This window comes from Antechinus flavipes, chromosome 2 (genome assembly GCF_016432865.1).
Source record: "Antechinus flavipes isolate AdamAnt ecotype Samford, QLD, Australia chromosome 2, AdamAnt_v2, whole genome shotgun sequence".
Lineage (NCBI taxonomy): Eukaryota > Metazoa > Chordata > Mammalia > Dasyuromorphia > Dasyuridae > Antechinus > Antechinus flavipes.
Genome location: NC_067399.1, coordinates 47,988,905 through 48,133,083, shown reverse-complemented (window position 1 = coordinate 48,133,083; position 144,179 = coordinate 47,988,905). Strand labels below are relative to the sequence as shown.

The window sequence follows — 144,179 nt, the reverse complement described above, 5'->3', positions numbered from 1 at the left end:
AATTCTCCTCTTCCCTTACCTCTAACCAAGATCAAAGAACCCTTAAAATCTCTCCAAGGAATCTTGGCTAAAAACTAAGTTAGATGATTTAAAGTGTCTTCCAATCTTAATTCTTATGGTCTTGTTAGCCACACTTACCCCCTCTTGTACTTGTACATTTCTATGAACTGAAACATTGGATTTGCCATTAAATCCAGCCTATCATTCTAGACTATATTTTATTATAAATCTGAGGTGGTTTTTTTTCAGCTCTTTCATATCATGGACTGTATTGGCAGTATGGTGAAACCTAGCTCTTCCTTTTCAGAATAAGGTTTTTGAATGTACAAAATAAATTATATAGGATTACAAAAGAAACCAAAAGGATGGTAAAAATAATGATGTAATTTTTTTTCCCACCCAAGTTCATAGACCCTCTGAAATGAGATAATGGATCCCAGGTTAAGATCCCTTGTCCTAAGTACAGTTATGTTTTTACTTAATTTTTATGGGGTTGGAGGGCACTATACAAGGAGCTGGATAGAATTCACATGACACTGTCTTCAAACCCAAGTTCTCATATGCAGGTCTTGATTGTTTTGGGGATTTGATAGGATCTTGTCACATAGATTGAATTCTGAAATACATGTAAAAAGCTATCTGATTCTTGTATGCAATGAATATATTCTCAGAAATCATCTACTCTGTTTTTCCAGTTGGCTTGAGTTCTGAATGTATGAGCAGAGATGGCAAAGATATGTTTCTGCACATAACTGGGCTGAATTTGTGGGGCTCTGTTTCTTGTTTCTTTTGAGTATACTTAAAATATATTGGTGAATTTATATTTAGACCCTATGAATTTTTTGAAATTTGTTGATTTTTTAAAATGTTGCTATTAATGAAGGTCTTTGGAGATGCTATCAACTTTATTTTATTTAAGATTAATTTCTCATTCTTTCAAACTCTAATTCTTTTGTTTTATAGATGTATATTTTCCTCTTATTTATCTTATAAATATATTAAATTCCAATTTAAATTGTACTTCCTTATGAAAACTCTTTATCACTTCTTTTTTTTTTTTTAATTTTTATTTAATAATTACTTTATATTGACAGAATCCATGCCAGGGTAATTTTTTTTTTTTACAACATTATCCTTTGCACTCGTTTCTGTTCCAATTTTTTTCCCCTCCCTCCCTCCACCCCCTCCCCTAGATGGCAAGCAGTTCTTTATATGTTGGATATGTTGCAGTATATCCTAGATACAATATATGTTTGCAGAACCGAACAGTTCTCTTGTTGCATAGGGAGAATTGGATTCAGAAGGTATAAATAACCCGGGAAGAAAAACAAAAATGCAGATAGTTCGCATTCGTTTCCCTGTGTTCTTTCTTTGGGTGTAGCTGGTTTTGTCCGTCATTTATCAATTGAAACTCAGTTAGGTCTCTTTGTCAAAGAAATCCACTTCCATCAAAATATGTCCTCATACAATATCGTTGTCGAAGTGTATAATGATCTCCTGGTTCTGCTCATTTCACTTAGCATCAGTTCATGTAAGCCTCGCCAGTCCTCTCTGTATTCATCCTGCTGGTCATTTCTTACAGAACAATAATATTCCATAACATTCATATACCACAATTTACCCAGCCATTCTCCAATTGATGGGCATCCATTCATTTTCCAGTTTCTAGCCACTACAAATAGGGCTGCTACAAACATTTTGGCACATATATGTCCCTTTCCCTTCTTTAGTATTTCTTTTGGGATTAAGCCCAATAGAAACACTGCTGGATCAAAGGGTATGCACAGTTTGATAATTTTTTGGGCATAATTCCAGATTGCTCTCCAGAATGGTTGGATTCGTTCACAACTCCACCAACAATGCATTAGTGTCCCAGTTTTCCCGCATCCCCTCCAACATTCATCATTATTTTTTCCTGTCATCTTAGCCAATCTGACAGGTGTGTAGTGGTATCTCAGAGTTGTCTTAATTTGCATTTCTCTGATCAATAATGATTTGTCTTTATCACTTCTTGAAACAGATGGTTAAAAGTATTTATAGTCTATGAAGTCTATAGATTCTGTATCCCTTGGAGGGAACTAGGTGATGCTACAATGTACAGAGAAAAGGTTCTGGAGTCAGGAAGATCTGAGTTCAAGACCAACCTCAGGTACTTACTAGCTGTGTGTCCCTGGTCAAGCCATTTAACTCCTATCTACGTCAGTTTCTTCAGTTGTAAAGTGATGATAATAATAGTGGGTGACTCAGTGGATTGAGTGCTCACCCTGAAGTGGAGAAGACTCATCTTCCTGAGTTCAAATCTAGCTTCAGCTACTCACTAGCTGTGTGACCCTGGGCAAGTCACTTAACCCAGTTTGCCTTAATTTCCTTACTGTAAATTGAGCTGGAGAAGGAAATGACAAACCCATTCTAGTGTCTCTACCGAAAAAATCCCAAATGGGGTCATGAAGAGTAAAACATGACTAAAAAAAAGACAAGAAGCATTAGCCCCATTAACTGTAAGCCTAAAACATTGTGGACTAGCATTCTAGGACCATATTTTCTCAGGACTTTACTGATGGGCTGGCTATAATATTCATGGCTCAAGCTCCCAGAAGTGGGACTCCATTCCTTGAACCTAGAACTGAGAAGAGTGAATGAAACAAACCAAACCCTCAAGCTTTAGGGTCACATGACCTAAAAGTGTAGGAAGTAGACTTCAGATTTCCCTTTTTTGGATGGTGTCATTTGCTTTCATTGAATAAGTCTATCCCTAGACAAAGAGCTAGATTATGTTTAGTAAGGTAATTCAAAGATGTAGGCAGTTTAGGCTATGCAGCCAATAGAAAAAAGACTGCTCCCAATTCATGGGAGACGAATGCAGAATGTATACTTGATGAGGTTTGTATCCCCTTCAATTCCCAGTCAGGGAACCTAATGATGAGCTTCGGTGCAGGGCAGAGAGTTATGGGAACCCCTTTTGGTCAGTGCAGGTCCTTTGTAAAAGAATTTATGAACCTGAAAAGTTAGACTGGCAAAAAGAAGTTTATTGTTGACCCTGAGAAGTCAACCTTTGTTAGGAAGATTGACTTCCTCAGTGGCAAGGTCCTGACAGGGGGAGAGATAAAGTTCCTGGCAGAGAAATCTTGGCAGAAGGTTAAAGAGGGGTGTTAACACTGAGAAGAGGGATTCTCTTCACAGTGGGCAGGGGGTCCTTGCAGGCAGCTATGCCAAGGAGAGATCCCTTGGTCTGGCATGATTCCTGCTTTTGGTCCTCTTGGATTTAGGAATACTATAGTATAGTCCTAGAAACTTTGCTGATTGCCAGATAATCTATTGGTCAGTGATAACAAGGGTTCTGAGACAAATGGTGAGGTACATACCAGATTACTCCTCAGTTCTACTTCTTGACCATAAAATTAGCTTTGAAGAACCAGATCTCTCTGTCTTTTCCTATAAATTTGTTTTCTTGTTCCTAGTTATTTGCAAAATCCTTTTGGAACATAGCCCATTTCAATTGACATTACAATCAATTATAATCAACTTTTGCCTCTTGAATAGGAGATGAGTTCAAGCCTGCAAATTCTTTTGAGATACCTCACAACTCCAGTCTGAGATCCCTATCTTTTGGGATCTTTTTTTTGAACCTCAACATCACCATACTGGGCATTTTACAACTTTTAATACATGTTGGTTTTGTTACTGTGAGGTAATGAGTATCAAAAATGGAATTTCTTAACATAATACATACATATATTATATATATGTGTGCATGCATGTATTGTTTCCTTGTTTTGAAATGGACAAAGGACTGGTCTTCCCTCCCCTCCCTCAGTCTTAGCTTAAAGGGCCCAGAGAAGGGTTTGCTCAACTAGATTAGGGGACTTCTTTTGCACTTCAAAGTCCCAGATCAACAATGCTCCTAAGGATATCTGTTCCATGAGAGCAGTCACCTAACCCTGATCCCTATCTCTGTTAAAAAAAAAAAAAAAAAAAAAAAAAAAAAAAAAAAAGGCAGATCCCTATCTGCCATTGTATCTTTTGTCCTATAAAGTTGAGTCACTGTTTAATGTCAAAGGTGCCAGCAAGGGTGAACAAGAATGCTTATAAGGCTGTCCCTACTTCAGTTGGGCACGGAACCATGCCAGAATCCTACTGGAGGTCCGTCCTGGCCATGCACACCATCTAGGCCAATTACAAATAAATTATTTCTAAATTATGAATTACTATGACCGTCTTGAATTTATTGCCTGGGCTATTTCAGTTTCTCTCCCATTAAATTTTAAGTGATGTGAACTTAATCTCTTCCCCTGTCAGAAAGAAGCCCAAATGATTTTTATCTAATATAACCAATTCCCAGGCTATCCTTTGGTATAGAGTTATTGTGGGGAACGAATTCTTTATCAATGTCCATTGTCCAACCCCACAACCTCTGAATATCTTTAAACAACCTTTTGAGATATTGATTAGCATATCTTTAGACAAGTTTGGAACTTGTTCTGCCAGGTATTCCATCAGGCTTTTCTTTGATCCCTATTCTGAGTTCCCTGGCACTTCCCTTCCTCCTTGATCCCATTCTCTGAGTTCTGCAAATTTACTTCCTTGGTTTCCCTATAAACTCCCCAAACTATATTTTCCCAATAAAAGATTTGCTTATGATGAAAACCTTTGCTATGTTTTTTTTCAAAGGTAAGCCTACTGTGAGATACTCTCTTCCTTTCACTCATAGTACCTTCCCTTTAATGGTGCTTTTCTCCTTACTTTAGCTAACTCTGCTTAGTCTGTTGAACTCCTCTATAGATTTAATTTTCCAGTCAATGGCTTATTCTCACTTCCTGGAGTATTTCTCCTGGTTAATTGTGAGTTCCTCTGGAGAACTTGTCTTTTCCTTGCTAACTATATGCTCTCCCAATTCTATTTCATATTTGCCACTCCCAGTGCTTATTTTACCTCTTGTTTTGGTTGGTAATGTAACTTCTTCTAAATAAACCTGCCTTTTTCCTAAAGAGAATGGCCATTGTGAATTTGCCACACATTTGTGCCTACATCAATCTCATCATTTGGTGCTGTATATAAAACACATCAGTAGGCACTTTTGAGGAGCTGACTGACCATGATATCCTTTTTAAATTAGAGGGAAGAGCAAGTAAAAAGTTCTGATACTTTTTGGACCTCACTAAAAGAATATGTCACAAAACCTGAACTAAAGTGAGAGAAACTATTATAAAGGAAAGAGGGAGAAGGAAAAATTATCTCTTTCAAGGGTACAGAATATTTTCTTGCTCATCCTAGGAAAATATGGCACCCGGCAGAAGACTGGGTTTGCATTAAAAAATGGCTAATGAAAAAAAATGGAGGAAAGGTCAGGCAGGAGGGGGAAGGGAGGAAGAAACATTATTTTCAAGCTTCTAAGAGGTTTTACAAACAATTGGGAGTAATTAAAAGTTCTCAGAAGTAGCCGATTGTGCCCTTTTCACCGAGGGAATGTGGGACAAGCACAATATATTAAAAGAGAGGGAGCCATTCTATTGAAGTTAAAAATAATCTGTCACATGGTTAATTTGTTGGAATGCAGCAGTAAAGGATTGTTGGCAGAGCGGGAGCTGAAAACATCTGGGGAAAGAGCACGTAGTGAACTCCATTTGCTGCACACCCTTGGGCTTGTGTTTGCGGGGAGAGAAGGGAGAGCTGCCTGAGGTACCTTATCAGAAACATATCATAAAAAGGGAGCTGGGAATGAAACTTTGACTTGATTTCAAGAGTTCTGACCCAAGATTACTGGACCAGGGAGCAGGTTAGGACTTGTTACTTAGGGTTGGGATCTCACTGATTCATGCCCCAGGTTAGAAGGATTACAAGTTTTCCCCCTTCTGTTTTTTTTTTTTTTTAATTATTCATTTTAATCCATTTCAAATGAGCCCAGAACTCCAAGAAATCCTTTGATCCTAATCCATGCAAAACCCAAGCAGCAGCTTTAATCTCAACTACAGGTACCTTTAGAGAGCCACGGAAGTATAAGCAAGATCAGATTCAGGGCAAAACAGACTTGTTTGATGAGGGGACCATTTCTGAAATTCTTAGCATTTACTGCAATTAAATTGCTAAAGGATCTTCTTAAATTAATTGTTTTAATATTGAAAAAGAAAAGAAAAAAGAACTTTAAAGCTGAAATTAATAGACTCCAATCAATCATTGTAAGGAAACTTCATTCCTTGGATGATGAAGAAATATTTTTCCCCACAGCCTGATGCCTTACCACACCCATTTTACATGTTTCTCTTACAACCCCCACATGCCCTCCAGTTTTTACTTTTCTGTATATACATATACATACATGCATGTATGTATAACTATACGTCAATAAATCTATATATCTTCTGTATTGTTTTCAAGCAATTCAAACTGAATTGAATTGAATTCATGTTGTTGACAAGCAGAAACAGCAAGGTCAGAAGAACCAAATATTGTAATGTAATTTGTAGCAGCCAAAGCATTGGTAAGTATAATAAAAATAAGTAATTTTCAAATGCTTTTCCCCCAATCGGACACTCTCAGACTTCTCAGTTTATCTAGGAAATTCGGGGTTTAGTACTCTCCAAGGGTAGTCACTGGCTCTCCTTATAAGCATACTGGCTAACAAAGCTCAAAAGAATGAATTTCATTGAAAAAGTATTGGATTCAAATGGATCATGCTTTTGAAATGTGTCTCTAGGTAAATCTCTTTGGCTTTTAGAGCCCTTCATATCCTGGTCCCCTCCTACCTTTCTAGTCTTTGTGAGAAGTACTGAAAAGTTGGCTTTCCACAGAGTGTTGCAAGCTTTGAGGTAGTACAGGACAGAGTACCCCTAACCAAGAGGTTTGGAATGTGAGAGATTAAGGAAAGTTTGTTTGTTTGTTTGTTCCACAGAACAATAAGCAATCAATAGAAGCCTTGAGCAAACAAAGAATTGGAGAGCTAGGAAAGCACTGATGGATTCAGCCAATCAGAATCTTGTGGTTTTGAGAAAACTACAAACTTAATAGCTGATTTGGCACAAATTAATTGGGGTCAATGACTTGACTTGACCAAATCACTATTGGCCTGCTTAATAGGCTAATTCAATATTAAAGAACACATCCTGTAGGAGAAGTTTTCTGTTATTTTTGAACATGGGATGTATGACAAGAGAGGAAACATATTTACATATTTAGGGGAAACATATAGTATGTTTCATTCTATCAGAAAGATTGTAACTTGGAAGGGAATGGACCAATTCATTCTCTGAAGGAAGAGACTGAGCCAAACTAACAAGTATAAAGCGTCTCCCCTTTCTATGCTCAGGGTTCTCTCTTCCTGAAGAGGAGTAGAGCCTACTTCTGGCCAAAAAGGTTAAGATAATTCCTTAAAATTCTTTAATAAATTTTCCTTGATATCTGATTTTCAGTATCAAGAGTGTATGTCTAACATCTTTTTCCACATATTTATATTGTCTTCCAAGAGCACTGTCCTTCTTGTCCCTCACGTAGGACCCTCTAATTCCCCACTTTAGTGAGATGTCACAATGGATAGAGTACTGGATTTGGTGTCAACATCTCAGATCAAATCCAATCTTAAGCACCTGATCATTGTGTGATCCTGAGCAAATCACTTTCTACTTGCTTCAGTTTTCCACTCTGCAAAGTGACAATAGTAATAACATCTACCTACCAGGGTTTTTGTGAGGATAAAATGAAATAGTATTTGTAAAATGCTTTGCAAATCTTAAAGCCCACTATAAATTCTAACTACTATCACTGGCTATCCCCCCTGTCTGGCATTTTCTACCTCCTATTCTTTACCTCCTAGCTTCTCTGAAGTATCTGCAAGGACACTTCCGCACTTCTAGTTCCCCTTCTGCAAGAAGATTTTTCCTAGTCTCTCTTAATGTCAATGCTTTCCCTATGAGATGATCTCCAATTTATCTTGTATATAAATCTTTGTACATAGTTGTTTACATGTTGTTTCATTCCATTAGATTTCAAACTTCTTGAGGGCAGGGACTGTTTTGGTTTTGTTTTCTTTATATTCGCGGGGCTTAGTGCAATACTGGGAACATAGAAGGACTTTGATAAATATTTCTTGACCTTACTCGACTCTCCCAGAAAACTACAAAATCCCTGTGATTTAAAGTATGGCTCTGAATAGGACAGGACTCCAGTTAGAAGTGATTGGGTTTGTTCCCTTCAGGGCTGCTCTGTCAGGATGTCTCTGCTGGGATTCTTAAAGCCAGCAGCTCTGAGACATTGTCACTCAAAGGAAAGAACATTGGTGGTCAGAACATCTATGTTGAAATTTGTCTTTGAGGCTTACTAACTGTGATGTTGGGCCAGTCACTTAGTTTCTCTCAGTCTCATGTTCCTCATTTTTAAGATGAAGAGGTTGCTTGGACTAGATCCCCTTTGTCTTCAGATGTATGATGAAGTGAGGTTGCTGTTCTCAGTAAATATCAGCAATCACTTTTCTCCATCAATGATCTATTCTGTGGGTTTCCTTTTTCACTTCCAGCAAGTAGTGGTTGGTCATTTCATTATCAGCTTGTCATTTTCTTATTGCTCATTTTATCTGATTCACTGCTTTCCCTCTTCTTTGGATGCTGGGGAATATGGAGATGAAGAAGAACTCATTTCCCATCAGCTTTCTGCCACTCAGGTCTTTCTTAACCAATTACTCTATGCAATTTGGTTTTGTTCCACTAGATGGTACTCAATTCTTTCCCCAGGGGACCATCTCTTTAAACAACCCAATAGGACAAATCTCTGAAAATAATTTTCTAAAGAGCACCCTCCCCCACTTTCCCCATTTATATTTTCTTTATTCTTAAGCCTTCTTTTGTACACTGCTCCAAATCTTACATGGTAAATTTCTTGTCAGGGACAGGATACAGTTTGGGGTACCTGCAGTGCCTGTCATAGAGATCAAATAATTACTTGTTGACTTGAGTCATATTTTCAGGTAAGTCTTTCCTCTTCAAATCCAACTAGATTTTTTTCCTGAATTATCTCTCTATCCCTCATTTTATCTCAGAACAGTTGGATTACATTATTCAATTTAACTAGTTCTGCTTATAGAAAGGAGGGAGATCAGTATCAATTTGACCCAATTCAGAAACTCAGTCAGGAACTCAGAAAGGCAATGATTTATAGGTCCTTTTACCTTCATGAGAAACACCACTTACAGCAATGAATCCCCTCTCTATTCCCCTATGTTGAGGCAGCTAAGTGTAGGTAGTATATTTCCCTAAAGTCAGGAAGTCCTGACTCTGGCCTCTACATAGTTGTATGACCCTACGCAGAAACTAAGTTCTGTATGTCTCAGTTTCTTCATCTAAAAAATGGGGATAATAATAGTGCTTCCTTCCCAAGGTGGTTGTGAGGAGCAAATAAAATAATATTTGTAAAATATTTTATAAACCTGAAGGTGTCATATTAATGAAGTGCAAATGATGAAATTAGTGATGGTGAAGAGGTATGAGAATTAGGGTGGGAAATCCCCTCTCGTCAGTGCAGATCCAATATGAAAGAATTAGCAAAACCTGAAATCTATGTGGCAAAAGGGATTTTTATTGTTCACTAAAAAGAAAGTTTTCTTAGCGGACAAAACTCCTCATTAGGAATTTGGCAATGAGAAGTCAGCTTTGCTAGGAAGACAGACTTCTTAGTGGCCAGATTCTGTCAGGAAGGCAACAAAGGTTAACACTGAGAAGAGAATGTCCCCATAGTGGGCAAAAGTCCTGGCAGGCAGCTTTGCCAAAAAGAGAGCTTCCTTGGCAGAGCATAATCTTGCTTAGAACTTCTGCAAAGAGTCAGAGTTCAGAGTTGTCTTTTATTAGAAGTCTGAGGCTTGGGCTTCAATGCTCCAGGCCTCGATTTCCAGTGGAAAATAAATTATTTATTTTGGAGTTTTGAGCCACTCAATAGGACTATCAGAGATCTCTAACTGAATGAGACTATTTAACTTGGGGAAAGTGTTGTGTGGGAAAGATATGCTTTTCCCAGGGGAAAGTCTGAGACCCCGATTCACTCTTCTTTTACATCTTAAAGGGGACATAGTTTCAGGGTTCACCCCATCAATATGAATGCAATTATTACTATTTGTTGTTGTTGTTGTTATTGCTACTATCATTTGGAAAAGGACAAGGGGAATGAACATCATTAAGATGAAGAGAATAATAAGACCAGAAAATTGAATCTACATAGTACAATAGAAGCTAGATATATGAGGATTATTCCCCTAGAGAAAAAAAAGTGAGATAGTTTAATAATACCATTGAGCTGGTTCAGTTTAAGGAAAACTATCAGCATAATTGACCTTATCAATAAAAACCAACAGAAATCATATGATTATCCCAATAGATACAGAAAAAGTATTTAAGAAAATACAATACCTGTTCCTAATTAAAAAAAAAAAAACACTAGAAAGCATAGGAATAAATGGAGTTTTCTTCAAAATGATAAGTAGCATCTATCTAAAATCATCAGCAAAACATATATAATGGGGATAAGGTTAAAACATTCTCAGTAAGATCAGGATGAAATAAGAATATCACCACTATTATTTAGTATTGTACTAGAAATGTTAGCTTTAGCAATAAAAGAAGAAAAAGAAATTGAAGGAATTAGAGTAGGCAATGTGAAAAATAAAACTATGACTCTTTGCAGATTAAAAAATTAACATTAAATTTTTTTAAAATGGTGTAAACAATTAGATTGCAGCCAAAATTAAAAGGGAAGCAGAAAACTGGAAAACAATTTTTGCAGACTATTTCTGATAAAGGCCTCATTTCTAAAATTTATAGAGAACTGACTCAAATTTCTAAAAATACAAATCATTCCCCAATTGATAAATGACCAAAGGATATGAACAATTTCCAGATGAAGAAATTAAAGCCATCTCTAGTCATATGAAAAATCCTTTAAATCATTATTGTTTAGAGAAATACAAATGAAGAGAATTCTGAGGTACCACTTCATACCTCTCAGATTGGCTAAGATGAGAGAAAAAGATGGTGATAAATGTTTGAGGGAAGATAGGAAAACTGGGACACTATTGTATTCTTGGTGAAGTTGCGAAATGATCCAATCATTTTAGAGAGCAATTTGGAACTATGCTTAAAGGGGTATAAAACTGTGCATACCCTTTGATCCAGCAGTGTCATTATTGAATCTGTATCCCAAAGAGACCATAAAAGAGGGAAAAGAACTTACATATGCTAAAATGTTTGTAGCAACTCTTTTTGTAGTGACAAGGAAATGGAAACTGAATGGATGCCCATCAGTGGGGAATGGCTATATAAGTTATGGTATATGAATGTAATGGAATATTATTGTTCCATAAAAAATGATGAGCAGACTAATCAGCAGACTGGTTTCTGAAAAACCTAGAAAGACTTATATGAATTGATGCTGAGTGAAGTGAGCAGAAACTAGAGAACACTATACATGGTAACAACAAGATTATGTGATGATCAATTATGATAGACTTAGCTCTTCTCAGCAACGCAATGATCCAAGACAATTCTAATAGACTTGAGATGGAAAATACCATCTACATCCAAAGAGGGAACAATGGAAACCAAATGAGTATTGAAATGTAGTATTTTCAGCTTTTATTTTTGGTTTTCTTTTTCTTTTTTGCATTTTTTCCCCTTTCGGTTTGGATTTTCCTTGTACGACATGATAAATATGAAAGCAATATACATATTTAATCTATATCAGGTTGCTTAAAATTAAGAGGTAAGAGAGGAATGTACTTGGAGAAGGGGAAAAGGAGAAGTGGAGTGGTTCAAATTATCTGCCATTAAAAAAAAAAAGGGCAAGAAAAAGCTTTTACAGTGAAGGGGAAGAGGGCGAAGAGAGGGAGAGTGAGTGAATCTTACTCTCATCACAATTAGTTCAAATAGGAAATAACATACATACTTAATAGGGGTAAAGAAATCTATCTAACCATGTAAGAAAATAGGAAGAAAATGGGATTTGAGAAGGGTTATAAAAGAAGATGCATATTAAGAGAGGGAGTGGTCAATAACCTATATCAGATTGCTTGCTATTTGGGGAAGGGGGAGGTAAAAAAGGGAGGGAGAAAAAATTTGGAACACAAAATCTTACAAAAAGAAATGTTGAAAACTATCTTTACATGTAGAAAAAGAAAATACTATTGAGAAAAAAAAGTCAACTTAAGTGTCTACATGGGATTCTTCTTCTCTTCCCACAGATAAATGGCATGTATTTTGTATGTATCTTATATATAATTTTATACATACATATAATGCAACTGCTTGAGGGGCTATATCATTTTTGTCCTTATATTGCCCAGGCCTAGCATAGTATCTGGCATATATATATATATATATATGACATTTAATAAATGCTTATTGATTGATTCATATATTAGCTCCTCTACCATTTCCTTTCACAGTGACCTATATTTGTAAACATTTAAGCACTAAGAAAATATGAGCTATAAATTAGAATTAGAAAAAAAAATTGACACTTTTCGGGGACAATAAAAGAGGTTACATTATCCTATTACAGTTAACACCTCTTGTAAACCTTTCCCTCTGCTCCCTTGGTTCATTATTCAATTGTTTTGCAGTGGTATCTGATTTTTGGTGACCCCATTTGAAGTTTTCTCAGCCAAGTTACTAGAGTAGTTTGCTATTTTCTTCTCTAGGTCATTTTATAATTGAGGAAACTGAGGCAAACTGAGTCACACCAGCCAGTAGGTATTTGAGACTAAATTTGAAGTCAGAAACTTGTTTAGACTTGTTTAAATATCACAAGGATGCCTTTCCACAGGAAATGACCTTTCCTATGAAAAACTAAGCATGTGAAATTGCTAGTGTCCTAGCTGGAGGTGGGGGTGAAAGGTACAATAAATAGAATATTGGGCTTGGAATCAGGGAAAAAAACATCTTCAGCTTAAATCCTGCCTCAAATATTTATTTGTCACTAAACATTTATTAAATGTCTATTATGTACCAGGCACTGTGCTAAGTGCTGGGGATACAAAGAAAGGCAAAAAATAGACCCTACCCACAATCTACAGAGGGAGACAATATGCACAAAACTATGCACAAACAAAAGGTATATAGGGTAAATTGTAGAGAATCAATAGGGAAAACACTACAATTAAGGGGAGGGGGACACTAGAATGATTAGCTTTGCAATCTCAGCAAATCATGTTACTTTTGTGCTTTAGTTTTCTATAAAAGGTGATTGGACTCGGTTCCCCTTTCAGGTCCACTTTCTTTTGCCCTTATCTTTTCATGTTCTTCCATGAAAGTCAAAACTGGGATGTGAGAAAGAATGGTCTGTCATGAGCAAAAAAGTAATTGATATTGAACTGGCCTTCAAGTAGTAATAATAATGATATTAATAATAGTTAGCATTTATATAGTACCTTAAGATTTGCAAAGTGTCGTACATTTATAAACTCATTTGCTCCTTATAATAATCCTATCAGATAGGTGTTATTTTTATTCATTTTTTCCAATGAGGAAACTGAAACTAATAAAAGTTAAATGACTTGTCGAGGTTCAGATAACTAGTAAGTGATGTGGCAATAAAGGCACCAGAAATGATAAAATGAAACAGAAATGTGAAGTAAATTTGGGAGAGGATAATGGTTAGTGACATGGAACAACCATGACAATATATCCATCATAGATTACAGAGATTTGACATTTACTCACATGGAATAGATGATAGGCTCAATCCAACCACAACTAAGCAAGGCAGAGTCAGGTTATTAAGCAACTTGCTTTGGGGGGGAAGGGAGCAATGACTTTTATAGCTCAGAGGGAATGAAGCAGTGGGGGAGGGCAGGATCTAAGAATAACAAGGATATATATTGAAATGCTGAGATGGTCTTAAAGACAGTCTGGGAAAACAAAAATTCCCATCATAGTTAATGGTAGGAACAGGATGGGCTTGTTTTAGCAATTCCTGAGAATAAACTGGTCTAGCCCAAAATGTGATTTAGAGTTCCCATTTGTAAGTATCTGAGGAAGAATTTGAATTTAAGTTTTCTTTATTCTAAAGGCCCATGCTCTATCTACCACAATATTCAGTTGTCTACATATATAAAGTTATAGTAAGAGTAAATAGTATAAAGTTAAATGCAACATTATTATATAATTTTTAAATGATTTAAAAGTAACATAGTTAGGAACTATGGAAAACAGTGATTTAAATTTTTTTAAATGGATTTTTGCTGACCATTAGGAACTGAGAATGGATAGGCTCTTGAAATTTCAGAGATCAAACTCCAGTTACTATAGAAACTTGTTCTCACAGTATTAAAAATAAATCGCTCATTGCACTTAGTTTTGAAAGGAAAATTTGAAAGCACTAATTCTATCCCCTTTATTTTATAAATGAGGAAGCTGAAGATTAGAGGATACAAGTGACTTAATTTAGAACATCATATTGTATTATTTCAGTGTTTATAATTGCCCAATGCTTAGTATTGCTTGTATTTGAGAACCTTCCAGTAAGACCAAAAAAGTGTGTGTGTGTGTGTGTGTATGTGTGTCTATATGTGTGTATATGTGTAAAGTAGATTAGATTCTTTTCCTTGGAATCAAAATGAATCAAATTGTTTTTGAATTTGAGATTTAAAAAGATCTTTCCTAATTTATATCCTACCTGGATCCTTTCTTGTGAAACACAGTGTGAAAAGTGACAACTTAAATGGTGTCTTTGAAAGGTGGTACTTTTGACTGTAGTTTTCAGATAGGAAACTGACACTTATAATTGCTTTATGCTCCCATGACAAAAATTATTAAATACTAGCACATTCTTGGGCATTGTAACTGTCCTAGATTCCATGGCTATTGTTAGCTAGAAAAGAAACTTTGTCACCTATAATTTCATTCCACTTTGGTGAAATACATAAGTTAGATTCCTCTATTTAAAATGCATAAAACAACTTACACACACACACACACACACACACACACACACACACACACACACACAAAGTCCATAGATCTAGAAACTATTTCCTAATAGATTTAAATATGATATGATTTAGAGATAGGACTTTAAAGACCATCTATTCTGAACTCGGAATCTTATTGATGAGTGATTTGAGAAACAGAAATAACTCACAGCTAGCTAAAAGGTAGTAGAAGGAGAATTCAAACCCTGGTCTTGTGGATTCCAAACCCAAGGTTTTTTCCACTGAACCCATGGGCAAAAAGGACAGGAATTCAAACAAGTAAGGTATGTAGATGGACACTCTTTTTGTAAGTCTTCTTAATAAGAAGATAGACTATTTTTCTAAGCACCCTTCTTGATTTTGCCCCTTATGGACTTGTGTCCCACCCTTCAACAATGCAGATGTGCACCCACAGTAAGAGGGAAGTGCTTTGTCAGTATGAGAATTATTTTATCCAATGTGTTTCCTAACACAAGATGGAACAATAAGGGGAAAAATGAGGAGAAATAAAAAGGCCAGTTGCTGAGACCATTTTCAATGAATCACCTCCCAATGTCATTATCCATCTCTAGTCAGGAAAAGCTTTAGTTTTCTCATTGCCAAGAACAACACAGAGCAGGAAGAAACAAATTACAGTTCTGTTTGTGTTTTGAGTCTTGACTGCTTGATTTACAGACCTTGATCCAGTGATTTGAGATAAAAGAAAATACCCAGAGTCCCAAACCTGAACTTTCCTGGGGGTCTCATGTCCATTACTCAAAGTTAGCAAAATATTAATGAAACAAAAAAAAAATAAACTGGGGTATAGGCTTGTCAGGAAGTATCCTTAAACCTACAGTAAAACAGAATCTCCCCCAAGTTCTCTTTCTTTAATCCCTTCAACTTCTTCCTTATTTTCAGGAACTTTGTTGCTGCTGCCTATACTTTGCTCTATATCCCACAGGTTGGGGGTAATTTACAGCTAAATAATCAGTATTAAAAAACAAACAAACACAGCAAACAAAAACACTTTCAACCTCTTTCCCTCCCCTTTCACATTTTTTTTCCACTTAGCTCATGGTCACTGGCCATCAGCTACCCTTGACATGGCCTTGTTAGCAATCTTTCTTTTGCCCATCATCCTTTGCTTATCTAAGTAACATTGGATGGTGGCCAGTAAAAAATACACTGCAATTTCTTTAACTATCTTATGTAATCTTGTACTTAATTTTTGATCTTCCAAAGACAGATAAAAAGATTTAATTAAAGATCCTCAGTGAATAAAACATAGTCAAGAGAAGATTGGGAGCCAGTTAGATAGCACAGTGGATAGAGCATCTGACCTTGGAGTCAGGAGACCTGAATTCAAATGTGACCTCAGATATTTGATACCTACTGTTAAAAATAACACTCTTGTTGCTGAAAATCAAGGAAAATTTATTAAAGAAGAATTTTAAGGAATTGTCTTAATGTTTCTGGCCAGAAGCGGGGTCCCACTCCTCTTGGAGAAGAGGGAGCACTGAGTACAGAAATGGGGGAACCTTTATACTTGCTCAGGTAACACAACTCCTCCCTTCAGAAATTGGATTGGTCTGTTTTATCCGGGTTATAGTATTTCTGATGTGCTCACTACATGTTCCCCCTTAATATGTATAAAGCATGTTCCCCCCTCCTCGACCCCCCTTCGCCCTCCCTCCCCCATCATGCAAACCAGGTTCAAAAATGACAGAAAACTCCACCTCTGGGATGTGTTGTTTAATATTCAGTTAGCCTATTAAGCAGGCTTAGTATTGATTTGGTCAAGTCAGGTCATTGCTCCCAACTAATTTGGCTATTATCTTAAGTTTGTGGTTTTCTCAAAACCACAAGACTCTTTCTGATCGGCTGAATCCAACTGTGCTTTCCTAGCCCCCCAATTTCTTATTTGTTCAAGGCTTCTATTGATCACTTAATTGTTCTGTGAATCCTAATCTTCCTTAACCTCTCACATTCTGAAAACCTCTTGCTCAGTGGTACCCACTATCTCAATCTCACACTACCTCAAAGCTTGTAACACTGTAGAAAACCAACCATTCAGCATTTTTCATACCTACTACCTGGGTGACTCTGGGCAAATCATTTAACCTCCGTTGCTTTGCCAATAAGAAAAACATTTTTGAAGTTCTTACAAAAATATATCTTTTCCCCCTTTTGAGTGGCCTGTGACCAAGTCAATTTGAGAAAAAATGCTCCCATGTGTTCTCATGCTGCCATATTTGACAGTAGCTCCTTGATATTGCTGCATCTGTTTCCCTATGACCATAGAACAAAAATAAACAAAGAAAAAACTCTAAAAGAACAGATCTTCTAAGTGAACCTAGGAAAACTCAACCAATAGCCATAATGGAACAGATGAACTTTTGTGAGTGGATATTCTTTTAGACAGTTATTCCTCTCCTTCTTCATGGGTGTTGATTCAGTTCTGATTATATACTTTTATTTAATAACTTTTAAAAAAATGTTTTACCAGAAAATTGGAGCTAAGTGACTTGTGTAGGGTCATACAACTAGGAAATATTAAATGTCTGAGGTTGCATTTGAATTCAATGAAATTGAATTGAATATTGACTCCAGTACTTTATCCACTGTGTCATCTAGCTGCCCCATCTTCTAGGGATTTTAAAACTCAACTGCACATTTTCTGAGAATTTACTCCAGAATCGTACTTTTAGCCATAGGACACCTAAAAAGCCAGGATAGGTTTAGGCTGACTTGGGATTTAGACTCTTCTTTGAGGCATCCCAGAATGACGCCTATCAAACTAATTCCAAGCCAGAGACTACATTAACACTGGCCTTGGCATCAGCTCACTGAAGCTCTTTGGACAAAAATGTCCCAGCTGTAATTGAATATCTGAAGCAATGTGGGTTTAGTTGAAGACAGACGTTATAGTACATATAGCTAATAATTATTTTCCAGCTTATTGTCTATTTTTTTTTAATCTTGTGTCCCATAGCCAGTTGATTTTGTGCCTTTAAGCTGACCTTCCTTGGAGTATGGATAGAGACTAATTTGCTAAGATGTGTTATATATTGCAAAGGGTATGAATGTCCTGGAACAAGAAAGGAGATCCAAAAAAACCCAAACCCCGTGAGAATGTGGGATGTGTGCATAAATGGAACAGGCTCCCTTCTTAAAATCCCTTCTCTTTGCTCTATTCTAAGACAGCTCAAACAATAGGTTTGTGTTTCTTTACAATTTGCTTTGACAGTTTCCTGGTGCAAAATCCATTTCTTATACAAAACTCATAAAATAAGCCCACAAAGGATTAACCAATGTAAATAAATACTCTCAGTTTCACACACAATCACTTTGTATCTAGGCACAAGTTATCATGGTTTATTAATACTGGTTGGGAAGATTTTTCTGACTCAGTAACAAAGAGAACATTTTTGTACTAACTAATGTAAACAAAAGGTTATATGTTGCAAGTATCAACTTCTTAAAATAGAAGTTCCTTGAGGGCAGGGACTCTGTTATTTAGTTTTATATATGTTGTAACAAGTAGAGAACCTAGGGCAGGTATCTATAACAAGGTTACCAACTTTGGATGTGGTAACACACAGTTGAAATCCCTATAACTGAGGAGGCTAAGGGAGGGGGGATCTCCTAAGCTTATAAATCATTGGGTGAATTATTGGATCATAAGCCAATGAGATGAAGGCACTAAATCACTAAAAAATTGGTGAGCCCCTGAGAGTAGAGAGTCATCAGGCTGTGTAAGGAAGAGCAAACTGGTCCATGTTGGAAACTGATCAAACAGGCTTTCCAGCTTGGGTAAGAGAGGAAGACTAAGCCTCAGACAAACATCTCTGGTCCCCAAATAAATAAACAAAACATTCCTGGGTGGGGTATTACATAGCACAGTTATCTGTGATTGCAGTTAATAGGGGGAGGGGATAAAGGAATTCGAAAGTCCTCAGCTGCAAATCTCTCTCCTATCCCTTTTCCTCCTGTCCTTTTGGCTCATAATAACAACAGTGGAGGGGAAATTTATGGATTCAAGGAAGAATCCAAAAGACACTCCTTTCTCTCTCAAATAAGTCAGTAGCAACACTAGAGTAGAAGAAGAGTGCCTTCAGATAATAAATTTCTCTCATGACTTTTATTTCTTCTGGTTATTACCTTGGTTAGCTTAAAAAGTGGTCACAGGCTCCACAAGATTTGGGAGTTCCCTGAAAAGCCTGCTTATCTGTAACTGGTTTCCCACCTAGTATCTGTTTTCTTCAAGGGGCTGTGGATAAGTACTGCGTTAATACAGATTGTATTGACCCCCAAATCTACTCTACACAAATAAAGATTAGCAGTTGGTGAAAGAATGGACAGAAATAGCAGGGGAAAGGTGAACTCCTGTGGGGACACTGTATGCCAGGGGTAGCTCCATTTTTTTTGCATTAACTCCTTTTACATACAGTGCAGCAGAGTGGGTAAGTTAAGAACCGCTACCTTCTTCTCACCAGTTGTCTATAAGGTTAACAGGTGTCATGTCACAAAATTCGTCCTCTGAGATCAGCTTTTTTATTTTTGGACACCTTGTTTAAAGCTGCTGCCCTGTCAGCAAGAGCCTCTTTTTGTATTGTGCATATATAAACTACATTTGACACTTGTTGTCTTGGAGAGGGGGATATAATGAAGGGAGGAAAAAAAAAATTGGAACTCAAAATCTTTTTTTTTTAAATTTTATTTAATAATTACTTTATATTGACAGAATCCATGCCAGGGTAATTTTTTTACATCATTATCCCTTGCACTCGTTTCTGTTCCGATTTTTCCCCTCCCTCCCTCCACCCCCTCCCCTAGATGGCAAGCAGTTTTGTATATGGAACTCAAAATCTTACAAAAGGAATGTTGAAAACTATCTTTTCATGTATTTGGAAAAATAAAATTTCAGTTTCTAAATGCTATTCCTAAAGTATGGATTCCCAAACTGAATGTATGATATTTAGAAAGTTTCAAGAGACATAATTTCTGGATGATTTAATCATTTTATTAATAAGGCTAGCATTTTTATTAATGAAAGAATGGTTATTTGACCATCTCTCAAACCAAAGACTTGTGATGGCAGTGGGGTTCACAATTTATATACCTTTTGAAGAGTCACTGTTCCAAAGGGTGGCGCTCAACTTTGATTGGGTAACAATTAATATTATAACCAGAAGCTAGGCTATATTACAATGAGGGTCTGATGATACATTATTTGGATCATCCAATCTTCGTCTTATCAATTTCCATATCACTTGTGTGTGGAAAGGTGAAGAACTTACAGACTGAGCACATATTGATCAGAGACTGTTAACTAAAGTAGACCAGGCCTATAGGCCCCAGTCAAGAGATTTTAGATGAGACCTGGACTGCATTCCATTGTCCAAAGAAGCAATTAAGTGGCTGAAGTTGTATATCACCTTTTTTACTGCATTCCACTGACCAAATAGGAGGATAAAGGTTTATGTAACCAATCATAGCCTGTAAAGGGTGGGATTTGGGGGGGTTCTTTGTCTGAAATGTATAAAAGTTGTAAGCATCTTCAAGTGAATGACTCTCCTCCTGTGGGTATCTTTGCTGTCCTTTCAGGCCCACAGGCCAGGACAGTCCGCTTCTCGAGATTCTAATAAATTCTTTCTGTACATCATTTGGAGTGACTCCTGAGTAGTCAGTTTGGGTAGGTGCAATTGCCCCAAACACCTGTCTAACAAAAGGGAGAATCAACACTTCCAGACATGTCTGAGCAAATACAACAAGCAGGTAATCACCTACTAGCCTAAACTTAGAAATTATTTTACTGTTTTTGATTAGATCTTGGCCTGAGTACATCTTTGAGAGAGATTTCCCACACAGGTTGATTTCAGGATAAGAAAGTAGAAATGGGGGAAAAATCTTGGTTCTAATATAATAACTAGTTTTTAAATAGAAGAGAAAAATAATCATTTCTCACAGTAGAGTACCTCATACATGGTCTGAATAGGATGAAATACAGAGCTATTTGTTATTTCCTTTTCAGGGGACATTATGCGCTCTTTTTTCCTAAATATTTTATTTTTTTCCAATTACATGTAAAAAATGTTTACATTCACTTTAAAAAAATTTGAGTTTCAAATTCTCTCTCTGTTTTCTTCCCCTACTCCTTCAGTAAGAAGGCAAGCAATTTGATATAAGTTATACTTATGCAATCATACAAAATATATTTCCATATTAGTCATATTGTGGAAAAAATAGAACAAAAAAAAGCCCAAGAAAAATAATATTTTTAAAAGTTTGCTTTGAGGTGCATTCAGACCTATTCAGTTCTTTCTCTGGAGGTGGATAGTATTTTTCATTATGAGTCTTTCACAATTGACTTGAATCATTGTATAGCTGAGAAAAGCTGAGTCATTTACATTTGATCATCACATAATATTGCTTTTACTGTGTATAATGTTCTCCTGGTTCTGCTCATTTCACTTTGCACTATGTTCCTTTTAATGCAGCCAGAAATCTCATTAGTATTTTAGTCATGGAGCACAGATTTAGAGCTTAAAGATCATCAAAAGTAACCTTCTCATTTTACAAATGAGGTCTATAGAGATTAAATGATATGCATGTAATATATGTCAGAACTTGAGTTCAAACCAGCACCCTCTGACCACATATCCAGTGTTTATTTTACTATCCCAGAGGTTCACAAACTTTATTCATTCACTGAGATACTAGAATCTTAGTAATTTTTTCCTGGTACCCGTAGGCCAAGAGAAATATCTAACTAACATTTATTAGTAGCTAAATCCAAACAACTTAATATTTTCACCTTAATAATTTAGTAACTATTTGGAAAAAAATAACATACATTCATTGAAAGAAAATAATAATTTACCATTCTCCAGTTGATAAATGGTCAAAGGATATGAACAGACAATTTTCAGATGAAAATTTCTAGTCATTTCTAGTCATAAGAAAAGATGCTCTAAATTGATCAGAGAAATGCAATTAAGACAACTCTGAGATACCACTACACACCTCTCAGATTGGCTAAGATGACAGGAAAAGATAATGATGAATGTTGGCAAGGATGTGGGAAAATTGGGACACTGGTACATTATTGGTGGAATTGTGAATGGTTCCAGCCATTCTGGAGAGCAACTTGGAACTATGCTTGAAAGGTTATCAAACTGTGCATATCCTTTGACCCAGCAGTGTTTCTACTGGACTAATATCCTGAAGATATCTAAAAGGAAGGAAGGGGACCCACATGTGCAAAAAATGTTTGTGGTAGTCCTTTTTATAGTGGTAGGAAACTGGAAACTGAGTGGCTACCCATCAATTGGAGAATGGCTGAATAAATTATGGTATATGAATGTTATGGAATATTATTTTTCTGTAAGAAACCATCAGCAGGATGATTTTAGCCCTGGAGAGACTTACATGAACTGATGCTAAGTGAAATGAGCAGAACCAGGAGATCATTGTACACGGCAACAAGAAGATTGTAAGATGATCAATTCTGATGAATGTAGATCTTGTTGACAATGAGATGATTCAGGCTAGTTCCAATGATCTTGTGATGAAGAAAGCCATCTATACTCAGAGAGAGGATAGTGGAAACTGAGTGTGCCTCACAACATAGCATTTTCATTTTTTTGTTGTTGTTGTTGCTGTTTGCTTGAATTTTATTTTCTTTCTCATTTTTTTCCTTTTTGATCTTATTCTTCTTGTGAAGCAAGATAATTATATGAATACAGATATTTACATTGGATTTACATATATTTTTACTATGTTTAATATATATTGGATTACTTGTCATCTAGGAGAGGGGGTGGAGGGAAGGGGGGGAAATTGGAACACAAGGTTTTGCAAGGGTCAATGTTGAAAAAATTGTCCTTGCATATGTTTTGAAAATAAAAAGCTTCAAATAAAAAATAATATTTTGATTTCATTTTTTGATAATCACAATTACTAATAGGATATGTGTACAAATTGAGAATTGTAAACTCAGATCTAGGAATCAGACTAGACACTGCCACCTTATTTCTGCATTGATTTTTCCATGTACTTAAAAAAAAATTATCACACTAACTGCTAAAAACCCAGCTTCAAAAAGATAACACTGAAACAACCAAGTTAGAGAAGTTATTGGGGCAGCCAAAAAAAGTACAAGTAAACAGAAACACATCTTAAACCTTTGAGAAAATAATATCACTGTGTTTCTCTCAAATACCTAAGATAGCCCAAGATGTCCTTGTGAGTTTAATAGAGTACCCTGGATCTCTGTCACAGTTTGGAAACCATAGTACTGTATCATATTACCATGTTACAATGTTGACTCATACTGAATTTGTAGTTCACTGAAACACATCAAGTTTTGGTGGTGGTGTTTTTTTCCAAATGAACTACTATTTGGTCCTACTTTCCTCACATCATAGGTATGATATTGATTTGTTTAAATTCAAGAATAAATTTTTATATATTAAATTTACTTTTATAAAATTTAGCCTACCATTTTAACTTGTCAGAATCTTTTGTGCTTCCCAAATGATATCCAGTGTGTTAATGATCCCTCCTAATTTTATGTCATCCACAAATTTGATAAACATGTCATCTGTGGCTTTATTTTAACAAAATCAATTGTTTTTAATTGTAAGTGTATTTTAATCAGTAGAAACCTTCCTACTCTCTCTCCTACTCAAGCCTTCACTATTGAGATATAAAGAAAAACAAAACCCCTGCAATAAACATTTATAGTTAAAAAACACACTTCCACGTTCCAAAAATATATATATATGTCACATTTGATACCCTTTAAGTCTTTCACCTATTTATTAGGAAGTGGGTAACATATTTAATCATTGGTGCTCTGGAATCCTGATTAGTCATTATATTGATCCAAGTTTTTAATTCTTTCAAAGTTTTTTTTTTTTTGTCTTTACAATATTGTTATTATTGTGTAATTATATAAATTTTTTTCCTGTTTTTTTTTTTTATTTCACTCTGCATAAGTTCATATAAGTCTTCCTAGGTTTCTGAAATCATTCCTTTCATCATTTCTTACAACACAATATTCCATCATATTTATATGCCATCATTTGTTCAGCCATTCTCCAGTTAATGGGTAGTCCTTCATATTCTCATCCTTTGCTGCCTCAAAAAGGAGTTACAGATATTTTTGTATATACTTAGTTGAGGGTTTTTTTTTTTTTTTAATTTAGGATTAATTCATCTCTTAATTTTTGTTGTGCTTGTTCAGTTGTGTCCTGTGTCTGATTCTTCCATATTGTCCATGGGTTTGCCATGTCCATGGAGTGGTTTGCCATTTCTTCCTCGAGTATGTTAATAAAAATAGAGATTAAGTAACAAAACTGTTTGACCTCAGGTCTTCCTGACTCTAGATCCAATGCTCTTTCCACAGTTACTTTACTAATCCTTCATCTAGCCTACCTCTATTTTCTCTTTTCCCTTTTCCTTTTTCCCATTCTTCCTTTTCCCTCTTATTTTCATGTTTAGAAATGAATTTCCTGAATTAAAACTCTTTGTGTATGTATATGTGTATATATATATATATTTTTTTTTTCCCCCTTATTTGATCATTCAGATAAGAGTGAGATTAAAGTGTCAATCTTTCTCTACCTTCCTCCTTTTTTTGGGGGGGGGGGTGGTAAGGCAAGTAGGATTAAATGACTTGCCCAGGGTCACCCAGCTAGGCAGTGTTAAGTGTCTGAAGCCAAATTTAAACTCAGGTCCTCCTGACTTCAGGACTGGTGCTCTATCCACTACATCACCTCACTGCCCCCCTCCTCATTTTTAAATGTCTACTTGTGTACCCTGGTTATGTGAGATTTCCCTCAATCATTTTTTTCCTTTATTATTCTTTTCCTTCCTCTCTTTCCATTCTTCTCTTAAGATCATCAAGACATAACAGGACCAGTCCCAGGATCTGTGTAAAATCTAATTAGTTTAATTAGACTTTCTCTATGACCTCAGTGATGATAGTTTTGTCCTTATACAAATAAACTATCCTTTTTTAATCAATTATGATTCTTCATTTATGTTCACCTTTTTATTTTCTCTTGACTCCTGTGTTTGAACTTCAAAGTTTCTATGCAGCTCTAGTCATTTCATCAGGAATGCTAAGAAATCCTCTTTTTCATTAAATGTTCATTTTCCCCCTGTAGTAAATTTTGTTGGGTGAATTATTATCAGCTGTAAGCTTTTATCTTTTGCTTTCTAGAATATGGTACTCTAAGTTCCTTTATGGTGGTGGCTGTTAAGTAATGTGTGATCGTGTGGTTCTTTAATCTTTCCAGATGGTTGTGATATTTTTTCTTTGCTTTGTGAGCCATGAATTTTGACTATCATGTTCCTGGATATTTTAGTTTGGTATTTCTTTGTGGAAGCAAATAGTTGATTCTTTCTGTTTCTATTTTGCTTTTTGGTTGAAGACATCTGGGCACTTTTAAGATTTCTTGAAATAGAATGTCTGGGCTCTTTTTTTTGGTCATGGCATTCAAGCAGTTTAACGATACTTTCTTATCGAATCTTTCACTTTTTTCCCATTTTATTGGATTGCTTAATCCATTCACATTAAAAGTTATGAATTAGATTTGTATTTTCCTCTATTTCCAATTTATTTTACATTATAATCCTCCCACTTCTGCTGAAAACAGAGTTTATATTCTTATCTTTATTTTGTTGTTGTTCAGTTGCAGCTCAATCTTTGTGATTCTGTAGACCTTATTGTCTATAGGATTTCTTGGCAAAGATACTGGAGTGATTTGCCATTTCCTTTTCCAGTGGATTAAAGCAAACAGAGATTAAAATGACTTGCTCAGTCACATAGCTAGCAAGTGTCTGGGGCTGGATTTGAACTAATTCTGAGTCATCTAACTGCATTTTCATTTACTTTATTTTAATCTTTTAATCTTTTTTTTTTTTAAAGGTGGTCTTGTTCCCACTAACTCTCTTCTTTCCATTATGATCCTCTCCTCTTGTTACCCCTTTCCCTTTGGGATTTTGTTTATTAATTCCTCTGCTCTCCAGCTTTCATCTTGTTATATAATTCTCTCCCTCCCACTCTCCCACCTTTTTCCTCCCCTTCAACAAGTCAAATTCATTTTTTTTTTTGTTTCTGCTTTACAAAAAAAGTATTTTTCTCATGTTATTGGTTATCTTTCTGCCAGTTTTAGCCCTTTATTCTCTGATAATTATCTAGTCTCTCTTTTCTCTATGTTCCTAATATAATCAAAGCTTTTAAATTTTCTCCTCTAGGTTGTTTCTGCTATTATCTTTTAGGATTTTCCCCATTTCACACCCAGAACAATACTAATTATTGCAGGTGTCGGATGGAATATTGCCCTATAGAAAAAACTCTTCTCACTATATTCCTAATAATGTAGCCCACCACTCCCCAGGTTATCTTCAAACTCACCTCCCTCAATTTGCCTCAAATTTTTCTCTTTGGATTTATGCTTTCCCACTTCCCCAGGTACCATTTGTTCCCAGGGGTTCTAGCTCCACCCTCTGATAGAGGATAAGTAGCATTTTTAAAGATTCAATCCCACAAGCCACACCCAGTGTAAGATCCTTATCTCCCTTTATAGGGTATTAACCAATAGGAATAATATTCATCATTAGAACCCCTTTCCACCATCAAAGTAAGGCTCTTTCCTTTTCTTCTTCTCTTTCTTTCTTTCTTTTTAGGTAGTTGGAGTTAAGTGACTTGTCCAGGGTCACGCAGCTAGGAAGTGTTAAGTGTCTGAGATTAGATTTGAGCTCAACTCCTCCTGACTTCCGGGCTGGTGCTCTATCCTCCATGCCATCTAACTGCAAAAAAAAAAAACCACAAAAAAAAAACAAAAAGAAAGATTGTTCAATCTTTTCCCCCCTCCTTTTCATCTACTTCCCTGTATACGCTTCACTTTTTGAGACCATAGAAATTATTTTATTGTTTTTGGTAGCCTTTGATTTCATCTGGCATATCATACATTCCTCCCTTGATCCCCTCTTCCTAGTTCATATACCTTTTCATGTTGTAAAATAGTCCCACAAAAACAAGCAATAACAACAAATACTGATTTACTTGAAGGGAGGATGTTATTAGATTATTTCCATAATGTCCCACATCTGCCTCTTCCTTGTTACTGTTGTGCTACAGTTTTATTGTCCTGCCTCAGTTTCCTTAATTGTCCTGCCTTAGTTTCCCTGCATTGTTCTGCCTCAGTTTCTTGAATTGTTCTGCCTCAGTCCCACTGGTTGCAACATTATCCCCCCTCCTTCCTACTCATTAAGATTTAGGGCTGGCTATTTTAAGATTATAAACTGTAAAAATTTAATCCACATAAGGAGAAAGACCTAGCTTAGATATCTTGACTGCCGACCTTCCCAATTTATTAGAATGTCTGGTGCCTCCCTCGATTCTGCCATTGTTCTTCTTAATCCTAAATTATCAAGAATTTATGGTCCTACCTCCCAACCTGTCAGAACTGGATTGATGGTCCCTTCTTGAAGATTCCCACTCACCAAAGTTTGGACTCCACCTCCCTGCCTTGAACTCTATCCTGACAGCTTAAGAGCCACATGTATATAGATTTCATGGGAACCTCACATTGGCTGCTGGATGCTTTGAGACATCAGCCCTGAAGGCAACATGCCCCCAGCTCAATCTCTCCTTCTAAAATAAAATATTAAAAACTTTCTAATCTCTATCTTGCCTTACTTTGGCATTACATTACCTCTCACAGATTTTTTTTTCTTGATTAATCTCCTTGTGTCTCTTATTGTTTCTCTTTTGTCATTTTGTTTCTGTTGCTATCCTTGTCTGTTGCAATTATTCATTCTTCCTGCATTTCTGTTATTTAGGGTGTTTAAGAAGGAAATAATCTCTTCCGTTCTGGTTTTCTCTCTAAAAGTTTTTATTAAGGAACATTTATCTTTTTTTCATGTATAGTCAAAGTCAGATTAGCAGGGTAGATCACACTGGATTGCATTCTGAGCGCCATTGCTCTAGAAAGCACATTATTCCATTCCTTCTAGTTTTCTACTGTGTAGAGAATAGGGTTAGTTTATTCAAATGTCCTTTCCCTTGTATCTGAAGGTCTTTTTCTTAATGGCTCATTGATCTTTTTTCTAAATTGAATTGTTAAATTTAACCATTGTATGTCCTGAAGTTTGCAGTATTAGGTTGTTTTCCACCCCACTCTCTTACCATCTCTGAATCTTTTCCATTGAAATTTCATTATCTATGTTCAAAAATTCTAGACAATTCTTTTCCATTATTTCCTTCACTATGGTATAAGATTTTTTTTCCCTCCTGTCATGTTCTTCTGGAAGATCTGTGATCCTTTGATTGTTGCTGATGTGTTTAGGGTACAATACCAAATATTGAGATTGATGTTTACATGCCAAATGCTGGTAATAGAGTACAGCTTCTAGGGAAAACATAGCAATAATTTTAAGGTCCTCTGACCTTAGAGTGCTTCTGTTCTAACAATCTGTCAATGATTCTAAGTCTTCTGGCTTTAGAATCAGTGATCCTGAGGTCCCCCTGACCTTAGAGTGCTGTTGTTTTAACAATCTGTCCACCAATGATTTTTAAAAATTTTTGGCCTAGGGATATAATGATATTTCTTCCCTGAGACATTAGGGGAGAAATATTAGGGATCCTAAGGCCTTCTGTTCTTAGAATGCTGTTGTTCTAACAATCTGTCTGTCAATGATTCCAAAGTCTTCTTGCCTTAGAATAGTCCTACAAACATTACTGTCAGATAGTTAATCTCTTGGTCAATGAAAACCCAGTTCCTGAGACAATAGTGAATAGACAACCCCTCAAATCTACCTGTAAGCTCTGGTCTAACTGTTTCATAAATCTATTTTCGTGTTCTTCTTTGTTAAATTCTTTTGGAATTTAGCCCGGTCCAATTGGCATTACAATTACAATAAACTTTGCTCCTTGACATGGAGATGGGTTCTGACCTGCAAATTCTTTTGAGATACCTTGTGACATCAGTCTGTGACCCCCAGTCTTTTGGGGTCTCCCTTCTGAACCTCAACACTGGAGTTTAATCATGTGAAAAATTCACAATGGCTAGCCTCTTTGGCAGAAGGTAGATTTATTTAGGAAAAGAGGTTACAAATAAAATGAAGAGATACAATTGACATCAGGAATGGTCCATATGAAATAGATTTGGGAGAACATATAGTTAGCAATGGGAAAGACAAATTACCTAGTGGAATTCACAATTAACTAAAGGAATGGGAATACACCATGAGGTGGGAGTATGCCATTTGATGTGATTCGAGGACCAAAATGATGTGAGTGATGTAGACACCAGATGATGGCAGGTACCAAAAGTTAGGATTTGGTCGTGTGAAAAATTCACAATGGCCATTCTCCTTGGGAAAAGGTAGATTTATTTAGGGGAATAAATTACAGACAAAATGAAAGAATACAATAGATATCAGGAATGTTAAATATGAAATGGGGTGGGAGTGCATATGAGACAAGTTCCTCAGTGAAATTCACAATTATCCACTAGAAAGGGAGCATCTCAAAAGGCTGAGGTGGCAGACTAAATCCTGAAAGGGACTTAGTAACCTAAAAGAGAAAGCAAAGTTAGGGAAGATAATGTGCAGCATGGGAGTGGGGTAAGGAGGCAGAGTGGTGTGCTGGACTGACTCAAAGGAAGGCAGCAGCATGGGATAACCCAGAAATAGATTTTACAGGGAAAACTTAACCTCAGGGACATGATTGGGATTCCTGACAGGGCAAGGGCAGTTCAAGAATTGTACAGAGAGTAGGTCTGAAGGGTTTGACATAATTTGGATTTCAGACTGAATGGCCTCCCCAGAGGCTGGGACCATGGCGCTAAACTGATCTCTATCAATGCCTTCTGTGTGCTTGCCTCAGGGATCAATTCTTTAGTTTCTCTCTCAGTTCAACACACCATTCAGGACCTTATCACATTGACTGGCAAGCTAAATCCACAGAGGAGTTTAGAATCTAAAAAGAGTTAGTTAGCTATAAGACACCATGAGTCATGGCAGGGAGGGGGAATGAGGTAAGGAGAAAGATACCATCAAGCAAAACACTGCCATGGTGAGATTAACCCAGAGGGGTTCAGCAAAGATGGCTTGGGCCATGGAAAGATTTATTGGGGAAATTTGACCTTAGGGGTTTGACATTACTGGGATTTCTGACTGGACACAGCAAGATGGGATTCCTCACCACCTCCACAGAGGATGGGATTATAAGGTTAAACTGATCCCCATCAGTGTCCCTTCCCTGCTTGCTTCAGAGAGTAATTTTATCAATTATCCAGGCTATCTCTGCCAATCCCACCTAATAACCATGGACCTTAACATTTCTATGTATTCTGTTTTTGAGATCAATAAGTTTGGATTGCATATTGAGCATATTTTCTCTTAATATTATTGTTCTTTGCTTTTTTTCTTCTAGATTATTTTTCACTTCTGTGTATTTATATTCCAAACTATTGTTCTCTCTTTTGTGTTTTTCATGAGGATTACAATTGCAGATTCAAGTTTTTTCTCTTCTGCCCATAATGATTTTTTTTTTTTTTTTGCTGTTTAGACTATACAATATTGCTGTTAATGGGTATAGTGTTCTCTTGGTTCTACAAATAAGATATTTTTTAAACGCAAGTCTGCCTCACTACAAGTCCTCTACCTGGTTGAGTACTGGATCATGTAAAGAAGTGAACAGGGGTAGGAGCAGTTGAACTTTACTAGTTCTAGTGGCGTTTTGGAGAAAGGTCAGTTACTTATCAGGTAAGGATTTAACTAGGTAAAAGTGGCTTGGCTACCTGTGCAGATATTATAATCTCCATTCAAAACACAAACACTTCAGAACTCACTTGCTAGCTTTCTCCTTGTTTATACATTCTCTCTCTGTGTTTCTCTCCAAAATTGAAAGCAGAATTGAATTATTTTCACTAATATTTCACAAATTTGAAAGCAAAATTGAAACACCTTGGCTACTCTGGCTCACTGCCTTCCCATGTGCTCAATCTTTGAAAGCTAGTCTATGTTCCAGGGCAGAAAAGAAATAAATAAAAACTGCCTCATTGGAACTACAAATCCCAGAATTCATGTCACTTTCATGACATTTTCCAACCTCTCCCAGGACATAGAGAAAATAACCTGACCCTTAAAAATACAAATTCTTTTCTATTCATTGCACAAAATTCAATTCTGACTCCACCCTGACTCCACCCCTATAAATCTGATCACCTGGTTACACAATGATTTATTTGTCTTATTTCTTTAAAACAGTAATAGTTAGTTTTGATAATTATCACTTTATAATTCAATTTGAGATCTAAGAGTTCAAATACTTCTTGCTTCCTACATACATACTCTTTCTCTCTGTCTCGCTATCTCTCACACACATACACACACACATACACATACATACACAAATGTAAAGTCAAGAGGCTATTGTTAATTCATCCATCTTGTCTCCAATCTAGTTAGCACCTTTAAAGACATTCATAACAATCTTTGAGACAATATTGATGGGAACTTAACTTTCCCAGACAGTCTTAATACCATAAATCAAAACAGTCATAATGTAAACTTTATCCATCACAATTGCATGCAAAAAGTTAGTTTTCCCAGATATATCTTTAGACAGGTCTGGGACCTGGTCTGCCAGGTGCATTAGATTACCCTGGAAATAGGCTACATTTCCCTATAAAAAATCTGATTATGAGAAAGATCTTTGCTAAGTTCTTTTCAGCACTAACCCCACTATGACGTTACTTTTTCTCCCTCCTTATAGTGCCTTCCCTCTAATGGCATCTTTCTCTTTACTCTGGCTAACTGTAGTTAGTCTAACTATATGTTCTCCAATTCAATTTCATATATGCCATTCCTAATATCTTTTATATCCTTTCATTTGTCTTCATTCTGTAACCTCTTCCCTTAAATAAATCTATCTTTTGCCAAAGAGAATGGTCTTTGTAAATTTGTCACATGTTTATTTTGAACTAGGAACTGCCATTTTTACCCCAAGATATGTATATATAAATATATCTGTAGTTAAACTGTAGCCTGCTTGGGGGAAGAAGCAGAGATAAAAGGGGGAAAAAGAATAAAGTAAAAAATGCTCAGCAGAGAACAAAGGAATAACTTACAAAGAAGCAAAGGAAAGAAGGATATCATGAATATAATCTCTTTTATTATTAACATACTTTCTTGAAATGGAAATTTATTATTATGTATTTTGAATCCTCCCTGATGTTCTGCTGGACACATGGCAGTTTTAAAACAAAATGTTCCTTTTCTGACTTTTAATTTTGTTTTTTTCTTATTTTGTACTCAGTTCAATTAAAAAAAACAAAAAGTGATAAAAAGAGATAGTTTTTAACATTCATTTTTTATTTAATATTTTTATTTTCCCCAGCTACATGTAAAACAATTTTTTACATTTGTCTTTAAAACTTTGAGTTACAAATTCTCTTTGTTCCTCCTTACCTTTACCCTCCCCATTAAGAAATCAATCTGAAGTTATGTAAAACATTTCCATAAAATCATATTGCAAAAGAAAACATAGATTCCCTCTCCCCCAAAAAAACCTTCAAGAAAAATAAAGTAAAAAAAAAAAGTAAGCTTCAATCAGAATTTAGATAATCAATTCTTTTTCTCATGTGGATAGCACTTTTCATCATAAGTTCTTCAAAGTGGTCATGGATCATTTCAACATTCTTTATTGTATAAGATTTTGAGTTCCAATTTTTTTTCTCTCTACTTCCCTTCCCTTTCCTCTCCCTTCCCCAAGAAAACAAACAGATAAAAGATTTGGTTATACTTGTACAATCATGTTAAACATATTACCACATTAATCATGTTGTGCAAGAAAAATCAGAACAAAAGAAAAAACCACAAGAAAGAAAAAAGTAAAGACATTATAATGTTTCAATCTGCATTCTGACTCCATATTTCTTTCTCTGGATATTGACCTTCCTCATTTTAGATCTAAAACTCAAAGAGGTTAAGTGACCTACACAAGGTCATCAGTTAATAAGGCATTGGCAGGATTTGAATCCATGTTTTCTTATCTCTGAGTCTGGCATCCCTCTTTACTATCCCATACTTCACTTGTGAATCTAACTGATCTAGATAGGTTATTTATGTGATAGTTTGTTCATAGCTTGTCCAATTTATTTTTCAGATTTTGACTTAGATTATCTTTTTATCTGTCAATTTGAGCATTTTCAAACTACGGCCTATGGGCCAGATGCAGCAACTGAGGACGTTTATTCCCCTCACCCACGGCTATGAAGTTTCTTTATTTAAAAGCCCACAAAACAAAGTTTTTGTTTTTATTATAGTCCGGCCCTCCAACAGTCTGAGGGACAGTGAATTGGCCCCCTATTTAAAAAGTTTGAGGACTCCTGTCTAGGGAAATATAGTGGTGATTTTGGGAGGCTACTGTTCTGGCAATCTGATTCCAAAGTCCTCTGGCATTGTAGCCCCCCTCAATCTAGGAATGACGTTGTTCTGACAATCTGTCTGATTCTAAATAGACTACTCCTCATTCATTCCTGACATGATCTGGTCAGTGATAACCAAATTCCAGGGACCACTCCTCTAGGCCATAGATTTAGCATGTCAATGATAGAAAGCTAAATAAAGGGGTCTCCTCTCTCTTAGGACTTTGCTAATTTCTTTTGGAATTTAGCCCACTTATAATAGCATTACAATTACAATAAACTCTACTCCATTGACAACAAGGAAATAGGGTCAAACCTTCCAATTCTTTTGAGACACCTTGGGACACCAGTCTGTGACCCCAAACTTTGGATCCCTTCTCAATCTCAACAGGTAGATTTATTTAGGGGAAGAGGTTACAGATAAAATAAAGGGATGCAATGGATATCAGGAATGGTTTATATGAATAGAGTTAGGCAAGGATATAGTTAGACTAGCCAAAGTTAGCCAGAGTATGGAGAAAGACACTATTAGAGGGAAGGCACCATGAGGAGGGAGAAAAAGTAACTTCATAGTGGGTTTAGTCCTGAAAAGAACTTAACAAAGATCTTTCTCATAATCAGAATTTTTTATAGGGGAAATACAGCCTTGGTGTTTTCCAGGCTAATCTAATATATTAGATTAGGTCCCAGACTTGTCTAAAGATATGCTAATCAATATCCCAAAAGTTGTTTAAAGCTGCACAAGGGTTTGAGGGGCAGACAAATGAGTGTCACCCTCACAATCACTCTATTCAAACATGATTCTTTTATTGGAATTGGTTATATCTGGTAATTTAGTCAGATGGACTTCTTCCTCACTGAGAAGATGGTTCACATCATTAATGTATTTTTAATTCTATTTTGTTGATATATTATTACATATAAAGAATATTCTTTGATAATTATTCTTATTTCTTCATTCTTTGTTATTATTTCTCTTCTCTCACTTTTTATTTTTCTCTTCTTTTTGGTTAACTTAAACTAATAGGTTATCAATTTTATTGGTCTTTTGAAAAGCTTAGCTCCTTGTTTATCCAGTTGATTTTTTTTCCTTCTTAATTCTGTTAACTTCTTTAATCTTAATGCTTTTTTCTCTTATGTTTATTTTGGGCATATCCATTTGTTGATTTTTCCCCCTTTTAAAAAACAATTGCAAATTCAGCTCATTAGTCTTCTCTTTTGTTAATATAAACATTCAGGGAAATAAATTCGTGTCTGAGAAATGCTTGAGTCTGCAAGCCATAAATGTTGGTATGTTGTTTATTATTTCAATTATATTTAATATAATTTAAATTATTTCATGGCCAAATTATTTTTAATTAAATTATTTTAGTCTCCAATTAGGCCATTATCTTTTGATCAAATATCTTTTTATTGATTAGCATTGTAACTTCATATTCTTTGACAGTAGTGTTCACAATTCTTGGAATTAATGTTAAGTTCACAAATACTTGAATAAATAGCAAATTCTCTAATAAACTGATTCTGTTCCCATCAAGTTTAATTTTCATGTAATCTTCTACTAATTTTGCCAGTCAGCATTTTAAAGTCAGTGTTTTTTTATCTTCATCATTAATTTTTGGCACATCAAATGGCCTAGATTCCTGAGGTTTCCTCAGAAGTAATTTTTTTTTGAAAGAGGATTCTTAAATTATTACCAAAAAAAGAGATGGTACTCTTTAGCATTTATCCTATTCCAAAGGAAATCATGTCTTTTATAACAATGGTTTCCCCCACCCCTCCTTTTTTTTCTTTTTGAGGCAATTAGGGTTAAGTGACTTGCCTAGGGTCTGGCTTGCCCAGTTAGAAATAGTTTTGAGGCTGAATTTGAATTCAGGTCCTCTTTATTGCAGGGCCAGTGCTCTATCCACTGTGCCATCTAGCTACCCCTACCATATCTTATTTTGTCAATTAATTAATCAACATTTATTAAGCTCCTAATATCTGCTTATTAGATGAATAAGAGAAAAAAGTGAATTCCTGGAACTATTCAAAGTCCTAGAACCTCTTATTTTGAATGATGGTAAAGTGCTTGGGGTAAGGGAATAACTGAAGGAAACCTTCAGTACCTGTCAAAGAGGCATTAAGGAAAAAGGGCAAAAATTAAATTAACAGCAAATATAGGAATAAATCGAGTATTATTTTGTCACATGAGTAACTTGATTAGAGTCACAGCCCTTAGACCCTCATTAGAATAAGTCCACTTTTCAAAATAATATTCATTCTCTATTGTTAACTAATCAGAGTTGATGTCTACTCATAAGGGACAACCCCTATCCCAAAGGTATTTAACCATTGGGTTGTGTCCAAGGTTCTTTGGTTTCTAAGATAACTACTGACCTCAACTTATTGTTTGCTAACCATAATTAATAAATTGGTTATTAATTATCAAGAAATTCTGTTTCAGACTTTTGTTTCAAAGAACATATAGCTAGTAAATTATCAAAGGGATTTGAATCCATGTCTCTACTCCTATTTTTGCTCTTATACCCCACCTCCTATAGGAGATCTTTACATAAATTTAAATGGTCATGTATTTTTATGTCACCTTTATTTAAAAATATATCAATCCTCATCTATCCAGAAAAAAAGGCAGCAAAACAGACTAAACAGAATTTGACGGTATATATAATATTGCATACCCATAGTTCCTTTTCTCAGCAAAGAAGGCAGTAAATTGCACTTTTCAAAGACAAGCATTTTTTTCTTTCTATTTTCAGTATGGTAATTTTTTATATTGTATATTCATTCTACTTATTTCACTTTGCATCAGTTCATATTAGTCTTTTCCTGCTTCTCTAAATTCTTTCCATTTTATTATTTTTTACAATATAGTAATATTTCATTATGTTGATGTTTCACAATTTGTTTAGCCATTTCCCAAAGGACATCTAATATGCTTTGTTTTCAGTTCTTTGCTACTACAAGGATTGACACAATTTTTTTTTCACTTTTGACATTCTCTGTCTATATGCCCACTTTTTTTTTCAAGCATAAATTACAAATCCCTTTTCAGAATGGGTGGATCAATACAAATTTTAGCAATAGTATATTAGTATAACTAGATTAAAAAAAAAATCAATGCCACAGTTTTTTTCAATTCTTTTAATAAGTTTATTTTCAAACTAATTTCTCATTCCATAATTAGTTTCATTTGTAGAACTACTATTGAAGGTAATCTTTCTTTTTCTTCTGCTAACTTTTTTTTTTTTTTGAAATCTTTTCACCTATGTATGTTCTTCCTAGTGGGGAGCTGGTTTCTACTCAAGTGATTTCTTTGTTCTTTTTTTTAATCTGCTCTTTTATTTTTTTATAGGTCTTTGACTAATCTTTTTTTCCCCTTCCTTTACTTTTTAATTTATTTTGGGGCATTTAAAAATCTATTCAGGTTGGGTAGAAAACTTTTCACTCTGCCATCTTGCTGAAATTATGTCTTTTAAAATAGAATTCACAAATTATTAGAAACTATATTAATTAATTTTCAGGTAGACCAATTTTAATCATCCATATTTTAATCTATCATGCAAGATACGGCTATGAGTATTAGAGATGCACCAATAAAAATGTTCTCAAATTTAGCCATTCTTTTTCCAGAGTGAGTCCTACTATATCTTCCTCTCAGGGCTCTTCAGTACATTTGAAATTCTGGGGTGATTATTCTTTAATACCATTACCCACTATTATCCACCAGTGATTAATGCTACAGTTTCACTGAATCAATTAATATCAATTAATGGATATTTGCTGTGAAGACATAGAAAAAAACAAATGTTACAAACATTTCTCTTTAGTACCTGAGACATACTCACTTCAGATCCTAGAGATAGTGATTTCAATTTTTAAAAAACTTCTACATTGTGTTCTTCCCTAATTTTGTCTCTAAAACTGGAATAGCTGCTGGTCCCCTAGGTCAAAAATTACTTTCTTTTCAATTTTTGATATCACAAAAAAATACTATGATTAATATTTTAGTGTATTTTTGTCAATGATCTGCTTAGGATACATGCCTGGCTATGGAATCTGTGGTCAAAGAGTATGGATATTTCTGGATACATTATTTATAATCCTGTGGAGATATAGGACTCAATATTTTGCATGATGCATATCTCTAAGAAACTTATCTGTCTCTGGAATGCTAATGGTCTGGGCTCTCAGCCCTAATTATCTCAGTTCTGATGGTCCAGGAAGGGGGTTTGCAACCAGGGGGGAAACAATTCTAGGAACTGAGGCAGAACAATTTAGGGAAACTGAGGCAGGACAATAAAAGGAAACTGGCACAACATATACAGATTGAAAAACCTCCATGATTCCCTTTTGGTTTATAAGAGAAAGCCAAATGATCATCCTTGTATTAACTATTCACTAACCATAATTAATAAAGTGATTAATTATCCAGAAATTATGTCTCTCAGACTTTTCATTCATCACAAATTCATGTCTTCCTGATTCTAGCTGCTTATTTTATATGTTCTAGGATCATTATCATCTCTTTAACATTTAAAGTTCTACACTATCTAATTCCTTCCAATCTTTCTAGTCTTCTTAAACAAATTATTCCCCCTCTATATTCTAGCCATACTGGCTTTCTTTATATTTCTCCAACCCAATTTTAAAAAATCCTTTTACCATGTCTTTCTACCTGATATCCTTCCTGTTCTCTCCTCTTAGAATTCTTGATTTCCTTCAAGTCTCAGCTCAAAAATCACATTCTTTAAGAAGCCTTTCCTGGTCCCCTCAAATGCTAACACATTTTTTCTTTTTAAAAGTTATCTTTCTTCCACCTTCTCTGTACACATTTTGTGTGTACATATTTATTTACATTTTGTCTCCTTTATTAGCATGTTTTTACTTTTTCTTTCTATCAATAGCATCTGGCACTGTGCTTAATAAATGCTTTTTGGCAAGCCACCCCTTCCATACTCCATATATTCCATAACTTCTTAAGTTGACCTCCTATATATCCACACTAACGACTACATTCTAGAGGAAATTTTCTGGGGTTTCTTCTTCTGATTGATGACTCTTAGAAAACAAGATTGCAGAAAAATTCTAAACATGCTTCACTTTGATCCTGTCTCTCTAATCATCTCCTTCACAAAATCTTAGCCAGCTGCTTTAACACTGCCTATCTCTAAATCCCCCAGTTCTGAAATCATGAACTAAGATCAAATCAAAACTGCCATTTTTCTGGACTGGAGAGGTCAATCTTCTTCTTTATGGTTCTATTCATCACCTTTGTAACTTTCTGGACCAAAGTGGTTGTTTCTGACTCCTATTCCCACCTGTAAACTCTTTTAGGACTGAGACTGTTACTTTTGTACTCCCAGAGCTTAGTGCAATATGTAGTAAAGCTTAAAAAAATACTATTTTCCTTTATTATTCTATATTTTGATAGCCTTGACAATATGACCTTCAGAATTCTTTTTCCCTATTGAATTCTGATTTCATGTGAATAGAATGTAGAAAATAGGCAGTAGAGAAAATGAACATGACATGGATGAAAAGCAGTGAAGAGACTATCCTAATTGGCTTCAAGATTTGCATTGAGAATCCCTGGGAAATAAAATTCAATAGGTAGATTTTTAATAATTACAAATATTTAAATATTCTATAATATTCTATACTTTTAACTCATTTGATCCATACAACAACCTGTGAGGTAGTCTCATTTTTACAGAAGAAAAAGCTCAGTCTCAAATTGATGAGGTGCAAGAATTGAGGGTAAGAGATCCCCTTTGGTCAATGTTGCAGATTCTTTAGGAAAGAATTCGCAAACCCGAAGTTTGTGGCAAAAGAGGATTTATTTATACCAAGAAAATAGCTTTCTTAGTGGGCAAAGAATCCTGTTAGGATTTTTAGCAAAGATGGGTTGACAAACCCTTAGTAATCTGGAGTTAGTTTTGGCTTTTGGGGCTGGGGAACAGTTTGAGCAACTCAGTGAAGGATGTAGACTATGCCTCAGGCTGAGATTTCCAATTAAATGAGATTACTTATTTTGGGAGTTGTCTGGGAAGGATGTGTCCCTCCTAAGGGCCCAGAGGGTTCCAGATTCAGGAGCACCCTTCCCCTCAAAGGGAACACAGTTTAAACATCAGGCTCCTCTCCCAAAGATTAAAGGGGACACAATTTACATCAAAATGAGCCTCAGGAAGGTCAAATGACTTATTATCACTTAGCTAGTTCACCAAATGAGAAGTAGGTTTTGAATTTAGGTCCTTCTTACTCTTATTCTAGAACTCTTTCCCACTACACTTTGAAGGGCCCTGAAAATAAGAGAGGAAAATTTGGACTTGATTTAGTAGATAATAAATAGGTAGCTATTTTAGCTTTTTTTACAGGAAAATAACAAAGATGATGGCAGCATTTCAGAGAAATAAGTTATAGCAAAGATCAAGCAAAGGCATCTTTATGGAAATCACTTTTATTTTCTATCAACAATGTGATCGTCATTTGTTACATACATTTTAATAAAATTCCAATATCTTGTCAATGTTGTGTTTGAAAGAAAAATCTTCAACAGAGCTTCACCTTAATAAATAAAGTAAACTCAGAAGAAAAAGAGGCAAAAAAGGGCTTATTATACTATGTAAGGCATATGCATTGTATTGGCCAATGTGTGGGTCAGAAACCATTAATAAAACAACTGGATAGATCTCTAGAAGCAAAGCAAAGTTTATTTACGTTCTCCAGAACTGGCATCCCATCCATTGAGCAGACAATCGAAGGGAGGAGGCACTGTAGGGAGCAAGGTTCCTTTCTTCCTTTCTTCACATAAGATGATGTAGCCCCATAAAGAGTGCAACCCTTTTTCAAATCTTTAATTTTTTCCAAATTAAAAGGAGTGTATTTTCTCTCTTTTTGACCTGAAGAGTCGATCCTTTCAATCACAGGACATGCGTTTATAAAATCAGATATATCTTCTCCTTCATTTTTTGCCTTCATTAATGCTTTCTCTAATCTTGTCAAATTCTGCTTTACAGGAGAAGCTGACTGTGTTTCTGCCACTCTCCCTCCCCCTTGTTCCACCCATGAAGGGTTAATTGCGGGGGGAGGGTCATGAGATGTGGAATCACCTAATTTCTCCTGCTGTGAAGTATCATACTCAGAATTGTAATTAACTCCATTCTCATCTGATTTGTCCTCCTTTTCACCTAGTAAAGTTGGTACTTCTTCTTCCTGTACTTTCCTTTTCATCATTCTATCACTTAAATAACTTCTTATAGCCAATTGTATTACATTATATGTATTAATTATTGAATTAGGCCCATTTTTATTATAGAAATGACAAAGATCCTCTCCAACCAATTTCCATTCATTTAGATCTAATTCCTTTTCCAGAGAGAAACAAGGACATATGTCCTTTACAGTTTGTAAAAGTTCAGTGATTTGCTGTAAACTTATAATTAAACCTTGGCTTTCCATTACTTTGACAATGTTTTCTAAACATTTTCCTTGAACAGAAACAGGCTGTTTTCTAACTATCTGTCCCATCTTAGCTGAAATTCTACTTTAACTCTTTTAACAAAATTTCTTTGTTGTACTCACTCTAATTTCTGGGTCAAGAAGACTTTTCCACTGGATCAAGATCAGAGGCTTTTCCACTGGAATCAGGATCGATGCTTTTAATCACTAACGCAAATTCCCCTCCCACCACTGACCCTCATCCTTATTGGCTGAGGATCTTACATTCTAAACGCGGGAACTATTCAAGAAATTGAACTTGACCAATAAGTACATAGGTGCCCATATTTGGCTGAAATAGGGAGGATAACAAGAAGGGGACTTAAGTATGCCCTTGGGGGATAACAAGGAAGGGATAGCAGGGAGAAAACTTTAAGTATGTCCTTAGAAAAACAGCAGGGAGGAGACACTTTAGGTATGCCCTTGACTTAATACTTAAAGTCCTTCAGAGCTACTCAAACTTTGAAATAGATGAAGCCTTACTCGATTTTCACAACTGTCTTGAAAGATCTCACTTTATCTCGTTCACCAAGATCTTGAGTTCAGGACATATTCAATCTTTTAAAGACAAATTTTCATAATGAGGGAAGTCAATTTTGATAGGTTTACAATTCAAAAGGGAATGGACTAATGTTATCAGCAGTGTAGAATTAACAATCTAAGGGGTCAAATTTTTAAAGGGGATTAAAGCCCTCATGGACCTGCTCTCTCTTACACTAGGTTTGATAGATAGTGTAGTCCCCTTTACTCATGATTGGCCCCATAAACCTGCGCAACCCTTCACCTTATGGGGAGCTGTCACATTTATCTTTGAAAGGTTTGTTATTTAAACCTTATAGAAATGGAATGGGAAATCATTTAAATTCATGTAACTTAGCTTGTTGTAGCTAAATTCTGCAAAATAATCCAATAATATCCCCATTTGGTGCTAGCCATATTTTATAATGCAGTACCACAGATTTATATCACTTCTGTATCATCCCAGGCTTTGTTGTACGTCATTTGGGAATTGGCATGTAGATTAGTTCATTGTACCAAGGGAGATAATGAAAACACAAATAGCATACAATCCTTTTGAGAGCATACTGAAAAAATCCACAAACAGATACTTTAGCCAATGAAAGGTTCTGCATCCCAAACATATCTGTGGCCTTTAGTTTTTTGGCAATTTAATATTCAGGTGTTCAAACATACAAGGTCTTGGTTTGTTGGCATTAGTACAAGCAGAAATGACAAGTAGTGGACATAATAAACAAATAACACAACACACACATGACATAAATAATAATTTATTAATTTTATTATTATGTTACTTATAGTATATATTTATATATTATATTATATTAATTGTAATAAATAATAATGACAATAAATAACACAACACACATATGACTAATAAATTAATCAGACTCACAATAGGTAAATAAAGAAACCCAATACAGCAATACAGGAGTAGCTTTGTAATGCCAAAGAAACTGAGCAAGACAGAGATTAGAGACCAATTCAATAGTTTATTAAATGGAGAGAAATACTGGGACCAACGGATCCATGGTTGATCCCAGAGCTAGACAAGACTATCATCTCAAAGAGTCTAGCCCTGAATATCGGGACAGCAAGCTTTTTTTTATAGGATAACAAGAACAATGACATAGTGGGGGAGGCACCTAGATGGGAATAACCTAATGGTGGGGGAATGACATCTAAAATGGATAAACCTTTATCTTGTCAAATATTAAGAAGGGACGTCTATAACCTAAAGCTATAAAACCTTTATCTCAAACATTAAGAGGAAAAGGTTATAACCTGAGGCAGAATAACTAAATAGGACAATTGGAGAAACTGGGTCACGACATTAAAAAGGAAGTTTGGCACAACAGCTTTAGGGATGTTAAGTGCTTTTGCTGTGTTCATGATCTTCAGAGGACTGGAAAGTACTTCCAATGCAGCTCTCAAATAGCTGAGTGGAGGATTTGTGGAGACAGTTCCTCAACCATCTCCAGGGTCCAGATCTAAGTCATTTGTGGATTCTCACTAGAAAATGCTTCTGAAGAAATTAGGCAAGGACCCACACTTAACATCATATACCAAGATAAGATCAAAATGGGTCCATGACCTAGGCATAAAGAACGAGATTATAAATAAATTAGAGGAACATAGGATAGTTTATCGCTCAGACTTGTGGAGGAGAAAGAAATTTGTGACCAAAGATGAACTAGAGACCATTACTGATCACAAAATAGAAAATTTTGATTATATCAAATTAAAAAGCCTTTGTACAAACAAAACTAATGCAAACAAGATTAGTAGGGAAGCAACAAACTGGGAAAATATCTTTACAATTAAAGGTTCTGATAAAGGCCTCATTTCCAAAATATATAGAGAACTGACTCAAATTTATAAAAAATCAAGCCATTCTCCAATTGATAAATGGTCAAAGGATATGAACAGACAATTTTCAGATGATGAAATTGAAACTATTACCACTCACATGAAAGAGTGTTCCAAATCACTATTGATCAGAGAAATGCAAATTAAGACAACTCTGAGATACCACTACACACCTCTCAGATTGGCTAAGATGACAGGAAAAAATAATGATGAATGTTGGAGGGGATGCGGGAAAACGGGGACACTGATGCATTGTTGGTGGAGTTGTGAACGAATCCAACCATTCTGGAGAGCAATCTGGAATTATGCCCAAAAAGTTATCAAACTGTGCATACCCTTTGATCCAGCAGTGTTTCTATTGGGCTTATACCCCAAAGAGCTACTAAAAAAGGGAAAGGGACCTGTATGTGCCAAAATGTTTGTAGCAGCCCTGTTTGTAGTGGCTAGAAACTGGAAAATGAATGGATGCCCATCAATTGGAGAATGGCTGGGTAAATTGTGGTATATGAATGTTATGGAATATTATTGTTCTGTAAGGAATGACCAGCAGGATGAATACAGAGAGGCTTGGAGAGACCTACATGGACTGATGCTAAGTGAGATGAGCAGAACCAGGAGATCATTATACACTTCGACAATGATATTGTATGAGGATGTATTCTGATGGAAGTGGATTTCTATGACAAAGAGACCTAACTGAGTTTCAATGGATAAATGATGGACAGAAACAGCTACACCTAAAGAAGGAACACTGGGAAACGAATGTGAACTATTTGCATTTTTGAATTTCTTCCCGAGTAATTTTTACCTTCTGAATCCAATTCTCCCTGTGCAACAGGAGAACTGTTCGGTTCTGCAAATATGTATTGTATCTAGGATATACTGCAACATATTTAACATATATAGGACTGCTTGCCATCTTGGGGGGTGGGGTGGAGAGAGGGAAGGGAAAAAACGAAACATAAGCGAGTGCAAGGGATAATGTTGTAAAAAATTACCCTGGCATGGATTCTGTCAATACAAAGTTATTATTAAATAAAATAAAATTAAAATAAAAAAAAAAAAGAAAAGAAAATGCTTCTGAATTTTGCTAATGATAAGACTATGCATAATTCAGCAAAATCTAATCACATTGACTTTCCAGTAATTAGTTCATATGGCAAGAATCAATCAGACTATATGGATCTAACCCTAATAATAACATAGAAGAAAAACAAATCAAGAATCTATAACTTGCCTGAAACTTTAGAGAATTTCAATTTTTACATTCCACTTGCTCTTTCTATCTTCATGCAAATTCTGTACCTGATATGGATAATGTCATCCACAGTCTGAATTACTTACAATTATAATGCAAATATACTTTTTTTTTAAATTTTATTTTATTTAATAATAACTTTGTATTGACAGAATCCATGCCAGGATAATTTTTACACGACATTATCCCTTGCAATCACTTGTGTTTCGTTTTTTCCCCTCCCTCCCTCCTCCCCCCCCCCCCCAGGATGGCAAGCAGTCCTATATATGTTAAATATGTTAATGCAAATATACTTAATCTAATCTTTGAGAAGTTTATTACCAAAACATACTGAGGACCTATATGTTTCAGTGGAAACATTTAGAAACCAATTATAGATACATATAGATGTACATCTATATATATCCATAACATTTAATCTAGATTGATATATAGATATGTATGTATATATTTATGTCTACAATTGACTTCCAAATACATAGGTGTGTATATGTATATGTATATATATCTATATCTCCTAGGTTTTAGAGAAAGCCTAATCTCATTGCCCTCCCAAGTTTACCACTCCATTAAATTTAGAACTTTTTACATCCTTGTCTTATCTCCCTTTGGGATATGTATATTATCCTTACATTATCTTGAAGGAATGTGGTACTTTAAGAACCTAATCTTATGCATGGCTATATAACTATTAGCAAGGGAATGACAAGTTCAAAAATTCATTTACCTAGTTACATAGGATATGAAGTTGACCATGAAAACAGATTAATAATAGTGAGGTTTTTATACTTGCATCCTATTATTGTAACCCAGATGTTTCAGTACTAGTCTATAAATCAATAGGTTTAGTATTCTAATGATAAACTTTCACTGTTCATTTCCTCTTATCATAGAAATTTGCCATGAAAGGAAGCAGGTACATGGTTTTGACAATATCAAGACTGTTCCTTCAAGGGCACAGACTAATCTGACATAACTAGGGAAAAATTTCTTTAACACTGTTTGGTTACAGGCAAGAGTCATAGTTAACACAGTCATCTCACAACAAAGTCCCATATTATTCACAATGTATAAGAGAAGGCTCAGAATCAACCAGGTGGGAAAATTTACTGCCCCAAAAGAAAACTGAGTCAAAAGGATCTTACCTTTAGCCCATAACAAGGTCAAACTGTCTATTTTTTTCAGGGAGAGAAATTCACTTGTTGCAGTTCTCATATTGCATTCTTCTTTGGATAGTACATGGCATGCCCGTTCAATCTTAGACTATTGAGTTCATGACAATTCAAATAATCATAACTGAAATCAAAATTTAGAATAGCATCAGATTATAGTTCTATGAGATTTTACCTCAGATAGCAAAATTTCATTGATCACAGTTTAGGGCTAGGTTATTATTTTTTTCCTGTTGCTACGTTAGTTAACTATGAACAAATATAAAGACATTTCATTTATCCTTCATTTATAAATTAAGAATAATCACATTTACAAATAAAACGAATACATGATAATTGACTCTAAATCCCAGAAAATAGTAGTCCTCCACTTTGTACTGCCTGTTAACTCCTGAGGAAAAATGAAGTCTTTGAATCTAAAGTTCATGATACCAAGTTGGCTCAAAAATGTAACTTCAATATAGATTATTTACAGATACAATTTTATAATTTTCACAAATGATGGTCAAATAATGTTAGATAAAACTCACTTTTTTCTATAAATAAAACTTGAAGTTTTCCCACTTTGAGGTAGGTCCTTGTTTTCTCAAATTTCAACACATATTCATCATAGCTAATAAGATCCTATGATCCAGTTCAGGTAGAAAATCCTCCAGGAATCTCATAGATAAGGATAACTTAAGGGATCCTCACAACAACCCTGGAAGATGGGTGTTACTATTTTTCTCTTTATAGATCAGGAAATCGAAGTAGAGATAAAATCACATAGCTAATGAATTTCTGAAATTGGAGTTTGATTCAAATTTTCCTGATCCATACATTTCCCAGTAATATTATGCTTTAAAGCCAAATAACTAATGCATTTCTTCACTGAATTTTGATTTACCCCAATTATCCTAACAAGAGAGCACATTTCACTGTAAAAATTATCACATAATTTAGTTTCAGGATAAAATTTCTATCAAATCAAGTTTAAATTTATAATAACAAGTGGTCATTTTTTTTTTTTTTGGCTGAGGCAATTGGGGTTAAGTGACTTGCCCAGGGTCACACAGCTAGGAAGTGTTAAGTGTCTGAGATCAGATTTGAACTCAGATCCTCCTGACTTCAGAACTGATGCTCTACTGTGCCTCTTAGTTGCCCCAAATGGTCATATTTTAAAACCTCAATTTCTCAAGAGCTTTTTTACTTCTACACTTCAAATTATAGGACAATTAGTCTACCTCCAAAGATTTAAAGACAGTCTTGTTTTATCATCCCTCTTTTAGGAGCCTTGAAGATTTTCTACAACCTGAAAATTACAAACATAAACTCTATTACTTGGTAATGAAATTATAAATGCCTTCAATTTTTATATTCTGTTCCCAAATAATTTGATGCTGTAAATATACTTCTATCTTTTCCATATCACAAAGAACAACCAAGTAAAATTTCTCCCATCCTTTTTATCTGAATGAGATTAAAAAATCCTCAAACCTTGTATTCTAAGACTCTAAAACTCTATACTTTAAAACCTTACTTAAAGTTTTCTCTTCCCTTCTTTATGTATTTATTTTTTGTATTTCTTTTTTTATATCAATAAAACATATTATTTATGTATGTATTTGATTAAAGTTCTTCAAGCCTGTATCTGTATTTTTTCTTTCATATACTGTTTGAACTTTTCTTGTTCTTCTATTTCTTGAGTTCTTCTAGTCTTTCTCTTTCTCAATCATATCCCAGATTATCCATACAACTAATTTTCTTTTTTTAAATAATAACTTTTTATTTTTCAAAAATACATGCAAAGGTAGTTTCCAACATTCATCCTTGCAAAACCTCGTGTTCCAAATTTATCTCCCTTCCTTTCCCCATCCCTATTCCCTGGATATCAATTTTATCCATTATAGGTTATACATATGCAATTCTTCTAAACATAATCCCACATTTATCATGCTACACACACACACACAAAATCAGCTCAAAAGAAGAAAAATGAGAAAGAAAAAGTAAGCAACAACAAAAAAGATGAAAATATTATGTTGTGATCCATATTCAATGCTCATAGACTTCTTTCTGGATGCAGATGGCTGTCTCCATCACAAGTCATAGAACTAATTTTCACTTCACTGAATATTTTCTGTTGTTATTTAGCATTAATTTTTATTATACAATGCCCAATACTTGCAAATACTTATGCCATAGTTGATGAGAATTCTAAACCAATTTATTTTGTCCCCTTGTCAATTAATGCTAATATAAGCTCACTCTATTCCTGTTATCAATTATAATTGCTTACAAAAAAGGTCAACTTTCCCATAATGTTTTATCAGCATAGTTAACAGTTATAATATGAACTTTATTAACCATAATCACATATAAAAGGAGGTTAGTTTCCCCAGACTATCTTGTTAGCATATTTGAGACAGTCTCAATCTGTTTCATTATACATTTAGATGCTACCTTTATTTCTCCCTCCTCCCTCTGAATTATTAAAAGCCATTCCCTCAATAGCACATCTTAATCACCTATGATTCTGCCTTGCCTAACTATATCTGGCTATTTCACATAACAAATGAGCTTGTGAGCTATTTCACATAATAAACGGTAAATCTTTGTAACCTGTGATAAATATCTGACCTGACTGATTCAATTCACATTGATTGAACCATTGTGCTCTCCCAAATCTTTCATATTTCTACTTCATATTTCCATTTCATTAAGGGTTTTAAAAACTTATAGATAAGTGGTCTATTCCAATACTTTTGCTTCTAGTTTACCCAAGTTATTAAGTTCTTTTGTATCATTCACAGAAGAAAATACAGTGGTAACACAAACATTTTTCCAAATTAAATTTCACTTACTTTTCCCTCCCACTGTTTTAAAAATTTTATTGGCAAGGCTATACCTTTAATATTAAGTTACTGTATTTCCTTTATTCAGTTTTTATGGGAAAGTAACCTTGGATAAAAAAACTATTTTCTTGGTTTCTAGGCAAAGCTGGCATTATTTCTTTGGTGCAGTGGATGTTATTGGATATTGGACAATAATTAAATTTTCACGTAAAGGTTATCATCAGGAATTTTTCCTGAAATTTTCACTCCTTCAGATCTTGCTAAATCTTAGAATTAAGGAATCCAATGTCTTGACAAGCCAGGCTGATGAGTGTATAGTACAATAGTTTGGCTTTATTTCATGTCCTTTCCTATGTGTCCCATGTAGAGAACCTATTAATTGATGTGATAGATAATTTGACTTCTACCTTTTCTTCTCAAATCAGTGTGTTCAATTAATATCTACTTGGGGAAAAAAGTAAAACCTTTTCTTTAAAATTTTTTTTCTTTTAATCTGGATATTGCTATATTATGAATTCAACTATTAAAGGAATAGGATTAGATTGTCTTTAAAGTGGATAATAATAATGATAGTAATGTACCATAAAGGAAAGAACACCTTAAGTTATCCTTATCTGTGAGGTTCCTGGGGGATTTTCTACTTGGGCTGGGTCAAAGAAAAGAAAGAACAGAAAGATTCCTGAAGATGGCGGAGAGGAGGCTCACAGCTGCATAAGCTCCACGCTTTCTCTCACTATCCATTTCATTACAAGCCTCTGAATCAATGCTTGACTGAAAAAAACCCACAAATAGTTACCAAGAGAAGCCATCCTTGAGATCCGCCAAGAAAGGTCTGTCTTTACTGGAGGGCTGGGGCGGTTTTAGATCGGGCGCAGGCGGCGGGCAGCGGCAGTGAGGGCACAGGAGCAGACTGGAGAGGGGGTGGAGAGTGATCGTAGCCGTTTCTGCGGGGAGAGCTTCGCTACAGGTGTGGATACTTTCCTCCGGCAGCAAGTCAACAGCCCAGCAGAGAAGCTAAAAACACCGGGGTTGAAGAATACAACCCCAAACAGCTGGAGTCTCTCAGGACCTGGCCGCCCCCCCTTCCCCCCCTCAGTGACTCAGCACGCTTTGGGATCTCAGAGCACAGGCGCAGCACAGTCCTGCTAGTGCCTCACTGCTGCCCCCTGCAGTCTGTAGAGGAAGCTCGATAACACACCCAGCCCCCCCCCCCCCCCCCCAAAGAAAGACTCCAGTTTTTTCTGTTTTTCTTTGGTAGTTTGTCTCTGATTAATAGACAGAATGAGCAAGAAGCTGAAGAGGACTTTAACCCTTGACAGCTTCTACACAGATAGAGAGCAGACTCTAAATCCTGAGGAGACTAAAAACAGGCAGTCCCCAGGTGAATCCCCAAAGGAGGAGATTGTCTGTTCCTCAGCACAGATGAACCTCATAGAAGTGATTAAAAAGGCTCTCACAAGGGAGCTAGAAGAAAAATGGGGAAAGCAGAGTGAGGCTTGGGAAAAGGAGAGGGAGGCTTGGCAAAAGAGCCTGGAGAAAGTTAAAGAGAGAGTGGATAAAGAAGTAAAATCCTTGAAAAATAGGATTAGTGAACTGGAAACAGAAAACAGCTCTCTAAAAAACAAAATTGGCGAAATGGAAAAAAATTCCACAGAACAAAAAAACTCAATGGGACAATTAGAGAAAGATTTTAAAAAAGTGAGTGAAGAGAATACTTCACTGAAAATCAGAATTGAACAAGTGGAATTGAATGACTCGAGGAGACAAGAAGAATCAGTCAAGCAAATCCAAAAAAATCAAACAATGGAGAAAAATGTGAAATACCTTCTGGGGAAGACAACAGACCTGGAAAACAGATCCAGGAGAGACAATCTGAGAATCATTGGACTCCCAGAAAAACATGATGAAAAAAAGAGCCTGGACACTGTCTTCCAGGAAATTATCAAAGAGAACTGCCCAGAAGTCATAGGAACAGAGGAAAAAATAAACATTGAAAGGATTCATCGATCACCCACTGAAAGGGATCCTAAAATCAAAACACCAAGGAATATAGTGGCCAAATGCCAGAACCCTCAGATGAAAGAAAAAATATTGCAAGCAGCTAGAAAAACCCAATTCAAGTATCAAGGAGCCACAATAAGGATCACCCAGGATCTGGCAGCATCCACATTAAAAGATCGAAGGGCCTGGAATATGATATTCCGAAAGGCTAAGGAACTTGGTATGCAACCAAAAATAACTTACCCAGTGAGAATGAGCATCTTTTTCCAGGGAAGAAGATGGACATTCAACGAAGTAAGCGAATTTCATCTATTTCTGATGAAAAAACCAGAACTTAACAAAAAGTTTGATCTACAAATATAGAACTCAAGAGAAATCTAAAAAGGTAAAGATTAATCTTGGGAACTATATTTTGACTATATAGATGTATAAAGAATACATGTATACCTTGTTCTAGAAATTGATGTGGAAAGGACATTGTACCAGAAAAAGGGTAAAGTGGGGGTAGTACATCTCATGAAGAGGCATAGGAAACCTATTATATCTGAGAGAAAGAATGGAGGGGGATGAATATAGTGGGTATCTTACTGCCTTCAGAATTGGCTTTAAGTGAAAAATCTTAAGACATATTCAATCTATGGTGAAACTTCTCCCATCTCATTGAAAAATGAGAAGGGAAAAGTGGAAAGGGAAGGAATAAGCTAAGCGGAAGGGAATACGGGAACTGGGAGGGAAAAGGGTAAGATAGGGGGAGGAACTCTAAGGCGGGGGGAGGGACACTAAAAAGGGAGGGCTGTGAGAAGCAAGGGGTGCTCACAAGCTTAATACTTGGAAGGGGGGGAAAGGGGAAAGAAGGGAGGAAAGCATAAACCGGGGTTAACAAGATGGCAAGTAATACAGAATTGGTCATTCTAACCATAAACGTGAACGGGGTAAACTCCCCCATAAAGAGGAAGCGGTTAGCAGAATGGATTAAAAGCCAGAATCCTACAATATGTTGTTTACAGGAAACACACCTGAAGCGGGGAGATACATGCAGGTTAAAGGTAAAAGGTTGGAGCAAAATCTACTATGCTTCAGGTGAAGTCAAAAAAGCAGGGGTAGCCATCCTGATCTCAGATCAAGCTAAAGCAAAAATTGACCTAATTAAAAGAGATAAGGAAGGACACTATATCTTGCTAAAGGGTAGCATGGATAATGACGCACTATCTATATTAAACATATATGCACCAAGTGGGGTAGCATCTAAATTCTTAAAAGAGAAACTAAGAGAGCTGCAAGAAGAAATAGACAGTAAAACTATAATAGTGGGAGATCTTAACCTTGCACTCTCAGAATTAGATAAATCAAACCACAAAATAAATAAGAAAGAAGTCAAAGAGGTAAATAGAATACTAGAAAAGTTAGATATGATAGATCTCTGGAGAAAATGTAATGGAGACAGAAAGGAATACACTTTCTTTTCAGCAGTTCATGGAACCTATACAAAAATTGACCATATATTAGGACATAAAAACCTCAAACTCAAATGTAGTAAGGCAGAAATAGTAAATGCATCCTTTTCAGACCACGATGCAATGAAAATTACATTCAACAAAAAAGCAGGGGGAAGTAGACCAAAAAATAATTGGAAACTAAATAATCTCATACTAAAGAATGATTGGGTGAAACAGCAAATCATAGACATAATTAATAACTTCACCCAAGAAAACGATAATAATGAGACATCATACCAAAATGTATGGGATGCAGCCAAAGCGGTAATAAGGGGAAATTTCATATCTCTAGAGGCCTATTTGTATAAAATAGAGAAAGAGAAGGTCAATGAATTGGGTTTGCAATTAAAAATGCTAGAAAAGGAACAAATTAAAAACCCCCAGTCAAACACTAAACTTGAAATTCTAAAAGTAAAAGGTGAGATCAATAAAATTGAAAGTAAAAAAACTATTGAATTGATTAATAAAACTAAGAGTTGGTTCTATGAAAAAACCAACAAAATAGACAAACCCTTAGTAAATCTGATTAAAAAAAGGAAAGAGGAAAATCAAATTGTTAGTCTTAAAAATGAAAAGGGAGAACTCACCACTAACGAAGAGGAAATTAGAGCAATAATTAGGAGTTACTTTGCCCAACTTTATGCCAATAAATTCGACAACTTAAATGAAATAGAAAAATACCTCCAAAAATACAGCTTGCCCAAACTAACAGAGGAAGAAGTAAATATCCTAAACAGTCCCATCTCAGAAAAAGAAATAGAACAAACTATCAATCAACTCCCTAAGAAAAAATCCCCAGGACCAGATGGATTTACATGTGAATTCTACCAAACATTTAAAGAACAATTAACTCCAATGTTATATAAACTATTTGAAAAAATAGGGATTGAAGGAGTCCTACCAAACTCCTTTTATGACACAGATATGGTACTGATACCTAAACCAGGTAGGCTGAAAACAGAGAAAGAAAATTATAGACCAATCTCCCTAATGAATATTGATGCTAAAATCTTAAATAAAATATTAGCAAAAAGATTACAGAAAATTGTCACCAGGATAATACACTATGACCAAGTAGGATTTATACCAGGAATGCAGAGCTGGTTCAATATTAGGAAAACTATTAGCATAATTGACTATATCAATAACCAAACAAACAAAAACCACATGATCATCTCAATAGATGCAGAAAAAGCATTTGATAAAATCCAACATCCATTCCTAATAAAAACACTTGAGAGCATAGGAATAAATGGACTTTTCCTTAAAATAGTCAGGAGCATATATTTAAAACCATCAGTAAGCATCATATGCAATGGGGAAAAACTGGAACCTTTCCCAGTAAGATCTGGAGTGAAGCAAGGTTGCCCACTATCACCATTATTATTTAATATCGTATTAGAAACACTAGCCTCGGCAATAAGAGTCGAGAAAGATATAAAAAGAATTAGAGTAGGCAATGAGGAAACCAAACTATCACTCTTTGCAGATGATATGATGGTATACCTAGAGAACCCCAGAGATTCTACCAAAAAGCTATTGGAAATAATTCATAATTTTAGCAAAGTAGCTGGCTACAAAATAAATCCCCATAAATCCTCAGCATTTTTATACATCACCAACAAAACCCAACAGCAAGAGATACAAAGAGAAATTCCATTCAGAATAACTGTTGATACCATAAAATATTTGGGAATCTATCTACCAAAGGAAAGTCAGGAATTATATGAGCAAAATTATAAAAAAGTCTCCACAGAAAGAACAGAAAGGTAATAACTTCAAAACCTTTTTTTACACCTTCATGTCATATAGTTTTACCCAATTTCTCTTACTTAAACTTTCTTACTTTTTCTGAAATACTAGGAACAATCATTGCTCCTCCTGTTTTAAATATTCAGTGGAAAAAGTGGAAGACAGAGCAGTATTAACTTACAGAACATTTATGAATACTGCTGTAACAGATTCTTTGTAGACATGGTTCTACTAGTGATTTGATGTAACCTTAGTTGAGCCCTATGAAAAGGGAGTAAAAAAAGGCATTAACCTGGCCAGCATTACTAAGAGGATCAAGACTTAGTAGTTATATAACTTAGATTGCCTTGGCTGACACACACTACAAACTCTCATTTTTTTATATCAATAAAACCAGTTTCTACCAACTTCCAACTTATGTCATTTATAAATACAAAATGGGCAGGTGCTTAAAGCACAAAAACTTTATACCAATGAGTTTTTTATTTTTTTAAAGAATTGTTTAAGAAACAGAACAATTTGTTTTATTCCCTTCTCAATGAGTATGCAGCCCTCTAAAAATGTGACATATGGGAATAATTTCCACCAACTGTTTCTATTACTTATTTCAAAAACTTATACAAGATGGTAAAAAACAAAACAAAACAAAATTTTTACCCTAACATTTTACCACTTCCAATATAGTTTTTCATTGTTCTTTTTCCACTCCCAAAACATTGTGTGCAAAGTCCATTGTCCAGGTATCTAAATGATAGAGATTATGAAATTTTCAATTTTATTCATAGCACCTTATACAAGTGCAGCCAAATACAAAGCCTCAGGACAAATTGTACACAAACTTTACAATGTACGATTTGAATTTAAAACAGGGAAAAAAAATTCTTAGCAACTATAAAAATCAAGCATAGATACCAGTACTGAAATTAAGGATTCATATGAAAGGGAATCTTCTTGTCCTTTTGAGTGCTTTATTCTGTTCCAGAACAGTCAAAATGAAGATGTAGAATTTTGTAAATGTAAATGTAATTTACATTTATAATATAATTTACAATGACAAAAAATGTAATTAAATTAAATGTAAATTTAGTTACATACTAAATTATATACTCTCTGTAGACACTATATAGTCCATTTAAAAGTTACACATATAACATGTCTGGATGTATCTGGATTACTGAGAACAAATCAAGCAAAACTGGACAGTATTTCCTCTTATGCAACTTTTTCTTTCCTTTTTGTTTTTTAAGCAATGTTTTTTCTGGTGAGCACATTGTACTCCAGATCCATGATGGCTACTTTCCTCATCAAAGCTATTATTATAAGCCTCCTTTTTCTGACCACTTGTGGAACTTGAGTGCTATTAAGCACACTAGAAACTTTGTGTCTACCTGTAAGAAGGTCTGCAAGTTCAGAAAGATTCCTTAACCTCATCCAATTTTTAGGAAACTGCTCATCAAACATAATGTAAAGATCACCTTTTTCAAAGGGATCATAATATTGTGCCATTCCTTTTCTTCAAACTACATGGACACAGCCTGTTTCCATTACTTTGTCAGGTGGATATTTTACCACAATCTGACAGGTATTTGAGTGAGAACTGAAATCCACATAGAGCTTCCATATGTAAATTATTTCCAACTCTTTGGAATATCTCATGCCCTTTTTCTTTTAGCAGAAGTACAATGTCTTTTGGGTCCACTCCTGGGACTTGTTCTGCAACTCCAGCAAATGCAGTTCCCTGTCCATGTTTCATGACTTTATCTATATGGACTTCAAGAATCTTCTCTTTCTCTCTTTTTTAAATAGTTTTTTAAAAATTTTTTTCCAAATGTATGCAAAGATAGTTTTCAATATTCACTTTTACAAAACCCAGACACTTTTCAGATGAAGAAATTAAAGTCATTTATACTCATATGAAAAACTGCTCAACATTAACCAGCATCAATTTGGAACTATGCTCAAAAAGTTATCAAACTGTGCATATCCTTTGATCCAGCAGTGTTTCTACTGGGCTTATAGCCCAAAGAGATACTAAAACAGGGAAAGGGACCTGTATGTGCCAAAATGTTTGTGGCAGCCCTGTTTATAGTGGCTAGAAGCTGGAAAATGAAAGGATGCCCATCAATTGGAGAATGGCTGAGTAAATTGTGGTATATGAACATTATGAAATATTATTGTTCTGTAAGGAATGACCAGCAGGATGAATACAGAGAGGACTGGCGAGACTTACATGAACTGATGCTAAGTGAAATGAGCAGAACCAGGAGATCATTATATACCTCAACAATGATACTGTTTGAGGATGTATTCTGATGGAAGTGGATCTCTTCAATAAAGAGAGCTAATTCAGTTTCAATTGATCAAAGATGGACAGAAGCAGCTACACCCAAAGAAAGAACACTGGGAAATGAACATAAACTGCTTGCATTTTTGTTTTTCTTCCCGGGTTATTTATACCTTCTGAATTCAATTCTCCCTGTGCAACAAGAAAACTTCGGTTCTGCACACATATATTATATCTAGGATATACTGTAACCTATTCAACATGTAAAGGACTGCTTGCCATCTGGGGGAGGGGGTGGAGGGAGGGAGGGGAAAAATTGGAACAGAAGTGAATGCAAGGGATAATGCTGTAAAAAATTACCCTGGCATGGGTTCTATCAATAAAAAGTTATTAAAAAAACAAAACAAAAACAAAAACAAAACAAATAAACAAACAAAAACATTAACCAGCATCTAACACCCTATATAGCAAAATATGGTTGAAATGGAGTCATGATTTAGACATAAAGATTTAGACATATACTATAAGCAAATTTGGAGAACAAAGGATAGTCTACCTCTCAGAATTAAGGAAAAGGAAGAAAATTATGGCCAAAGAAGAGCTAGAGTATATTATGAAATGCAAAATGTATAATTGATTATATTAAATTAAAAAGGTTTTGTACAAACAAAACCAATGCAGTCAATATTTGGAGAGAAGCAGAAAGCTGGGGAAAATTTTACATCCAAAGGTTCTGATAAAGGCCTCATTTCTAAAACATATAGAGGATTGACTCAAATTTATAAGAACATAAGCTATTCTCCAATTGATAAATGGTCAAAAGATATGAACAGATAATTTTCAGATGAAGAAATTAAAACCATTTCTATGGTTGAAAAAGGGTATGAAAAAATGCTCTAAATCATTATTGATCAGAGAAATGCAAATTAAGACAACTCTGAGATACCACTACATACCTCTCAGATTGGCTAAGATGACAGGAAAAGTTAATGAGGAATGTTGGAGGGGATATGGGAAAACTGGCACACTACTGATCTTATCGTTCTATAAGGCAATTTGGTATTATGCCCAAAAGGCTATGAAAATGTGCATACCCTTTAATCCAGTAGTATTTCTACTGGGTCTGTATCCCAAGATCATAAAAAAGGAAAAGGACCCACAAGTGTAAAAATGTTTGTAGCAGCCCTTTTTATAATGTTAAAGAAGGGAAACTGAGTGGATGCCCATCAGTTGGGGAAGGGCTAAATAGGTTATGGTATATGAATGTTATGGAATATTACTATTCTATAAGAAATGATCAACAGCATGATTTCAGAAAGGTCTGGAGAGACTTATATGAACTGATGCTAAGTAAAGTGAGTAGAACCCAGAGAACATTGTACATAGCAACAAGATGATCAATTCTGATGGACGTGGTTCTTTTCAACATTGAGATGATTCAGGCTAATTCCAATAGACTTATGATGGAGAGTTCTACCTTTATCCAGAGAGAGTACTATGGAGACTGAATATGGATCAAAACATACTATTTTCACCTTTGTTTGTTTGCTTTTTCTTTCTCATGATATTCCCCTCCTTTAGTCCGATTTTTCTTGCATAAAATGACAAATATGGAAATGTTTTTAAAAAACAAACAAACCAAAAAACCCCTTGTGTTCCAAAATTTTCTCCATCCCTCCTTCCTTTTCCCTTCTCTTAGAGAGCAAATAATCCAATATGGGTTAAACTTGTGCAATTCAAGAATCTTACTTCTTTTATCACCTTCTTTCCTTAACATTTTTTGCAACAATCCTTCTCATTATTTCTCTTTCTTCATTACAATTGGAATACATAGAATTCATCTGCTTTATCATTTCAGGAGCTTTCCGTCTTATTTATTATATTTGTATATTTTAACCCCAACATGTACTACATTTGTGAACAACTTCCTATCTTGCCACCTTGGCTGCTAGATGTACTACAAGGAACATTTTTGCCAAGTTGTATTTTGGTGGTCTTTCCATTATTAAAATCTTCCTTAGACACCTTGAGTGTATACATTGGTCTTACCCTCTTCCTCTAACATTTCAATTTCTATTGATTACCCAAAAAACTGAAGAATGGTCCACCAAAAATATGAGAAAAAATATCATCCATATCGCCATCCCTACATTATATTCTTAAAGGCCTTACTTTTCATTATTGATGATGTATCTCCCATTTCTCAGGGTTTCATAAAAATTTATGTATAAAACTTATTTCTTTGAACTTATTCCCTGCATTTGGGTTCTTATCAGCCCGGTATTTCTTGGCCAACTTTTAAATTTTTTTAAATAGTATTTTTTTCTCAATTACATGTAAAAATAGTTTTCAATATTCATTTTTATAAGATTTTGAATTCCAAATTATTTCATCCTCTTCCCTTATCATTCTCCTTCCCCAAGACAGCAAGAAATCTAATATAGACTATACATGTGCAATCATTTAAACATATTTCTTCATTAGTCATATTGTGAAAGAAGAATCAGAACAAAAGGGAAAAACAAGATAGAATTAAAAAAAAAACCAAAGTGAAATTATTTGCATTCAGATTCTTTAGTTATTTCTCTAACATTTTCCATTATGAATCTTTTGAAACTGTCTTGGTAAAAAACAAAATATCTTACCAAGAACTTCACTGACTCACTGATGAATGCTGGGAAAGATTTTATTTTACATTCTTGCAAGAATGGGTACCTAAGCTAGTAGGTAAGTTTTTGAAACTGCAAAAGGCAGTCTTTTATTTTCTATCCTGAAGCAAATATCTCTCTTCAGAATTCCCATTAATTGAGTGTTACAAAAGTATGAATCTCCACCCTTATTACTCAAGTCAGTTCCTGTCCCTAAGGAGTTTATATTCTTTTGGGGAAGATAACCAAAGAAAGGGAAAGGGGCAAAGTCTTGAAGGTTCCTTTTTAAAACTAAAACCTCCATCTTTGAATACATTGTTTGATTTCCTTGTGGCTCCCAGTCTCCCATTTTGTAGGTTTCAATTTTCTAACTTAAGTTTCATTTCTCCAATTCAATTTTTGAAAACTCTGTGGAAATTAAATCACCACTCAATCCTCACATCTTGGATCAGTTTTTCTGCAAAGATCTAATTCATTCATAGTTGGTCATCACACAATTTTGCTATTACTATGTCTGTTATTCTTTTTCCTGGTTCTGCTTACTTTACTCTATCAGTATCTGTTCAGGTGCCTTTCCAGGTTTTTCTGAAATCAACCTGCTCATCATTTCTCATAGCTCAATACTATTCCATTACATTCGTATACCATAATTTGTTCAGCCATTGCTCACATGAGCATTCCTTCAGTTTCCAATTCTTTGTTACCACAAAAAGAGCTGATATAAATATTTTTGTACATGTAGGTCCTTTCCCTTTTTTAATGATCTTTTTGGGATATAGACCTAGTAGTGGTATAGCTGTTTCAAAGGATATGCACAGTTTGATTGACCTTTGGGCTTAGTTCCAAATTCTCTCTAGGAAGACTGAATTAATTCACAACTTCACCAACAATGGAAATTACTATTCCAATTTTCCCACAGCTTTTTCTGAAATTAGCCAATCTGATAAATATGAGGTGGTACCTCAGAGCTGTTTTAATTTGTATTTCTCTAATCAATGGTGATTTAAAGCTTTTTTTTTTTTTCAATACAACTATACATAACTTTAATTTCTTCATCAGAAAATTGCCTGTTCATATTCTTTAACCATTTATCAATTGGGGAACTTTGACCAACTTTTTATTAACCTTCTTCAACTCTTTCTCACTAGTACCTAGAGAGATCTGGAGGTTTTTGCAGAACTTCATATTAGCTTCACATCAGCCATGTGGGCGAAAGGATAGGAGATGGAAGAAAGAATTGGTGAACCTATATCCTTAAGCAATGATAGCAGCAGTGGGGGTGGGCTGAGGAGAAGAAGATAGAAGAGCAATTTTTTTTTTTTTTACTTTTAAGTTATTCTCTGATTTAAACAAATTTCTAGGAAAAAAAATAATAATAGGCAGTTCTAAAGTAGTAGATAAATTTAAACTGCAAACTCATTTAAAAAAATCCTTTTGAAACAAATTCTACGGAAAAGTATCCCAAAACTCATATAAACTAATATGAAATACTCAAACTTCAGTTTGAAAATTCACAGTAGAGAAATTATATTTCAGCCACAAATTTAGTTTCTATAGTTTTCAGTTACATAAATTTCTGCAGACTGGGGAAAGGTAGGGAGATTCTTCTTACTAAAGGCCTTGAAAATTCTGGAGTCACAAAGAAGCATTTGACTTCACCCTTCAAAGCCCCTCCCCTTTTTATGTGCCTGCAGCCTCAAAAATAAATGCTTAATAAATCCTTTATCTAGCTATGCTAGGAAAAAATATAGGAGTTAATTAGATAAAAAAGGATGGTGGAGAACATGCCTAAGATACAGTAATATAATGGAGGAAAAAAGGAACTTATGGCCTCTGTGAGTGGGTGAACTAGTGCTAAAAGGAGGAAAAAGTTGGAAGGGTATCGACCTTTAGGAACTGGACTGTGGAGGACCTTGAATATCAGGCAAGAAATCTGGATTTTATCTTAAAGGCAATAAGGAAGTTTTTGTCTTAGGGAGAGTGTTTGTTACTTATACAAAACCATATTTTAGGAAGATTAATCTGAGAGTACTATAAAAAATGAATTAGAAAGTCTCCCTGAAGAGACTGGACACAGAAAGACCATTTGGAACGTTATCATAACCTACATATTAAGCAACAAGACTCTAGACCACCAGTGATTTAAAAGACATTAAAAAGTAATAACAATAGTAATCACTTGTGGTGATTATTGAACTGAAATGAAGGCTGCCTCCATATTGCCAAAGGGCTTTATGACACAAACCATGTTAAGAACTTCTGAATTGGGGAATAGGTCTTTATTTCACTCTGCTATCCTAGGGCATTTAAGCCAGACCAGATCCTTCAAAGAGAAGGAGGAATACACAGAAAAACTGATAAATACCTGGATAGAAACAAAATTTTATTCATGCAGCCTTATTTGGATTATTCATAATTAGTATAATCAGAAGACACTTAGTGTCTGCCATCCCTAGGTTGGTAAATTGGAGAAAACATTAAGCCTCTTTTGCCTTACTAAGTATAAAACCCTATTACCTCTAATTTCAATTGCTACTTGAAATTATTCTGCAGTTCTGAGCAGAGTGGATACCACCATATGTGTTGCTATGTTTCTCAGACAATGGAGAGTTCAACTGAGAAGTTAAGTATTCAGAGAAGCTGACTAGCAAACATAGTCTTATATCTTGTTTATATGTATATACCATTAGTGGTTTGTAGGTGTCAAAAAACACTACAATTTCATTTAAGGAGTATGGAGCTGCATTTCCATTCTTGGAGATCTAGAATTGAACTAATTCACATCCTTTCCCAATAGTACCTTACCTTCTCTACTCCCTCTACACTTTCTCTTTTGGTGATTCTTACCTAATCCCATTATTATCTTTACAAAAGTGTCTCCCAAATCTATATATGAGCACCATTGTCAACCATTATGCCATCTTCCAGGCATTATCTAGCTGAAAATTTCCCTGACAATTCCAGCTTAACACATTCAAAACTGACTGTCATCTGTCTTCTTAAATAGCCTTTCCAACAAACCACTCTCAATAGCACTACCATTCTTGGTTTCAAACTCTGGAGTTGACTCTCTTTGACTACTACTACTTTTTCCCTTCATCTGTCCAATTAGATGCCAAGTCCTACTTGCCCCTTCTTACATCCATCCCTTTTTTTGTATTCATGTTGCCATATTTCTAGTACAGAGCTTTAACCACTTACCTGGAACATTGTAATAGCCTTCTCTCTCCTCCCTAAACCACAATTCACTGCTATTAAAATAATCTTCCTAAGCCATCAGTCTTTTGTTATTCCACTGCTTCAACTGGTTCTTTTTGTTGTTATTCAATCTGACTCTTTGTAATCCCATTTGGGGTTTTCTTGGCAAAGATAATGGAGTGGTTTGCCATTTCCTTTTCCAACTCATTTTACAGATGAGGAAACTGAAGCAAACAGAGTTAAGTGACTTTCCTAGGGTCACACAGCTATTAATGTCTAAGGTTGGATTTTAACTCAGGTTTTCCTGACTCCAGGCCTGATGCTCTATCCACTTGGACACTAGCTGCTCTTTTTTTATTTATAAGACAGATCCAAGGCCATTCTTTACATCCTGGACCATAGCCAGTTGTCCCAAATTTTGTCTTGCCACTAGATTATAATGACTCTGGAAGAGAGAAACTGACAACTTTGTACAACTCTACCTCACTTAAATTCACTTTAATCTTAAATCCAATTTAATTTAAATCAAGATATCATTCCATGATGTTGTTGGTCCTCTTTTAAAGTAAAGGATAAACAACTTCTAAGATAAACTATATACTTCCTAGTTAACCATTTAGGACTTTCCATAGTGTGACTCCAAATTACCTTGCTGTCTTATTTTACACTGTTCCCTGTTATGGGTCAGAACTCTGAACTTGAAACAAAGGATTCTTACAAGGTGGTAAGTCAGTGGAATCGATAAAGACAATGGTAGTTCAGTACGTGTACTTAGTACTTACTATAGTTCCACAAGATTCACACCTATGATAAGAGACTATATAAGCTCAGACAAACTCAGTCAGAATCAGAACTGGAAGACAGAGAGGTTGGTGATGGTCCTCCTGTCTCCCCCACAGAAACCAAAACACATTCGGGAGGACCTCAAGAAGCTGGCAGAAGCAGAGACACAAAGGAATGGCGGCAGGAGCTCAAGCTCTCAGAACCAAGGAGAGAGATAGATCTCTAAGAAAGCTAACTGGGCCCCAGGAAAGAAGACAAGACTTTGAAGGAGACAATAAAGGATTTGGATTTTAACACCTGGCTGTATTTGCGGTGATTATTGAACTGAAATGAAGGCTGACTCCAGAGACCCCAAGAAAACCTCAACAGAGAACATTACATTTTAGAGAGAACATTATGGTTCCCCTCCATACACTTCACAGACCAGGCAAACACGTATAATAGCTTACTTGAACTTACCACACCAGTTCCTACCTTTGAGCATTTAGAAATGTGATCTACTGTGCCTGAAATTCACTCTCAGCTCAGAATCTCAGAATCCTTGCCCTTTTTCCAGGCGTAAGTTAGGTACTAATTTCTCTTTTCAGACTTCAATAATTCCTTATTAGTTCTTTTGTATTTTCTTATCAGTGTATATGTTGTATTCTCAAATAAAATGCAAGATCTTTGAATGTAAGGAATAATTTTATTTTTGTATTCTCAGATTCTAGCATTGTAAAGCATACAGTAGCCTCTTAGAAAAACATTTGTTGAATTTTTGAATTTGGCCTGGAAAAAAAAGAGGGCTTAAGTGGAACATGATAACTGATCTTTATATAATTGAAGGGTTGTCACATGAAAAAGAGATTTGGTTTATTCTGTGTTATTCCAAAGGGTAAAGATATGTAAGACCAATAGGAATATGAATTCTGGCTCATTTTAACAAAGAGCTTTCTAACAATTAAGAGATTCACAGAAATGTTGTACACTGCTTTGTGAGATTATGAGCTTCCTGTCATTAGGATGTATTCAAAGCATGGCCTATAGCATCCGAAACACTGTGGAAAAGATTATTTCATATTATTGGGGAAGTTGAGTTAATAATCTGTAAGGACTCCTTTAAAAAAAAAAAACCCAAACTTTGGTTCTATAAGTCCATAATTAAAAAATGGCAGAAAAAAAATAAATAACTGTAGACTGGGAACCTGAATGATGAGTTCAGCATATTAACATTAATTGAGTACTTTCAAAGAATTTAATATTTGCATTAGTAATATCATTATGAATCAAAGTCAACCAATATTTAATATGCAAAGCTTTTTCTTCCCAAGAGGAACATTTTTTTTTAAATAAGAGACAACAAAAATTGTGGATGGGCAACCATTAGTTGCAAATATGTATGTAACTATCCAAAGCCACTTGCAATTCTCATGACCTCTTAAGACTTTTCTTCATGAGATTTTTTTCTTTATCTTTCATTCTTTCAGTTTTTTTTCACATTCTTTCTTCATTTTTTTCTTCCATTTTCTTCCATTCTCAGTTCTTTCCATTGATCCATTTATGACTTAGATTTAAGTCCTTTTATCATCTTCCTCTGGAATGTCTGTTTATTAATGTCCTTAAATTGTGGGAAGGCAGAGGTATCATGAAGTTTAAATGAATTGCTTAAGTCAATCCAATGAAGTTAGTAAACTTTAAATTCCAAAATTCTGACCTCAGGCCTCCAGCTGGAAGAAATAAGAGGAAGCAAGAAACAAAATGTTCTAGTCAAAAGGCTTGGATTCTTATGACTTATATGCCTTTGGGTAACCAATTCTCCATTAACCAACAGAACAAAAAAAGATTATCTATAAATTATCTTCTTCCTTTAGAAGTTATGATCGAGGTATGATGAAGGGAGCACAAATCTCAGGGTTAATACAAGCTGTGAAACTGAGCAAGTCACTTAATTTCACCAGTCTGCAAAATAGAGATAATAATATCTGCACTCATCTACTTAGGAACCCTTTAAGGTCAAGAAGAATCAGACATGACTTAAAATGACTTGACAAAAAACTTCATAGAGTTGTAAAAAAGCACAGTGTAAGACTTAAAGCACTGATTTAAATGGAGTGGGAGAAGTGGAAGACAAAGCATCTAACTCAAGGTTTAGTGTGTGTGTAAGTCATCAACCCAGAGTAGCATTTTATTATTTTGAATATCATTAAAGTCTGTCAGTCTAGTGAAGCCCATAGATTCCTTTTCAGAGTTGTAGTTTGTAACTTGTATTTATAATTGAAGGAAATGACAAATTTCAATTAGAGGTTGTGAAAATTAGGATGTATTTTTTTTTCTCCATTTAAGTGTATTTTAAGTGTCCTTGAAATCTAATCACAGACTTGGACTCATGGGTGCCAAGTCATGAATATCAGTCTTTGTCCAAAACACAACATCACACAGCCACAATGAGAGGTGACACTTTGAAACCAGATTTCTCCAGGTGCCTATCCACTAGGTCTTGGCACCTCATTATTATTTAGTATATCACATCATTAAATTATATTACTTATACTAATTAATATTTATTATTAATAATCAAGTGAATTATGTTAGATTAAATATATATATTGTTATATATTAATTGATATATTATTCTAAAGCAGCAACAATAAGACATCAAATATTCTGCTAAGATTTAATTCTTTATGTAAAAATAATCACATCCGTCTCATTATTATGTAATATCCTTTTTTATCTTTAATAGTAAAATTATATGCTTATCAAAGAACTGTTTTAAATTAAATTTCTTTATGAAATATTATTGGTAAATGTTTGATTTAGATATATGTATGTTTCTAGATATAATATAAATAATACATATAATCTATTTTATATATATCTGAGGTCACTTAAAAATGTCTCTGGGGGATGGGAACAAAAGGAAAACTCCCAACTGAGGGAGGAGGCTGAAGCCCGGCACAGCAGGGGTTCTCCCTTCACCAGCCCTCCTTCCACCCGCTATCCTCCAGGGTCAAAACCAGGCATCAGTCACAGGTATTTTCTTGGAGTGAAATATGGGCATCACTTTGCAGGGGCTGAAGAGTGGGAAAGTCGGGGAACTGGGGCGTTAGGCAGCTGAGGAAGACCCCACGTACAGTACGGCCCACCGGGAACCGGCATTGGAGGGAAGCCACATCAGTGACAAAGGGCCGCCTCCGCTGGAGCTGGTACCTACTCCCCCTGCATCCCTCATCCCAATCTATTCTACACTGTCTTAGAATCACGGCTTTTCATTGGTTCGAAGGGAGACTACGGACGTTTTTATTGGTCCTGATTGAGGCCGCAGGGCAGTCAGAACAGGTGGGCTCTTCGGCTCCATCCTTATTCCCGGAGTTTCGACTCTGTCTCAAAATCACGGCTTCTTATTGGTTGGATGGGAGACACAAGGGCGCTCCTGATTGGTCATCTGAAAGTGGAGTCAGAAATTCGCTCGAAAGCCGAGGATAGCGTTATTTCTCGACCCGCCCCCATTTGCGGTGAAAGCTCATCTTCACATTTCATTGGTGGAGGCAAAACGGACCACCGCCTCCACGCCGCGTCCATTGGCTTTCCCCCGAGCCCTCCAAAGTCGGAATGGTCTGTCGGATACGGAAGCCGGCACGGCGGAACTGGGCGCAACTTGCCACCTGAAATCGGGCTCGCCGCCGGGAGGAGGCGCCTCTGGGTCTCTACGATGGTCCAAGGTGGCAGCGACAGCAGCAGCATGGAGGGGAAGGAGCCCGAGGCCGAGACCACCTACTACCGGCTCGAGGAGGTGGCAAAGCACAACTCGGAGAAGGAGATGTGGATGGTGATCCACGGGCGCGTCTACGACATCACCCGCTTCCTGGGCGAGGTGGGCGCCGGGGAGAGCTGGGGGGCGCGGGCGGACCAGGGAAAGCTCGAGGCTTGCGGGGCGCGCCCACGTGCTCGGGGGTCTTGGGCCCCAGCAGCCGCCCCGCTTCCGGCAGTGCCCAATGCCAGCGGCCACCCGCCAGCCTCGTAACCTCCCAGCTCCATAGGAGCTAGGAGCTTTTACATTCCCGTTTTTACAAGTGAGGAAATGAAGCGGACAGGGCAAGTGACTTGTCCAGGGTCATACAGCTAGGAAGTGTCTGAAGTCTGTCTTTCTGATTCCCGACCAGCCTCTAGGCTCAGTTCAAATCCTGCTTCAGACAAAGTTGGCTAGGTCATGACCTTGGGCAAATTGGAACTTTTCCTCTCAACCAGAGTTCCCTCTTCTGTACAATCAGGTCATAATAACACTTGAGTTCAACTCCTGCTTCTGGCACCTAGTTGCTATGGACAAGTTACTCAGTTTCCTTGTCTGTAAATTGAGGATTAATAAGAGTTTGAGTTTAAATTCAACTTAATAGCAATAGTACTTTCTTGGGCAAGTATCAAATACTCATTATAAAATGGGATAACAACACTCTCTTCAGCTGACCTACCTGGGAACAGCAAGCATTGCTCTTGTTTCTTCCAATTGATTTACTCTCTCTGTGCCCATGAACAAATATCCCCGGTCCCTTCTTTCATTACCCAATCGAATGGAAATAATTATTCATGTAGTTTATCTGCCTTACAGGGTTATTGTGAAGAGTAAATGAAGGAGTACTATATGGATGTGGCTATTAATAATATCAACAGTTCAGCATTTAAAAAACATTTCCTTAGTCCCCTATAGTGTATACGAAAGGCACTATGCTGAAAGTTGGAGATACATACTTTTTTTTTTTTAAAAGGGAAATCTTTACTCTTCAGAGAATTTATAGTCTCGGGCTGTGCTAAGTCCTTTGCAATTACTATTTCGTCCTCAGGCAACTTTGTTAAGTAGGTGCTATTATCCCAGTTTACCGGTAAGGAAAAAGATCAGATAGTACTCTGAAAAAAAATTGGAGGGATAATTTTTAGTTGAAAAGATGAGAGATGTAATTGAGAGTAACAGTATTTTTGGAGGTTAATTTGAAACATTATTCTATAATGAAAGGTTTCACTATTAGTATCTTCCTCTTTTTTTCTGTAGCAGGCATATTTGAAATATTCCTGGTAATTTGGTTAAGCTTTGGGAATGTACTTTCAGTATCTTATTCTAGAAAAATTTCAATACTTTTTACAGTAAAGAACACTGGATATTTTATTCATAGTTTGTCAATACTTAACCTTTTGAACTTAACTCTTAATTTTTAGTACCATTTAACATATTTGTGTAAATGTCCTTTTCTCAAAAGTATTTTTACATTATTTCATTTTTGTAGTAACCTAGGGAGCAGATTCCCATTTTGATAGATGAAATGAGTTGAGGTCATATAGCTGGTTAATGTAAAAGTTGGGTTAGATAAGTCTTCTAATTTACCATTAGTGAGTATATATTCAGTGATATATACATTTAGTGAAAGTATAGCAGCTTTCATAGATGATTTTAACAAACTTGGGAGATACCTTGTTTAACTTTAAAATAATATAAGGTTCCTCCAAAGATGCAAAATCTTGGTAGTTCTTTTCCTGTCTTTCTTGGTGCAAGAGACCTCATTTACTGTATGTCTTGTAGGTTGAAGAATGATTAATAATGGCTGTGGAATCACTTTTTCCCTTTGGGTTTGGCTTTCTTTAGATCTATTCCTCCCCCCTACCTCATCCCCTGCCTCCCACTTAATAGTATTTTATTTTTTCCAATAAATGTAAATATAATTTTCAACATTTACTTTTATAAGATTTTGATTTTCATTTTTTCCCCTCCCTTTTTCCTCCCTTTTCAAGACAGCAGTCAGTCTAATATAGTTATTATTATATTATGTACAAACATGTTAAACATTTCCATATAAGTCAAGTTGTTAAAGAAGAATCGTAACAAAAGTTGAAAACCATGAGAAAGGAAAAATGAAAATAATATACATCAATCTGCATTCAGACTTCATAGGTCTTTCTCTGAATAAAGGTAGCATTTTTCATCATGAGTCTTTTGGAATTGTCTTAGATCATTGTATTGCTGAGAAGAGATAGTATATCACAGATGATCAACAAACGGTGTTGTTGTTATGGGGAGTGTTCTCTTTGTTCTGCTCACTTCACTCAGCATCAGTTCATTTAAGTCTAGAGTTTTTTTGAAACCTACCTGCTCATCCTTTCATGTAGCATGACAGTATTCCATTATATTCATATACCATAATTTGTTTAGCCATGGGAACCCTCTCGATTACCAATTCTTGGTCACCACAAAAAAGGTTGCTATAAACATTTTTGTTTTCCCTTTTTTATGATCTCTTTGGATTGCAAACCTAGTAGTAGTATTGCTGTTTCAAAGAGTATAGAGAGTTTTATAGTCCTCTGGGCTTAGGTCTAGATTACTTTTCAGAATGGTTGAGTCAGTTCACACTATCTAGCAACAATACATTTTCATTTCAATTTTCCCACATCTTTTCCAACATTTGTTATTTTCCTTTTTTGTCATATTAGTACATCTGATAGATGGGAGGTAGTACCTCAGAGGTATCTTCACTTGCATTTCTCTAATCAGTAGTGATTTAGCATGGTTGTTTTAATATGACTATAGATAGCTATAATTTCATCTTAGAGCTATTAGAGTTATTCCTGCATTGATTGATTATGTGATTGCAGAAGGAACGCTTAAATCTTCTATGGAATGTTTGTGACACTATTCTGTCATGGTTCTATTTCTGTCTTGGATTTTTCTCAGTTTTATTTGTCCTTTCCTCATGTGTGGATGTATACCAGGTCTTTGTCTTGAACCTTCTCGTTTTCTCTCTACACTTTTTCTTGGTCAATTTAATAAATCCTAAGGATTCATCTGTGACATTTATGCAAGTAATTCCCAAATCAAAATATTCAGCCTTCATCTCTTTTTTGAGTTCTGAATCCACATCTCCAGCTGTCTGTTTGACATTTCCACTGGGGTTTTCCATGGGCATTTTTAATATGACCTGTCCAAACTCAAACTTTCTTCCAATCGCTAAACATTTGGTAAGCACCTACTGTGTGCTTGACACTGTGTAAAGCACTAGCAATACAAAGTCAAAAGGAAAAGCTCCTGCTCTGAAGGAGGCTTCTGTACTAATACAAGCGTGTACATAACTAATATATTTGAAATTAGTACCAGCTAGTTTTGGGAGGGAGAGGATCAAGGAAAATTCGGTGTAGAAGGCAGTGCTTGAACTGTATGTGTGTTGAAGGAAACCTGGGATTCAGAGACAGATATGACCATACTTCCTTTCATTCAGATTTCTAACCTAAAAATCACCTTTCATGCTTTCATTCACCTCTTGCATCCAATCAGTATTCAACTCCTACATTGATTCATTGTAACTATTTCTTATCAAAAGTCACAGGAGTGTAGATTTTTGAGATGGAAGGGACCTTTGAGATGATCTACTTTTTAGCCCTGTCCTTTTAAGTCTCATCAGGACTAACTCCTCAGCATCTCTAATGCCACAACTTTCCTAGAGGTGATCCTCACTACCTCTTACCTGACTTGTGGCTGAGTATCTTCAGTGGCCTCTAGCATCCAGGTCATCTCCTCCTGATCCTTCTCCACACAGCTACCAAATGAGCAGTCCTAAAACATAGGTCCTATCCTCCACCCTTCTTTCCAGGAAGGTACTCTATTACCTTTGGGGTAAAGTACAAATTCCTCTTTTAGAATTGTAAACCCTTCCTGATTGGATTCCAGCCTTTATATAGAGATTTATTATACCGTGATCTCTATTTCAGCCATCATTTATCACATGCAGCATTCCACCTCTGACTTCCGTTCCTTTGTTCAGGCTATTCCTCAAGCCTGCAGTGCTCTGTCTTCTCACTGTTACTTCTTTGAAAGAATCTTTAGACTCTTTCAAGACTTAGCCTTAGTGCCACCTCCTCTAGGAGACTTTCCTGATTCTCTTAGGTGGTGTTCTCTCCATTGCTTTGTATTTTTTGTACATAGCTTATATTTACCTATCCTTGAACATACTGTTATTACCCAGAAGAATTCAAGGTCCTTGATAGCAGGGACTGTTTATCTCACTTCCTCCTCAATCCCAATGTATTTAAAAATGTTTTATTTTCAAAATACATGCAAAGATAATTTTCAACATTCACTCTTGTAAAACCTTGTATTCCAAAATTTTCTCCCTTCCTTCCCTCTCCCCTCCTCCCTTAGACAGCAAGTAATCCAATATATGTTAAACATGTACAATTCTTCTATACATATTTCCAAAATTATCATGCTGCAAAAGAAAAATCAGATCAAAAAGAAAAAAAGTGAGAAAGGAAAAAAAAGCAGGCAAACAACAAATAAGTTGAAAATAACATGTTGTGATCCACATTCAGTCCCCATAATCCTCTCTCTGGATACAGATGACTTTCTGCATCACAAATCTAATGGAACAGGCCTGAATCACCTTGTTGAAAAGAGCCATGTCCATCAGAATTGATCATCACATAATCTTGCTGTTATTGTGTACAATTATCTCCTGGTTCTACTCATTTCACTTAGCATCAGTTCATGTAAGTCTCTCCAGGCCTCTCTGAAATCATCCTGCTGATCATTTCTTATAGAACAATAATATTCCATAACTTTCCATACCATAACTTATTCAGTCATTCTCCAGCTGGTGAGCATCTACTCAGTTTCCAGTTCTTTGCCCCTACAAAAAGGGTTGCCAGAAACATTTTTTGCACATGTGGGTCCTTTTTTCTTTTTTATGATCTCTTTGGGATACAGATCCAGTAGGTTTATCTCACTTTTGGATTGGTTTTCCTAGCACCCAGTCTGATAACTGTCATATAGTAGGCACTTAATAACTGCATGTCCATTAACTAGTTCTCTATTTCCCAGACTTGCAGAGACAGATGTTCTTTACCTTTTTTATGTCAGACTTCTCTGGCAATCAGTCTGGTTGTAAACTATGGAAACTTCTCTGAATTGTATTTCTAAATAGGTATTAAAATACGTAGAATTACAAAAGAAGAGAATTGTATTAAAATTTACTTATCAAAATATTTTTTAAAAGCCAATATGATGAACCCCCACCTAAGAGCCCTTGATAAACCATCTATGATGGTCGTGTATTCTATTTACTGAAAACAAGCCTTCCAGGAATTGAAATTTCAGTTGTTTTTTTTTTTTTTTTTTAAGAAACTTTAGTTTTTAATATTTCATAAGCAAGTCTAAAGAAGCTGGACACAGCAAGTACCAAGCAGTGTTACAAAATGCAATCACCAGGTCTCAACAGATTGAAATGATTGGCTATTGACTTAAGGAGCCATTTCAGAATCCTTTCTTTGTGTGCAGTTGAGCTTTTAATAAGTGAAAGGAAAGGGCAAAGTAACACCCGGCTTAGAAGGAAAGAGGATGAGTTGAACTGCCTACTGTTGCCAGGCTGGTCTGTCCTGTTTGAACAAACTTGACACGGAGAAATAGGAAATGCATTAAAGAAGAGACATGGAATTTGATTATAACTGTTTCTTACCAAAGGTCAGGATTATAGATTTTTGAGGTAGAAGTGACCTTTGAGGTCATTTGCTTTTTAACACTGTCCTCTTCCTGCTGAAGATGTGGAAACCCACAGTCACCTGTGGAATTCAGTCCTGTCTTCACATCTAACAAGCAAGCACTCATTCTGGGGCACCAGGAGTTCATTTGCCTTAAAAATAGAAGTGACACTGAGTAGGCCTAGAGAACCCAGAAAGGGCCTCAGCCAGCAGACACTCGAGCTCCTCTAGCCAGGAGGCCTGGCAGCCACAAGGAGTGCTGATTTGAGGGTGAGCTCTTTGCAAAAAAAAAATCTTGGAGGCAGAATATCATTTTGAAAGAAGTTCAGGAAGTGGTGGAAGAGAAAGCAAATTTGCAGAAAACTTCACAGAGGGAGCTGTTCTCCTTAAAGCTATGGTACGGGAGGTGATAGCTGGAAGGAGGCTAACAAATAAGAGTCTGGGGGGAAGCAGAAGTGACAGGATTTTACTAGCAGAATTCTCAGTACTGACAGTGGAATCACTCTTGTGTGCTGTTTGAGGAGGCGAAAATAGCACTTGAAAAGTTTAAGTTGAGAAGAGTGACCAAACCTGACACAAATTTCATTTTTAGTATAGCTGAAAGAAAGCAAGATAGCAAGAGAATGGGGGAAATTGTGTACTGTAGTATTCCCCTCCCCCAAAGGTAACTGAGAATGTGTTGTTATATTTAAAGATAAAGGGAAACTGAGAGGCAATGTGATCAAGATCAGAGACCTTAAGGTTTTAATATAGTTTGAGGGAGTACAGAACAGGTAGGTGGGGAAGAATACAATTGGTTACAGCATAGACAGCCTCCTAAGGATGAAAAAAAGATGATTGGTTATAGTAAAGAAAAGGGGCTAGTCAGGCACACCCATTCATGTAGAGCTAGTGAATACCCTTCTCTGACAATAAAGGCATGGTAATTTTTTTCCTTTTTTGGTACTTATCTATTTTCTTGTCTCCTTAGTACCTAAACGGGTTTGTAGGGAGATCACACTCTACTTAATTGTATAACAGACAATTTACCTTTGGGATTTGATAACAAGTTAACTTGTAAGGTTAACTCAGGAAAAGTTGATTCACTTTTAAATTAATGCAGGACGAAATCAGTTAAGCTTATGATGTAGAAATTAGAGATAATGTTAATTTTGGTATTTTCATTACTGTTAGTAATACTGATTCATATACCTGCTTTCTCATCTAACAAAGAACTTTATGAAAATGGGCTGTATCTTTATTATTATTGTTGATGAAAGTATGAGGATAGCAAATACCACTTTTTCAGTGAGACTGAGCTCCTTTGTGATTCCCAAATCCACTTTTTAATAATACCATATTCTCCAGTAATTATCCCAATTCAAAGCTTAATGACAAGGTGCTGTGTAATGTTAAAATTAAAATTTCTTCAAAATTGACAAGTAAATGTGTAAAAGAAATTTAAATAATTAAACTTCCTAACGATACAATTTTGTAGCATTTATACTTCTGAAATTATTAAAGCCTAAAATTGCATTTTTTTGATGACACTCTATATTACAACATCATTCTACTTTTCAAATGAATTAGAACTTTTCATCATGCTAGTATTCTGTAAAAAATGCAAAATTGCAATCCATCCATACCTGTCCATTTCGTGCAAGTCTTGTCTTAGGCTTCCCACAATCCTCTATGGGGGGTGGGTGGGTCTATCTAATGTGTGTGGGACCTTAAGTTCTCTTGACAATTCATGGATGCCAGTGGAGTTGGTTTTTTCTTTCATCTTTTTTTCCCCTTCAGTATATATCTCTCTGACAACTTTTCTAACTTGGATTCCCTCCTTGATAATGTGCTACACACTTGCTTATGGCCACCCACAAGCATTCTCTGTTGTCCTTTGGCTGAGCTGCTCTGGAATTCTTTGGAGGCTATAATAGTAACATACTATATCAAAAGCTCTCTGGGTCCACTCTCTATTGTAAGAGACTCTACTGAGTTGCAGAATTCTTCTCCATGGTATTCCAAGGATTAAAGGGTATAGAAACTTAAGCATCCTCCTGAACCCATAGATTTAGAGCTGAAAAGGACTTGAGGGCACCTTGTTTACCTCTTATTAAGGATGAGGGAACCTAGCGCCAGCTACATGAGATGATTTCCTTGTAGTCACCAAGGTAGGAAAGAGGCAAAGCTGGAGATTCACTGCCCATCATTCCACTGAACCCAGCTTCTGCCATTTCTGTATTCTTGTTTAGAGATTTCCGCTTTTCCTCAAAGGTGATGCTTCATCTTGCTTGTGGAAACTTGCCAGATTTTTAAAAGGTTTTTTTTTTTTTTAAACATAAAACAGATTATAGTCACTTGTTCTGTATTCCTCCAGACATTTCTTGCATCAAAGACATTTGAATAAATTAAATATAAAATAAAGCGTTATTTTTATCCATAAACCATGTCTTTCTCCCAATAGATTAAGTACTTAGTGATCCTATTTTCTTCCTCCCCCATCCCTTTTAGAAGGATTTTGCCAACTTCTTCTAGCATGTTATTCCCACTGTCTTTTTGGCAATCTACCTATCTTCCTACAGAGTGCTCATTTGGGATGACAGGTTATACATTTTGGCCCACTTTTCAACATTTTCATCCTGAGTTCTTTGAGGCACTTGAGTGCTTGCCATTTGATGCTTGGGTAAGTTTCTGGTTTATTGATCAGGTCTGCAACATTTTAAACATTTGAATGTATTTGATCTCTTACTTTCAGTCTTATTTTATTTTTGAAACCAGGTATTCAGAATCCTAATTGTCAAATCTGAGTATTGTAGTTCTGGAGAGACAGGAAGTTTGTATGTAGAGACAGACGGTGACCAATAGATGGTGCTGTGAAGCAGGGTTTGTATAGGTAAAAGTATAGAATTTACACAGCAATTTTTGTAGCCTTTTATTTTTCTAGTAAGAAAGAAGTTTATTCTAGGATTACGTCAGACTTAAAATGCTATCTTGATCAGTTATGAAAAAATTAGGGGTAGTCCTCAATTCCCACATGGCCTTTGTACAAGGTTGCTGAGTTAAATAAATAAATTGTTATCCCAAGAGTTGTTTTATAATCTCCTCGACCTCTTTATTCAATGAGTTAGTAATGAATAGGTCATAGTTTAGCGACTTTTTGATCTTTTACAATTATCAGTCTTGATTACAGAATAATTATTTTCTGAAATTTTATGCTTTTGTTTAATTTATTACATAATGTAAGATGAGACAAGGACATCAGCCTTACATCACAGAGACCATCAGGTTATAAAAATGTTTACAGATTGACCAAGATTTGGGAGAAAAAAGTGTCTTATATTCAATGTGCATGGTACAAAATGACTTTTAATGCCTTTACATAGTTGCTTAGACTTGAAAATTTCTGGAAAGACTGAATCATTGTTGCCATCCCCCAAGGTTTGTTTTTTCTGAGGGATTCAAACAAAAATTCTGGTTTTTTGTTGCTATTGACTTTCTTTTCTGTGTATCTGTTTCAAGTGAACCCCTTCAGAAACCCGCTAATCTGATTTGACTTCCTATTTCCTTTGGTGTTTTCATCTCCCTTCTTGAGATGTCAGGGAGGGCATGACCACCTTCTTTTTATGGTGTTTTCACTCTTTTTTTGAGCAGTCAGGGAAGGCGTGATCACCTTTTTGGGGTTCTCACCTCCTTGAGAAGTCAGGAAGGTCATGACCACATTATGTTCTAAAACAAAAGAAAGCAGGAGATGTTGGAATCTTTACAAACTGTTAAGTCATTAGAGTTGAGATGTTTTGGGCCAGAACCTGAAACAAGGTACTAAGTAGAGCTGATTGATACAATGCTTGTGTTTATACCTTTACTCATTGGAATTCACAAATATGGGAGATTCACAAAGTTAACTGTGTAACTTTGTGAATTCACACCTACCTTGAAGCTCTTAGGGACAGAGAGCACTATGGGAGAAAACCCATAATCCCTCTCTCTGATATATAAGAAGAAAGCAGAGGCCCAGTGAAGAGTGGAGCTGAATTTAGATTGAGAAGAGAGCGTTAAGTGAGTTCAGCCAGAAGCCCTCTCTGAGTGAGGAGTTTTACTTCGGAACATTGACTGGTGTCAGAGAGGAGTACTCTGGGAGATTGAGAGCCAGAAGCCCTCTCTCAGAGGCAAGACAGATTCAACTTGGTGCTGGCTCTGGAGGCTGAAGAAAGCAGAGGCAGAAGCAAAGGACAAAGCTGTAAGAGCTCTTAGAACCAAGCAGAGAGATAGGCCTCAACTAACTGGGCTATTTTGGAAGGAGAAAATAAACATTTGCATTTTTACCAGCTGGCTGCATTTTGGGTGATTATTACTTTCAACTGCAACTAAGGCTACCTACAAGAAAACCTCCCCAAGAAACCAGCATTCACCCAGAGAGAATTATGTTATATTTATTTAAAAGAAGAAAATCACCACATTTTTCCCCTTATATTATCACAGTAATGATAGGTTTGTAAACTCACCTTTATTTTTAGAAATACTGGAAAGAAATATTGCATATTAAAAACCATCAAAATTTTTTAAATCACTAAAATTTAATTTTTAAGCTTAACAAGATAAGAACATTTTGAATATCTTTAAAAACAGCTTTTCTGTTATTTCTTTGTGTTCTATTCATTGTCTTTCTGTATGACATATTTTGGTATATAAAAGTAATTATAAATCACATATATGTATATGATAGTGTACATACTTTTCCTGAATCTGTTTTCTCTACATGGCATCATTTTTATTTCTCTTTGTATGTTTCTTTGAATCCAAATTTGTCATTTTTAATGGCCCATGTATTAAAGATGAAAGCAATTTTGCATACTGAGATGACTGTTTTTTTACATAAAGAATTAAATCTTGGAGGAATATTTGATACCTTTTGCTTTTGCCAAATTTTTTGTAACAACCGCATATGGGGTCATGACCCACAATTTAAGAAACCTTGAGTGACCACAAATAGTCGTTTTCCAAATCTCAGTTTCTGCATTTGTAAAACAGAGGTGGGATATCATGACTTCTCAGTAAGTCCATTTCCTCATTTGTAAAATGAATGAGTTGTTCTAGATGATGTCTGTGGTTCTTTCTATCTCTAATTAATACATTTCTCAGTGATAGGATTGCCTGACTTGCATCTTCTGGCCCATGCTGTTTTTGATATCTTGGTTCCTTGGTGGATGGGAGGAAGGTGTCTTGCCCCCTATCCTTCCCCCAGTGAAGGCCTACAATTAGTCTTTAATGGTTTGTCTTAGAATGATCCTGCAGTGCGGGGGGTGGCAGAGTGGGACATAGCTTTAGAGAGGATTTGTCTCATACTTACTTTGAGACACTGTTATCTTCTCTGGTTAGGGCACTCCATGGTGGGCAATCTTGTGTCAGTGTCTTCCACATATCACAATTAATTCCAAATTTCTTCAGAGAGACCTTGAGAGTTTCCTTGTATTACTGCTTCTGATTTTCATGGGAGCATTTGCCATATGTGGGTTTTCCCTAAGATAGTCTTTTAGGCAGATGTATGTTTGGCATTCAAACAACATGGCGAGTAGAGTTCTAAAGCGTGGCAGGTTAGTTTGAGAAAGGACCTTATCCTGCCAGGTGATCCTCAGAATCTTCCTGAGACAATTGAAATGGAAGCAATTGAAATGACATGGTGCTGGTAGACCATCCAAGTTTCACAGGCATTCAGCAACGAAGTCAGCATGATGGCTCTATAGATATTCTCTTTGGCAGAAATTATTAGTAGATAATAGATTTTAGAACGTTAAAAATAGTAACAAGTGGGCTTATATTTTTAAATTTTTATCTAAAACTTAAATATGTAAAAAATGTCATTTACAGGTCACCTTTTATTTAAATTCTGTTCTAGCTGCATATGCAGGTTTGTATGTTATGTCATAATGTCTATTCCCTCTAAATGCAAAATAAAGAAAAAAGAATTTTCTAGGACAGCTAAGTATTTGGTATTTCCAATAAAGTTGAATTCTTTCTTTCTTAGCATTCTTTTCCCAAGAATATGCCTGTTACAATTACTGTAAAATATAAATGAAAACCAGTGCTAAAAGACAGTCAAACTTAGATTAATTACAGTAACTAATTTGAAGCCTGGAAAATAGGTGATGAAAAAAACATATCTCTCTTCTTTGAAGTGAGGTAAGAGACTATCAGAGCAGAATGTTGCGTGTGTTATCACAAGGGATCATTCTCCCCTGCTTTTCTCTTCTCCCCTTTTCCCCCAAGTTGTTTTGCTTAATTCTTTTTCTTTGCTGTGAGGGAATGTTCATAGTGAGGGTTAGAGCAGTAGTCAGAGAGAATGGTTGATTGGAAATGATTGTAATATAAAAGCAAAAGATAAGAACAAAACTTTAAAAAAAGGAATCTGGTTAGTGGATAGAGCACCAGCCCTGAAGTTAGGAGGACCTGAGTTCAAATCTGGTCTCAAGACACTTAACACTGCCTAAATGTGTGACCCTGGGCAAGTCACTTAACCTCAATTGCCTCAGCAAAAAAAAAAAAAAAAAAAAGGTTGTGTACTAGAATTCCCTGAATAGACTTTCTTCAAGTATTGGGACCCATTAGATTTTTATTTTAAGAATTTTACATTTTCTATTAGTTTTACAAAAAGGTTCTGTCCTGGAAAATTTTATAGTATTTTGATTCGACCAGTTAAAATTTTAATCCAAATTGTTAGTACAATCTTCCATGGAATAAGGTAAATAAATAGTTAAAATTCTCTTGGTCTTATGTATCCTGTTACATACTCTGGAGAAACTTCAAAGCTTAAATTATATATGTTAATTAAGTGCTTGAAATGGCAAATCACCTGCTACAAAGCAAATGTTGGGAAATAAGGAGACATCTGGGTGTGTCCTAGCTCTTTCCTTTGGCCTCTTGCTAAACTTATTACATAGTTTATTTCTTCCTATTGTGCCTTTATTTTATTCATGGGAACTAAGAGTGAAAAGGTTTGTCTCTTTGAAAGTCCATTTCTCTCCTACCCTTTGCTTTGTTGAATCCATGTAAAATATTTTCCTTAAATTAGAGGGAAGACATTCCAAATAATAACTTTGAACTAGTCATTTCTCAAACATCTAGGATCAAAAGGAAATTTGATAGTCTATTTGAGTAAATTTTCCAGACGAGTGCAGCTTAAGGTTTTTTAGGTGCCAAAATTAAAAAAAAAAGTTAACCTTTTTTGGGTGCATTTCTTTAAAAATGTATTATGTATGGAAAGCCCTTTTTCATATTTTGCCTGTTGGATTCCTAACAATCCTTTAAAGACCCAGCTCAAACCCCATTTTTTTCTCTTCTCTGAGCTTTCATATTGTTTTCCTTGTACTTTCTCCATTGCAATCATAAAAGACAAAGCCTGACTCAGGTTTGAAATAGAATTGAGATCTTAGATATTTGTAGCATATCTGACATAAAAGTTTCCTTAGTCATGGCTAGGCAAGAATACTTAAGCAAGAGAGAGACAGCATTGGCTCTTTCCCTGTCTCCGTCTAGTACTCAGAAGCTTGAAGGAGGAATTGACTTGTACAAAAGGAAGCTGTGACAAAGAACCATCTTGTTTTGTTGGCTCAAGGTTGATTCCAAAATATTTTTAAAGAAAAACTAGATTAGTTTTGTTGAGGTATATAGTCTAAGAATATTGTTTCAGACAGCTGTGTATTGTTTAGAGAGATTTAAAAAAAAAAAGAAAGGTCTCTGTGTACAAAAATTTTATAGCAACTCTTTTCCCAGGGCAAAAAATTGGAAATTGAGTTGGATGCCCAGCAATTGGAGAATGGTTGAATAAATTGTGGTATGTGATTATGATGGAATAATTTTCTATAAGAAATGACAAGCAGGATGCTCTGAGAAAAACCTTGAGAGCCCTTCATGAGCTTATGTGCAATGTGAAATGTATTGTGTACAAGTAATAGCAATGGTGTGTGGGATGATCAGCTGTGAATGATTTTGCTATTTTCAACAATAAAATGATCCAAGAGTACTCTGAAGGACTTATAATGAAAAATGCTATCCTTACCTAGAGAAAGAATTGTGTCTGAATATAGATTAAAGCATTTTTTTAAACTTTTTTTTTTTGGTGGGGGGGGGGGGTAAGAATCTATTTTCTTTTCAATATGACTTCTGTGGAAATTTTTTGCCTAACTTTTCAGTTGGGGGGCAGAGTGGGGAGGAAGAGAGAAGTTGGAACACAAAGTTTAAAAAAATTATTAAAATGTGTTTTACATGTAATTGAGAAAAATAAAATATTAAATAAATAGTAAAATACGTATTGTTTGTTTTAGATTTTGAATGTAGATCATGCCTACTATTAGACTGTTGTTATAATAACAGAAATACGTCTTTTGTTGTGATTTAGTACTATCATTATGGATATGCCACAGAATCTCAGTCAGTAAAGACTCAGCATTTTCTATGTGCCAGGCACTGTGATAAATGTTTTACAATTAACTTATTTGAACTTCACAACAACCCTGGGAGATAAGTGCTATTATTATCCCCATTTTCTAGTTTTGAAACTGAGGCAGACAACAGACCCTACTATAAGGAGCCCATAGTTAATGAGGGAAGATTACAAATAAACAGATATGTACAAACAAGCTCTATGCAGGATAAATAGGAAATAATAAACTGAGAAAAGCTTCCTGCAGAAGGTGAGATTTTAGCTGGGATTTGAAGGAATCCATGAGAAAGAAATTATGTAGGAGAACATTCTAAACATGGGGGACAGGTGGAGAAAATATCCCTAGGGAGGTGGAACAAGATACTGATCTTATCCTTAGAGAAAAGGATATGGGATTGGGAGGGTGGAGGGTGGAAGGTATAAGAAGATTGTAAAAGGGTGTATGTATGTGTAGCTAAGTTATGAAGGACTTTGAATGTCTAATCAAATTTTGTATTTGAACCTGGAAGTGATGGGAAGTCACTGGGATTTATTGAGGGAGTGGGTGACATAGTCAGATGGCCACGTTCAGAAAAATCATTTTGGTGACTGAATAGAAAGAGAATGGATTGGAGGGGCTAAGAAAACCCTCTTTTGTTCAGTGTCGGATATTCTACAAGTTCTCAAGCATTGTCTTTTCCAACATAGTTTTCAATAGAGAAGAATGGTGCAAGAAAATAATCTGGAGGCTCGGAGAAGAGAAAAGATGGGATTTGAGCTGGGGCTTACAGGACTGGTTAGAGACAAAAAATGAGGAAGGGCTTTTCAGCCATTGGATATTTTTAAAGGATTCCATCACAGAAAAATAACTTCTTGTACACAACAGCCATATAGAGGCATTGGCCTAGGCTTTTCCTGACTTGAAAAAACGAAACGTGTCCCTTCTCCTTGGGGTCCCCAGGTGTGACACCATTACCTCCTTAGTCCCCCTGTTTGCCCTCAAACCTGAATCTGCCTCCCAATCGAATGTGGTTTTCTTAGTCTTCACTTTTTCTTTGGCCTCTTTTAAGCAGTGGCCACCTCTCTAGACCGACACCTCAGGTTCTTATTTGGGAGGTCACTGTTGGTGCTGCTGGCAGAGGTGGCTTCAGGCATTACATGAGTGAATGGGGCATTGGGATGCAGGACGGATGCCACTACATTCTTCTTTCTTTCCTTGTTCTTGTCCTTGGCTATTAAAATGCAAATAGTCTCTGCAAAATTCTTAGTTCTGGACTAATCCTTTAGCATGGGTGGAAATGTTGGCACATTTCCTGTAAACTCTGGGACTAGGGGAGACCGCCCCAGATGGGTCACTTGAGCCACAGGAGAACTAAAGTTTATTGGGTATCATGGCACAAATAGAAGTGCCTTTTCACTCCTTCCCTCCCTGCCCAGGACCACAAGGCTGCCAAAGAGGGCTTGTGGCAAGCATCTGCAGCATGGAACATTTGAAAAAGGATGGAGAGGGTATCAGAGTCTCTTGGTGGACTTTTTTTCCTATGTAAGACAAACTTTTCTCATCTCTACAACCTGCCATTGTAAATTCTAATTTTCTGCCACCTTTACCCTCATGATGGGTTATTGTGCCATCTTAGTGTTGTGCTCTCTGATCCCTCTATTCATGTGATTTCACCTGGGAACCCAGTTGTAGGCTTTCTTAAGCATCTTGCCCATTGACCTTTTCTCATGGCTCCTCTTAAAACCTTTTCTGAGGCCCATTTCTTTTATCTTCCCTTTTTTCTTTGGAAATCCTGCCACCACTTCTAAGTGTAGACCACTTAACCATCCCTGTGGAAACAGTTCCTATCCTTAAGTTTCCTCTTTCTGTAAAAAGTATCACTGTTGATAATCTTCTAGCTTTAAAATCTCCAAATCATTTCTAATTTCTCCTTTTCTAAACCTCCACATGGAATCATTTTTTAAGTTTTGTCCTTTCTTTTAAAGCATCAGCTCCCCCTTTTTTCCCATAGTCTTTTCTTGTGCAGATCCTTAGAAATAGTTGACAGATAAAACATTTAGTAGGCACTTAGGTGTGCCATGTTAATTGTAAGTTCCTGACTGATCCACCTGTAGTCAAGATGGCCACTCTTTGCCATCCTGCATCCTAAATATAGAATTAACTGCATTACAGTTTGGATATTATTATTATTAATAGATGGTGGGGATGAGAAGGAAGTAAAATCATTGTCTAGTGGGAAAAGTGATTGTTTTAGTTAGAAGACCTGAGGTTCAGTTCCTGGTCTGACAGCCATTAGTTGTGTTAGTCTGGCCAACCTCCCTGAGTCTCAGTGCAGTTACTTATCTGCAAAGTAGGGTTTTTAACACTTTGATGATTCCATATATGTTAAGGACATCTTATATGCAAGGCAGCATGTGCTAATGACTCCTTTTATCAATTTGCAGAATTGTTAGGAAGACAGTGCTTTGTAAACTTTATTTCCTTAAACAAATTTGGTTTTATTCTTTTGTGGTCTAAATTCCTTAAAGTTATTAATTAGAACAATATTTAATTATTATAAATAAGGTAGAAGATTTAGTGCTATCTATGCTGGTACCTTTGGGGGTAGCATGGCTTTGTTGAGGAGAAGCTAGCTTCCTTTTTGGGAGTTGGGAAGATTAGGGTTCAAATTTTGCCTCATAAATCCATTCTCTGAGACTCTTGACTAGTTATTTAATCCTCAGGGCTCTGGGCAGCTCTTTCAGACTCTGAAGTGGTCTAGCAGGTGCTGATCTGGCTGTAGTTAGAGTGAGATTCCTCTCCAGGGAGTTCCCTCCACCAATGAAGGCACTGGTCCAAGCCCTTTCTATTCTTATTGTCCCTTCAGTGTCCTTTTCTCCTCTCCCTTCTTCCCCTTACTCTTTCCCCAAATAATTCTCATTTACTTTACAAAAGCAATTTTAACTAGCTGGATTTTTAAAATTTCATTTTCTTTTTAAATGATGGATTTAGTTATGTCACTATTTCCAAAGAGCTGGCTTTTTTTTTTCCTGTGGGTTTTACTTCTACTAACTGGTCACAATCTCTGCCAACCACAGGAGGTAGTTTTATACAATGCTGTGGCCAGAGAAATTCACCTGGTGATGAGCTATTCAAAATTTAGGTAGGATGTGCTCTTTAATTAGGATAGACATAAAAGAATTCCTCTGGAAGTAAGCCCACAAAAGTTGTTGCAGATTGGACAGTCCCCATTCAATTCTTTTTTTTATTTTTTTATTTTTTTTATTTTTATTTTTTTAAATTTAATTTTTATTTTTAATAATAACTTTGTATTGACAGAATCCATGCCAGGATAATTTTTTTACAACATTATCCCTTGCACTCGCTTATGTTTCGTCCTTTCCCCTTCCTCCCTCCACCCTCCCCCCCAAGATGGCAAGCAGTCCTATATATGTTAAATATGTTGCAGTATATCCTAGACACAATACATATTTGCAGAACCGAACAGTTCTCCCGCTGCACAGGGAGAATTGGATTCAGAAGGTAAAAACAACTCGGGAAGAAAATCAAAAATGCAAATAGTTAACATTCATTTCCCAGTGTTCCTTCTTTGGGTGTAGCTGTTTCTGTCCCTCATTTATCCATTCCCATTCAATTCTATAAGCATTTATTTAGTGACTGCTACATGTTAGGCCCTGTGCTGGGAGCTTTGGATACTAGTCAGCCCTTGCCTTCAATGCAAGCTATATATGCAGCTGTAAAGGAACAAGGCTATATTATAAAAAAACAAACAAACCATAAAATGGGTCTTTATACTTTATAACCATACTATGTATGTATATATGTGGTAGCCTAATGAAATTTTAGGGGAAAAAAACAAACCTTAGGTGAATCACCTTGGCTTTTAATTGAAGAAACAATGGAATCTTTGGATTTGACTATTAGAAAATATTTTCCTAGAATTTGGTAGTAAGTTTATATGAGAGTATAATATTTTACTTAGTTCCTTCCATATTGATAGTATTGTGACATACATTTTCTCTACCAGCTTTTGAGGAGTTTTCTGTCAGAAGCAGCAAATTACAGATTTAAATTTTCAAATGGAAGACATCAATTAGAGCAGTGGATTTTATTTTTAAAAATCTTTTATCTTTTTTGCCTTTGGAAGATAATACATTATTCTTAACTCATTGGTGACAGGTGATATGGTGTTCATAAGTGTTCTTCTTTATCTTGAAGCTGTCATGCTGCACTGTGGGCAAATATTTTACCTGTCACTGTAGTGCTTTCCTGCTCATATCTGGCTTAGCTGGTATGATATGGATGGTTGCTTTTAGTTAAATATATACTGTAGTCATTCTTCTTTGAAGAGTCTTAAGGTTAGGCTAGGAAAAGAATTTTATCTGAAACCATTCTTCCCTTGTTTCTAGTAATGTTTAAGCAAGGCCCTAATGCAGAAGGATCTGTGCTGCTCCTTTGTATAGGAGAGATCAAAGTGAACGCGGGCCTATTCTCAATGCTTGTGATCTGAGGAAGTGAAGTGGGAATGCATTTGACCTATTAAAAGTTGATTTCAAGGGTTCTAGGCTTAAATCTAGGTACCTTTAAGCATGGAAAAAAACTATAAATGAATGGCAAACAAGAAAGGTAAGAACTAAGGTAAAATGAAGAAATTAAGTTAAAAGTAAAATCAAGGAGTATCCTGTTGCACATCAGTACATCTACTCTTTTATATTGAATAGCAAATTTTTTTTTCTATTCTTAAGTCACCTCTGCCATCCTTTCCCCTTTCTCTAGAAAACTTGGCCTCATTCTTCAGTTTCACACAGCAAAATTTGTTTTAATTCTTGCCTCTACCTTCTCACCTCCCATTTATTTTTCAGCTGTTTTCAGTGGCCTTTGACAGAAACTAGGCTCCAGTGATTTCTATTAGAAAAGGTTTTTCAGTAACGTAATCATAAAAAGGGACCAGATAATAAGATGTATAGCTGAAGATTAAGGCCATGCCAAGTGATGTGACAAGCACATTAGTGCTTGAGTAAATTTAAAAGTTAGGTTCTTTTTCTGGGCTATTTCAGTGAACTAACTCCTGAAGGGAGGAGCAGAAGAACATGGAGCTAGAGAAAGAGAAGGTGGAGAAAGCCAAATGGAATTGAGAGAACAGTAGCACAGGTGGAGTCATTTGACTTAAGGAAAGGAATCAGGACTCTGAAAGTTCCCGGATCAGGCCTAAGATTTGTCTGAACTGCAGCTGAAACTTCCAAATAGCAATCCTGTTTTTTCCTTTTTCTCCTAGAGTTCCTTCATGGAAGTCCGAGACCTTTTCTTCTGGGCATAGGGAGGGACAGGGATTTGCTTACCTTACTTAATATACTTTGTTACATTTGTATTTAGTGGAAATAGATTTGGGAGAAGGAATTGAGGGAGAAGAGAAAAGATATAGCTAAGTTTAACACTGAACTGTGTTACTTGAAGTACTGTGTCTGGCTGGGGCCTCAGCTGTCACAAAGATAAATGATACATTTTAATTCTATTTCCTGGTATGGAAGAATGTTTATACTGAGAAAATTCATTCCTGCAGTGAAGTAGGGTCAAGGACAAATAGGGAGTGATTGGCCAACCTTGATGACCACACTGTTCCCTTCAACTTTGATACATCTTTATTACTAAATACAATGGACTTTTCTCTGTGTTTACCTTGACCTCTTTATAGGGATTGAATCTGTTGACTACCTTTCTTCTGGATCCTGTCTTTTTCCTGGATTTTTATGTCATTTGCTTTGCCATGGTGTTTCTTTCGGATTCCCAGATCCCTTTCAATCAGCTTGGTGTCTGATCTCTGTAGGTGGTCTCTTCAGCTGCCGTGGGTTCTACTATCAGCTCTAAGCAGATGATTCCCAGATCTCCACTAACAGCCCTTGGATCTTTTCTGAGTTCCACACTGCCTTGCTTGATGACTTCATCTTGATAGCCCCATAGGCATCCCAGTCTTACAATAGGTAGCTAAAACAAAGCTCATCTTAATCTCATAACCAGCCCCCAGACTTGTAGATTTTGTATCCACATCTTTGACATTTATCCCTCTCTCTCTGCTTATTGCAGCTCATCTTCTTTTGCCTGCACTATTGCAACAATGCTGCCGTCCCTGAGTCCAGCGTTGAGTTCAGCCTCCAGTGCACCACAGTTGCCATATTGATAAGAGGCCCAAGCACAGATCTGTCCCTGTCACTCCCCTTTTCAGAAAATTTGAGTAGTTTCTTATTAACTCTGGCATAAAATATAAATTCTTTTTTTTCCCCCCAGATCTCATGCAAAGCACTTTATTATTATTATTTTTTAATATTTTATTTTATTTTATTTAATAATAACTTCATATTGACAGAATCCATGCCAGGGTAATTTTTTTACAACATTATTCCTTGCACTCGTTTCTCTTCCGATTTTTCCCCTCCCTCCTTCCACCCCCTCCCCTAGATGGCAAGCAGTCCTATATATGTTAGATATGTTGCAGTATATCCTAGATACAATATATGTTTGCAGAACGGAACAGTTCTCTTGTTGCACAGGGAGAATTGGATTCAGAAAGTAAAAATAATCCGGGAAGAAAAACAAAAATGCAGATAGTTCACATTCGTTTCCCAGTGTTCTTTCTTTGGGTGTAGCTGCTTTTGTCCATCATTTATCAATTGAAAATCAGGTCTCTTTGTCAAAGAAATCCACTTCCATCAAAATATGTCCTCATACAATATCGTTGTCGAAGTGTATAGTGATCTCCTGGTTCTGCTCATTTCACTTAGCATCAGTTCATGTAAGTCTCGCCAGTCCTCTCTGTATTCATCCTGCTGGTCATTTCTGACAGAACAATAATATTCCATAACATTCATATACCACAATTTACCCAGCCATTCTCCAATTGATGGGCATCCATTCATTTTCCAGTTTCTAGCCACTACAAATAGGGTTGCTACAAACATTTTGGCACATACAGGTCCCTTTCCCTTCTTTAGTATCTCTTTGGGGTATAAGCCCAATAGAGACACTGCTGGATCAAAGGGTATGCACAATTTGATAATTTTTTGGGCATAATTCCAGATCGCTCTCCAGAATGGTTGGATTTGTTCACAACTCCACCAACAATGCATTAGTGTCCCAGTTTTCCCGCATCCCCTCCAACATTCATCATTATTTTTTCCTGTCATCTTAGCCAATCTGACAGGTGTGTAGTGGTATCTCAGAGTTGTCTTAATTTGCATTTCTCTGATCAATAATGATTTGGAACAGTCTTTCATATGAGTGGTAATAGTTTCAATTTTGTCATCTGAAAATTGTCTGTTCATATCCTTTGACCATTTATTAATTGGAGAATGGCTTGATTTCTTATAAATTTGAGTCAGTTCTCTATATATTTTGGAAATGAGGCCTTTATCAGAACCTTTAACTGTGAAGATGTTTTCCCAGTTTGTTGCTTCCCTTCTAATCTTGTCTGCATTAGTTTTGTTTGTATAAAGGCTTTTTAATTTGATGTAATCAAAAATTTCTGTTTTGTGCTCAGTAATGGTCTCTAGTTCATCTTTGGTCACAAATTTCTTTCTCCTCCACAAGTCTGAGAGACAAACTACCCTATGTTCCTCTTATTTATTTATAATCTCGTTCTTTATGCCTAGGTCATGGACCCATTTTGATCTTATCTTGGTATATGGTGTTAAGTGTGGGTCCATGCCTAATTTCTGCCATACTAATTTCCAGTTATCCCAGCAGTTTTTATCAAATAATGAATTCTTATCCCAAAAGTTAGGATCTTTGGGTTTGTCAAACACTAGATTGCTATAATTGACTATTCTGTCTTGTGAACCTAACCTTTTCCACTGATCCACTAATCTATTTCTTAGCCAATACCAAATGGTTTTGGTGACTGCTGCTTTATAATATGATTTTAGATCAGGTACAGCTAGGCCACCTTCATTTGATTTTTTTTTTTCATTAATTCCCTTGAGATTCTCGACTTTTTATTGTTCCATATGAATTTTGTTGTTATTTTTTCTAGATCATTAAAATATTTTCTTGGAAGTCTGATTGGTATAGCACTAAATAAATAGATTAGTTTAGGAAGTATTGTCATCTTTATTATATTCGCTCGGCCTATCCAAGAGCACTTAATATTTTTCCAATTATTTAAGTCTGACTTTATTTGTGTGGAGACTTTTTTATAATTTTGCTCATATAATTCCTGACTTTCCTTTGGTAGATAGATTCCCAAATATTTTATGGTATCAACAGTTATTCTGAATGGAATTTCTCTTTGTATCTCTTGCTGTTGGGTTTTGTTGGTGATTAAAATATAATTCTTGAATTTTGCATTTAAAGCCCTTTACATCCTGATTTTAACCTATCTTTCAAATCTGATTAAACATTGTTCTATCTCACCCTATATGCCAGTTGTTTATAATGAATGATTCAAATGGCTTTCTTTTTCCACCTCCATGCCTTGGCCTGGTTTTTCTGAGGTTGGAATGCTTTCCTTAGAAACTCACTGATACTCAGCTCTTTTCAAGTCAGCTCAAGTGTTATCTTCTTCTTCTTTTTTTTTTTTAAATAAAACAAAAATTTTTAATAGGCATATGTTAAAAATTAAGATAATACAAAATTGTTAATAGGCACACATTAAAATTAATATATAACATATAACACAAAGATTGTTAATAGGCACATATTAAAATTAACACATAATATATAACATAAAAGTGTTAATAGGCACATATTAAAATAAACATATATAACAAAGGTTGCTAATAGGCATATTAATAAGGGCATTTTGGGTGGCACAGTGGCTAGAAGGCTGGTCCTGGCATCAGGAAAACTTCTCTCTGGTTGTTGCTCAGTTGTGACAGCCTTGTGCAGCCCTTGTTGTCCCCATTTGGCCTTTTCTTGGCAGAAATCTTCCCTAGTGGATCCAGTGGATCCACTTTGTCAAAGGTAAAATGACTTGTCCAGGGCTAGGCAGGATGTGAGGCTAGATTTGAATTCAGTTCTTCTTGACTCCAGGTCCTGTGCTCTATCTCTCTCTCTCTCTCTCTCTCTCTCTTTTTTTTTTTTTTTTTTTTTTTTTTTTTTTGTGAGTGGGTTGGGGAGGAGACATTTATTTGGTCACTCCAAATACAGGATTTGGAGGCACAGGAGTCAAGGGCATGTTACAGTGTGCCTGACCATGGGAAGCACAATGGCAAGTGAAAAGAACATCGACTCTGAAGATAGAGGACTTGAATGAAACACTTGAGTCTTGCAGTGTATCCTTTAATTTCTCATCTTTGTTGAAGTAGTTGTAGGAGGAGTTGGGTTGAACTGTATTCTCTTACTTTACTATGTTGTCTAGTTTCTCCTTTTTCTACTTCTCTTGATTCCTGTTGTTGGAGATCAAATTTTTTGTTTAAGTCTGTTTTTTTCCTTAGAAACAGATGGAATTCCTCTGTTTCACTAAATGTCCATCTTCTTCTGTGGGAAAAAATACTCAGCTTAGCTGGGTAGTTTATTCTTGGCTGCATTCCAAGTTCTTTTGCCTTTTGGAATATCTGATTCCAGGCCCTTCGATCCTTTAATGTTGAGGCAGCCAGATCTTGCGTGACCCTTATTGTGGCACCTCGGTATTTGAACAGTTTTTTCCTGTTTTTTCCTGACTGCTTGTAAAATTTTTTCTTTAGTCAGAAAATTCTGAAGTTTGGCCACAATATTCCTCAGAGTCTTTATTTTAGGGTCTTTTTCAGAAGGTGTTCGATGAATTCTTTCAATGCCTATTTTCCCTTCTGGTTGTATTACTTTTGGGCAGTTCTCTTTGATGATTTCCTGTAAAATAGTATCTAGGCTCTTTTTTTCATCATAATTTTCTGGTAGTCCGATGATCCTCAGGTTCTCTCTCCTAGATCTATTTTCCAGGTCTGTTGTTTTTCCAAGTAAATATTTGACTTTTTTTTCCAATCTTTAATTTTTTTTGGTTTTGCTGGACTGATTGTTGATGTCTCAATGAATCAGTCATTTCTATTTGTTCAGTTCTGATTTTTAGTGAGTTATTTTCTTCATTAGCTTTTTTTTCTTCTTTTTGTATATGTCCAATTGAGTTGTTTTGCTCTATGGAATTTTTTTCCATTTCACTAATTTTTTTTTTTTAGTGAGTTATTTTCTTTTTCCAATTCGCAAATTCTGTTTCCCTGCACTTCTTGGGAGTTTTTTATCTTTTCCAATTCACATTTTAGGAAGTTGTTGCTCTCTTGCATAGCTTCTCTTTCCTTTCCCCATTTCTCTTCTAGTTCTCTTTTAAGGTTTTTAATAGTCTCTTCTAGGAGAGCTTTTTGTATTGGAGACCAACAATTGTTTGGGGACTGTTTGCTATTAGTCTCTTCAGGGTTGAAAAGCTGTTCTCTTTCTGTATAGAAACTATCAATCGTTCTTTTGATTTTTTTACTCATTTTGTTAAAGACTGTAAGATTTGCCTTCAGAGCCAGGAGGTTACCAGCTTCCTCTGCAGAGCAGTGAAAGTTGTATGGATGGGTAGCTGTCCCGCCAACCGGCTACAAAAAGCAGCCAGGTACTGGAGTGCTCTGGGAAAGAGTTCCCCACTCGGGAGTTACTCAGGCCTGCAGGGCCGGGCTGGGAAAGTGCGGGGCAAAGAACCTCTGCTGTGTGAGATAACAACTGCCCTGGGGCTAGGCACTTAGCAGTGAGAGTTTCACTGCCCCAAGCCAAACCCTGCCCTGGGGCTGTGGGTGTTAGCAGTTGAGCAGTGAATGGATTTGCAGGGACCGGAAGTGTCTGCCTGGGAAGCACAGTCAGCTGGGGAGGTTCTATTGCCCCAGGCCGAGGCCCCCACGCTGCCAATCAGAGGCTGCCCAGGCTTTGCCCCGTGCCATGCAGATTTGTAACTGCCCCAGCAAAAGCCCCGAACTGCCGGATGTGGCCACAGGGCTGCGGTAAAGTCTGCCTGAGTCACTTCCGGGTTTGAGGGGTTACAGCCAGATCTCGTTAGGTTCTGGCGTTTTTTAGAGGACCCTTTGTTTCAGGCATTAATTTCTCTGCCAGTTTACTGCTTTGTAGTCAAGGCAGAGCAGTTAGCCTATAGCAGAGTCGTCTCTATAACTTCTCTAGCCACAGAGATCACCCCCGCCCCTGGTCTGCTTAGGACGCTAGCCTCTCGCTGCCTGTGCTAGTCTGTTCCTGGCCCTCAGGACAAACCTTTCCTGGCAAGCTTCCGGATCGGATGGTTAGTTGTAGTGCTTCTCATCTTCATGAATTTAAGCAGTGAAGAGCTATTTTTGAGGCTGAATTAAATAGTTGGTTAAGAGAGGAACGAGAGGAGCTTAGAGAGTCCTGTGTGCCTGCTCCACCATCTTGGCTCCGCCCCTATTCTGTTATCTTCTTTAAGAGTCAGAATTAATATATCAACTCCCCATCTCACCCCCAAACCTCTTTTGTTTTTATATATCTTGTATTTATTAGTCTGTAAAGATATGGACCTTCTCCTTAGAGATAGAAAATGACTTTTTCTCCTGGTCTGGCACAGTCTGTCCCTGGCAAATAATAGAAGCCTATGGATTGATAAACTAAAGAGAGACTTGCTTTTAAAGCTTGAATAGAACTTTTAAACAGCCAGAAATTTTAGCGTGTTTTTTTTTTTTTCCCTATAAATGCAGGGCAAAAATAAATTTAAAAAGTATAAATCTTGTTTTTATGTCATCTTTATTTCTATATCCTTCAAAATTATTGCATTAGCCAACGTTTACATTATATGCAATGTTCTACATTTATAAATATCCCCCTTCATAAATAAGGGAAGGAGGTGTATGTTTTCTTATCTCTTAGACAACCTGATCATTATAATTCTACAGCCTTTGCTTTGCTTTTTTCTTCTACCTATGTTATTGGAAGTAATTGTGCACATTATTTTCTTGTATATACTTTATTCCTTATCATTTGCATATAAATTTTCCCATGCTTCCCTGATTGTTCACATTCATCATTTTAGTAGAGTAATACTCCATTCCTTCAATGTAGGACAATTTGTTTAATCATTCCCTAATTGATAGGCATTTATCTACTTTCTTCACTACCAAAAAAAAGTACCATTATGAATATTGTGGTATATATGGGACTTTTTTTCTTTTAAATCATTGAAAACCTTGATGTTTATATTCCCAGAATTCCTGGGATAATGGGGGTGGATTTTTTTCCACATTATTAGTATAATTCCACACTGAAAAGGCAAAATCTTAATTAAAACTATTGCTCTTGATTTCTAAATGGTAGGCAATTTTAAGCATGTATTTTAGACACTTTTTAGGACTGCATTTATGTGTACATGTGTATACTTGACAGTTGTCAACAAACATCACTTTCATATACAAAGACCAGAAAAAGAATTGTGCATAAAATGCAATCTCAGCCCCAAAGAGATACTAAAAAAGGGAAAGGGACCTGTATGTGCCAAAATGTTTGTAGCAGCCCTGTTTGTAGTGGCTAGAAACTGGAAAATGAATGGATGCCCATCAATTGGAGAATGGCTGGGTAAATTGTGGTATATGAATGTTATGGAATATTATTGTTCTGTAAGAAATGACCAGCAGGATGAATACAGAGAGGACTGGCGAGACTTACATGAACTGATGCTAAGTGAAATGAGCAGAACCAGGAGATCATTATACACTTCGACAACGATATTGTATGAGGACATATTTTGATGGAAGTGGATTTCTTTGACAAAGAGACCTAACTGAGTTTCAATTGATAAATGACAGACAAAAGCAGCTACACCCAAAGAAAGAACACTGGGAAACAAATGCGAACTATCTGCATTTTTGAATTTCTTCCTGAGTTATTTTTACCTTCTGAATCCACTTCTCCCTGTGCAGTGGGAGAACTGTTTGGTTCTGCAAATGTATTGTATCTAGGATATATTGCAACATATTTAACATATATAGGACTGCTTGCCATCTTGAGGGGGGGTGGAGGGAGGGAGGGGAAAAAACGAAACATAAGCGATTGCAAGGGATAATATTGTATAAAAATTATCCTGGCATGGATTCTGTCAATACAAAGTTATTATTAAATAAAATAAAATTTAAAAAAAATGCAATCTCAGTTATGCATTTTATTTATTTTTTATTTTTTAAAAAAGTTTTACATGTAATTTTTAAAAATAGCTTTTTATTTACAAAACATGTGCATTTTTTTTACATGTCAAGATTATATTATGATCAATTCTGATGTTCATAGCTCTTTTCTTTTCTTTTTTTTTTTAAACATATATATATTTTTTAAATTTAATAATAACTTTATATTGACGGAATCCATGCCAGGGTAATTTTTTTACAACATTATCCCTTGCACTCATTTCTGTTCCGATTTTTCCCTTCCCTCCCTCCACCCCCTCCCTTAGATGGCAAGCAGTCCTATATATGTTAGATATGTTGCAGTATATCCTAGATACAATATATGTTTGCAGAACCGAACAGTTCTCTTGTTGCACAGGGAGAATTGGATTCAGAAAGTAAAAATAACCCGGGAAGAAAAACAAAAATGCAGATAGTTCACATTCGTTTCCTAGTGTTCTTTCTTTGGGTGTAGCTGCTTCTGTCCATCATTTATCAATTGAACCTCAGGTCTCTTTGTCAAAGAAATCCTCTTCTATCAGAATACATCCTCATACAATATTGTTGTTGAAGTGTATAATGATCTCCTGGTTCTGCTCATTTCACTCAGCATCAGTTCATATAAGTCTCGCCAGTCCTCTCCGTATTCATCCTGCTGGTCATTTCTTACAGAACAACAATGTTCCATAACATTCATATACCACAATTTACCCAGCCATTCTCCAATTGATGGGCATCCATTCATTTTCCAGTTTCTAGCCACTACAAACAGGGCTGCTACAAACATTTTGGCACATACAGGTCGCATGGGTTATTTTTCAACATTGACCCTTGCAAAACCTTCTGTTCCAACTTTTCCCCTCCTTCCCCCTATCCCCTCACCTAGATGGCAGGTAGTCTAATACATGTTAAATGTGTTAAAGTATATGTTAAATACAATATATGTATACATATTTATACAATTATCTTGCTGCACAAGAAAAATCGGATCTAGAAAGAAAAAAATTGAGAAGGAAAACAAAAATGCAAGCAAATACTAACAGAAAGAGTAGAAATGCTATGTTGTGGTCCACATTCATTTCCCATAGTTCTTACTCTGGGTGTAGCTGATTCTCTTCATTACTGAACAGTTGGAACTGGTTTGAGTCATCTTATTGTTGAAGAGGGCCACATCCACCAAAATTGATCATTATATAGTCTTGTTGCCGTGTATATGATCTCCTGGTTCTGCTCATTTCACTCAGCATCAATTCATGTTAAGTCTCTCCAGGCCTTTCTGAAATCATCCTGCTTGTCATTTCTTACAGAACAATAATATTCCATAACATTCATATACCATAACTTATTCAGCCATTCCCAACTGATAGGCATCCACTCAGTTTCCAGTTTCTAGCCACTACAAAAAGAGCTGCTACAAACATTTTTGCACATATGGGTCCGGATATAAGCCCAGTAATTAACATTGCTGGATCAAGGGTATGTACAGTTTGATAACTTTTTGAGCACAATTCCAAATTGTTCTTCAGAACAGCTAGATTTGTTCACAATTCTACCAACAATGTATCAGTGTTCCAGTTTTCCCACTCCCCTTCCCCCAACATTCGGCATTATCTTTTCCTGTCATCTTAGCCAATCATGCAATTTATTTTTTTAAAGTGTGTAATAAATTATGTAATTCTAATCCTGTCCTCTTCTGCTCTCTTTATATTTTATAACTACTCGATGCTCTTTTCTTTCTTTTCATCTTTTTTTTGGGGGGGGAATGTCTCTATTACTTACCTCCTCCATATCTCACTAAATAAAAAACAAAACGAAACAAGCCACTATGTCTTGGAATAAGTGTAATGAAGCAAGAGTCAGAAGCTCTGTGTTCTAATTCTGCTTCAGACACATAGTAGCCATGTGACTCTGGGCAAATTATGTAACTTCCTTCTACTTCAGTTTCCTTCGCTGTAAAGTGGGTCTGTTAATACATCTCCCATAGGATTGCTGTAAACATCAAATAAGATAATGTACATAAAAGCACTTTGCAAACCATAAAGCATTTTGTAAATGCTAGTTATTATTAAGTGTAATTCACCATTAGTCTTCTAAGATGGTAGCTGTTCATTGATCAGAATTCTTGTTTTTCATAATTGTTTTCCTTTAAGGGATTGTAATTATTTATAAATTGTTTACCTGGTTTTGCATCAGTTCATAAAAATCTTTTGGGTTTCTATCAGGATTTTTACTTTCTGTCCCTTTTAGTTTCTTATGCAAAATTATTCACTTGCATTTATATACCATTATATATTCATATTTCATATTTATATACTATTGCTTAATTGTTCTCACATTGGGAAACAGTGGGAAACTACTCCCTTAGTGTTCATTTTTTTTCTACAACATAATATCAATTCCTTCTTTCTCAATATAAATCCGGCCTGATTGGGCAGTTACAGTTCTGCTCTTTGAGGCTAAATGAACAAATTAATACCTTCCTTTTGGACCCCTCCTCTCCTTAAGATTGTGAATAAGAATTAATTATAATAATAGATATTTGTAAAGTGCTTTAAGAATATAGTGTGGTATACTTTAGTTGAGAAGGGGACCACTAATCCTTACTGGTAATTTATGAGTTTTAAAGTATAATGTTTTATGTATATATATATATATATATTGTATTTTAAAAATGTATTTTGTTAAATGTTTCCAAATTTCACTTTAATCTGATCTGGAATATTGGGTCACTGTGTATATTTGGACCTCTTCTTTCAGGTGTACCAAGAACTTAATCTACCTTGCCTCTTTTCAGTTTCACAATTTTGGAGATAGCCCCATTTTACAGACTAAGAAACTTAGGCTCAAAAAGGTTAGTGACATGGGATATACTGGAGATAGAGATTACACACTGGACTTTTAGACTCCCCAGTTCAGCCCTCTAGAGTGGTGCTCTGGGAAGTGTTAGTCTTGGAGTCGAGAAGACTCTTTAGTTCAATTTCTACTTCAGAGATTTCATATTCATGTGTCAATAAGGAAGCCACTAGGCAGAATTTTACATTTGTCCCTAATTGTGTTTTATCTTATTTAATTTGGCCTTTTATTTGCCTGTCAAGATATTTTTGCTTCTGGATCCTGTCATCTAGCTGTTAGCTAAGCTTTGCGCCAGATGCAAATCTGACAGGCATGATACAAATATTGAATGTTACAGAGCTGGTGACAAATTCTTGGGATGTTTCCACTCACTATTCCTTTTGTACCATTAACATTAGCATTGTCCCATTAGTCTTTGTATTTACATTTAGCCAGCATCAGTGTACCTCATTATACTATTGTCCAGTCCATGTATTTCTGTTCTACCAACATCATCTGATACTTTGTCAAATGCTTTGCTTTTAAGTATACTATGTTTTTGACACTCCTCACATTGACCGATCTAGTCATCCTCTCAAAAATAAAACTAATCTAGCATGATCCCATTGTTTAAGGAGTCATGACTTTTATTGTTCATTATATTCCTTTCTAAGTCCTTAAGAATCATTGCCTTAAAAATGTGTTTTAGAATTTTTTAGTAATGAAAGTCAGTTAACATATGGGACTTCCCTCTTCTTCATTCACATTTTTCCATTTATGTGGCTCCTCTCCTTTTTTTCAAGGTGTTTCAAAAGTCACTAAGAGCCAGTTAGTAGAGTTACCTGCTCCTTCCTCTAAGATAGAGCTTGATACCAGAGCTGTTAACTTGGATACTCTGAGGGCAGCTAAGTCCTACTGCTCCTGTATTTTTAAAATCTGAATTTATATAAATTGCCATTCAACAAACAAACATTGTGTATCCATGTTAATTATCTTTTTTTAGCCATCCCTTCTTTTTTCTCCTCATCAAAATATTTCTGTCAGAATTTCTTTTTGGAGAGTTTCCCATAAAAATATTTTAAACTACCAAGTTTATGTCAGATATGATGTCAAATTTGCCTCTTCCTCTTCTGATTTCTATTTCACTCTGAATGTCACCCTGAATGCATTTTGTCTACGTTTTTGAGGTTGTGGGTTTTATGGCTGACTTTTATTTTGAATATATTCTGCAGTGAATTTAAGGTTGTATCTCTTGCCATTCTTACATTTTCAGCTACTCTCTCCACACACATACATACAGAGAGGTATATGCTGATTATTTTATCCTTCTTCTTTTACATCTTAAAGCCTTTTTGATTAGATTCTCTAGATTCTAAGCAAATCCATTCTTAATATTGCCCTGTTAAGTTCTCTTCCATCCCTAGCCAAGAAAGGTTCAGCCTTTGTTTATTTTAAGCCATGGTCCAATAGCTATCAGATGTCTTTTTACTTTTATTTTTTTAAAGATTATTTATTTATTTTACTTAATAGTGTTACCTGGGTTTGTGTTGGCAGGTAGACTCTCAGATATTCTATATTCTCTACAGTTATTTTAAATGGAATTTCTCTTTCTATCTTTTGTTATTGGAATTTGTTGATAATACATAGAAATGCTGATGATTTATGTGGGGTTTTTTTATGTCTTACAACTTTGCTAAAATTATTTGTTTCAAGTGCCTAATATTTAATGTTTAGTTGATTCTCTAAATATAGCATCATCTTATCTACAAAGAGTGATCGATTTGTTTCCTCATTGCCTACTCTATTTCTTTCAATTTCTTTTTTCCCTCTTATTGCTAAAGTTAACATATCTAATACAATATTGAATAATAGTGGTAATAATGGACATCTTTGTCTCATCTCTGATCTTATTGGGAAGATTTCTAGCTTATCCCCATTATACATAACGTTTGCTGATGATCGCAGATACTAATCATTTTAGAAAAAAATATTTATTTTAGTGTTTTTATTAGGAATGGATGCTGTATTTTTTTTAAAATGCTTTTTCTGCATCTATTGAGGTAATCATAAATTTCTATCAGTTTTGTTATTGATATGGTCAATTATGCTGATAGTTTTCCTGATACTGAATTAGCCCTGCATTCCTGGTATAAATCCCAGTTGGGCATAGTGTATTATCCAGGTGTTAAATTTCTGTTATCTCTTTGTTAATGTTTTATTAAGATTTTCGCATCAATATTAGGGAAATTGGTTTATAATTTTCTCTATTTGGACTCCTCCTGAATAAGCTTTCAGCATCATATCTGTGTCATAAAAGGAATTTGACTTCTCCCATTATTCCAAATAATTCATATATAATATTTGAATTAATTGTTTGGTAGAATTCACTTGTAAATCCATTTGCCTCTGGAGATATTTTCTTAGGGAATTCATTAATGGTTTGTTCAATTTCTTTTTCTAAAATAGGGTTAAGTATTTTATTTTTATAAATATACATTTCAATTAGATTGTTAGATTTATTAGCAAATAGTTGGGCAAAATAACTCCTAATTATTGCTTTAATTTTTTTCTTCATTGGTGGCAATTCACCCTTTTAATTTTTTATATTGGTAATTTGGTTTTCTTCCAGCCAACTCTGAAGTTTTATTAGTTTAGTAGTTTTCTTACTTTCAATTTTATTAATCTTTTCTTCGATTTTCAAAATTTCTGATTTGTTATTTAAATGAAGGTTTTTATTTTTTTCTTTTTCTAGCTCTTTTAGTTGCATACCCTGTTCATTGATCTCCTTTATTTTATTCATGTAAGTATAAATAAAAGCATGTTGTCTCATTATTGTCATTCTCTTGGATGAAATTATTGTTTCTGTGGTTTATTGTTTCATCCCTTTATCCTTTAGGATTAGATTATTTAGTTTCCAATTAATTATTAGTCTGTTTTTTCATAGTCTTTTCTTACATGTAATTTTTACTACATCATGATCTGAAAAGGATACATTTAATATTTCTGATTTTCTACATTTGATTGTGAAGTTTTTATACCCAAATATATGGTTCGTTTTTGTGTAAGTGCCATATACTGCTGAGAAAAGGTATATTCCTTACTATCCCTATTAAATTTTCTCCATAGGTCTGTCATATCTAACTTTTCTAAAATTCTATTCACCTTTTTAACTTCTTTCTTGTTTATTTTGTGGTTGGATTTATCTAGTTCTGATTGAAGGAAATTGAAATCTCCATCTAGTTTGGTTTTACTATTTATTTCTGTAATTCATTTCACTTCTAAGATTTAGTGCAATAACCACGTGGCATTTAGTATTGATATTACTTCCTTATCTATGATGCCTGTTAGCAAGATGTAGTTAACTTCCTTATGTCTTTTAATTAATTCTATTTTCACTTTTGCTTTTTTTGAGATCAAGATTTTTTTTTTTATTTCAGCTGTAGCATAATAGATTCTTCTATAGCCTTTTATCTTCATTCTGTGTATCTTTCTGCTTCAAATGTGTTTCTTATAAACAACATATTGTAGAATTCTTTTAATCCTTTTTTAAATCTACTGTGCTATCCATTTTTGTTTTATGATAGAGTTTATCCCATTCACATTCAAAGTTGTGATTACTAACTCTGTATTTCCCTCCATCCAATTTTTCCCACGTTATACTTCTCTCCCTTCTATCAGCTCCCTCCTTTTCTTACTCTTTCCTTCTTATATTTCTCTATAGGGCAAGAGAAATTTCTATATCCAACTAAGGCTATATGTTTTTCCTTCTTTGTGCCAAATCCAATGATATTAAGGTTCAAATGTTTATCTTTCTCATCTTTCTCTCTACTATCATAGGTTTTTTTGTGCCTCTTTATGCGATGTAATTTACTTTTCCTGTTCTCGCAATACAATTCTTTTTTCACTCCTTAATTTCTTTTCTATATTATTACATCACTGTCTATGTATATTTCTTCTAACTACCCTAACAGTATTCAGGAGTTAAAAATATCTTCCCATGTAGGAATGTAAACAATTTAAATAACATTTTTTCTCTTCTATTTACTTTTTCATGTTTCTTTTAAATCTTGTATTTGAAAATCGATTTTTCTATTCAATCCTTTTTTCATCAGAAGTGATTGAAAATCCCTTATATCTTTGAATGTGCATCTCCTGAAAGATTATGCTCAGTTTTTTTTGGTAGTTGATTTTTGGTTGTAGTCCAAGATTCTTTACCTTCCAGAATATGATATTCCAGACCTTCCAGTCCTTTAATGTAGAAGCTGCTAAGTCTTGGGTAATCCTGATTGGGTTCCTCAATATTTGAATTGTTTCCTTCTAGTTGCTTGCAGTATTTTCTCCTTGACTTGATAATTGTGGAATTTAGCTACATATTCCATAGAGTTTTCATTTTGGTGTCTCTTTCAGGAAGTGATTGGTGGATTCTTTCAATGACCAATTTTGGTTCTTGGTTATCAGGGTAGTTTTCCTTACTAATTTCTTGAAAGATGTTGTTCAAACTCTTTTTTGTCATTATGGTTTTCACTTAGCGCAATAATTCTTAAATTATCTCTCCTGGATCTGTTTTCCAGGTTGATTGTTTTTCCAATGAGGTATTTTTACATTTTATGTTTTCTTCAATTTTTAATATTTTGTTTTAACTGATGTTTTGATATCTCGTCATTTTCTAATATTTATTTATTTTTGGTTTTTTAAAATTTTTTTATGATAATAGCTTTTTATAATAGCTTTTTATTTTTCAAAATACACACAGAGATAGTTTTCAACATTCACTCCTGCAAAACCTTGTGTTCCAATTTTTCTCCTTCATTTCTCCCTGCTTCCTTAGGCAGCAAGTAATCCAATATAGATTAAACATGTGCGATGCTTCTAAACATATTTTCACATTTATCATGCTGCACAAGAGAGATCAACAAGAGAAAAAAAATGAAAAAAGAAAAAAACAACAGAAAAGATGAAAATACTATATTGTGATACATAGTTAGTTCCCATAGTTCTCTCTGGATGCAGAAGGCTCTCTCCATCACAAGTCTATAATTCTAATTTTTAATTACTTATTTTCTTTAGCTTTTTCCTTTTTTCTTTTTCTTTTTTTAGCCTTTTCCATTTGGCCAGTTATACCTTTAAAGGAGTTCTTTTCTTTTCTTTTTTTTTTTCTTTTTTTTCTTTTAATAGCTTTTTATTTACAAGTTATATGCATGGGTAATTTTACAGCACTGACAATTGCCAAACCTTTTGCTCCAATTTTTCCTCTCCTTCCCCCTACCCACTTCCCTAGATGCCAGGATGACCAATACATATAAAATATATTAAAATATAAATTAAATACAAAATAAGTATACATGTCCAAACCATTATTTTGATGTAAAAAAAGAATTGGACTCCAAAATATTGTACAGTTAGCCTGTGAAGGAAATCAAAAATGCAGGCGGACAAAAATAGAGGGATTGGGAATTGTATGTAGTGGTTCATAGTCATCTTCCAGAGTTCTTTCACTGGGTGTAGCTGGTTCAGTTCATTACTGCTCCATTAGAACTGATTTGGTTCATCTCATTGCTGAAGATGGTCAGGTCCATCAGAATTGATCATCATGTAGTATTGTTGTTGAAGTATATAATGATCTCCTGGTCCTGCTTGTTTCACTCAGCATCAGTTCGTGTCAGTCTCTCCAGGCCTTTCTGAAATCATTTTGTTGGTCATTTCTTACCGAACAATAATATTCCATATTATTCATATACCACAATTTATTCAGCCATTCTCCAATTGATGGGCATCTACTCAGTTTCCAGTTTCTGGCCACTACAAACAGGGCTGCCACAAACATTTTGGCACATACAGGTCCCTTTCCCTTCTTTAATATCTCTTTGGGATATAAGCCCAGTAGTAACGCTGCTGGGTCAAAGGGTATGCACAATTTGATAACTTTTTGAGCATAGTTCCAAATTGCTCTCCAGAATGGCTGGATGTATTCACAATTCCATCAACAATGTATTAAGTATTTCTTTCTAGTTTTCCCACATCCCTTCCAATATTCCTCATTATTTTTCCCTGTCATTCTAACCAGTCTGACAGGTGTGTAGTGGTATCTCAGAGTTGTCTTAATTTGCATTTCTCTGATTAATTATGACTTGGAACATATTTTCATATGGCTAGATATAGTTTCAATTTCTTTGACTGTAAAGGATTTTCTTTTTCTTCAGTGGATTTTTTTCCCCCCATTTTGCCAAATTTATTTTTTTAAGGAGTTTTCTTCGATCAGTTTTTGTGCTTCCTTTTCCAAACTTTTGACTTATTTTTTTTCATAATTTTCCTGTGTAGCTCTTATTTCTTTTCCCAGTTTTTCTTCTGCCTCTGTATTTGGTTTTTAGAATTTTTTTTGAGCACTTCCAGGAGCACCTTTTGAGCTTGAGACAAATTCACATTCTCCTTTGAAGCTTCACATGTAGACATTTTACCATTGCTGTCTTTTTGTGTGTTAGTGGTCCCATCTTCCCTGTCACCATAGTAGCTTCCTATGATCAGGGCTTTTTTTTACTTATTTGGTCATTTTTTTTCAAGTTGAGCTCTGCTTTTAGGGCATAGAGGACACTGTCCCAAGCTTCTTTTGTAGGGGGGCAGGGGTCTCGTCGCTGCTTTCTATACTATTACTACTTGAGGTCTCCCATTGCATCCAGGGCCATCTCAGTCATCTTGGGCTTTATCTGGTCACTGGACCCAGTTGGCTCTGGAGGAGAAAGGGAGGCTGGTGACCTTGCCCAGTCCTCCCTCACCTGTGTGTTATGGCCTCACCTCCCTGAGGTCACGGGGCCTCTTGGAGAATGAAGAGCGAGACAAGGGCACTGGGGCCTGAGGGGCTGCCTGCATTCCTACTTGGTTGGGTTGACCTGGGTTTGTGCTTTCACAGTTTGCTTTCTGTGCTAGGACTAGAGGCCTCCCAGCTGTCCAGTCGAGCTGTTGGACTTTTAAGTCAGTACCGAGGGATCTCCGTGGCTGATCTATGCTCTGGGCTGCATTGGGCTGTGCTCCGTTTTGCCCACCTTTTCATCTAGAACATTGTTTCACTGTGTCTTGTGAGTTCTGTTACTCCAGAATCCATTTAAAATTTAGATTTAGCATTATTTTTGAGGGAAACTAGGTAGAGCTCAGGCAACTTACTGGCTTCTCTCTACACTCGTGATTCCACTCTATGAGAGGTCACTTTAATCCGCTATTCACTTCCCAAATGTACTTTTTCTATTGAAGCTTTTACGTTATTTGGCAGCTGAAGTCTAAATGCCATCTATGCCCCACCCTCCGCCACCTCATGGTCTTTTCATTTCCTTTCCCAAGACTTTGTAATCCTTAAAAATGCTTTCTAGGTTTGTTCCAGCAATATTACTAGTGCTTATGTGAATGACTACAAGTGGATAGTCATTTTATTATTTGACAAGTCATAGGGCTCTCTTTCATTTGTGGAAATGTGTTCCAGGAAGAAAACAGATTTTGCTTGTTGTTAACGGGTCAATAAATGGCATCTTTGCTATTCTTCAGTGTGTAGTTAGTTATCAAGCTACATTACCTATTTCTTTTGTGAGTTTGAGTGGATGACCTCTTACCCAATAGTGCCTTTGGAGCCATATCATCATTTCCTACAGTATACATGCAGCTGTTTCCTCCTGAGAAATTTTGGATCAAAATGATCCAGATCTTCCTCCCTATAGTAAAGCTCTTATTCTTTCCTAGATGAAGCAACGGGGTCTTAGAACTGTTAAGAGATTTACACCAAAAGATACTTAATAAATGGTAGAATGGGGACTGAAATTACAGGCCTTAGTTCTATTTTTTCCCTTTTGTGAAGACTTACTTTGAGAATCCAACAGGAATATAAAATGTAAGATTAAACTTAAGCAAGTTATTTGGAGATCAAATTTAGGGAATTTTAAAAGATAATATCCCTAGTTAGCCTGGGACCAAAATATATCATGTGTCAAGTGCTTGTCCATTTCAGTTGAAAATTTAAACTATTTCCATACATAGCTTTCTGGATGTGCAGAGAATATGTTGTATTCTGTTTGCTGTGAGATTCTGAACTTCCTATAGCTTGAAGGTGAAATTTTGAATCCATTTCCTTGGGGAAACTCCTCCCAAAGTCAAGGGCAGCTCAACACATTATAGGCTTGAGGCTGTAAACAAAGTATAAGGAGAGAAATTTTGGTGCTGTCGGAGTGTCAGAGCCACTGGCAATATTAGAGATTCACCTTACACATTTACCTTAAAAAGTAATTCTTTATTGGATTCTGGGAATTCATCCTTAAATTATTTTTGTGACCTCATCTTAACATGTAAAGCCAGAAAGTGTCCCTCAACATTGAAAACCCTTTTTTTTTTAAATGAAGGGAGTGTCTCACATTACACATAATGTAGATTACTTTTCTAGTAACAAAAAAAGATTTCCATTGAACTATTCATATTTTTACTCAGTCTTGGGTGTGACCAAAAGCATTTTTGAGAGAACTAGTCAGGTTCAAGGGTATAATTCATAGTTGTAGAGTAGAATTTTTTTTCTCTGTGGTAAGCTACTCTTCAATCAATAAGCAAGCATTTATTAAGTATCTGCTATATGGTAGCTACTTACATGGTGGTGAGAATACAGTTGTAAAAAGGGAAATGATCTCTACTTGTAAGGGATTAGTCCCTGCTATGTACCAGGGACCTCGTTAAATGCTTAAAATGAGAAAGGATCATTAACTACATAAATATGTACATAATAAATGTACTATATGACAGTTGTAATTAGGAAATATAATAAATACAAGATGGTTTGGATGGGACAGTTGGAAAGACTTCCTATAGGAGGTTCTGCTTGAGCTTCATGTTGAAGAAATAAATAGATTCTGTGAGGGAGCCATGAAAGAAGAGCACCTTCTAGGTGTGGGGGACAGCCACAGTAAAGGCAGAAGAGAGGGAGTATTGTTCCGGGGAGGGTGAAGGAGGGAGGAGGTGAGGAGGTGGGCACTGAAGGAGAGAGAGAGATACAGAGATCCAGAGGAGAGAGGAAGGGGAAATGTTTGTTTGTGTGTGTGTGTGTGTGTGTGTGTGTGTGTGTATGTTTAGCTGGACTACAGAGTACAGGAGGGGGTATAAGGTACATGAAGCTGAAAAGAGAATGAGGGCAGCTACAATAGGGAAACATTGGAGTTTATTAGAATATTATGGATATAGTCAGATTTGAGCTTCAAGAAAATCACTGTGCCATCTTTGTAGGTGATAGACTGAAATGGTGAGAGCCTTGAGGCAGGAAGACCAACCAGGAGGAGACATATTGCCATAATCTTGGTGAGAAGTGATCAGGGCCTGACCTCAGGTATTAATTGTGTGACTAGCAGAGAAAAGGCCGAATGAAAGAGAGATCGTAGAAATAAATCTGGGAAAATCTGACAACTGATTGGATAATTAGGATAAAGAGTGAAGAAATAATTAGATAGCATGATAAAATCAAGATTATGAATCTGGGAGACTGAAACATGTTGTTGCTTTCAAACAGAAATAGGGAAATTTGGAAGATGAATGGGTTTGGGGAAAAGCATTTTTTCAGGCCCTGTGCTAAGTAGAGGGAACACAAATAAAGGCAGAAAGAATGTCTCTACCCTTTTATTGATGAAAAGAAGGATGGCTTTGACCCTTGCTTCAAATGGAATCTCCAGGAGGAATTGACTTGAAAAGGTGAAAGAGATTTAGAGTGGAATGGCTGCAGGAGCTTCATTTTGAAGGCATTTCCCAAGATGAGAAGATTGCTTGTGACAGACATTGTGGAGATAGAGTAAGGAGAGAGCATGAATGTGGCTGGCCTACACTCTTCCTTCAGATGGAAGAAATATGTGTTCTGATTTGGACATGTTGAATTGAAGTGTCTCTGGGACATCTGGTTTGTAATGCCCAACAGGCAGATGGTGATACAGGATTGAAGTTTAGACAGAGAGAATAGGTCTGAGAATGATAATATGTCTTTATATAAATAGAGAAGCTGGGAGGGAGGAGGACAGGAATACACATTTATTAGTCCCTGCTATGTACCAGGAACATGTTAAATGCTTAAAAATATTTTCTCATGTGATCATTACAAGAGGTAGATGTTATTATCTCCATATTATAGTTGAGGAAACTGAAACAGACTGGTTAAGTGACTTGCACAAAGTTTCAAAGCTAGTAAATGGTGAATTTGAATACTTGTTTTCTTATAAATTTGACTGAGTTCTTTATACATTTTAGAAATGAGGCTTTTATCAGAAACATTTGCTGTAAATTTTTCCCCCCAGCTTTCTGCTTCTCTTCTAATTCTTGGCTGCATTGGTTTTGTTTGCACAAAATCTTTTTAATTTAATGAAATCAGAGTTGTCCATTTTATATTTCATAATGTTCTCTAGTTCTTTTTTGGCATAAATTCCTTTCTTCTTCAGAGATCTGAGAGATTAACTTTTCCTGGTTTTCCTAATTTACTTACAGTATCACCCCATATGCCAAAAACATGTATCCATGTACCTTAGTTTTGTATGAGGTGTGAGATGTAGTTCTGTGCTGAGTTTTTGATATGTTCTTTTCCTGTTTTTCCAGCAATTTTTATGAAGTAATTCTTGAAGGGCAATAACTTTTAAGGGTAGAGTTTGTTGATGATTTTTATTTATTGGATGAGGAAGACATGGGAATGTTTGAAGGCATTAGGGAAGGAACAATAGAGGAATGTTGAAAATGAGAGGGGAACAATATTGAAAGAGAGTTAAAGGCAAGGGAGAAAGATGATTTGAGGTCACAATCTGCTGTTGAATAGGAGTGTCAAACTCAGATGGAGATGGGGGCCGTTCAACTGTACTTAATGATCCTTGTGGGTCCTTATTGATTTAGATTTAAAATTTATTATTGTCTGTATACTATTTAAAAATTTTTATTAATTACATTTTGATATAGGTCACACTTGGGAGTATTGTGCGCCATGTTTTTGGTACCTCTTGTCTAGGAGATGGGAGGGGATTGGATTAAAGGTTACATGTTGAAAATTTGGGCTTGGCAAGGAGAAAGACTACCTCATTTTAAGAGATTGAAGAAAAGGAGGAAAGTGTAGGATGATGTCCAGGTTTGAGGAGAGGAGAGAACAAACACATTAGATAGTTTCATTTTTCTCAGTAAAGTAAAAGGAAGCTGGGAGAGAGGTGTTGAGGCTTAAGTCGGGAAGAGAACATTTTTTATGGTGAATGATTTGGGATGCTAGTGAAGAATAAAAGGACTGTCTTGCTGTAGTGAGAACCCAATTAAAGCTGTACAATATAAATAAACATTGTACCCAGGCAGACCTGTTATGTTACATTTTCTTTTCTTCAGCAATGATTGACCACTATATTAGCTATCACAACTTAAAGGGGTTACATGGTAGAATGAAGTACTAGTATTGACAGAACCATGATTATTTCACTTATTGAAGTATTAGATTAGCCTGTATGAAAGTTGACCATACAGAAGAAGAAGTTATTTCTTATGATTTTCTCAATACCATTCTCTAATTTGTTAGTCCCACAATAATGGAAGTTTTAACTGAAGATGATGTAGGAGAACAAAATTGTACTTTGACATGGGTCATTTCCTCTGCTTCTGACAGGAGTCATTTTTCTAAACCAATTCAGGATGAATTAATGAAATCTACTCATCTTCACAGTTATTTTGGTTAATTATCCACTTTGACTAAGAAGAGCTGGTTACATGTTATGGTTGTTTCCTGAAAAGTGGTCAAAGTCTAACTTAAATTTTTTTTGAGTAATAAGGATTAACTAGCAGACTATTGTTGTCTTGGTGTGTTTAGATTGTTATCTAGGGAAGAGCACAGTGTGAATGGAGCCCTAAACTAGGAAATCAGGAAATCAGTTTGAGTTATATGGTTTTGAGCAAGTCACTGTCTTTTGGATGTCAATTTCCCTATCTATAAAATAAAAAGGGCTGTCATTTCCAAAATATATAGACAATTGACTCTAATTTATAAGAAATCAAGCCAATCTCTAATTGATAAATGGTCAAAGCATATGAACAATTTTCAGATGATGAAATTGAAACTATTTCTACTCATACGAAAGGGTGTTCCAAATCATTATTGATCAGAGAAATGCAAATTAAGATAACTACACACTTGTCAGATTGGCTAAGATGACAGGAAAAAATAATTGGAGGGGATGCGGGAAAACTGGGACACTGCTCCATTGTTAGTGGAGTTGTGAATGAGTCCAACCATTCTGGAGAACAATCTGGAATTATGCCCCCAAAGTTATCAAACTGTGCATACTCTTTGATCCAGCAGTGTCTCTATTGGGCTTATATCCAAAGAGATACTAAAGAAGGGAAAGGGACCCGTATGTGCCAAAATGTTTGTGGTAGCCCTTTGTGGCTAGAAACTGGAAAATGAATGGATGTCCATCAGTTGGATGGAGAATTGTGGTATATGAATGTTATGGAAAATTATTGTTCTGTAAGAAATGACCAGCAGGATGAATACAGAGAGGTTTGGAGAGACTTACATGAACTGATGCTAAGTGAAATGAGCAGAAGCAGGAGATCATTATACACTTCAACAACAATACTGTATGAGGATGTATTCTAATGGAAGTAGATATCTTCAACAAAGAGAAGATCCAATTCAGTTCCAGTTGATCAATGATGGACAGAATCGGCTACAACCAAAGAAAGAACACTGGGAAATGAATGCAAACTGTTTGCATTTTTGTTTTTCTCCCCAGGTTATTTTTACCTTCTGAATCCAGTTCTTGTGCAACAAGAGAACTGTATGGTTCTACACATATATATTATATCTAGGATATACTGTAACATATTTAACATGTATAAGACTGCTTGCCATCTAGGGGAGGAGGGGGTGGAGGGAGGGAAGGGAAAAGTTGGAACAGAAGTGAGTGCAAGGGATAATGTTATAAAAAGTTACCCATGCATATGTTTGGCCAATAAAAAGTTATAATAAAAAAAGAGGACTGGGCTGCATAATAGTAAATTAATAAAAGAAGACCCCTTCTAGCTCTGAAGCTTGTAAATTTGAGGGATATTCTTTTTTTTTTTTTTTTTTTTTTGGTGAGGATATGGATAATCAAAATTCAATTCAGCAAACATTTATTAAAAATCCAAATATATGCAAAGAACTTTGCTAGGAATATAAGTACAAAAAAGGAACAAGTCACTGTCTTCAAGGATTTTATATTCTACTGTGGAACCTCTTGAAATTTCAGGGGTGGTAGAAGTGATTTTTTATAGACAGCAGATTATATCAAAACTGATTTTCACTATGTGTAGTTCTGTTTCAGGTAGTGTAATTAGATAGCCACTCTTGTCTTTCTAATAATTTTAATACCCAAATTATATATTATACTAACTCATGAAGAAAGCTTTATAAAAATTATTTTAGTATTTTTATATATGAATATTTATCATCATTCTTCCTTTTTTTTTTATCTCTATCCCTAATGGAGGTTAGATGGGACCTCCCCACCTGAGCTGAAGGCTATTATGTAAGTGTGATTTGTGGACTAAGTTCTTTCTGACAAAAGGTGAAATGTAATTTTTTGATCCTTTTTACTGGAAGGGATTTGCTGCTTGTGAGGCTGGTCAAGTTAGTTATAGAGTGAATGCAGGGCCTCTTCTCCCTTTCTCGTCCTTAGGATTGCCTCAAGGTTAGGGGAGACCTCTTGATTTCTAACCAGAAGTGTCTTGAACTTGTTCTCTTTGGACTGCTTTACTGAAGTAAAAAAGGTGAAGGTCATGGCAGCAGAAGAGTTCTTACTTTTGTCGCCAGTGAACCTTGGATTTAGGGGGTTTCTTTTTCTTTTCTTTTCTCCCAGCATCCAGGTGGAGAAGAGGTTCTCATAGAACAAGCTGGCCGGGATGCGACTGAAAGCTTTGAAGATGTGGGACACTCTATGGATGCCAAGGATATGCTCAAACAGTACTACATTGGAGAAGTCCACCCGGTAAGGGGCTTTGAGCTAGAGCCTGAGATGGGGGAGGAGAGAGAGGCTCATTAAACAAGAATGAAATGAATGATTAGAGGTTGGTTTTTTGGGTTTTTTAGCTTACTAGACAGATACAACTTTCTCCTGATAAACTCATCTCTCTGCCCTCAGATTCATGTTCATATAAAACTGATCACTTTCTTTTGATTCAAAATCAAAAGGAACAGGTTGTGAATTTTTCACTTAATAATGAAAAGCACCTTTATTTCCAGCGATTTGGCCATGGGCCATTGTCTGGTGGCTTCTGTGTGTGTGTGTGGTTGGGGAGGCTTGGTGCCCCTTAGAACAGCTAGCTCTGCATATATATATTTCTTCATTTTTTGAGTAATTTCCTTAAACTTGATTTTTTTTCTTCCAGAGTGACCGTAAAGAAGTATCTGAGGTAAGAAAGCATCTGTTTCTTCTGTCCCCTGAAGCAGAAAGTGTTGGAAAACACTATCTAATAGACCTACCAGTTTGGTGTATGCTTTTAGTTTAAATTGTGTTGTTATCGTTTTTAAAAACCAGGCAGAAGCACGCCCCTACCTTTTTAAAAGGATTTTGAATTAAATTCCATCATAGGAGAATAGGACAGCTAAGGTTTTAATAATAGGAAAAAATGTCCTAAACAATCAATTTGCAAGCTAATTAGCATATAAATTTGGAGCTTGGCCCTAGAAAAATGATATCTGGCTTTATGAACAGGTGATTTTTAAAAAAAAGTCTCTTGGCATCAAAGACTTAGAGCATCAGTTTTTCTCTCTCATTCTTCCTCTCCTTTTCCTTTCCAAATACGAACATATACACATATACATATTCTCCTTATTTTCATTTTCAAGAGTTGTGGGATGAATCCACATAGAAATGTGCTTTTTACTCTTTACCCAGTAATCTAATTCTTCTACCAATTAAACATGTGGAAGCTGCTATGCTCAGGAATATTTCCTTTCATCCATTTCTCTATGTTTTAGCAGGAAGAGTGGAATCAGTCACCATTCAGTACAGTTAAGAGTCAGCAGATGCTTCCCACTGTTACCATGCCCAGAACAAAAAAGATGAAGGGCTTTCTTAGGCATCTCTAGCTTCAGGACATCTGTTTCTTCACTGACTTTCTGTTCTTCCCCTTCCTCCTTCTCAGCCCTGCCTCCTTTTCCAACCCACCTTTATAGGTGATAGAATAGGAGTATCATAAAATCACTGTGCCCTTTTCTCCCATTCCCTTGGGCTTGAATTGCCAGGCAGGTTTGGTGCAGGAGTTAATGTTGGCCTAGACACAGGAACTGAAGCCTGAGATGCCTCAAAATGGCTTTGTCTGAGGAGCGCAATCTGCTCCTTGTGCCCCACACACTCACTATGCTAATCCATCTAATCATTTTCAGAAAAAAAGAAACTTGCCTGTACTAGCTGTGAGCAATATTGGCTTATAAACTGTAATTCTGCAGCCCCAGCCTGTGTTCTGTGCTTCTGAGCCCTTGTCAATAAAGTTGAATTGAACATTCCAAATGTTTTTATATAGTTTATCAAAGTTGTCCTGAAAGCCTTAGCAGGTCCAATGAGGGTCTGTGCTTCCTGCAGATGGGTCCCTGTTTGCCTAGGAGATTCGTCCTGGCTTTTCCTTCATAGATGCATCTTTGTTTAAACCTTTAAAATAGATTCAGATTGCTGAAATAGAGAAAGCTTTATTTCTTGCACCTTTTCCCATGGAATTATAGTTTCTTTCCAGTACGTTGAAGAAGAGGATATTTGTGCTGAAGTTAGGTCCCTCTTGCAGGTGCTAAAGAAGCTCTGGGCTTTGAGGAGGACAGTTGAGGGTTGAGGCTATGATTTAATAACACCTGGCAGCTGCTAGTAATGGCTATTTTTTCCGTTGGAAATTTAAGAAAATATTCTTCTGGGATAAGAAAGCAATCTCATTTGAAGTAAAGATCCTACATGTCCCTCTAAAGAGGTTTTTATTTTAAAATGTCATATGAAAGTTTGACTTGAGCCTTATACCTTTTACAAGATTTATTGAAGTGATAATAATGGACATTTCCATAGCGTTTTATGGTTTGATTATTCACCTCTGCTCTCTTATGCAGATGATTTGTAATCCTTGTTATGTCTGTGGAATATTAATGAAAGAACACTAAATAACTATTATAATAATAAAAATAAATTCTTCCAGCTGACAGTTTGGCAGATAACTAAATTACATAACAAGATTCAATTTAGCAGTTTTTTAGTTTCTACTGATGGCCAAAGATATAGTTATGATTACTGACTCAGTTTTTCCTCATATCCGTTGTGTTCAAAAGATTCTCAGTTACAGAGAACATGATTATGTAGATAACATAGTTCTTCTAAAAGTAATATACATACTAGATCATTATGTTTGCTTTTAGGTCTCTTCCTCATTAGTTCAGGATTCATGTGCACCAGATGGCCTTTTAGACAGCTTGTAAAAAGGCAACTAACTGGTGACTGGAAGTTAGCAAGGCCTACATGAAAATTCTGCCTCAGACACGTAGCAGCAGTCATGTGATCTCTGTAGGCCTTGGTTTTCTAATGTGTAAATCAAGGGGGTTGGATTCTGTGACCTCTAAGGTCCTTTCCAGTTCTAAATCTATGATTCAGTGAACCTGTCACCTCCCAGAGAAAAAGACTCCAAATCTGAACTTAAGTACTTCCTCTCTCAAGTTATTAGATAAAACTTCCAATATGTGCTTTTGTTTGCTAGCTAGCCAAACTGCCATTTCTGGCAACTTTCTGACTTATCTTAACTAATCAAGAGAAAAGGAAAAAAGGGAAAAAGAAAAAAAAAAGAAAATGGTAAAATCTCTTATAATCACATCTTTTTATTTTAGCTGATTTTTGAGGATGATAGAGGGGGAGACTCTGAAAGTACAGTTTTTTAAAAATTTGAGGATTTTATCCGCTTGGGTATAAGGGTTATTTCAGTCTTTGTCAATAAATGAGTTTTTGGCCTGATAAAAATCAGGTGGTTTCTCTCTCCCTTCCCTCCCCCCCAACATCTCTTTTATTTACTTTTATTGTGAAGAGAGTTCTCATTCTCTTTCTAAATTTTTTGCTGGTAAGATAAATGTGAAATGTGAAGGAGACTGTGGAAAAATCTGCTATTCTACTTTAGGTCCTTTTTCTTTAGGACATTAAAAAAAGAAAATATGTAAAAATAACAACTATCTATTTGGTTAAACTTATTCTAGTTTTTTAATGTGTAATCAGAGTGAAATTCCTTAAAGTTTACCTTTCTGACTTAAAGCTCATTTTAGTTAGTAACTATTATTCCATTTTTCTAGGGAGTTCCTCTTCATGTTCTTTTCAGTGCCCTCTATCCAGGGGACATGGTCATTTTTTACGGTGACTTAGTGTTAGATCACTTTACTAAGGTAGCTCAAGGGCCAGGGCACTACACTGACGTAGAGAGCTCACCTTCATTCATGCCTAGTTTCTAGTGTCTAGGGTATGACCTTCTTACCTGCTCTAGACAAGGTCAGTTTAGTGGGCTGAGAAACCTCTCAAACCCTTGAGGTGTATGCAGTGCATGTTCCTTACTGTGCAATTTTGTGCAGTAGACATCTTGAAAATCACTTGGCCATGCTTGGAATTAGGAGCTTTCATGTTCCATAAAGCAAATCTCTCCTGATCAATTATTTGCCAAGAGAGTTAATTTGGGATTATCTGTTAGAGAGCAAGAACACAGGTAAAGTCCATAAAGTGGCTTAGCCAGTAGTTTCTATTAATTTCCCTTGTTAAATTTGACTAGAATTCTATTGTGTGCAGACATCTGATATGAGCTCCCTACCTTTCTAGGGGAGGAAATATAAGTGTAAGGAAGTCAACTCCATGGATCAAGAGGGGTGGACTTCAGGAAACCTTCTCCATTCTTTTGCTATGCGGGTGTCAGAGGTTAACCTACTGTTTCTACTAACATCATAAAGTCCTTGGCATAGACCTTGGGCTCTGTGACAATGGCAAATGAGCACAGCTTTCGGCTACTTCTGCAAAGCTGGAAATACTTTGACCTTGATGAATCTGGCACCAGATTGTATGAATAATCTCATCTGTATAATGTGTGCACAACCAGCCCAGTTAAGATCAGAAAAGTTCATCTTGAGAACCTTGGCTGCTCACTGGTTTGATTTTTCTTTTTTTGGTCACTAACTCAGTAAAACCATAAGAGGGGGCCTTGATTTAAGTGGTGGAAGGAGCTCCCACACTGAAAAGATTTTAATTCCTAAAAGATATTGTAGTTCGTTGCTTTATTTGGTCCATTTCTAGCAGTTTCGGGAGGGTACATATGAGATGACTTTAAATTTAGACCCTCACCTGTTTTGTATAGAACTCTCCCTGAAAACAGCTTTTGAGAACAAATTGCATGTTATTTTCACTTGGGATAATGAGCTTTCTTCAATTTTGCTCACCATGGAACATGGTTTTACCTGGATAAGGTGGCCAAATGTAGCTATATGGAAGTTGAACAAAGTGATTTTGGAGATTCATTTATGATGAGGATTTTTAAAAAAATCATATCTATAAAATTATTCAAGTTCAGAAGTAGACAGAATTTTTATGAAGGCCTTCGCTGTGCCATTGCACTTAAGGTCTAATAATGATTGCTGCTTGCTGAAGCATCATTATCAAGGAAATTAGATTCCTTCTTGTATTTGTTAAACACTCATTTTGTAGTATTATCTTTTGTACTGAATCTTAGGATTCAGTGGACTCTGTTGAAAATGCTGTTGCCCTTCATCTCAGTTCTTGAGATTGCTCTGTAATCTACTTTTTTGTAAAACAGCAAGTTCCCTTCAGAGTTAATCTTTAAAAACAAAGGTCAGCAGAGCCCAACCTCATTCTCAGAGCCTTCATTCTTGGTCCTGGTATATATCATTTCATGCTTCCATTTTAATGGCTTTCATCCCCTCCACAAAAGTCCTATTTGGATGTCACATTGTTGTCCAGAGATGACTCAGGCTCCTCAGTGGCAACAGGAACTTCCTCAAGTCTTGGAAAGACTTCATGTATATTCTCAATGATAGCCTGTTGTCTAAACATACTGACCATGTTAAATAGGAAGGAACTTGAGCATCAGAAGGTAAAGGCCTGAGAATTTTGTTATTTTGTTTTGTTTTGGCTACAGTAAGTCAAAAAGATTATCAGTGAAGGAGAAGCAGTCCTCCACCTTGATGGAAAAACATCACCTGAAGTACTGAAATATAAATATATCTTTTTCTTTTATCTAGTTGATTGAATTCTTGAGTTTTTTTCCCTTAAGAGTTTTTTGAAGAATATTCCTTTAATTATATTTGGAAAACTGCTTTTATTCCCATGGAGCCATACTGCAATAATAAACAGGATGCTTTTCTTAGAGAGCAGCATCACTACTTTTGCAAATCAAAGCAGCCAAAATCACTCATATTTTCTACCTACATAATAAGATAGAATAACTTTAGATTGTGAAATTTTAGTTGTTTGTGAACTCATTTTAATGCTAGTTCCCCCATGTCCATATCACTGTAAATAGTATATTGGTAAATGTATATTTGTTTTTTATTTTTTGGAAGCAAGTGTCTTGAGGTTTCATATAAACTCAGATCTTCCTGGCTCCAGGTGTGGAGCTCTATCCGCTGCGCCATCCATCTGCCCTGATGTGTAGGTAGATGTATATTTGAAAATAAAATGAGAGTTAGGATTTCTTTTTTAATTGAAGTTCAAGATGAGACTCACCATAGGATAAATATTGTGGCAAAACAAAGTTTTAATGTACTTGAGAGGGGAAAATTTTACATTTATTTAAAGCCTTAACATCCTGAATTTCTTCTCAGGAATAATTGTCCCAGAAAATTGAAATTTTCTCTTCTGATTAGAAGATAAGACTCCCAACTAGGGCCTCCAAATGTTCATTATTTTTCCTGGAATTTTCCCTGTGGCTTAGGATATTTTACTTTCCATTTCAAATATTTGTATTCATAACCAGTTGATTTGTGATTTTTAAAATAAATTGTATAACTGAATACTCTGTAAAACTTTTTTTATTTTACTTTAATTTATGAAATTTTGAATGTTCATTGTTTCAGTTGAAAGTACAGTTGTTTCTATATGTGCAATATCTTTCCACATCTATGATATCCTTGTATACCCTTAAGATTGCTGCTATTCTTAGGTACCTTTTGCTAGATTTATACTTATGCAATAAAAGGTATCCATTCTCTAAGTATGGGTACTTTGGTAGTTGTATGACAAAGGATGCCCTTATAGCAAGGGACACCTAGTCTCCAGAGGTGGGCTCTCCCCAGCTGCTCTCTTGGTTTAGAGATCCTAGGGAAAATAGTTTTATTGGACCTGGTTTCCTAAATGGTTGTCAATTCTGAAAATCCCATGGAACTCTTGAGGCCATATCAAAAGATTTTATCACCCAGGGTAATTAATAGGGGCGGAATCTAAACTGGAAAGGAAACGGGACCTTCTCATTTTATCTCAAGGGAAAGCCCTCACTGCCTACCCTCTAGTCAAGCTTACTAAGGATAATTCTCCTAGGAATGACTTGGTAAGAAAATTACATGAGTTAATTGAATTTGACATAGAAGGAAGTAGTAGAATTTTAGAGAGGAAAAGGGGAGTGGTAGAGACCATCTAGTATAGCCTCTTCAGCTTAGAGATGAGGAAAGAGAAAAGTTAAATGACTATGATTTGAGGGAGGTGGCACCTAGTTCTTATTATAAGTAGCTTTCCAAAAGGGCCACTTAGTTATTAGGAAATGACTCCTTTCAGTTCTCCAAGACCATCTAGTGTTTTAATTTCTGAGTTTTAAAAATTGTTGCCCAGTGTGTTAATGAAGCTAATAAAGTTAATGAAGGCCTGATTTTCTTTTAAGATTTGGAAACTAATTTTTTTTTCTTCTTAAAAATCACGGTACATTTGTGATGGGATTTATTAACTCTTGATCACTTATACCTAAAATATTCATTGAGAGTTATATCCATAATATTTGTTGAAAGTTATATCCAAAATATCCGTAAGAAAACATGCAAAGGAATTCCTTGTTTTTGAAGGCTGAAAGTACTCTCCTGTACTCAATCCCAGCACTTAGTTTTTAACTGTGTTATACCACAGAGCAGACAGTCCTGACATTTATAAGAGTCACTGTGTTTTGCTCCCTCAAAACCTTGTATGGAAATTTAAGTCAGGGGAGGGTCATAACCAGTTGATTTTCCTCCATGGCCAAAGGTATATATATTAAAGGGAACTCTTAAGGTTTTTCTTTTAAAACCTGTTAGGTTGAATATCAGAACTTTGGGAATGATGATGTAGATTGGGAAGTGATATATGGAGGGAAGGAAAAGGGCGAAGGTAGACATATGTGTTAGTAGATTAATTTAAGGACTGAATGTCTTACTTTTTTTTTTATTTTGCGAAATTAAAAATAACTTATTTGGCTTCTTTCCAAGCTTGGCTGAGGGACTTGGCTTCTAACAGCACTGCCTTAAACAACTCTTTCATTGTAGTTGATTAAAAGTGGGGCCACTGTAGCCTGGCATTTACTTGGCTGTGAGTATCCTTAAGGGAGAGCAAATTTTTTACCTTCCTTTTTTTTTTTTTTTTTTTTTTTTTTTTAACTGTAATCTGTTAGGTAAGAATGTGTCTTATCTTCTGGGTAGATGGTTATGATTAAAATCAGAGAATTTTGAAGTACTTTTGGTTTAAAAAAAAAAAAGCATATATATTTCCAAACATTGGTTAGAAAGTTGTTTTAACAGTTTAATCCATTTTTCTAGCTTTAGGCCCTTTATTCCACTTTTAGGCCATATTTGAAGGTGACCAGAAAAATCCTCTGCATTTTCCATGTTTCAGAATTTTTAACTTGATTATCTTCAAGGGAAAAAACTATATGTTTTTAAGAAAGACTCTTACATAGATAGTATGTCTTTTACCTTCACAGTTCTAGACTGAGTGCTACAGTGTATAACTTGTCCTTTAATTCCTTCATTCTTGGCCAATGTTCAAAATTTCTAGTAAAACATCTTGTTTCATAGCTCCTTTACAAATCTGTTCTGTTAAGCACCAATATGAAAAATCTCAATGCTACTGTTAGATCAAAAATGAGACCATTGTCCTTTTCCTGATGCAGCCAGATCAACTGTTCTTGCTGTTGAGAAATGTAAGAAGTAAAAGATTAGGCAACATTTTAGGTAATAGCTTAAAACAGAATCAAGAGTTGAGGCTGTGAAGTTTTCATTAGACATTTTCACATCATTCCCCATAAATACTTAATGTGCCCCATGGTTGTGGACTCAAAAGACCTCAAATGCCATCATAGTTAGCATGGACCATTGAACATTTTTTACTTTTTTTTGGCAGCTTAATTTCTTTCTGGTGGTAAGGAAAGACTCGGATTAATTTGCATGGCTTAAATAATAGGCATGCAAGATTGAAACTTCATTCCACACTATTCAAAAGTATTTGCTAGGAAGCCTTTCACTAATTTGTCAGAAATTTACAGACTTCTACACTTAAGCAACAATCATATTTTGAGAGGAAGAACCTTATAATCTATGAATTGTTACTCACTGTCAGTGGTTTTAGACTTTTTGAGTGATAGTGTTAATTTCTGAAATTATCTGTCATCTGAAATATAAGCAATGAGATATTTGGATTCAAGGTGTTTGGATGGAATCTTTCTTATTTTTTATGAGTTTTAGGTGGATGTTCTCCTTTCTTATCTTCACTTCTCTTTTTATGGTAGCATTTAAGTTTTATAGTCTTTAATCATAGTTGTAGTATGCAGTTATAAGTGTAGAAAGCAAATCAGTTTTCCTTAGAAATAATAATGTAATGATACTCCCATTTTCTGGAATACTACATAACTAGCCACTGTATTCCAGAAGAACTTTAAAAATTTTGATCTGTTTCAAGAACATGTAATCTGAGCTTTTGTCAATGGCAAGCCCAATAGATTGGATAGCCTAGTAGGAGCATAAGTCCACTTCACTGGAATAGTTATCCCTGAGCTCCCCTCCTCTTGCATACCTACTATTAAAGATTTTTAAAAGTTGTATCTAGTTGGTCTAAAGCAGGGTTTCTCAAACTTTTTCCCCTTGTGACCCTTTTTTATCCTAGAAATTTTTATATAACCTTGACTATGTAGGTACATAAAATAGACATACAAATCAATGATAATATCTCATAAAGAAATTTATTTTAAAATAATTCTTTGTTTACATTTAATGTTTACTTTTTATTAAAGATGAAAGCAAATTTGCATGCTAGTGAGTTGAATGTGCTTGTTTATCTTTACATAAATCGGGATATTTGAGACCATTTACTGTTGCCATATTTTTTGTGATCCCCATACAGAGTTGTGACCCACAGTTTAAGAAGCTTTGGTCTAAAGTAGAGTTTGAAAAAAGTAAAAATAAAGTAGAATTTGTACTTATGTTGCATTTTCCAGTTTTAAATAAGCAGTACTAATCATGTTTTCTTTCTTTCTTTTTGTTCATATCTCCAGAATTCAGGTTCATTTTTCAAAAGGTACAGTATTACTTTAACAAACTTTCTTGTATTTTACAAGTATTCCATCTGTCGTGATAATAAATATTTACTTTCTACAATACAATAAAAAGTTACAACTTTGAAAATCTTGCTTTTTAAAAGGAAGGTTCTCACCAATTCACAAGTTTAGCTTGTCTATCATAATCTTTAGATTTCTTTTCTGCCCTACATAAGGGTACTGTTCCCACCATGTCATATTTGTTCACTGAGACGAGACAAGAATGTGTTCAAGTTATTTATGCCTCATTAACTACATATATATCAAGAAGAGGGCCAATTAGGCCATGTGGAACCTTAATGGTTTTAAGACCTATAAAGCTCTAGTAAAGAAGAAATCTTTTTTCAAGCAGTTTCTTTCTGGTTTTGAAATTTATTCAGAAAAATCTATGCAATCCCTTTAGCTGAGTGTGTCTTTGCCTTTCAGTAGTCATTTTCATGTTATAATATTATTTAGATTTACATAACTTGATGGAGAAAGTCTTCTGCAGAAATCTTAATTATTATTGAATGTGACTGGATACTATGACACTTAGAAATGTCAGTTCATTATTCACTAGTGTGTTGTTATTTGGAAGTAAATTTCCCAGTTTTTTGCCTAGGGGAAAAAAAAGGTATTGATTGTGCAAAACATTTTGGATAAATGGGCATAACGTTATTGCATTTTGTTTTACTTTGTTTTCCTTAGCTGCTGGTCAACTTGGATCATCCCTGTCATGGGTGCTGTCCTCTTAGCTGTCATGTATCGTTTCTACATGGCCGAGAGCAGATTGTCCTGAGCCAGCCTTGCTGGAACCTGGAAAGTGAACATCCTAGAGAAAGAGAAAATGTGCAGTCCTGCTCTGGTAGGACTGCTGGATTCCGCCCTCTTTGAATCCTGCCAATTTTATTGCTCCCCTGCTGAGTCAAAATGGGCATGTCATCGGTCCACCTCCAAACTGGGACCATGCGCCTCATCATACACTTGCAATGCCTTACTTACCCCCAAGAGGCACCATAATTGTTGAGCATTCCATTCTCTAGCTCATCTTCCTCAAGTTTTTGTAAATAGCTCTTCATTTTACAATTTTCTGTCAGTCAGTTCAGGAAAGTGAAGAAGTCATTTGAATGTGTGTATGTAAAACAATTCTGTGCTTTTACAGAGAAGAAAATGCTGGTTTATAATGTCGTTCAATAAAAGTGTCTGCCTCTGGCACTTTGAACTTAGAACAGGCATTCTCAAAAGAAGGGCAGCAAAATATCTGGTTCTGAGGATTAGAGAATATTTATTTTTTCTCTCTATATTGGTAGCTACTTTTAAGCAAATACCAATTTTTAAAAATTACAGTCTAACTTAATTCCCTTCATTTTGTTGTTTCTGCATTATTTACCTTGAAGTACCAAGTGTATCACTACTGTCACCTAGAACACAATTTTCTAAATTGGCATTTTTGAGGATAATATTGTACTTTCATTTCCCCGTAACAGCAACACTTGGCCTCTGTGGTCCCAATTTCTTCTTTTTTTAAAGTGATGTTTGAAATAAGCTCGTCTTTCCTTTAGTGGATTAGTGAAGCTGATGAGTTTTTTAGGAGCTCTGAGGGACAGCTGGGTGTGAAAGTGGCAAGGAGTGACAGTATATTTGGATGAACAGGATTCTGAGGTACTACTCTAGGCAAGTGAAGAAACAGTTTGAAGACACAGTAACCATTCCTATAGCTTGATACTTATTTTTTTTTTTTTGGGGGGGGGGGTTCTGTTAAAAACGAACAGCAAATCTAAGCTCCAGGTTAGTTTGGTGAGCTTTCTCAGGGTATTTGTTTAATGTAGTATATTTTGGAGGGGTACTGATTGCTTAAGAGACTGTGACTCCAAATGTATCTATGACATTTGGGATGGGAAATAATTGGTACAATAATGTGGTATTTGTGGGTGGGATTAAACAAGAAGAGAAAATGTTTGCGTTTATGCCTCTCTCTTTCACCTCTGTGGCTCCCAGGTATTTGTAACTATTCCTGTTGGAACGTATTTAAAATAAAAGAGACATCTTGTTTTTTTTTCTTGCCATGGGTGTTTTTATCTGTTGCTCACTTGGTTTCCCAGGAGCAGACTGTCCCAAACCCTAGACTTTCTCCTTTCTCCTTGTGAGCACCTGTGTACACACCACACTGGATCCCACTGAGGAGCTGTTTTGTTGATGATTCCCACCTGTCCTTTGAGAATTTCTTAACTTTGTTGCTGAACATGGTTAAAGGACCAGTGCCTCTTCCAGCAGGGAAGCCCCACCAGCTCTTACCATTTCCTCCTCCCCTCCTTCACTTGCCAGGGACCCAACGAGACAGGAAACTGCTCAGCAAACCTGTGTCTGCCCATGCAAACTATTTAAGAAAAAGTTCAACCAAGGTCTTGCATCCTCTGATTTAGCAGATGAGTGAATACAGAACTCATTAAATAGTATTTATAAACTTTTACATGCACATATGGTTACTGCCTGCTGGATACCTAAAGGTTTCTGGAAGAAATTTTATGGATTTCTGGGATATGTATGATGCAATCTTTCTTTTGGAAAATGTATTGGCATCTATTGCAAACCTCTATTTTAAGATGTGATCTGTATGGTTGAGAAAATCTGTTAAGTTGCTCTTTGTAAAGGAACATTGTCTGTTGATTCCTTTAAATTGTGCAGGACAGGAATGCCTCGAGTAAAGACATTGGTGACAATTAATGAGGATAAATGGGTTTATCTAGAAATATGAGTATATTTTTTTTGTATTTGGTGGTGGTGGGGATGTTGAGTTAGAGAAGGAAACGTTCAAAGTAAATGAAGCCAGAAGATAACCCAGACGCATTAGAGGAAGTATATTGGCAACGTTCACAGTTGAATGCAAACCAGCTGGCTTATAAGAGATTTTGTAAAACTATCCTCATGTAAAAATGATGTTTTGATGTGTTTTTCTGTTTTGTACGGGACATCTTTTCCTGTTTATATCTGGAATTATTCTTCCCCTGAGCCAGATGAAAATTCTTTGGTCTCATCCCTACCACACATAAAACCCACCCAAACCGAGTTCCTTTTTGGACTTTTAAACTGCTCATATGACATCTTTAGTTGGGTTATTAAAATTGCTGTTGGGTGCATTTGCTGCCATGTTATATTGGAAACGCCTATGTTGCAGGGACCTCTCCAGCGGGAGAGCCCATACCACAGCTGCACTTTCTGATGGGTCTGAGAGCAAGGAGACCCAGGTTACAGAATACGCGGCAGTTTCAGCACCTTTGGGTAGGTGGCAAAAGCTGGTCTCAGGCATCTGTGGAAGAACTCCCCCTTGGCTCCCAGTGCTCACTGGCACTGGCCTCAGGGGCATTTTCTTGTTTATTCTTGAGGAAAATTAGCTCCCATAGACTAGCTACACTGAGTCAGAAGCATGATGTCTAGGGAATAAACTTAGGAAAGAGGCGGGGGAGGGGGACTGGTGCCACCAAGAATAGACGCCGTCGGCTGTGCCAATTGGCGAGTCTTTGTGCCAGCTCCCTAGAATTCTCTCGTCCTACCCCTGGAGGAATTAGTTTCGGTGATTTTTCTACGTGTCAAGAGAGGGAGGTGGTAGAAACAAAGTTATTATTGTGTTTCTCAGGGGAATAACTTCACCAGAAGCAAAATCCATTGGAACCTATAATTTCAACCTCTGGAGTTCGTTCCTGTAGCAGAAGTCATAAAAGTAAGTATTGTGAAATAAGAGCATTGTTGAGTTCCTATTCACTTGTGAATATTCCTATTCAGTTGTGGGATAATGAAAAATATTTTACAGGCCAAGTATGTCATTACAGCACCTCATGTTTAAAATCTGAGGTGATACCTATCTAGTTTAAATTCCATTTTAGGAGATGGAGATGACATAGGCAGAAAATTAATACCTGCTCCTACTCTCCTAGGGCAAGAGGTAGTCAGTCCTGACTTGTCCCAACAAGAATCTGATTTGTCGAACTATCTCCCTATGTAGTTGGCCAACATGACAAAAGCATTGGAGAGTTGAGCAGGATTTGGCTGTCTCAACTCTCCAAGAGCTAGCCGTGGAATGTGCGGGGGTGATGCAGAGGAGAAATGTTTCTCCAATTACCTGCTATTTCTTGGTTTGGCACCTTATTTCTTCCTTAACTAGCAACTTTGTTTTCAGCACACATGTCTTAAATTTACCCAACTGGAGAAAAAATATTAATATAATTTAAATTGCCCTTCTTTACAGCATACTTACCTGACCAATAATAAATGTGTGACATCAGTATCCATCTTGTGTAATCAGTAACGGAGTGTGTTTACCTTTTAAATTTCAGAATACTTTGCACAAAGATCTTTGTTTATTTCTAATGGGATGTACAGACAGTGAATGTTTGTTAGAGTGGGAACAACAATAAAGATACTCTTTTTCCTGACTTGGTGACATTTTTTAATATTAGATTTGGGAGTCTGTTAGATTTCTTTATTCTCAGGTGTTTTGGAAGGAGATCATTTGAAGCCTATGAATATAATCTGTGGCTAGGCTAAAATTTCTGGTTAATGGACTCTTCTGATTTGAAAATGTTGGTCTGAAGGATTTTTGTTGCTGCTTGCAGGCTGAAGAAAATGCCTCAATAAAGATAAATAAAGAGGGGGAGAAAATCTCATAGACTTTTTGGACAATTAACAGTGTAAACCAAATGTTTAAGTAGGTCTTTTAAAGTGAAAACATAAGATAATAATATATTTTCTGTAAAGATAAACAAGGAAGATGCTTTTGGGAAAATTTCGGTTCTGAGATCAAAGCTGTAGTAATTATAAAATCAATATAAGAAAACTAGTGTACTTTAATGGCTTCTGGCTTTGTAATACTGAGATGAGAATCTTGTAAATTTACTGATTAAACTCAAACTGAATGATTTTTACTACCATGTGAATCCAGAATCTTTTCTTCCAATAAATCTCATAACCTTGTACAATAGTACGAAGATGAAGCTTGGTCTGATGATACTTGGGCTCCATGACAGGTCTGCCACTCAGTCCCATAATACCACTGAATCTTCTTTTCCTTATTGGTAAAACTGAGCCAATACCTACACAGCTTACCTCACTGCCTTGTAGCACGTGATATGCATTTTCTAATTAGTCGTTGAAACACCAATGGATACTAGGTATATTATTGTCTCCAATTTACCAGTGGGAAAACTGAAGCCAAGAAAGGTTTGTTGACTTGTCATGCAGCTTCCAAGGTGAGGTTTGAATTCTTCCTACTCCCAAGTCCACATTAGACAAAATGTCTAACTTAACTAAATCACCTTATCATTACCTAGTTCTGGTAGAAAGATTGAAAGACTGGTTTTAAGTTGCTCCCTTTTTGTTGCCAAAGATGATGGGATAAATTCTAGAATGGAAACAAGTTCTGGATTTGGAGGCAGAGCAAGTCCATTGAAATCCTGGCTCTGCTAATTACCATTACTTCAGTTTCTTAATGTGTAAAATAAGGATAGCTGTAAATGAGCATCTAAGTGTGTAGAAATGAGGACTGCTGGTGATAATCAGCTACTTTCTGATCCTTGTTGGGTCTGTCAGTGATCAGAAGGTATTAAGAGTCTACCTTTACTGATCCTTCCTTGCAGGGTAGTAGTTTCTCCAGCCATGTGTTCAGTGTGGCAGGCTAAACTCCCATGATAAGGCCAGCTAAGTAAACAAAACATGAGTTAGAGAATAGGAATTTCAGCCAAGACCAGCCTATTACATTTTGTCCATCTTTGTTGGATATTAATTAATCTAATTAAATAATTCTAATTAATTCCTATGCATTTCAACATCAGGTTAACTACTTACATCTCAATTTCATATATCAGTGTCTTTTTTTAAAAGCGAAATTATTCTGCAAATGATTTTTGAGTGAAAAAACAAATCCCTACTTGAAATAAAACATCCCCTGAAATCACTCTCTTGAGAAACTTGTGATATAACTTAATATTGCCACACAGAAATTGATTTTGAAATATCAGCTCACATTGCTTGTCTTCTCACTGGATGGGTGATAGGTGGGAGAGAGGGAGAGAATTTGAAATAAATTAAAAAAAAAAAAAAAAAGAATGTTACCATGAAGGGTATAGCACCCTGCAAAACCTATATAGAAATAAGGGGGGAGGGAAAGGCAAAGGAGGATGCATAGGGTGAAGGGAGAAAATAAGGAGGGATCAGTGTTAAGTAATAAATAGCAAGGCAAATTAAGGAGCAGACTTAGCAGAGATAAGAAAGAAGAGATTTGCATAAACACTAAGAACAGGAGTTGAATTTATTTTTAACAAGTATGGCTAGTACTCATTGATCTTAGACACAGTCAAAATCTGTAATTTATATTATGTATCAGCTATACTAATTGTAGTACATTGTAGGTGCATATTTATATATGAGTATTTGTATATGTGTATGTGAGTAAATGTAGACATGTATGTATGTGTGTATAGAGACATGTATATATGTACGGGAATGTGGATGGGTGTGAATGTATAAGTGTGTGTATGTATCTATTACAGATAGCCTGCTTGGGGATTGTGGGGAAGATGAAAAGGGAGAAAAAGAACAAAGTAAAAAAGTGCACTGCAGAGAACAAAAAATCAACCTATAAGGAAGTAAAGAAAAGAACATTCATGAATATAATTTATTACATATATCCTTTCTTGAACTGGAAATTCATTATTATATTTTGAATCCTCGCTGACATTCTGCTGGGTCTTTGATGACGTTCTGCTTTGTTTTGTTTAAATACAACATTAAAAAAATAAATTTAAAAATATATTTCTTAGGGTTTTAAGAAAAGCCTTATATACTGTAATCCATTCAACATGTAAAGGACTGCTTGCCATCTGGGGGAAGGGGTGAAGGGAGAGAGGGGAAAAATTGGAACAGAAGTGAATGCAAGGGATAATGCTGTAAAAAATTACCCTGGCATGCGTTCTATCAATAAAAAGTCATTTAAAAAAAAAGAAAAGAAAAGCCTTAAAAGGTAGGAAGGAAAGCTGGAATAAAATTAAAATTTTGCTTTGGTTAAGGAGGAGAAATTGGGAGTCTTTGAATTAAAATTTTTTAGACTCTTGTAGGATGAAATTTGCCCTATACTCTAAAGATCTTGTTCAGTGCCAGTGATTGGTATTTTATTAAAGAAACTCATGAAAGCATTTTTTAAAAGGGTAAATCTCTTTACTCATTTTGTTTTGGGTAGATAGCTTTTATGTTGTGTGGAAATCTGAATAAGGTGAAAGCCTTGAACTTAACCTCCATGAGGATTATTTCCAGCTTTGGAGATGGTCATAATGTGAAAAGATAAGGTCATCGGGAAAAACAGCCTCAATAACGCAAACGACAAATGTTGTTTGTTAGCCAGCATAACAAATGGCATTTTCAGCCCAATAGTGCCAGTCTCAAAGCAGCTTCCTATTGTTCTTGTGTTTCTGGTTCTAATCTTTGTGACTCAAACACGCCCATGTTAACATTAGAACCACATGGATGTGAAAAGAGAAGGACCAGATGCTTGGAATTCACCATTTCCGTAGTCAACTTTCTTTTAGAATCTTCCTTCCTGGAATCTTAACCAGTTTTCCTTGTGGGCATTTTACCTAAAATCTATCTGATTAAATGGCATAACAAAAACGAGTCATGTCATAAGCTTGCTGTGATTGTTCAATTAATAGCAGATAGTCTATTAGAATTCAATGGAAGAACTGCACAGAGGAAGAACTGGGGTGAAGAGATGCTGAATCCTGTGTCTTTGATATCATAGAGAGGACTTAGATTAAGCAAGAAAAACTATAGAGATAATACAAGAGTCTGTATGGAGCATTTTGGATTCAATGAAGAGCTTTAGATTTGGATTCCAAAGACCTATATTCAAATCCTGGCTTGGCCTCTTCTGCCTGCTTGGCCCCTGGTGCAGACCCTCATCACCTTGCAGTAGATTATTGCGATAGTTGCTGGTGGGTCTCCTCATTCAGCCAGCAAAGTGATTTTCCCAAAGTGCACATCCAGTGGTGTCATTCTCAATTAAAATCCAGTGTCTATTATTTACCTCCAGGATCAAATATATTCTTTTTGATATTCATGGCCCTTCATAACCTACACCACATGCCCCCCAGCCTTCTTACATTTCCACCATGTTGCATTCTTCTATTTCGGGAACAAGATACTCCATCTCTCAGATTCAGGCATTTTTTTCTGACCCCCTTCTTTGGAATGCTGTTCCTTAACTCCTGGTTTCCTTCAAGTGCCAGCTAGAATTATTTCTTATACAAGAAATTTTCCCCAACCCTTATTTATTCTAGTGTCTTCTCTTTTGAGTATTTCCTAATTATCCTGTATATATAGCTTATTTATACATAGTTTACGTGTTGTCTCCCTCCTTCCCCCAATCCGGTTTGACTTATGAGCTCCATGAGTTCAGGGACTGCCTTTTGCCTCATTTTATAGACTTAGCACTTCACACGGTGCCTAACAGGCACTTAATAAGTGCTTATCCACTAACAAAAGTAGATTTTGACCTTGGTTATACCACTTTACTTTTTGGGACTTCAGTTACTTCATCTGCAAAATAAAGTGATCAGACTAAATGACCTCTGGCCTCTTCCAGTTGAAAATCTGATCCTAAGAACCCTAAGAGTCTTAGGATCTGACCCCTCAAAGAAAAAGGGAAGGATTGCTTTTCAGGATCTGTGCTGCTGCTTTTTTTTTCCTCCTCTGTCTTCCTTCTGGGAATTCTTCCCAACTCCGCCATGCTAATTTCCTTTCCATGGCACACATTAACTGCTTGCTCTTTTCTTTTTTTTAATTTCATGTAGTTTAGGGTGACATGAAAGTCACAACCCTTTTTAAAAAATACTAGATCTTTCTCAAAAATGTATGGGGGTGAGGGGAAAGAAAATATCAGGGAATGCATTTTTTGCCTTACATAGTGATGACATTTTATCATATAAATTGCAGAAACTTTCAGATGTAAAATGTGACTTGATAGAAAATATTATCTCCCAAGTTGATATGGAACATTGATCCTGTTATCCTGATTGTCTTATTTTCCAGTGAATGTGTTCCTTTCCAGTACAAACGATACTCCAAATAACTAGTGACTATTTCTAGATGAATGTTTCCCCATTACTTCCATACTAGGTTGCTGGGTATAAAAAGATAAAAACAAAGATGGTTCTTGTCTATAATTTGTTTCATATTGGGGATAGAGGTGAGATATTAAATATTTGAAGATAAAAAGAGACAAAATAATTCTAGGGAGAAGTCAGAGTATTAACAACTGAAGGTAATGAGGAAAAGCTTGAGGTTGGAGGTATAGTCTGATTTGTACTTTGAAGGAAGCTTGAAATCCCAAGAGATGGAGGTGGTGAAGGAAATCATTTATGGAGACAGGAGAAAATTGTGAGAACAAGAAATATGACCTAAATTGTATTTAAACTTAAAAAAAACTAAATAAAGAAGTTTACATTTTATCTAAATCCTAGTCATCCTTCAGAGTTCAGGTCAAATTCCATTTTCTCCATGATGACTTCTCAGACTATTCCAGACCAAACACAGTGATCTCTTTTCTCTAAATATACATAGTTTTGTTTTACTCAGATTAATTTCAGTAACTCATTATGAAGCATTTATGTGGTATAAGGCATTTATTTCTTATGTGCCATCTGACTTGTAATATATATATATGTATACATGTGTATGTGTGTATATTTGTATTCCATTTTTCTGACTAAATCACAAGGTCCCTAAAATGGTGGAGATTATAATATACCACTTTGTATCTCTAAACATCTAGTGTAGTTCCCAGGATGTAATAGAGAATTAATTTTTGTTAATTGCTTTTTATCTTCAGAAAGACCATAAGTCACTCTTTATTTTGTGTTGAACTCATCACTCCTTTAGTCTGTAAACCATAAATGATCATGCATTATTTAACTGTTTGATGAGTATATGTCCTTAAGGGCAGCTAGAGGTGGTACAGTGGATAGAGTATTGGGCTGGAGCCAGGAAGTCTCTTTATCCAGAATTCAAATCTAGTCTAAGACATTTGTGTATCCCTGGACAATCATTTAACCTTGTTTGCCTCAATTGCCTGTAAAATGAGTTGCAGAAGGAAATTTCTTCGCCAGGAAAAACCCAAATGAGGTCATGAAGATTGACAAGCAATAACAATGGATTTATGTCCCGCCCCTCCTCCCCCTCCCCCAACTTGAATGTATATTCTCTAAAAACAGGAGGCCATGTCTCATTCTTGCATATCCCTCCTGGCATCCTGTACAGTGCTCACTAAATTGTTGAATTGCTTATCTCTAAGTAACCTTTTCACTGGTGCTTACTGTACTGTCAAAAAATTGAGTCAGTAATAAAGAATTTGTTTTTAAATTTTATTTATATTATTCTGAACTTAAAATAGTATTTCAATAACATAGAATAGCACAAAATATTATACATGAAATTGCAGATGTTATGTACAACTATTATTCCTTTTAAACATATAATAAAGTTATGTAGCTGCTTTTTTTCCTTCTCTCCCAGTCCCTCCATGAATACATTAGACACAAATATATATATGCACACACACACACATAAATATTTCTCTTTTATATATATATATATATCTCAAACCGGAACCAGTCTCCAGCCTCTGGGTGGCTGGAGCCAAAGAAAGCTGGCTAGAGAAAGGAGAGTGGGGACATTAATAAGTTTTAATTACAAAGTTAGGAAAAGAGCTTGGAAGCAAGGACAATTGTGTCAGAGCCCCATCCTTAATGGGGAGGACCCAAGGCAATGGGGGGACATCTCAACACTTATACTTATTGTGAGGACCGCATTAGCACCCTGGATGCCTTAGAATCAGCCAGAGTCAGGATAAGCAAAAGTCCTTGGTCTTTATTCTTGGTCTTTAGGGGTAGAAGTGAAGGGGATGGATGCAGGATCTCCACAACCTCTCTTCTCGTCTACCACCAAAATGACTCTGGCTTATCTTACTCCACCCCCTAATTCTTCCTGCAATTCTCTTTATACACCAAAAGATGGAGCTAGCACAGAATAGTGAGAAGGACCATTTTTCAAGCATATGCTAATAGAGTATTGTCCAATTGGTAATTAGCCTTAAGTGCTCGGTTGTCTGATTCCAGTGCATCAACTCAGAGTTTCAGCCCTTTACATCTCCTGCTTTCTTTTGTTTTAGAACACAGTCACACCCTCTCTGACTTCTCAGGAAGGGAGATGAAAAGCACCAAAGGGAAGTGGGGATTGCGAGCGGATTTCTGGGCTGAAGGGTCTTATTAGAAACAGGTATGCACAAACCCATCAGCATGGGAGGTATTACACAAGCACAAAGCAATAACACAGAGACTATTAGTGGTGATTCTCCCCACAGTCAGTGCAGGCTCAATGTGGTATAACAAATATGAATTGTACATGCAAGTAGTGATATAATAATATAAATCAGCATGGTGTTGTAAAAGATTTCCAGAAGTCCTAGAAGGAAGGTATGTAAAAACAGTCACACATATGCCTCCTTCAGCAGCCAAGAGATAGTCCCAAACCAATCTATTGTCCATTGTTTCACGTGTCAGGGAATCCAATGATCCCTGCAAGTTTTTGAAAGTCCTGCAACAGTCTTTTTTTTTTTTTTTTTTTTAAATAGCTTTTTATTTACAAGATATATGCATGGGTAATTTTATAGCATTGACAATTGCTAAACCTTTTGTTCCAATTTTTTCCCTCCTTCCCCCCCCAATTCCTCCCCCAGATGGCAGGTTAACCAATACATGTTAAATATGTTAAAGTATAAATTAAATACAATATAAGTATACATGTCCTAACAGTTATTTTGCTGTACAAAAAGAATCGAGCTTTGAAATAGTGTACTATTAGCCTGTGAAGGAGATCAAAAATGCAGGTGGACAAAAATAGAGGGATTGGGAATTCTTTGTAATGGGTCATAGTCATCTCCCAGAGTTCTTTGGCTGGGTGTAGCTGGTTCAATTCATTACTGCTCTATTGGAACTGATTTGGTTCATCTCATTAATGGAGATGCCTATGTCCATCAGAATTGATCATCATATAGTATTGTTATGCAACAGTCTTTTTATGTGTTAGGGAATCCAATGATTGCTGAGGGTTTTCAAATCCTATAACAATCTTTTCATGTCTCAGAGAATCCAATGATTCCTGAGGGTTTTCAAGTCCTATAACAATCTTATCATGTCTCAGAGAATCCAATGATTGCTGAGGGTTTTGAAGTCCTACAACAATCTTTTTATGTCTCAGAGAATCCAATGATTCCTGAGGGTTTTCAAGTCCTACAACAATCTTATCATGTCTCAGAGAATCCAATGATTGCTGAGGGTTTTGAAGTCCTACAACAGTCTTATCATGTCTCAAAGAATCCAGTGATTCCTGAAGGTTTTGAAGTCCAACAATTTTTGATGCCCATGAGTCAGACGCCATAACTGCCATGCTCATTCAGTGGTGGGCACAGTCAGCGACTGAGCCACCCGATGTTTCTTGGGTCTTCTTTGTTTCAAGGGTCTGCTCTGGCTCTCTCCGATGGACCAGGTGAATATGGCTTGTTGGCACCCATCTGATTCCTTCTCCATCTGTAGAAATACAAGCAAACCCTCTCCCCCAAGCAGTTAACCTATCTGGTCCCTTTCATTCACCACTTTCTGGGTCTCTCCACATCACCTGGCAATTATCTAAAGATAGTGGAGCTGCTTGCACTGGACACTTCCCTTCTGGTGGGTTATAAAACCTGTCTGCTGGAGCCAGTGCATCTTTGTCAAAAATCAAGAAGTTAATAGTCTAAAGAGCTAGAGTCCAGGTCTAAGTATGTCCTTGCTATAGATTTCCAGTCCCTAGGGGTTAAGATTTCATAAGCCAAATTCTATAATAACATCTTAACATAAGCTGATATAGTTCCATAAAGAGTCCAAGCCTTTTTCAGGTCTTTGAGGATTTCTATATCAAAAGGATTGTATCTTCTACTTTCTTGACTTGAAGAGTTAAACTGTTGAATCACAGGATACATTCCTATTTTTAAATCAGCTAAATTCTGTCCTTCTTCTGTGGCTTTAAGTACTGCCTTTTGCAATATAGTCATAGAAGGGAGTGATTGCTGGGGGGGAGGTGCTGGTGGTATCACTGCCCCTCCCATTACTCCTCCCTCCATCCCAGAAGGTGAAGTTGATGGGGGTGTGTCAATGACCTGCTCCTCTGTAGGCGCAGTTGAAGCTGAGCTGTAAGAGTGAGAATCACCATGCCCTTTAACCTCACTTAACTCCTCTTGCTCTCTGGTGATATTGCCATTAATTCATCCTTTGTCTTCCTCTTTTTCCTCACACTTCCTCATCTGGCTGTTCTTAAAACTTTTCTTTTTTCTATAACTTGTAGGATTCTTTAAGGCCAATTGTATTATGTTGTATATATAGAATGTCTCCTTGGAAATTGAATCAGGACCTTTATCATTGTAATATTCACCTAGTTGATCTACTAGTTTCCAATTATCTCTCCCTATATCTTCTTCCTTTAAGAACCAAGAGTCTAGTGATCTGCTCCCAAGTTACAATTAAGCCTTGTCCCTTGATCAACATATGCTAATAGAGTATTGTCCAATTGGCAATTAGCCTAAGTGCTCGCTTGTCTGATTCCAGTGCATCAACTCAGGGTTTCAAACCTATTATACTTACGATGAAGCAGTGAACTGTGGTCCTGACCATGAGGGCTAACAAGCAATAAAGAGACAAATTTTATTCATAGTATGGCTTCTTGATCAGAAAAAATTCTGGGATTTTGCAGAGGATGAGCACAAAAGATTGTTGTTATTCCAAGTTCAGTGTACTGCTTGCTTGTTGGTCCTTAGCTTTGGGAGACAGGGTCCTAATATCTTGACATGTGTAAAAACATTCTTTAATCTTACCAGTTCTTTCTCTGGATATAGACAGCATTGTCTTATGTTCATTGTAGTTAATTTGGGTATTTATAATCATCAGAATTATTTAGTCACTCCAAATTTTCTGAAAACAATATTGTTGTTATTCTATACAACATTCTCTTGAGTCTCCTAATTTCTTCATTATTTGCGTAAGTCTGTCCATGTTTTCTTATGATCATCAGACTCATCACATCTTAAGCACAATAGGATTCCATCACAGTCATATACCACAACTTGTTCAGCCATTCACCACCTGACAGGCATCCCTGCAATCTCTAGTTCTTTGTCAACACAGAAAGAGCTACTATAAATGTTTTAGAACATACAGATTCTTTAACTTTTTTTTTTTTGGTAACTCTTTGAGCATAATTTCAGATTGCTCTCCAAAATGGTTGGATCAGTTCACAATACTATTAGCAAATTAGTGTCCCAATTTTTCCACATCCACTCCAACATTTGTGACTTTGCCCTTCAGTCATTTTGGCCAATCTGAGGGGTATAAAATGATATCTTAAGTTTGTTATAATTTACATTTCTTTAATCAGTGATTTAGAATATTTTTTCTCATGACTAAATTTCTGTGAATCCTTCACTGGAGAAACTGCCTGTTCCAATTTATCAATTCAGGAATGTTTCATATTTTTATAAATTTGACAAAAGTTTTTATATAGTTGAGATATTATCTGAGAATTTGTCTATAAAATTTTTTCCTCAATTTTTCTACATTCCCTTTCTTCTTCACTACATTTGTTTTATTTGTACAGAAATTTTAAAATTTAATGTAATCAAAATTATCCATTTCATTGCTCTTTGTGTCTTGTTTATTCACAAATTGTTCACTTATCTATAAGACTGATAGGTAATATATTTCATGTTCTTCAAATTTTCTTGTAATCTCTCTTTTTATCTGGGTTATGTATCCATTTTGAGCTTATTTTAATAAATGGTGTAAGATATTAGTCCATAATCAATCTCTGCTAGACTACTTTTAATTTTTCCTAAGTTGTTTGTTTTGCATAATTAAATATGTATAACCATCATCTAATTACTTAATATTGCAGGAAGGAGGGAGATGAGAGAGACAAAAAATTTGGAACTCGATGTTTTTTTTTTTTTTTAAAGGATGAAATTGTCTTTTTGTATAATTAGGGGAAAAAATATTTTAAAACAATCAAGAATGAGGACCACATCTGTTGTCCAGTTATCTGTTATCCATCAATGATTTTCAGTGGGATTCCATGATAAATTTCCATACTGGCCAGGCTCATAAATAGAAACTGTTTTATTCTTCTCAACTTCTCTAATTTGAATAAATCTTCAGAGCAGATTAGAATCATTTTCATTAGGTATCATTTGATTCCCACCTTTAAAGTTTTCAGAGAAGGGAAGTTTGTTTCCACAAAAGGAGTCAAGTTGAAGCGATATAACTACTTGTCAGATGTGGATCAGGACCTAGTTTTGTAACTCAAAGCACTAGTGGAAGCTATGTTTCAGGCTCCAAAATCTTTTTCTTCTGTGTCTTGGCTCTAGAACTCCTTGTATGCCTCTCTCCAGGACTCAGGAGATTTAGCTTATTCCAAAATCCCTACTCCAGTAGTATCAGAATCAAAAATGGGGGGCTGTTAGGCCATAGATAAGGTACCCTGCAGGTTCTCATAGTGACTTACTTTTAAAATGGAATCTTACCTATGATTTAATATATTTTTATTTATTTTATTATTTCCAAATGATGTTTTAATTTGGTTGAGGCTGTGTGTGTGGTTGAGGCTGAGGGTGTTGGGCAGCATGTTTGATGTACTTTACAATACTCAGGTCTTTTCTGGTGTCTTGCTGCAATAATTTCTCTACTAAGTGCCTTTTCTTTTAGGAACTCTTCTTTCAATCTCTCCTTTTGCTACTCACTGTGACTTATGTGATTGTGGGAGTCACTTAATTCTCAATGGCTTATAAAATGAAGGGGTGGGCCATAAGGTTCCTTCTAACTCTATGAGCCTGTGAAGCCTTTGGTCCTCTGCCACTGTTCCTCCATTGCTACCATCTTTGGACCTCTGTGTCTGTGTGTATGGATATAGATAGGGTGGGGTTTCTTCATGGATGAATTGTTTTTTTTTTTTTTTTTCATTTGTTGTTGTTGTTTTTTAATTTTACCCAGTTACATGTAAAAACTTTTTTTTTTTTTTGGTTATACAGTTACATTTTTTTTGTTAACATTTTCTTAAGAATTATATTGGGAGAGAAAAATCAGAACAAAAGGGAAAAACCGCAAGAGAAATAAAACAGAAGAAAAAGAAAAAAAGTGAACCTAGATTCATGTGCTGATTTTACATTCAGTCTCTGGATGTGGATAGTATTTTCTAGATGAGAAATTTTCTGCCTCCATTCCTTCACCCACCAATAAGTCTTCTCTCTGTGTGTCTGCAGCTCTCAGCTCAAGGATCTGTCTTCTCTCCTTCACATCTGTGTCTGTTGCATTTTAAAGGCCAGAGGCATGACTCAGCTGTGCACCAGGATTGAATCAAGATTGATCAATCCGTCCCAGATGTCCCAGGACATCATCAGTCCTCCTCCTTATGTCAGTAGGCTAGGTTTGTACCTCTTCAAATTATCCTCATAATCCAAGTTCTGAATTTGGAATATTTTTTGCCCTGTACGGGGAGACATCTTTACAACCTTAACCAGAAAAACTAGAAATTCTTGAGAAATATGGCCAACCACTTGGTGAAGTTTATGTATTTCATTGGGAAAATGATCATTAATAATAAGGATAGCTGACATTTATGTGGCATTTTAATGTTTGCAAAGCATTTGGCATATCCATTATTTATCTTGAAATAGTCTTAATTGGAAGATTGTCTTGTGAGGCTAGATTTATAATTCTAATGTTTATTGGATTGAATTTAACCTCCTGCTTTGTAAGTAATGGGAATGACAAGGCAGGGCTTGAACTGGGTTGAGTAATTTATTTTTTTGCTGAGGCAATTGGGGTTAAGTGACTTGCCCAGGGTCATACAGCTAGAAAGTGTTAAGTGTCTGAGACCAGATTTAAACTGAGGTCCTCCTGACTTCAGGGCTGGTGCTCTAGCCACTGTGCCACCTAGCTGCCCCAAGTTAATTTCAATAGAAGATGAAGGGAAACTAGGAAAATGCTTAAGCTCTCCCCAGTTTCTCTTGGAAAGTGTTCAATTGAACTTCTAAAAGAATTCTGGAGAGACTGAATGCACTGACAGAGTGAAACATTTTTCTAGCCCAACATAATTTGGAAATACTTTAGAAAAGTGTTGGAATACATGGGAGCCACTGACAGTGGCTGCTGGAGACCCAGCCCAGAATGGATCTTTTCTTATGAGAAGATATAAGGAGACTGAGAGGCCGTTGCTGTTCTCTGACCTCTCTGACTGAGAAGCTGTTGTATTGTCTGATTTCTTGCCTCTTCCCTCTGCCTCCAATTTATCTCATTCCCAGTCCGTAACACTTGTGTTAGCAAAGGCTGCCCTGCAACTCCTTCAGATGCTATGATCCACAGCTGTGGAGGCTCTCGGAGAATTGATCTGTCCCTTAACAAGTAAAATCTGTCTCACTTGAGTAAAAGAGGAGCTCAGTCTAGTGCCGGCAAGCCAGTGGGAGGCCCTTAGCTGTAGCACAGATCAGGGCCCGCCAATGACACAGCAGGTCAGCTGTGAGGCCTTAGTGCAGCAAGCAAAGCACAAGCTCTGAAACCCAGGGCACGACCACCTGAGTGCAGTGGGCAAGCTACCAACACCAGAGGCCCCGAGGCAGAAAGCCAGTGATCAGCCCCAGGAGCTAAACTCACTTTTTTTTTCCTTTGGAAAAAAAAAAAAAAAACCAAGAAAAAAAGGAAAAAAAAAGGAAAAAAAAATAAAGCAAAACAAAGAGAACATTGTCATGTGCCCAGCAGAGCATCAGGGAAGATTCAAAACCTATAACAATAAATTACCAGATCAAGAAAGTATATATATTACTAGAAGAAATCTTTTCTTGATCTGTTCTCCAGATCTGTCATTTTTCTTATGTTTTACACTCTGTTCTATTTTCTCATTCTTTATAATCTGTTTTGTTATTGTTGTTTTCTCATTGCTTCACTAGCTTCTTCTTATCCAGTTCTAATTTTCAAAGCATTATTTTCATCTTTTGAGACTATACTTGTTTTTCTTATTGTCTAACTTTTTTTCTCCACAAACTATCTTCCTTCCTTCCTTCTTTTCTTTTTTCCTTCCTTCCTTCCCTCCTTCCTTCCTTCTTTCTTTCCTTCTTTCCTCTGAGGCAGTTGGGGTTAAGTGACTTGCCCAGGGTCACACAGCTAGGGTGTGTTAAATATCTGAGACTAGATTTGAACTCAGGTCCTCCTGACTTCAGGGACAGTGCTCTGTCCACTGTGCTATCTAGCTGTCCCAAGCTGCTTCTTTTCCCTCAATGTCTCTTATTTGATTTTTGAATTATTTTTTGACTTCTTCTATAAATTCTCTATAGGCAGGGAGCCATTTCATGTTACTCTTTGGGGAGGAAACTTTTTTTTTTTTTTAATTAACTAAAATGTCCTCCTGGGAAGAGGAATCCCAATCTTCCCCGTTCCCATAATATGTTTCAATGATGGAATTTTTTCTTCTTTGCTGGTTCATTTTTTTTTTTTTAATAAGAGGTATGTGTAAGCACCTCAAATCATGGGGTGAGGAGATGTTGCCTCAAGTTTCCCTTCTCCACTCTGATCAGGAACCCCAACCAAGAGCTTCCCCCTCCCTTCCTGCAAGTTACCCTAGCCAGTAGTGCCCCTGACCTGCTGCTTCTGCACTCACCAGTGCTGGTTCCTTCTTACCCAGAGCCTGAGTCTCAGCAGCACATTTGAGCCTTGAGTTTCTGATCAGTCTTCCTGGACTCCGCAAACAGTCGGGGAGGTGAAAGTCTCTGTGGTTCTGGCTGAGGCTTCAGCTAAAGCCAGCTAGCCCCCGGGTCCCTGCCTGATGGTTTCTAGCCCAGGGGCGTTTGCACTTCAGACAGATTAATCCCTAGCCTGTAGCCTGTTGTCAGATCTTCTCAGTTTGTATCTGGAGGATCCCAGTTCTGTCCAAAATTGCCTTGATTTTTCTTGAGTCTGTGTTTGCCCTGGGGCTCAAAGTTGTTCTATTTGTGGGGGAAATTGGGAGAACTCGAAATTCCCAACCATCTTCCCACAATCCTCCCCCACTCTACTTTAAAAAAAGCAGAAACTAATAGTTCTGATCATAGAAGCTACTATGGTGACAGGGAAGATCCAAACAACTTGGAAGAGGACAACATTGGGGGCAGCTAGATGGTACAGTGGATAGAATTCCGGCCCTGAAGTCATCTGAGTTTAAATTTGGCTTCAGACATAATGCTTCTTAACCGTGTAAAAAAGGAGAGAGAAAAACAGTGTCAAAATGTCTACACTTGAATCCTCAAAGGAGAAATGAATAGGTCTCAAGCCCAAAAAGTTGTTTTGGAAAAACTCAAAGAGGATTTTAAAAATCAAGAGATATTGAAGAAAAATTGGGAAAATAAGTGTTATGCAAGAGAATTACCAAAAAAGAGCCAACAACTTGGAAGAAAGCACAAAAATTAAAGAAAGCAATTTCTTAAAAAATTGAATTGGCAAAATGCAAAACAAAACACCCATCGAAGAAAAGATTCTACTTTAAAAGTAAAACTGGCCAAATGGAAAAGGAGTTACTTTCTAATTGAAGATTTTAAAATTAAAATTGTTAAAGTAGAAACTAATGAGTCTATGAGACATTAAGTATCAGTTAAAATCAAAAGAATGAAAACATAGAAGAAAATGCAAAATATCTCATTGGAAAAGCAACTGGCCTGAGAAATAGATCCAGAAAAGATCATTTAAGAATTATTGAATTACACAAAAGCCATAAATAATAATAATTTTAAAAAATACCTGAACAGCATTTTACAAGAAATTATTAAGGAAAATTACCCTGATATCCTAGAACCAGAGGGTAAACTAGCCATTGAAAAAATCCAATCATCTCCTAGAAGTTATCCCAAAATTAAAACTCTAAGGAATACTGTAACCAAATTCCAGAGCTGTCAGTTCAAAAAGAAAATATTATAAGCAGCCAGAAAGAAACAATTCAAATATCAAGGAACCACAGTCAAGATTACCCAGGACTTGGCAGCTTCTACATTAAAGTACTGGAGGGCTTGGAATATGATATTCCAGAAGGCAAAGAAACTTGGATTACACCCAATTCAGCAAAATTGAGCATAATATTCCAGCTTAAAAATGGATATTCAAAGAAATTGGAGGGGGGGGCCTTTAAATCTTTTCTGATGAAAAGACTGAATTGAAACCGAATTGAAAATTTGAACTTCAAAACAAGACTCAACAGAAGCATAAAAAGGTAAATAGGAAAGAAAAAAACAACATGGCATTCAATATGATATTTGTAATACTTAAGAATGATAGCTCTATTAGGACAGTTAGAAGGAGTATACTTATAATGTATAGGTATAAGTTGACTTTGATGTGATTATAAAAAAAATAAAGGATAATAAAAAGATTATACTGGAAGAATAGGAAAGGTAGAGATAGAATAAAGTAAATTATATCATATGAGGAGGTATGAAAGGCAGAAATAAGGAAGGGTGATCATTGTTAATTATATATACATACAACCCTTAGTCATCAGGTTTGACTCAAAAGAGGGAATAATATACATACATCTCATGCCATATATCAATGTAAGGTCATGATTTAGGTATGAAGGGTGATATCTTAGGCAAATTAGGAAAGCAAGGAATAGATGACTTTGGAGATGTATAGAGAAGGGAAGAATTTATGATTAAAGAAGAGATAACATTATGAATAATTAAAAATTTTAAGTTTTTTACTTTGGTTATATATGTATATTTATTTTTTTTAATTGTATTTCTTTATGAAGTGTGTTGGGAGAGAAAAATCAGAACAAAAGGAAAAACCATGGGAGGAAAAAAAAACAAAAAAAAGATAAAGACATGAGATGGAGATTACTACCTACATGCAGAAGAAATAAATACAGTAGGGTAAAGAAATCTATCTTATATTACACATATTTAACTTATATTGGATTGCTATCTAGGAGAGAGGAGAAGAGAGGGAGAAAAATTTGCAAAGATGAATGTTGAAAACTATGCATATGTTTGGAAAAATAAAAAGCTATTATTAAAAAAATGAAATATTTTTAAAAATCTGTAAGATAAGATAGATTAATAAATGTGGAAAAAAACTTTTTTTTTCTTTTTGACAAAATTGAGCATCCATTCCTATTAAAAAACCCTAGAAGAAATAACTGGATTTTTCCTTAAAATGATTAGTATCTATTTAAAATCATCAGCAAGCATTATTTTGCTACAAGCAAGATAGATTGGGATAAGCTAGAAACCTTTTCAAATTGGGATAAGCTAGAAACCTTTTCAATAAGATCAAGAATGAGACAAGGATGTTCATTATTACTACTACTATTCAATATTGTACTAGAATTGTTAGCTTTATCAATAAGAAAAGTAAAAGAAATCGAAAGAATTAAGGTAGTCAATGAAGAAACAAAACTCTTTGCAGATGAGCTGATGGTATACTTATAGAATCCCAGAGAATCAACTAAAACACTGCTTGAAATAATCTACACCTTTAGTAGAATTACAGGAAATAAAATAAAACTCATAAATAATCAGTATTTCTTTATATTATCAATAAAACCTATAGACAAGAGATAGAGAAATTCCATTTAAAATAATTATAGATAATATAAAATATTTGGAATATACATGTGAAGACAAACTCAGGAATTATATGAGTGCAATTACAAAACACTTCACACAACTATAATTAAATCTGAGCAATCGGAAAATATCAATTACTTATGGGTAGGCGGACCTAATATAATAAAAATTACAATTCTACCTAAATTAATTTACTTTTTCAGTATAATAGCAATCAAATAGCAAAAATTATTTCACAGAGCTAGAAAATAACAAAATTCATCTGGAAAAAAGAAGGTCAAGAATATCAAGGGAATTGATGGAAAAAAAAAGTAAAGCAAAGTGGCAAGATCTAAAACTTTTATGAAGTACTGGTTAAGAAGTAGGAGTGTTGGATCTATGGAATAGGTTAAATGCACAAGATATAGTAACTGGCTATAGTAATTTGTTATTTGATAAACCCAGATTCCAGCTTCTGGAATAAGAACTCGCTTATATGGCAAAAACTGCTGACAAAACTGGAAAATATTACAGCAGGAACTAGGTGTAGACCAACATCTCATGTCATATATCAATGTAAGGTCAAAATGAGTACATGATCTAGGTATGAAGGGTGATATCTTAGGCAAATTAGGAAAGCAAGGAATAGATGACTTTGGAGTTGTATAGAGAAGGGAAGAATTATGATTAAAGAAGAGATAACATTATGAATAATTAAAATTTTTAAAAGTTTTTTACTTTGGTTATATATGTATATTTATTTTTTTTTAAATTGTATTTCTTTATGAAGTGTGTTGGGAGAGAAAAATCAGAACAAAAGGAAAAACCATGGGGGAAAAAAAAAACAAAAAAAAAAGATAAAGATGTGAGATGGAGATTGCTACCTACATGCAGAAGAAATAACTATGGAATCTGAATACAAATGAAAGCATAATATTTCATTAAAAAATTTTTTGGATGTCTTTTCCCTTTTGTTCTGATTCATTGTTTACAACATGACTAATTTGGAAATATCTTTACATGATTGTATATGTATAGGTCTTATCAAATTGCTTATTATCTTGGGGAGGGGGAATGGAAGTGAAAGAAAAAATTTGAAACTCAAAGTTATTTTTTTAAAAAGGGCTGTTGAAAAGTATCTTTATATGTAAATTGAAAAAAAAATTTTAAAAAAAGAAAAAACTTATCCTTCAAGAACCACCAGAATTGAACCTCCCTATGTAATGAATACTAAATATGCTTTTTCCCCAAAAAACTTCCCTATTTCTATTGAGGTTACCATCATCCATCATCCTTCTAGTCACACAGACTGAACCTGAACTCAACCTGAACTCACTCTGGTAGATTGGATCCCCAGAAAGGTACTTTCTGGATCCATTTTCCTAAAACTATAGGTCATGAATTCCTATTTCTGTGCTTACATTTAATAGTGAATCAGTACTCCACATTAACTTGAGCAAAGACATATAATAAAAACAGTAACTATAAATCACTCCTTTTAAAATCCAGAGTGATTATTGTTCAGTCCTGTCCAGTTCTTTGTGACTGTGGCCCAGAGGATTTTGATACTGTCCTTGGGATTTTCTTGGCAAAGCTACCACACTGTTTGGTCATTTCCTTCTGCAGTAGATTAAAGCAAACATAGATTAAGTCACGCAGCTAGCCAGTCTCTGAGGCTAATTTGAACTCAGGTCTTCCTGACTCCAGCTCTGTCCATTGAGCCCCTTGCTGCTTGTAGCAAAAACCATGGCAACACCGATGGGAGACATCCATGGAGAGAACACGTGTGGCCTTTGGTATTTCAGGGCCCCAGGCCCCTTCCTCGGCTCGTGATGCCCTCGTGCTGCTCCTCCCTGGAAAGTGGGGAATGCTTTTTCCTGCAGCTGGACAGCCACGGCTAATTCTCCCTTGAATCCCTGGCTGGCTCTCATAGGCAATGCCATGAGTCACGCTCTTTGAAACTGCTTCCTGCCCTCTCTGCCTGCTCTTTCAGGGTGTCCACTACTAGATAAATAGTTCCGCTATAAGACACCATGACCAATGGGTGGGGGAAGAGAGGAAGGAAGCAATCCCCTCCCTCACCTCACCACCCTCCGGGAGGACATGTAAAGGTCACACTCCACAAAGCTGTTTTCTGCCTCAACTGCCTCACAGGACTGACAGGCTTGCTTTTTTATGGTCAGCAGGTAAGCGGTCAGTCCTCAGACAGCCTATGGCAGATTGTCCTTCTGATTTCATCAGGAAACTTTTTTTTATATCTTTCAAAGGATCAACACCTTAACACACCTCTCTTGGTTAACTGTCCACTTCTGTGATTTCAACTGGTCTAGGGATGGGAGGACAAATAATTTGGTCAGGTACCAATTAGTTCAGATGTGTTCTGCATGAAAACTTTTCTCATCTCCCCATGTCCTAGTGCTACCCCCTCAAACTATTTTGTT

The 144,179-nt window shown here is 35.9% G+C and overlaps 1 protein-coding gene across 1 annotated transcript; it reads left to right on the top strand.

The window, feature by feature from the left end:
• Positions 1-66,262: 66,262 nt before the first annotated feature.
• On the top strand, positions 66,263-122,114 carry LOC127547735 (cytochrome b5 type B). The gene is made up of 5 exons (XM_051974708.1): positions 66,263-66,539; positions 110,375-110,503; positions 110,904-110,927; positions 120,030-120,052; positions 120,759-122,114. The coding sequence occupies exons 1-5, from the start codon at positions 66,378-66,380 to the stop codon at positions 120,847-120,849; spliced, it is 429 nt and encodes a 142-aa protein (XP_051830668.1). The 5' UTR covers positions 66,263-66,377; the 3' UTR covers positions 120,850-122,114.
• The last annotated feature ends 22,065 nt before the right edge of the window (positions 122,115-144,179 follow it).

What these genes read in the sequence shown, in the direction of transcription:
- LOC127547735 (XM_051974708.1), top strand. Translation starts at nt 66,378, where the DNA reads ATGGTCCAAGGTGGCAGCGACAGCAGCAGCATGGAGGGGAAGGAGCCC. An exon ending in ACATTGGAGAAGTCCACCCG is followed by an intron (nt 110,504 to 110,903) that starts GTAAGGGGCTTT and finishes TTTTTCTTCCAG; the next exon opens with AGTGACCGTAAAGAAGTATC. An exon ending in ACCGTAAAGAAGTATCTGAG is followed by an intron (nt 110,928 to 120,029) that starts GTAAGAAAGCAT and finishes TCATATCTCCAG; the next exon opens with AATTCAGGTTCATTTTTCAA.